This window comes from Squalius cephalus (assembly GCF_949319135.1).
Source record: "Squalius cephalus genome assembly, chromosome: 20".
Lineage (NCBI taxonomy): Eukaryota > Metazoa > Chordata > Actinopteri > Cypriniformes > Leuciscidae > Squalius > Squalius cephalus.
This window is the reverse complement of record NC_137141.1, coordinates 19,244,590-19,388,768: the sequence shown is the minus strand read 5'-3', so window position 1 is coordinate 19,388,768 and position 144,179 is coordinate 19,244,590. Positions and strand designations below refer to the sequence as shown.

Genomic DNA, 144,179 nt, shown 5'->3' with positions numbered 1-144,179 from the left:
GTATATAACCGTGAGACCGACGTTATAGTTGAACACCGTCATTACAACTCTATAACCGCCAAAACAGTGTTATTAAAATATTTTTTACAAACATTTTTTATCATAGAGAATGTTTAAATACTAATTCAAAACAATTGTTAACAGTCTGTGTTATTAATGGTCTACGTCGTTTCCAACTGTATTTGATTCTTTGCCAAGTACTCCTTGACCGACCGCCAATCATTTGAGATAGAAATAAAAGCTATGATATAGTGATGTGCCATCATTATGAGATTTATTAAACAAATGAAAAACATTTGCAATAATAAACATTAGCAATGAACATTTGCAATCGGGAGACATGGTTTTTACCACTTAATGAAGTTTTGTTTTGTAAATCGTCAGACATGATTTTTACCACTTCATTAAGTTTTGCTTTGTAGAAAGCGTTTCTTTAAAGCGAATTTCGTTTTGTACAAATTGTATCTTAATTTTAATAAATGTTTCATCAACCAATTGCATGTATTTAATAAATAAAAAGGAATAAAATAAAATAAAAATATAGGAGACAATATAATAACCGTGAGGCTCCGATGCGCCGCGTTCACTTGCATTGCATTGCGAAGTTGAACTAGAGCGCATCTCATCGTAAATGAATGAAACTAAGCGTAGGCTATGCCTCATACATTAGCATTAAATATCTTTGCTGCATCCTTTCTAGAACAGACAAGGGTTTTCTTGCGGCTTGCATCAGCAGAGCATTGTATCGTCCATAGACCGCAAAACAATCAATCAGCGGATGGCGGGCGGGTGCGGCTTTGAAATACAGTCAAAAAACGTTGGTGCGGATGATGAGTTTTGTGATGCGGTTGCGGATGAAATAATACCCCTATTGATAACAACATTGAACACTACACAAATATTAATTTTATTCAAACTAAGTTGTCCTATAACAGACGAACGTTGCCGGTCGGCAGGCGTCACTGACTACGTTTACATGCAGCCAATAACCCGTTCAAATATAGGATATTAGCAATAACCCAGTCGCGCACGGCCATGTAAACACCGGCAAAAACCCGAATATGCTCATATCCCGGTTTTTAAAAACCCGGATATGATCCCTGGGGTACCCCTTTTCTAACCCGAATATTTGGTCATGTTTAAATGCGTATCGGCATATCCCCATCAAAAGGAACATTGATTTGTGTTCTGCGCATGTTCTATTCGCAAGGAATCTTGGTCTTTTGAGTAGAGACGGCGCATACAGAAACCCGCGTGCAGTATACCGGAAGTAAACAAGAAGTAGATGTAAACATGGCGAGACGCAGCACAGCACCACACTTTTGGAGTGAGGAGGGAAACGCAAACAAAGGCAATCGCTATCTAGCCTGACTACGTCAGACTTCGTACTTCCGCTCAATTTCATTTCGCTTCTGTACTTAGTCTGAGACAGCTTCAGAGCTTTCTGTTTGCCACCGGTCTGGAAACAGCCGGGCCAATCAACGAACAGAGGGCGGGCTGAGAGCCGTGACGTACACGCTGATTGTACCGTGGATGCGTAGATTTACTTAACTTAACCTGCAAAAGTCGTTCACAGCCATGTTCACTCCGGTATTTCGCTCGATGGTTTTGTTTTCGCATCATACATGTGTTTACAGTGAAAGTTAAATGCGGCCGAGCATGCGCATAACACACGCCATAACCAAACGTTATGTGATTGGCTTACGGGTAACCAATGATTTTAAACTTCAGACAAGCGCCCCCTAGCAAGAGAGAAAACACTTCTCTGTTATGCCATTCCAGACTCTGTCTACGAAGCAAAGTGAAGTAGCAGAGTCTGGTATTACCAGGCTAATCGCTATCTGCCCCGAACTATTCATTATCCGCGTGCTGCTGTTGTTGTTGTCTTTGGATACAGGAAGAAGAATCGGAAATGACGCATATTGCGTCTTAAGGTTGTCCGTACGTCCAGACGCTAACTGTGCGTCGCCGTTTACATCGGGATAATTGATTACAAATTCCATGTATACAGGAGTAACTCTCTCTACTCACGCATGTAAACGGGTTATTCCGAATGTTTCAGAAACCCAAATAGTGACCTTAACCCGACCATAACCCGAATATTGACAGCTTGTAAACGTAGTCAATGACTCGCAATAAGACATTTTTGTCATTCAAATACACACGATGTTCGCTGTGTTTTCCCCCACGCCGACTCCACCCTCGCCACGCCCCCAACTATGACTAGATGCCGACTGTATGTATGGGCATGTGTGACGTCAGATGGGGCGGAATTTCCTTATACGGGTCCTAAGGGCACTTCTCCCGGAAGAACGCACGCGCACCCGTAGACCAGAGCGAGAGAGCGAAAGCAGTACGCCCATCAAAGCGCTGTGCTCGGCTTTAGGGAAGTTCAGTTCGACGCCGGATTTGCAGATCGTCTAATGTTTAAGGATGGAGCAGTCCCAACGATAAAGGTTCACGGTTGTGCGTTGGAACCGCAGGCAGTAAGTAAAACTGCTTCAAATGTCTGTGTGTTGTTATCGGCGCGTAAGCACCGCCCACACGGCACGCCTCCAGCCGCTCGTTTTTTTCCGGAAAGACTCGGTACAGCCTATCTTTCTTTTATAAATATAATAAAACTAAAGACTTTTTGGAGATATGAAGGATGCAATACTACTCTATAGGTACTCAAGATTAACATGAGATTGACTGAAACTAAGTGTTTCACTCCCCCTTTAAGTTTACTTTCTTTTAAAGGAAATACAATTTTCTTTAACCCTAAAAAACACCACAATCAATGGGAAATTCAAACTACACGTAAAACATCTGTGAAAATTCAATATGGGAAATACATATTACAGTATATTGGGCCTATTTTTAACGACTTTTCTTAGAGTGAATGTAACGGAGGCCAGCTAGTAGTTGCTGTGCGAGTAAACCTCACTCCTCTGATCTCAATAGGCGCTCTGGCGACAGACGCTAGAGGCTGCAGTCTTTAGCCTCCTTGTTAGAGTGCCTGACTCTCATGCCGGAGACCCGCACGGAGCGGGGTGTGAAGGACCCGGGTGAGAGGGGTTACATTGGTGCCGTGACCCGGATGGGAGTGAGGTTTAGGGGGGTGAGTGTAACGGAGGCCAGCTAGTAGTTGCTGTGCGAGTAAACCTCACTCCTCTGATCTCAATAGGCGCTCTGGCGATAGACGCTAGAGGCTGCAGTCTTTAGCCTCCTTGTTAGAGCGCCTGACTCTCATGCCGGAGAACCGGGTTCGAGACCCGCACGGAGCGGGGTGTGAAGGACCCGGGTGAGAGGGGTTACATGAACATTAGCTGCATTTCCATTACCCTTCAAATTGCGCAAACTGAAATTGTCAATTGAAAATACGCCCAATGGAAACCAACATCCATTTCACAAAAACTCCCACTTATAAATCGCAAAAAAGTTTACGCTAGCATGAGGTGGTTTTTCAGGCAATTTGAAAAAGGAAGATTTCACAAAACTGCAATGGAAAGTTTTTTTGCATTTACAGGTCACCTGGCATACGTAAAAGTCAATTCTTTAGAGAAGGTGCGGTATGTTTGGACAGAAGACGAGACAGTGTTCTTTATTAAACTCAAAGACAAAAGAATTACATGAATACTGGATTCTAAACAACAAAGAAATGCCACAATTTATCAAGACCTCAAAGCAGATAGGAGGAAGAAACACCCAGAAACACCTCATTTGCGGCCGCTCCCAAGTATAAGGGCCTATGTCTCCTTCGATTAAAAATATTGGCTAGTGCGGTGGCTGCGATATTATATATATATATATATATATATTTATATATATATACACTGCTCACAAAAATTAAAGGAGCACATTAAACAACCACATTAGATACATCAGATCTCAATATGAAGTTGGATATCTATACAAATAACGACAGGGCAATGTCTTAGGAACAAAAGGATGCCAAGTCTTTTAATGGAAATAAAAGTTTTCAGCCTACTGAGGGCTCAATTGTGTAGACACACTAAAATCAGAGTGAAATGCAATTTAATTTCTGCAACTCAAAATGCTTTTCAGTATCTTGTGTGGCCCCCACGAGCTTGTATGCATGCTTGACAACGTCGGGGCATGCTCCCAATGAGACGACGGATGGTGTCTTGTGGCATTTCCTCCCAGATCTGTGTGAGGGCATCTCTGAGCTGTTGTACAGTCTGAGGAGCAACCTGGCGGCGCCTAATGGACCGAAACATAATGTCCCACAGATGTTCTATTGGGTTTAAGTCAGGGGATCGTGAAGGCCATTCAATTGCTTCAATTCCTTCATCCTCCAGGTACTGCCTGCATACTCTTGCCACATGAGGCCGGGCATTGTTGTGCATTAGGAGGAAACCAGGACCTACTGCACCAGCGTAGGGTCTGACAATGGGTTCAAGGATTTCATCTCGATACCTTATGGCAGTCAGAGCACCATTTCCTAGGCAGTAGAGGTCTGTGCGTCCCTCCATGGATATGCCTCCCCAGACCATCACTGACCCACTGACCCACCACCAAACCTGTCATGTTGAACGACGTTGCAGGCAGCATAACGTTCTCCTTGTCTTCTCCAGACTCTTTCACGTCTATCACAGGTGCTCAGGGTGAACCTGCTCTCGTCTGTAAAAAGTACAGGGCGCCAGTGGCGGACTTGCCAATTCTGGTGTTCTTGACCAAATGCCAGTCGAGCTCCACGGTGCTGGGCAGTGAGCACAGGGCCCACAACAGGACGTCGGGCCCTCAGGCCATCTTCATGAAGTCTGTTCCTGATTGTTTGGGTAGAGACATTCACACCAGTGGCCCTCTGGAGGTCATTCTGTAGGGCACGAGCAGTGCTCAGCCTGTTCCGCCTTGCACAAAGGAGCAGGTATCGGTCCTGCTGATGGGTTGAGGACCTTCTACGGCCCTGTCCAGCTCTCCGAGAATAACCACCAGTCTCCTGAAATCTCCTCCATGTTCTGGAGATTGTGCTGGGAGACACATTAAACCTTCTTGCTGCAGCACGTGTGGATGTGCCATCCTGGAGAAGTTGGACAACCTGTGCAACTTCTGTAGGGTTAAGGAATCGCCTCATACTGCCAGTAGAGATAATTACTCAAGCCAAAACCAGCACGAGTGGAAAACCAGCCAAAAAAGATCAAGAGGGAGAAACTTGAAATGACCTCCACATGTAAAACCAGTCCTGTTTTGAGGGTTTTCTCATTGTTGCCACTGTAGTGCACCTGTTGTTAAGTCCATGAACACCAATACAGCTGAAAGTGATTAACGATGCCCTCAGCTGCTTAGCCAACGAGAAAATGATCAGACAGGTTTAATTGATTTCATGCCAGGCCCAAATAAAAAAGTGTTCCTTTAATTTTTGTGAGCAGTGTATGTATATATATATATATATATATATATATATATATATATATATATATATATATATATATATATATATATATATATATATATATATATATATATATATATATATATATATATATATATATATATATATATACACACACTGTGTATATATATATATTAGGGCTGTCAAACGATTAATCGCGATTAATCGCATCCAAAATAAAAGTTTGTGTTTACATAATATGTGTGTGTGTATGGAGTATAATTATTTTCTATATATAAATACACACACATGCATATATATTTAAGAAAAATGTGTTATTTATATATAAAATATTTATATATAATATAAATTATATATAATATATATACACAGTATATACATGCAAATATTTCTTAAATATGCATGTGTGTGTATTTATATATAGAAAATAATTATACACCGTACACACACATATTATTATGTAAAAACAAACTTTTATTTTGGATGCGATTAATCGCGATTAATCGTTTGACAGCCCTAATATATATATATAAACCTACCAACATCCGAGTACATCAAGTAGTACGTCAAGATGTGATGCGACTAAGTAACAAAGATATCTACTCACAAATGTTTAAACAAATGACTTTAGTTAGTTCACCCAAAATGAAAATTCTGTCTTTAATTACTCATCCTCGTTCTAAACCCGTAAGACTTTCGTTCATCTTTGGAACACAAATGAAGATCTTTTTGATCTTTTTTGTCCCTCCATTGACAGCTACACAACTACCACTTTGTCACTTCAAAAAGTTCCTAAAGAGATTGTACAACTACTAATCCATATGAATTGAGGCGTTTAGTCCAAATTTTCTAAAGAGACTTGGTTGCTTTATATGATGAACAGATTGAATTTAGGCTTTAATTCACATATAAACATTGATCAGCGAACATAAACAGAAGCACAACCGAACTTGCTTGACGCGCAAGAACAAACCTCTTGCGGAAGCTCAAAAGTGCTGCGTAACACACAACAATAAACCTAGTTGGTTGTTGTGGAAGATCAAACGTGCTGCGTAACACACATTCGTAGATGAACGGAAGTCTTACAGGTTTGGAATGACACGAGGGTGAGTAATTAATGACAGAATTTTCATTTTTGGGAACTATCCCTTTAAATTTCCATGTCTACTACACAAATACAACTGAAGTTCACTTCCAAAATCCTCAAGATCAAACTCAAATTCAGTTTCAGCCACTTGCATAACAGAGGAAAAAAGGAAACTCATAAACAAAAAGGAGAGCAGCAGAAGTACACCTGCAAGAAATGTGTGAACCGTGAAATTAAATAGTTCATTGTACACAAAGAACCGGCCTGAAAAAGCTCTCACTCAGAAAAACTGTTTATTTATACCAAACATGCAGTTACTTTAAAGCACTTTTTTCTGGTGAACGATGCTGCAAATATGCCAAAAAGAATCAAAAGCAAATACTTATTTTTGTTTTATCCTCAGGCAGTTATAATAAACCCATGAGGATATTATATATGGAGAGCGACTCTGAATTAAATGGATCCTTATTTGATTATAGTATAAAGTGCCTTGAATTCAGTTTAGATCTTGGATTACTTCGCTTCCCTTTGCAGATACAAAATGGTGTCACCTCTGATACGATGAAGAAAGCTGCACTATTTCTAGAAGAATGCTTCGCTTTGAGACACTTCACTCAGTCGTTGATCTCTTCTGAGGAGAAACTGGAGTGAATAAATGTGACTGAATGAGGACAGACTGATATAGCTTTACTGAAGATCAGATTGACATTTCAGACACTATCCTATGAGTTACACATTAATCACTCCTGAGGTTGATGTTTGAGAGAGAGAGAGAGAGAGAGAGAGAAAATATGCAATGTAGGATGTATACAAATTACTAACAGTTACAATATACATAATACACTGTACACAGCTATTTGTCACACCACTACAGCACATTAAACTGACAAAGAGACGGGGGCGATAGATAATGTATGAAATGAGAGGCAAGCAATAAAAGAAGTAATGAAATCATATAGACTAATTGGGGGGGGGGGGGGGGTAAGTACACTATGGCCAATGTTCACATCCAGACCACACCATCAGTGTTGCGTTTTAAAGACGACTTGTATAATCAAAGCTGTAGCCTATACTTGAAATACTAATATAACCAGCAACATCAACATTAGACCGCCATTGACATAATAGTAACAGATCTTTGTTAACTTCGAGTCAGGCATGATGAATAACTTGCGGTTCAGTAATAAGCAAGTCAGATAAATCCAGAACCGTGGTGTTACCGGTTCACTCGAGTCATTCGTTCATATTTTGATTGCCTAAAAAAACCCGTCTCATAAGAGTCATTTGTTCAGGAAATGAACGTCACTGTATTTGTTTGATTTACCAAAAGAATAGTCTCTTATGCCTATTTTCTTCAGCAATCCGACTACAGGACAGGTGCTTCTCAATCGGAAGGCTGCATATCTCAGCTGCCACATCATCAAGCTCTGTCGAAGGACGTTTCAATTTGAAGGATTGTTTGAAGGCAGCATTCATTTCGCATCCTTCATTTGCCTTATTTTGAAGTGTATCCTTCGCATCCTCCATTTACCCGCAATCCTTTGCACACATTCCAATTCCAAAATGAATCACCGGAAAATGAAGTGGCAGTGAACTTGTCCAATTTCACCATGTAATGCAAGACAAAAAAAATATTTTGGAGATGAAGGCATGATGTTTTCTTTTATTTTGTAAATTTATCACATAATGTTAAACTGTGCATAAAATGTAATCCACTGGGAGACCACAGATGGTTGTAATTACCTGTACTGCATTAATAGAAGGTCAGTTTTAATAAAGCTTTTTTATATAAAACACGGGGGCAGAAACATTTATGATGTAGCCATGTGTGCACTGTCAAGACTTCTCATTGTTTAATGCGGAGGATGACTCTAGCCCACAAGACTCCGGAGGACTGGACTAGGAAAGACCCAGCCTCACTAGGGTACAGCCTTCCGTTTAAGAAACACCCTATTTTGGCTCCGCTGTATTTTGATTCATTAAAAAGAACTGGCAAAATTTGTTCGGGAACCTAACTACACTGGGTGCATCTCAATTAGCTCCCTAGTTCAGTAGTCAGGGCACTGATCAGAGAGCCGGCCATTATAAGGGCTGTCTCAGGCCCTGTCCCAAATGGCACACTTCGGCTGGATCCCAAATGGCACACTTCATATGGACTCGTGGTCTTGTGGCCTTAAATTGCACTTTCGGTCTTGTGGACTTAATATGGCTGCCGCGTGCACGTGTCCATTAAGTCCAAGAGACCGTAGGGCGTCCCATTTGTCATTTTAGGTTTCAGAAGGGTGCTCGCGGATGCCCCCCTTTGCGACGATATGTGCCCTCGATGCACACTTTTGCCAAGCCTGCACTGAAGCGAGCTCCACAGCAGACTTCTTCCCGACAGTCAAAGCGGCGTTACGGCAAAAAAAGTGGGACAGGGCCTCAATCGCGAAATCCTTCCAGTGCACTAGACTGTTCGCTCTCTAAAAATATCCCACAAAAACTAGGAAGCATCAATGCTCACGATGCTCCCTTACTAGAAATTACGCCACATTTCTGAATGGGATAGTTCACCCAAAAATGAAAAATTTTCACATTCTTCCAAAACTGTACGAGTTTCTTTCTTCTGTTGAACACAAAAGTAGATATTTTAAAGAATGTTGGTAAACAGACAGCTGATTGCACCCTTTGACTTCCATAGTATAGAGAGGGGGAAAAAAACTATGGGTGCCATCAACTGTCTGTTTGTTTAATAATTATTGCGTAAGTTGTTTACATTACATTTACATTTAATCATTGAGCAGATATACTGATTCACGAGCGGAATGAGACACGCCCTCTTTGCTTGAATGACTAAAAGAATCGACCCTTAATTATATCTTGCTCGGGAACCGGACTACATTAGCAACGCTGTATTTTGATTCACTAAAAAGAACCGGCTAAAAGAGTCATTTGTCCGGAACAATAACTATATTTGCTTAATTGACTAAAAGAATCGACTCTTAAGACTCTTTTATTCAGGAATCAGATTAGATTCGTCATTCAGAACCAACTCGGAGTCATCTGTTCGAAATGGAACTACATTCGCTGCACGGATTAGATTCGATAAAAGTACTGCTCATTAAAGTCATGCGTTCGAGAATCGCACTACATGCTCGCTGTATGTTTCGCGCTGTAGAATCTGTAGTGGTGTTGCGGTGCCGCTGAGTCGTAGCCTAAACACTGAAGCAAGAAACACTGCCCGTGTATTTAGTACGGTGTTCCGTTCCGTCCGCATCAATGGTTTCGGGGGAACAGTTAACGGAACAATAATTTAAACAACATTCTTTCATGAAAATAATTTTAACTATACGAGTTCAATAAGTTCCGCTAATAAAAAAAATAAAAAAAACACACCTCAAATGTGTTGCGCCCCTCGTTATTAACACGTCCTCCTGAGTGGACGCCCACTTAAATTAACACGGGCACATATAGGAGTGTGTACATGCGGCTTTGTTCTAAAACTGTGAGCTAAAAAACAGCTAATTTTCTCTCATGCACATGCTCACCTCGACATCAATAGGATACACAGGCATCTATCCTCATGTGTCCGGCTGTCAGATGCGCTAAAGATGCCCTCACAAATTCTCCAATCAGTCAATACACAGATACAGAAGTTATGCTGTCAGAACGCTGTCAAATGCCGCTCGGTTCACAGTCTGTCTGGACTCAGTCCTGTGCGTCGGCGCGGCGCTGAGATTTCAACACACATGCGGCACATTTAAACCACGTGAGAATAACTGCTGCGTCCAGCAAACACTGATCAACTAGCACGCAAAACATCCACAACAAAAACCGAACAGATCCAAACCCGTATTATTATCCATAGCTGGACGAAACCATCAACATCAGCCAATATCGTCATCTCAAAAGCACATGATGTAAGATCTCTGCCGCTGTCTCTTACCTGCGGTGCTGAAGCCAATCTGTTTCCAGTCCGGACCTGGACTCAGTCCGCCCAGAACCGCCGCCTCCAGCTGCAGCATCATCATCATCCTCCTCGTCAACCCTCAGAAGAGAACTAAAACACGCGTCACGTCGCTCGAGACCTGCTCTGTGTGAATGTAAGATGCGATTGCGAAGGGTTCGTGTGCTCACTCTGATGTGTTTGATTTCTGCCCATGTGCTGTAAGTGTCATCAGTGAGCAGCCATGACAGCAACGTGGTGCATTATGGGATACTTAATAAGGAAGCGCCGCCAAGGGAGCGTCGAAATTTGACCAGGCGCTCAAATGAACGCAACGTTAAATCAGTGTTAGGTTACTTTAAATCTATCACACGATTGAAATAGTATCTGCTTTGTATGCAAATTCGAATTGTAGGCTAATTAACCATTGTTTTCTGTTCATTTTTTGACTTGTATCCGCACTCCGGTAAATAATAGCCTACGATAATGTCCAGACGACATGTCCAGAATGTCTAAACAAACACAAAAAAGGAAATATTAACTTGTATTCAAATGTATCATGTTATGACCTTTCATTCTGGCCTTGCAGAATTTATTTTGATTAATTTATTCATTGTTTTATCAAATTCATTAACCCAACTGTTTTTATATTATTAGGATAGGTAGCCTACTAATATTTAATTTTAGAATAATAATATAAGTAGGCTAGCCTACAACTTTTGTAGTCAAATTCCCAGTGTAAATTACCACTTTTTTTGTTATTACAGTTACAGCTCTCTTTTGTATAATAGAGCTTAAAATTATAAAAGTTGAAAACTTTTTTTAGTTTGTGTTTGTGCTAACCATTGCTTTTAGGCAACTCAATCAGAGAGTGAAAGATTAGCAAATGAAAAAAAGATGAAAGAATATGCTAAACAACTGCATACTGAAAGAGTGAGACAGAGCCAGAGATTATTTTCTTTTTGTTTGGAGAAACTTTTATTCAGTCAACGAGCCCTTTTCCTCTTATCATTCTTCTCATGCTAATTATATTTGTCCTTTTTACCAATAAAGCATTTGATTAATTTAAGCAGACACAGAGCTGTGATGTGAATATAAAAGCTTCATGACAGACAGAGAAACAAGCGCGCAGCCATCTTTAGAATTTTGAGTTTGAACTTTTGCGGTTGCCCTGTATTTTTCTTACATTACATAGAGTAATTACGGACCGGTCTACGAGACATAAATTAAGCCTTTACATAAATGGGTCATTGAGCTGTTTACACTGTTATAGAGCCTACACAGCGGACACATTCTTTCTATTCTACATAGGCCACACGGCAACGGTCGCGATATGACGTCACAATCATGTTTTACGCTCACACTCGTGTTTTAAATAACACTTTTTAATTAACCACTTATAGTGTTTATTAAAAATAAATTACTAAATGCCAAAAATGAATATATGTAAATGAACAAAAATGCGTTGCATTTACAATCCTGTGAAAACAGGGGGATATAGACAGTAAAAGAAAGGGCTGCATACGAAATCGCAGACTTCCTTACTTATAGGCGAAAACCGTATGAAAGAAGTATGTCCGAATAAAAGAATACGCAAAAAATAACCGGATGACCTACTTCCAGCGAGATTTTGAAGTGTACATTGGATGGACACTTTACTATCCCACGAGGCCACGGGAGAGGATTTGTGAATGTCAGTGAAGCGATAATTGAGGCTGGTAGCTAGGTTACATGATAATGACAGCTATCATAAACTTGCACTAACATGCTTTTTTAGCAGTCTTATAGTTATTACATTTTCAAAATAAGTAGCCACCCTAGGCCCTACTCAGAGTATGATTTTGGATGCAGCCCAGGTCTCTATTAGGACCCCAAACAATCCCATTGGCTCAAATTAATTTGAATTGGCACTCTCTTTAGCACATAATTACAATTCCTACAAAATGATAAATGCCGTTTGAACTATAATGACCATTAATGTCTGCTTATGTACTAGATACCGATTAACATGATAGCTTAGTTAATAGCTACACGTGTTTGCACTTGCCCTACATGTATTTACAATCATCTTTAATGTAGCTACATGTTAAATGTCCAAATATTTAAGTTATAAAAATAATGTAATTATTTTCATTTATTTATGCAATAGGTTATTATTATATTATTTTTTATTAATTAACAGTTTTATCAAGTGAAAGAAATGTTCAGTTTGTGCACTACTATATAACCTATACATATTTTAAATTAATATCATTCATATTTAATTAGTATAATAATTTACTTACATAGTTGACAGAGACCAAGTTTCGAGGGAGAATGCGATTTGTCATGACACGTAAGATTTTACCTTCATAATGTGGAAACACAAACCGGAAGACAGAACAAAAAAGGGCCGGGTCTACATCTATATCTGCACCAAATGACTGACTGCTAGCATAAGGGAACCTGAGGGGACCGTTGACTTCTGGACTGGAGCCCTCCTGTTCTGTCTGTCTCATGCCTCTGATGCTTCTGGCGTTAGTAGAAGGTCATTCTCTTTATAAAAATCAAGCAGATGATTCGTCTTGATTATATGAGTGGCTGAGGACCGCTGGAGTCCGGAAGGTTTGGCAGTGTGTAACGTATGTTTGTGAGTGTGTGTCAGATATAAGGATAGACCCCCCCACAGGTTGAAAATACATTCACACACTCAAATGCACAATGATGTATTAAACGTGAAATGACCACGATGGAAACGGTGACCCATTACATCAAACGTGACATTTGTGCATTTGTGATCACATATTGTGCAGGAAATTTTTGTTACTTAAATGACTTTCTGCTTGTTTCTTGTTTTGGTTTAAGCTATTTTTTATGCTGATTCTAACATGGCGCACTTCAATTTGTCAGTTCCACTTAATTACATTCTATAGCTGTTTTCAATCGCTCTTCCTCTCTCTCGAGCAGTAAGGAAAGGTAATTACAGAGACGAGATATGGCTGTATTGTAATACTCATTAGTATAGAGAAATGTCTGGCAGTTGGATCAGAACAAGAATGCAATGTGAACTATGGGTTTCTTTGTATGTGGGCAGCTTCTTTTTATGCATTTTGTTTTTTGCTTTTGCATTTGCTGAATAACTCATTACTGAATACTCTCTCACTCTCTAATTGTACAAAATATAATTTACAATGTAAATTATGTAACAAAACGTACTTCAACCTTAAATTTATATTATATTCAACAAAATACTTCAAAAGAAAAATATTGTTAAAAGTTTTGTAACAAAAAAATGACGAGTGATCTTTTTGTTGTAAATTATGTATATTAACATGTTACATTATGGGCCCTATGCAGAGAAGCGTCAGTTTTTCAGCTTGCAAATTCCGTCATGTAAATAGCAAATCCGCCATGGCGCGAGCACAACTGGCTTTTAAAGGGAATGGGAGATTAGACTCTGATTGGTTTATTGCATGTTATGCCCAAAACACACCCATTATTCATTAAGAGAATAAGGACAACCCTTTTAGACCACCATTTTTCCAGTATTTAAACTAGCAAAAGTGGATCCTGACACGCCCTAAGTGCACTTGCGCTGTGCGCTTTAGACCATGCGCTTAGATCGTTAAAATAGTGCACTTTATGTAATTTAATTAAAATAAAAATAACTAAATACAAATTTAGTTAAAATAAAGTAAAATAAGTGCCTGTGAGTCAAGGTATAACACTTAGTTTTTTTGGGCCTTTTTTTTATTTTTTTATTTAATTTAGCATATGGATTTCTGTTCTCACTACCTGTTTTTTATTATGAATGGTTATCAATATATTTTAAAAGTATAAAGCCGATTTTATAGTATTGTCATATATTGCCATATATTTACATTGTAAAAAATGATATGATCAATAATTTATGACAACATATGTTTTTGTAAGTTATACAAGATTCAACACATTTTTAAGTCAGTTTAATGTAATTTAAGTTGCAATGACAAACATCGAAGCTAAAAATTTAAGGCAGCAATTTTTTTTTTTTTTTCACAGTAGGTTACTAATGGGATCAGGAAATTAAATCTGGACTTAAACTTATTTCAACCGCACAAGCATCAAGCTCGGTGTGTGGTGTGCTGACTGCTCGGCCACTATTCTGTCTCAGCACTGTACTTGCTGCACTCAAAAATGTCTTGGTTCTCCAAAAAGGACCAATAAAAGTAAACATACTTTTTCTGCAGGTAAAGTCAACACGAAATGAATTGAACTACACCATGTTTACACCAAGGGACAACTTGGGTAGAAACATCAGCATCGTCTAATATCACTCATAATAAAGGTCAGTCAGCATAGGACCACATATACTTCAGCTCCTTCATATTAACTTGGGGAGAGTTTTGTGTTGTTTACAGCTCCTGGATACTGTCAGTGACTAAGCCTCATATTAAACACAAGAGAAAACCACACTGAAATGATTCAACAGCCTCATGAAAGCACAGCACACATGGGTAACTCTCTCTTTCTTGTTGCCTACATCTCTCCTTTCCCTCCCAATCTGCATTATTTAAATCTTAAGCACTGTGTGAATTTCTACACCAGCGATTGATGGGCTCAGACCTCCGAGTAGCTGCTGGAATAGTGAAAAAGTATGCAAAATGACGTCTTTAGTCCCTCATAGTGATTTATCTCAGTGGCCACTGGAGTCTAATTTACCGAACTGTCAACTGCACACCGGTCCTCAAATGATTGAGGCCATTTTTCAAGGTCTTGGATCTGTGGATCTGACTGTTGTGGCTTGTTTGGGAACAAAGGGATGCGTGTCACCAGTCCGACACAACAGAGGCAACACCTGCAGAGCACAAAGAGCCGTACTTCAACACAAACACACCACCCCGGGAAGGAGAGGAGGGAGAGCACGGAGGAAATAGCTTCCAACGGACTGAAAGATAAAGGCAGAGAGAAGATCTCTCGGTAGAAAAATATTGAAAGACAACATCCATGCAGTCTTAAGAAGAAATACAGCAATTGTTTATTGAACCATAAAAGATAATAAAAACATGTTATTTCTGCAACACTTCCTCACTTTCCTCTCAGATCTGAAGCTTTTATTTTACTTTCTCTTCTTTTTAAAGGTGTTTGCTGAGGCAAGCATCACTGTTGCACATAGGCTACTTATGGTTAGGGATTAGAGGAAACCCATTATTACATGTAAACTTTGGTATGTAACTCTTTATTAATAATACCCCAAACCCAAAGATAATTTTATAACCAATTGGACTTTTTGCCTGATGGACAATAAAATGTTGAACACACTAAAAGAGGGACCCAAGCCATATATAACGACCAGAATCATTATCCAATAAGGAACTATAGAGCTGGTAAGTCCCGCCCCTTCCACTAACCCCACTGGACCTCTAGGTTGAAAAATCGTCAATGCAAGTGAATGGGAGAAAATAATTATTTTCTGGTCCCGTTTGAATTGTGCCATGAATGTGAACATATGTTGTCTGTGAATTTTTTATATAATTTTTCGTGTAAAGAATGCTACAATTTAGCTGGTAGAAGTTTGATACGGTTAGACTTTGTGTGAGAGCACTCTTTGTGTGGACTACAACTTTGTGTGGACTACAACTCTTCGCTGCTTTCGACGCGAATCTGAAGAAAGAACAGCCCACTTGGTTTGAATGGTGACATTTGGGTACAATACACACAGGCATCTCGATCTCTCTCCATAGATTATCGCAGCATTAGCACCGTGATTTGACAAGTGGAGGGAAAATGTAGTCTTTCTCGTTATGTCTTTTCCACAACTGCTAGCCAAAGAATCATACAATATACTGTCAAACTCGTAACATGAAAAATTACATAAAAAATTCACAGACAACATATGTTCACATTCATGGCACAATTCAAAAGGGATCAGAAAATAATTATTTTCTCCCATTCACTTGCATTGACGATTTTTCAACCTAGAGGTCCACTTGGGGTTTTACGGATGGGCGGGACTTACCAGCTCTATAGCAACACTCTGGCAACCAACCAGAACACCCTAGAAACACCATAGCAACACGCTACCAACAAACCAGACCATCCTAGATATTCCATAGCAACACTCAGAACACCATGGAAAACCCATAACCATACCTAAGAAAGGCCATAGCAAAGCCCTATATTAATCAATCAAAATAACTTAAAAACTCCAAATGCCTTAACTAACCAGACCATTCTAGATTTCCCATAGTTATATATCCCTAAATATATATATCCCCATAGCACCACCCAGAACACCCTATAAACCTCATAGAAACACCCTAGCAACAAACCAGACCATCCTAGATTTCCCAACTCCCAAAGTCTTAGAAATGCCATTGCAAAGCCAGCGTTTTTCCTTCCACTCAAAAATCCAGGAATTGCCAGTTACAGTTCACAGTTGAGGAGCTACTCCAGCATGAGCTCACCAACTATGCATTTTTCTTGGTTGACAAAGATGGTTACTTGAGGAAGAGTGCCAAATCACAACTTGGGCCTGAGCTGCTGAAGTTGTGTCTACAAATAGATAAAAAAAAAAGGTCCAGATACCCCCCCGCAAACACACGCCATCATTATCGACGACTTCTTTTAAAAAAGTCCCTTGTTTGTATACAATTGTATTTATAATTTTCCATTCAATACAGTACAAAACAGGACATCCCCCCACACAAACAACATCCACACTGAACATCTACAGAAACACAATTAAAAATATCAAACCAGAATTCTTACACTTACAATCTGTAGCTTCAAGAGTTTATACAGTGGGGAGAACAAGTATTTGATACACTGCCGATTTTGCAGGTTTTCCCACTTACAAAGCATGTAGAAGTCTGTAATGTTTATCATAGGTACTCTTCAACTGTGAGTGGCGGAATCTAAAACAAAAATCCAGAAAATCACATTGTATGATTTTTAAGTAATTTGCATTTTATTGCATGACATAAGTTATTTGATACATCAGAAAAGCAGAACTTAATATCTGGTACAGAAACCTTTGTTTGCAATTACAGAGATCATACGTTTCCTGTAGTTCTTGACCAGGTTTGCACACACTACAGGAGGGATTCTGGCCCACTCCTCCATACAGACCTTCTCCAGATCCTTCAGGTTTCGGGGCTGTCGCTGGGCAATATGGACTTTCCCTCCAAATATTTTCTATTGGGTTCAGGTCTGGAGACTGGCTAGGCCACTCCAGGACCTTGAGATGCTTCTTACGGAGCCACTCCTTAGTTGCCCTGGCTGTGTGTTTCGGGTTGTTGTCATGATGGAAGACCCAGCCATGACCCATCTTCAATGCTCTTACTGAGGGAAGGAGGTTGTTGGCCAAGATCTCATGATACATGACCCCATCCATCCTCCCGTCAATACGGAGCAGTCGTCCTGTCCCCTTTGCAGAAAAGCATCCCCAAAGAATGATGTTTCCACTAGAGATGCGCGGATGGGCTATTATTTCATCCGCAACCGCATCACAAAACTCATCATCCGTCCGCCATCCATCCGCACCAACGTTTTTGACCAATTTTCAAAACCGCAACCGCCCACCATCCGCTGATTGGGAGATGCAAGGCGCTGCTGATGACAGCCGCGAGACTAGAAAGCTCTTACTTCAGAATATCAGCAGTGAACTCCGTCTCCGATCGGCGCACAGGGACAAAAATAAATAAAATTTAAATAAATAATGCCGTGTTTCGGCAAAACTGACCTTATCTGATAGGCTACTGTACATTATTTTCATTGTAGCCTAATAGAAAACGCATTTTGGCACATCATTTAGGCTTTTTCATTGGTGCGCCAGCTAGGCTTATGCCTACAAAAGACAGATGAAATCTAATATGAATAATTGATCCATGTCGGTATACACAGCCTAATATTTTACACTTATAATGAAAAAATAGCCTATACAATCAAGATAGCCTATATTTACTTTTTAATTATTAAATCCAGGACATGGTTAGTTAATGAAACATGGATTAAAATTAAGATACAATTAATACCAAACGAAATTCGCTTTAAAGAAGGGCTTTGTGCTTTCTGTTTGAGGTCTCTGTGAAAGTTTGAATGTTGCTCAGAGCGGTCGCAAATGGAGAACTGTCACGTAACATTGTTTTTTCCTCATAAATGCAAACACGAAAAATAAATGACAAAAGACTTTTTAAAAAAGACAAACCATCAATTTTTGGAAAAAATGTATGGATTTATAGCGTTTTGGTAAAAAAAAAAAATGTATGGATAACCTTCTATTTCCTTTGTTTTTAATTCTCCTTTTTTGAGTTTGTCACGTAGCCTACCTCCTTCGCTGGTGTTACCATCTGATAATAACAAGCAGTATGCATAGACTCTGCATAGACGAGAAAATGTGACTATTTCAAAGTGTGCTTTGCAAAAAATTCCAAAAGCGATTTTTTTGGATGTAGGTATAGTCAGATAACAACATCTAACAATGTATACATATATTTTTGATTTGATTGGTTCAACCGCCCGCCACCCGCCCGAATTTAATTAAAATATTATTTTTCATCACGTCATCCGCCCGATCCGCGGTTTATCCGCGGAGTCCGCGGCTATAACCGCCAACCGCGCATCTCTAGCTCCATGCTTCACGGTTGGGATGGTGTTCTTGGGGTTGTACTCATCCTTCTTCTTCCTCCAAACACGGCGAGTGGAGTTTAGACCAAAAAGCTCTATTTTTGTCTCATCAGACCACATGACCTTCTCCCATTCCTCCTCTGGATCATCCAGATGGTCATTGGCAAACTTCAGACGGGCCTGGACATGCGCTGGCTTGAGCAGGGGGACCCTGTGTGTGCTGCAGGATTTTAATCCATGACGGCGTAGTGTGTTACTAATGGTTTTCTTTGAGACTGTGGTCCCAGCTCTCTTCAGGTCATTGACCAGGTCCTGCCGTGTAGTTCTGGGCTGATCCCTCACCTTCCTCATGATCATTGATGCCCCACAAGGTGAGATCTTGCATGGTGCCCCAGACCGAGGGAGATTGACCGTCATTTTGAACTTCTTCCATTTTCTAATAATTGCGCCAACAGTTGTTGCCTTCTGACCAAACTGCATGCCTATTGTCCTGTAGCCCATCCCAGCCTTGTGCAGGTCTACAATTTTATTCCTGATGTCCTTACACAGCTCGCTGGTCTTGGCCATTGTGGAGAGGTTGGAGTCTGTTTGATTGAGTGTATGGACAGGTGTCTTTTATACAGGTAACAAGTTCAAACAGGTGCAGTTAATACAGGTAATGAGTGGAGACAGGAGGGCTTCTTAAAGAAAAACTAACAGGTCTGTGAGAGCCGGAATTCTTACTGGTTGGTAGGTGATCAAATACTTATGTCATGCAATAAAATCCAAATTAATTATTTAAAAATCATACAATGTGATCTGGATTTTTGTTTTAGATTCCATCACTCACAGTTGAAGAGTACCTATGATCAAAATTACAGACTTCTACATGCTTTGTAAGTGGGAAAACCTGCAAAATCGGCAGTGTATCAAATACTTGTTCTCCCTACTGTATGTACACATTTAATAAGATATTGCCTAATTTGCATATTTTATTTTTAAGACAAAGTGTAATACAAAAAGTATTTGTTTTAATATGAAGACTAAACTGGTAGAAATGTATGAGGATATCTATAAAGGGAAGAAAAAGTCCCATTCACCTGTAGTGTGATAATAGTGTCACAGGTTGTGTTCATTTTCAGGACTTTCATCCCGGGTAGAGATTTTGGCACACATCCCACGTTGTTCAATGGGGTCATATTAGTCTATAACAGTTGAGATATTCTCCGCTAAATGAAGCGCATACAAATCTTACCCAGGACCTAGACTAAAATTGGAGAACAGGGCTGCATTTTCAGGAGCGCCGTTCTAGGACCGTAGTTTTTTTTTGTGACAGTGCCACCTACTGAATCGGAGAACCGCAGTCCCAGGACCGCATTTTGCCACCAAGGCAGTATTTCCACGTTTTAAAGGATTTTAAAGGTCTATTTCACCCAAATACTACTTTCTTGCAATTAAACCTGGTTGCTAAGAGCTGAATGTTGAATAATTATTGTGACTAATTAGCATAATATAATAACTTATCAAGTAAAATAAACAAGGAATTATGTTATAGCCTTTTCAGTCACTAGAACAACTATTTTAAAGTACAGCCACATATTTTAAAGTATAGAGGGAAGACACAAGGATGACTCTGGGGGTAGATTTAAGATTGTGTATATATTATAAAATAAAATATAATAACATTTGAACACACACAAATACAAATTTGTTCATGACATGAACCACATAGAAAGACCTTCAATGACAATGTCTTCACTGACTCTTAAGAGAGAGAAAGGCGGAGAGAGAAAGAGAGAAGTGAATGAAGTAAGGAACATTTAGTTGAACATGTTCAACTGTCTAATTTTAAATTTTATATTTAAAAGATCTTAGTGACCACAGAGCACACACACAATATATACCATACAAAAATAATTATATCAATCTTCATACAAATTAATGTTCATATTATTATTATTGTGTACTGTTCAAATAGTTGGAAACATTTTATTTTCATGCTGTGGGAACAAAAGGTTCTTGAAACTTTCATGTGAATAAAGCCCCTCTAAACTGAGTAAAAAAAAAAAAGTATAATAAAAATGAATAGAGAGAGAAATGCAAGATCTGAATAGAAATAACATCTTATTGACATGACTTTTCCTGATCTTTAAATATTTAAAGCCCAGATTGTGAAGTATGCAGCAGCACTGCCTATCAATTGGAAGTTCTCCCCTCTTTTCTCAATTGTTTGTCTGCAGCTGTCTTTGAAATCACTTCATAGACTATACAGTACATGACACAATCTAACGTGGTATTTTAACAGTTAATTATTATGATGGCCTCTCTGTAATGTATGACTATTAAAAATGTGAAATGTCTCATTCAACATTATAAAAACAATGTCAAAATAAAGAGACGTGCTCATTTCATGTATTGTGAGGTAAACAGGCTGACTGTGAGCATGTGACAGTTAAAACATTAAGATTATTGTTATTTACTTAAAATGGAAAAACAACGAGTAATTAACAAGCTTTCAAAATGAACGTGCTACAGTTTATTGTGCTGACTAGAATTAATTATCATACCATATAGTCACTAAGTCAACACAAGCTTGCTAGTCGTGCTAAAGTTTCGTTAAACGAATATGCTAACAATTTGTTTTACAGCATTAGAAGCTAATGATGGCTATGTAGTGCATTCAAGACTATTTAGTATCTTTAGATCACTACGGCTACGGTAACTTTCCAATTAAATGCATCACAATTGTTTTTTAATGTTAAACAAATAAAAATGGATTCACATTTGATACTCACACTCTTGATTGTTGTACATCTTCGAGAAAAACATGCGGCCATTGGTCTTCTAATTCGGTAGGTGGCGTTGTCACTAAAAACCTAGGGTTCTAAAAATGCGGTCCTAGAATTGCGGTACTGAAAATGCAGCCTCTGGGATTGCAGGCAGATACTACTCCAAAAATGAGCATTTACAACATGCTGTAATAAATGATCTGTGGGATATTCTGAGATGAAACGTCACAGACACATTCTGGGGACACCTGAGACTTACATTACATCTTGTAAAAAGGGGCATAATAGGTCCCCTTTAAACAAAAACATAGCAACACCATAGCAAAGCCCAAGCAACCACTCTGAACAACATAGAAACCCCATGGCAACCAACAACATCCCAGCACTAAATTAAAATCTTCTTGCTCCACGCATCTGAGGACATATTGAGCACAATACCTTTTCCTAGTGTTTGAGTTTGATATCAAAATGTAAACAGACATTTGTCCAACCCGTGCATTAAAGTAGTTTTATTCTGAGCGAAATCTCGGTAATAGGCAAATATCTAGTAATGCCGATCTGGTTTTGCTAGGAGGCCCATCACCCACCAAAATAACATAGTTTTACAGTTTTAATACTTACTTGGTTGTAAGATATCATACATGTAAATGCATTCATTATTGACTTTGCTACAGTCTAATCATGTCATGTCATTCATTAAAGAAAAGATACAGAGATGGTAGGATGACGCTGAGCTAAAATGAGAAATAATTCAAATAAAATGGAAAGATGAATCACGTTTCTTTGACCTGTGGTTTTGAGCAGCTACATGCATCCATCTTCAAATGCAGCTGACCCTCGCTGTAAACCCTTTCTTACATGACATGGCAATGACACAAATAAACACTAACACTATCAGCCTGTAACACATGGGAGCACACACACACACGCACACACACACACACACACACACACACACACACACACACACACACACACACACACACACACACACACACACACACACACACACACACACACACACACACACACACACACACACACACACACACACACACACACACACACACACACACACACACACACACACACACACACACACACACACACACACACACACACACACACACACACACACACACACACACACACACACACACACACACACACACACATTCTTAAAGGACAAACCTAATTAGAGTAAATGTCACAGAGCCGTTATATTACCTGTGAACATGCACACTAAACATTGTGCTAGTTTAAAAGATGGATACGGTACTAGCCTTGAGAACAACAGCTCTGTTTTATCTACAATTGACAATCAAATCTTCAATGCAGGATGCAGGAAAATGCTGAAATGTGGCTGTGGGTTCCACGTCCTCATGATAAATCAGAAGAGAGAGGACAGATACAGCTCACGTACGGCTCCCAGAAAAACATCATGACCTTGCAATTACAGCCAACTGGGGAGGATCCATCAAACCGCTCGGAGCATGTAAACGTGTGAATACAAGCTCATGTCAAGCCATGACTGCTCAGCTCTCAGGATCACAATCACACTCTGGGTTTAAATACACTCGATCAATAATGGATGGGCCACTACGCTCACACACCTTCATTCCTTCTTGTTTCTCAGTGGGATTCCTACATATCTGCCAATCTGAAGACGAGAAACACTCAGAGACTGATCAATATCTCTTCTAAAATGCTGAGATTTAGACCAACAGAATGCATCTAATCATGCATCTCTGTTTTCTTGTTTTTATTTCTTTTTCTTGCTAAGGCTTGAGAGAGATCCACACTACATAGATTTTATGAAAAATTGAAGATGATTGCATTTCAGATTATCTCAAGATATAAATGTGATGCCAGACTGAGCAATACATCTTTTTTCATTCTTTTAGAGCGTAGGAAAAGAAATTATGGATGAATTTCAGAACTAATAGTCCTGACATATCCTCTTTATTCACACGTTTCCTTCCTTAAATAAGGTACAAAACAGGGCCTAAAACCCAACAATTCATTTAAATTGGTTCTAAATATAGTAGTCAATATTTGAACTGGATCAAAAAAGTTAATCAAAGTTGTCCTAAGACATAATAATAATAATAATAATAATAACTTGGACTTATATAGCGCCTTTCATGGTACCCAAGGTTGCTTGACAAATAGGGGGAGGGATTAGGGGTCAAAGGAAATGTTTTGAGGTGCATTTTGAACATGGGCAGGGATGGGGCAGAGTGGACGTGGAGTGGTAGACTGTCTCAGAGTGTGGGAGCACTGGCAGAGAAAGCCCTGTCCCCAAAAGTCTGCAACCTGGTGTGGGGGTTGTCCAGCAGGTCCTTGCCAGAGGACCGCAGGGAACGTGACTGAGTGTAGGGGTGGAGAAGATCTGTGAGGTATTTTGGTGAGAGTCCATGGAGAGATTTGTAAGTGAGCAGGAGGATCTTGTAGGTGATGCGTGACTTGACTGGCAACCAGTGGAGCTGTTGGAGGATGGGAGTGATATGCTGCCAGGGCTTTGTGTGGGTTAGAAATCTGGCAGCAGAGTTCATGAACATACTGGAGTCTGCTAAGGGCCTTGGTGGGCAGTCCAGACAGGACACCATTGCAGTAATCCAGATGGGAGGTGATGAAGGCATGGATGAGTGTCTCAGTTACTGAATGTGTGAGTGAAGGCCGGAGTCGTGAGATGTTTCTGAGGTGGTAGAAGGCAGACTTGGTACTGTTGTTGATGTGGGACCGGAAGGAGAGAGTGGAGTCCAGGATGATGCCCAGGTTGCGCACCTCAGGAGATGGGGAAATGTAGCAGCCATCCACAACCAGGGCCAGGTCTCCAACTTTCCTGAGCAGTGGCCATCACCATGAGTTCTGTCTTATTACTGTTGAGTTTAATTAGGTTTGTGGTCATCCATGATTTGAGTTCCTGCAGGCAGTTGACAAGTTGTGTGGGTGGGAGCTGGGAGGAGGAGTTTGTGCTGATATAAAGTTGAATGTCATCGGCGTAGCAGTTGAAGTTGAGTCGATGTTTACGGACAGGGCCTGAAATTAACACCCTACCACACGCCAAATGCGGGTGAATTCTGCAATTGGCGGGTAACACTGTCAATCTACCTGCCACATTGGCAGGTAGCCACTGAGCCCCTTCGCGGGGAGTTTGATTGACAGGCGATCTGGCCAATCATAATCCGCCTTTTTTTCTCCGACAAAGCAGTCAGGAGAGTTCAACGTTGGAGGATTTGAACTTGAAAAAACGGAGTATACTGAGTAGGCCTACTGACATCTTTCCGCAGTTAAAACTAACCACATTCCTACTTATGTTAATTCATGTTTATTTGATGCTATAAATTAACTAGAAGGAAGAGATGATCGGTTCACGAGCAGCTTTAACTGAGGCACCACAGTGATCTGTCAAGACACATTAGGCTACCGAGTCACAAAACGGTATTGTCTAAATTTCTTTAAAAAGTACCAAATTTTAACGTTGAGACTTTGTTTAATATCAAAAGTAACCAGGACTGTCTTGTCTGTCAGCGTGTTGTCAGTGTCCTCTCTGCTGCGCGATGTGTTTTTCATTGCGTGAGATCATGGTTTGGCGTGAGCGCGGTGTAGCTTGTCGGACATAGCAACAGTAACTAAAGGGGCCGGGTCTTTGCGAAGGTTTTTTTTTTTTTTTTTGCAACTGTTGTTCTTTGACATTTAAACGAAGTCAGCCATTTCGTTGGATTTTAGCTAAAAAATGTGGTGGCACATTACTGGAGTAAAGAAAGCATCTGTGAAAGCAGCGCAGTTTGAGTGTTTCGGAACGTATATGTGATCGGAGAGAAAGATGAGGCCCTTCTCTGACTACGTTTGAATGTGTGAGTTAAGTATTAAACTGTTGGTGAGATGAGATGATAATGCAACGCTGAGTTGCACAGATGTTGGGAGTTGGGAACCGGTGAGAAAATGTCCGGTAGCCTACCCGGTAACTTTACCAGTAATAACAATATTAATTTAGTTCTGCTTAACGGTTCCTGAATGCTGTAACTAACAGCTGTAACTAACAGCACGTATGTGATTTGTTTACATACGAGCTGCACTAGGTCTATATCTGTATTCTAAGAGTTATTATTACTTGTATGGATCTCGTTAATAACTTGACAGCACTAAAATGTGTATTCTTACAAGTTAAAGAACAAATGTTTGTGCAATTCCTTTTTTTCACCTTTTATGAGGCCAAAAAAAAAAAAAACTGGCTGGTAAAAAGTCACTGTGGCGGGTGGATTTTTAAATCCACCTGCCACAGTGGCTGGTCGTCAAAAAAGTTAACTTCAGGCCCTGTTTACGGATAATATGACCTAGGGGTAGTAAGTAAATGGTGAACAGCAGAGGACCAAGCACAGAGCCCTGGGGCACGCCATGGTGGCGGGTGCTGGATCAGAGTTAGAGCCATTTAGGGTGATGAATTGTTTCCGGTCTGTGAGGTAGGACCGGAACCAGGACAGTGCTGAGCCACTGAGGCTGATGAGCTCAGAGAGGCGGTGGAGAAGGATGGTATTGGAAACTGTATCAAAAGCTCCAGAAAGGTCAAGGAGCATGAGGATGGTGATGAGGCCATTGTCAGCAGCAAGCAGGAGGTCATTAGTGATTTTGACAAGGGCGGTCTCAGTGCTATGGTGGGTTCTGAAACCAGATTGGAGGGGTTCAAAGAGCTCATGGTGGGACATGTGATATTGAAGCTGGGCAGCCACTGCTATTTCCAGGATTTTGCTGAGAAAAGGGAGGTTGGAGATTGAACGATAGTTGTTGGGGTCGTCTGGGTCTGAGCCTGGCTTTTTGAGAGTGGGGATGACTGCTGCCATTTTAAAGCTGGATGGTACCACACCAGAGACAAGAGATGCATTTATTATGTTTTCCATTGGGTGGCAGAGGATGGGAAGACCTTGGTGGTGGACATTGGGTTAAGACTGCTGGTTGAAGACTCTTGGCTGAGATGACCAGTTTTGTTACTTGGTCGGCATCCAGTGGAGAGAAGGCAGATAGGCAGCACTGAGGTGAGCGGGCAGCTGAGTGGTGAGAATCCTGTTGGGGCAGTGTGGGGAAGGGGGAGAGCCCAGGAGACTGGAGCTGCTGGTGGATGGTGTCCACATTCTGCTGGAAAAAATCTAGGAACCTGGAGCAGAGGTCAGCTGCATCTGAGGGTTTAGCGGCATCAGGAGGGTGAAGAAGACGGTTGATGGTGGAGAAGAGCAATTTGGGGGTGATTTTGTTGGTTACTGATGAGTGTGGAGTAATACTTTGTTTTTGCCTGAGAAAGGGCTTCTTTGTAGTTTGTGACGTGTTCTGTAAATGCTTCACAATGGACAGTGAGATGGGCATGGTTTGCATCCATGACGTCGCCACTGAGAGGCATGGCACCAAACAGCTGGGACAGACAACGTTTCGTGAGAGTAAACAAACTTATGATGGGCAGCCCTATGGACATAGGGGGAACGACGCAGGAGACGGAGAGATTTTATCACCTCAAGGCAACTCGGAGATGTATTAGAGTTGTATAACTTGTTTAACTTTGATGAAAGTTTTTGATCCACTTCAAATGTTGACTACTGTTTAAAGCCTGATTTGTGTGATTTGTATTTTTTTAGCATTAAACGTCAAAAAAAGTCTGTGTAAAGGCACATTCACACCAACAACGATAAATATATTAGCGTCCACACCAGTGGACGATATCATTCTGCTCATTCTAAGCACGTGCTTGTCTGTTGCTTTAAGAGCAAATTCAGAGCAAATTTCCAGTGGCATTGTTGCAAATGCCGCGCCACGAGTGTGGCTCATGCAGGGCTCCCTTGCACTTCTCTGATGAGCACAGTAAGTGTGTCGACGTGTGTTCAAGTTCATCCCATGCTAGAGCTGGGATGGATGCTGAGTTAATCCATGTCCTCTCAAAAGCAATCAAGGAGCTCGGATTAGAGTGGTCTACCCCTGAGGAGCCCACACGCAGCTGCTTGGACGAATGGTTCCTGCCGGGGCACCAGCAGGGCCCTCGTCAGAGAACAGCACCGTTCTTCCCGGAGGTCCATTATGAGCTCTCTAAGTACAAAGGCGCGCCAAGTACTTCGTCCTTCTTCCTACACTTCGGCTGGACAAGCAGGCTCCGCCCATCACACAACTCTTTCAGGAGAAGCTCCTCCGTTCCATAGACGAGTCCGGCTCTGACACTGTGGAGTTTAAGGAGTTTCACATTGCGACTGACCTGGCCCTGCGTGCCATGAAAACAACAGCCCAGGCTATCAGCAGAGCAATGGCCAGTTTGGTGGTGTTGGAGCACCACTTGTGGCTGAATCTGATGGAGATCAAATACGCAGACAAGGCTGCTTTCCTCCTCTCCCCAATGTCTCCCACTGGCCTCTTTGGCCCGGCGGTGGACGGTTTTGCTGAGCACTTGACCGCTGCACAGAAGACGTCGCAGGCTATGCGACACTTCCTTCCCAGTTGCCAGAACAATAGGCTGACTCAGCAGACCGTGAAGCCTATGCCTAAGACCGCTCAGCCCAAACCAGAGCCTTGGCCTCAACAGCGTACCCGCTAGGCCAAACGCTACCACTTTCCGAAGCGTCAAGGTCCCCGCCCTAAGATAATGCTGGAATGCTTCCGGGTGTTGGAAGCAATGTGTTTGCTGCAAGCTTTGGGCCCGTTCATGTTCACGCTCTCATGCAACTGACCGCTGTTATGGCAAACAAAATAAAAAACAAACATTTTCAAAAAGAGAGCTACCTCTTACAGTTACCACAAGTGCCAACCCCTAGCACAGCACAACAACATTACATCTTATTCTCAAAGAAATTACAAATTTATTTCCATAATATTACAACTTTGTTCAGAAAACATTAAAAATTTGTTCTCAAAACATTTTGATTTTATTCTAAGAACATTAGGAATATATTATCAAAACATTAACTTTATTCTTGTAACATAACTTTATTCTCAAAACATGATTTGATACTAGAATCATTAAAAAAAAATCCAAATCGTTGCAAATTTATTTTACTAATGTTATGACTTTATTCTGAGTTAAGTTTTTCTCAACACATTACAAATTTACGGCGAGCTGCCACTCGAACGACTTCAAACCCTGGCCACCCCGGCCAAGGTTTGAGAAGCCATCCCCGGAGTGTCAAGTTGGGTGTTGAAAACAGTAAAACAAGGTTACTCGCTGCAATTCGCTTGCAGGCCTCCCTGATTCAAGGGTGTGGTCACCAGAGGACCCAGGATCAATACAGCTAAGAGCTCACTGTTTTCCAGCCAGGGAATCTCGTTTCTGGGAGCAGTTCTCGATTCAGCCCAAATGGGGGCCAAGCTCATGCAAGAACGAGCCTTGACGATTCAACAGCTCACAGCATCTTTCAAGGTTGGGTTCTCAACCCCCCTTAGGAAGTTTTAGAGGATGCAGGGCCTCATGGCCTCCACGTCACCAGTGCTTCAGCAGAGCCTGCTTCACATGCAGCCCCTACAGTACTGTACAGTACTGAATCCTCGAGTTCCAGCCCAAGCTTGGCAGACGCCTCCGCATCAGGGTTGATCACGGCTACATCGTGGCCCTGACCCCTTGGAAGGACCCTCGTTGGTTCCAATCGGGTGTGGATCTGGGAAGGGTCTCCAGAAGGAAGATGGTCTCGACAGATGCTTTCAACACGGGTTGGGGAGCTCTATGCGAGGGCAGGCCGACTTCTGGCTCCTGGTCGAGCGTGGAAAAAAGGCTTCATATCAACTGCCTGGAAATGCTGGCAGTCTTTCTGGCCCTCAGAACATTCCAGCCAGATCTGAAAGGACATCATGTCTTAAGACAACATGGCAGTGGTGTCCAACATAAACCACCAAGGTGGACTCAGATCAAGGCCTCTGTACAAACTGGTGAAACGCCTCCTCTTGTGGGCAAAACCCAACCTGCGCTCGCTGAGAGCAGCGCACATTATTTTATTATTTTCTGAAGGAGTCTAGGAGGCTAAACCTGCCCCGCCTCCTCACGGTTCCTACATGGGACCTGTCTATGGTCCTCAGGGGCCTCCCATCGAGCCACTCCAGCTGGCCGAATTATGGCCCCTTTCCCTAAAGACCGCTCTCCTGCTAGCCTTAGCATCGGTCAAGCAAGTGGGTGTCTGACAAGCGCTCTCTGTGAGTGCTTCTTGCCTTGAGTTTTGGCCTAACGACTGTAAGGTCATCCTCAAACCAAGACACGGCCATGTGCCGAAGACTGAGGACAGTTCTCGTGCAGTTTCACTGCGTTATTCTATAATCTAATCAAAATCAGTACTCGTTCCCGTTATCTCAGAGAACGTTCTCAAAGTGATTCCAACAATATAGTTTCTCTGTGCTGTTATCATTATAGCTGTGGTGTGGACTCTGCTATTCTTTAATATTGAGAATTTGTTTTTTAGAACTATATCTTTAGAGTTATCGTCATTGGTGAGAATGGGCCTTAAAAGTAGATAAAAAGTACAAAAGGTAAATACAATAAAAACAATAAAAGCAATTCTAAAATTAAACAGTAAATACAAATTTAGACTAAATTAAATTGAAAGGGCCCAAATGATGCTACTTCATGTGTGTTCCAATCTAGTCACATGATCCTTCAGAAATAATTCTAATATGCTGATTTGGTGCTCAAGAAACATTTCATATTATTATCAATGTTGAAAATAGTTGTGCTGCTTAGTATTTTTGTGGACACCGAGATACACTTTTTTCAGGATTCTCTGATGTAGAGAAAGTTCAAAAGAACAGGATTTATTTGAAATAGAAATCTTTTGTAACATTATAAATGTCTTGTGGTAATCTTGTGGTAACTGGTATGAGTGCAGAATTTTTTTTGCATTTAAAATGACGTAAAGGGAATTTCACTACAATACTTTGAATATCAATTTAATACAATTATGGAATACTCTGATTCTAACTGTTGGATATAGTCAAGAAGGTCAAAACCTCCATATTCGTAGAATGTGCACATGCACTGTTTGCATACTTCAGATGTTTAATTAGTCTTATTGTCTAGTACATTTTTAAAAACTTCTACTCTTGTAAGCTGACAGTGATTTTAAAACTGATCATTGCTCAGCCTCCATTATAACTAAGAGAAAGTGAGAAAATAAAAGTGAATTCTGCTTACACATGCACAAACACTCACCACAATCTACAGAACCACATTAATTAGTATATCCAAGCAAAGTAAAACAGGTTGCATTTATTAAACTTGCACTTAAAAGCAGAGAGAGGGCAAAAATAAAACGTGCTATTGATCAGCCTGAACGAGCATCCAGGAACGTCCGATTCAGGCTTTATTATTGAAGTGTACACAAGTCTGTAGAAACCAAAAGCACTGTCAGAGGGTCACCAGAGGATTGTGGGAACTGAAGAGTGGGTATGGGAGCGTGTTACATTTTTCTTTTAAATAGTTTGCTTAAAGAATGACCAGTATATTCTCACGTACAAACTGTCCTTGCACTAACAGTCCAAAATAAAGAAAAAAAAATTTAACAAAACATTTGGTAAACATTCTCCACTAAAGGCAGTTCCCTTATATATACTGTGATTTCATCTTTCATTTTGTTTACATAAACAAGTTTAATAACATATCAATCAGTGGTTATTTAACAATTTGGGAAAAAAAGAAAAAAAAAGCACAAAAAAATTGTATACTCTTTTACAAGTAAATAAAAAGATCTTTTCTCATCTCTTTTGTTTTCTTCAGGGCGCAGCATAGATTTCAGCGGTTCGTCTTGTGTCGGTGGGTGTTAGCGGATTCATTTCCTCGTATTTTCTTGGTTTTGTCTGTCCTCTCTTTTTATGCTATTACATAATTAGATTCTTACATACAAATATTGACAAAAAGATGGCTTAAATCACCAAAGCCATCCAGTCTTTTTTCAATATCAATGGATAGTCAAAGGCGGTGGGCGGGGCTTCAGGAGGAGAGGGGGATCATAGCTGGCCGTCGCTACAGTGGGCATCTGGGCTGTCCGTCTGCTTCTCTGCGTCCTGACCGGGCAGCTCTTTCACCATGAGCGAGGCGCTTTTCTCGGAAAACTCCTCCCCATCCGGCTCCAGGCCTTCAGGACAGGGAAGTTTCAACAACTCCTCTCTGAGCTGAGCTGTGTGCCTCTGCAAAAAACACATGGAATCAGTTTCCAAAAGACAACAAATGACACATTTTACATTGGTATGACAGTGTCGTACCTTTAGCGCAGCTGCGTGATGAGACATGGTTCGGCCGACTCTCTTATCGCTGCTGTACTGCTGAATATCACAGATCCAGCCCTCGCACTGCGCCATGATCTCCGCTCGCTTCATATAGAAGTGCCGATGGATCACCTGCACGCATACACGCACACGGTTAGTGTTAAAAAACACATTATCAGTGTTCTTGGAAAAGAGAATTGTATATCAGTTCCCATAGAGCCCATAAATCAAACGCAAACCTCATATTCAATTTTAGTAGCACTAGAAAACCATCTGCTGATCTTCAGATTGAGACTCCAGTGACCTATCGGATTCATAAAGACCAGATGACCGATCGCACCACACAGATAACCAGCAGTCACTGCCTGTCCGCGCATGTTAATACGAACAAACTAAGTGACCTTTTCGGTAACAAAGACCATAGGCAGGAAAGAGAAGAACTCCGTGCTCACACAGACACACACTTCCTCCGAATCTGTCCAAAGGCGAGAGCTGACTCACTCGTTCATTCTGCGTCTCCTAGATATTCCTCCTCTCCATCTCACTTTGTTTTCTAAACACGTCATACAGAGTGACGGTGTATTAAACTTGTTAATATCAGTCACAACACCCTGATTTAACAGAATCAGAGTCGTTTTCCCAGACACTGGGAATGGTTCTTAGGTTGATTAAAACAGCAACAACAAACTGTACCACCTGAAAAGGATTTCCATTGTACCACCTTTTGGTGCGTTCAAGTCCTCCTGGGAAATTTGTACTTACGAGGTGGGAAGTCGTGTTTACGACGGCAGGTGCGTTCAAGTCACTTTCGCCGGAGTAAGATGGTGGTGTACTTTCTCTTGATTAATCTCACAAAAATACAGTAAGGTTCTTAAACTCTAGTTCTAAAAAATGAAGAACAAATATATGTGCATCAGGTGTGCTTTGATTTTTTAAAAAGCATAGCCTTTTTTATGTTAATTTATGAAGCCACTGCAAACTTTATCATTACATAAGCTATTACATTGTTATATTATAATGCCATCATATTCTGTGCAGGCAATTAGCTTACTTTGCTGTAAATAGAAAAGCCTGACAATATCACTGCTAAATACCTTTAAGTATTGATTTTCCGCCATGTTTCTCACTGACACGCGCCCAACTCGTAAAGATCGGGGATTAAAGAAAATCCCGACCTCCCCACTCGTATTTACGATATTGTGGTGGCGTTCATGTGCGCTCAACTTGTAAATACGATCTTTACAAGATGACTTGAATGCACCATGTGTTATGATAGTGGCTATTAGTTCATTTTAAAGGATCTAAACAATTCATGAACTTATCATTTTGTGTCATTTCAAGAACAAAAGTCATAACATTACAATATTAATGCATCTTTTTGAGAATAAAGTCAAAATTGCAAGAATACAGTTGTGAGGCTATACGATTAAAATTGTAATGGTACAAGAAAAAAAAATTATGTTATGAGGAAAAAAAGATGTTTGAGAAAGTCAATGCTATGAGAATAAATTTGTAATGTTTTGAGAATAAATATATAAATGTTTCAAGAATAAAGTCGTAATGTTACAAGAATAGATTTGTTTTGCAAAAAATTCTTAAATGTTTTGAGAAAGCCAGAATTCTATGTGAACAAATTTGAACAAATTATGTTTTGAGAATAAATGTATAATGTTTAAAGATTAAAGTTGTAATGGTTATGGGAATAAAGTCATAATGCTACGAGAACAACTTTGTACTGTTTTGAGAATTTTTTTTTACTTTTATGAGAATAAAGTCATGGTTTGCAAAAAAAAAAAAAAAAAAAAAAGTCAATGCTTAGAGAAAAACTTAACTTTTTTTTTTATGATTCTATTATCAAATCAATGTTTTGAGAATAAAGTTATAATGTTACAAGAATAAAGTTAATGTTTTGATAATACATTTCTAATCTTAGAATAAAATCAAAATGTTTTGAGAACAAATTTTTAATGTTTTCTGAACAAAGTTGTAATATTATGGAAATAAATTTGTAATTTTTTTGAGAATAAATATGTAATGTTTTAACAAAAATGTATGCTTTGTGTGATTCTCAAAACATAATATAAATCTTCATATTAGTAATGAGTACTAAAAACTATACAATAAGCAAAATACCATACATGTCTGAAAAACCTTGATGCCATTTGATTTTTAACTGTAAATAACAAAATTCATTAAAAAAAACAGGTTACACACAAACTGAACAAACGCAGAATACTCTTGAATCCACACCAAAAGCTCTAGTGGGAAAACAGCCTTATAAACAGCTTCTGCAAAATCCACCTGTTGTGTCTTCACTAACACACACAGTCTCTCCCAGGATTAAGACGTGCACTTTAACCTGCTTGTAAAAGCGAGACGCTGTTCGGATCAAACTTCTGGGGGGAAAAAGACCGAGCGCAGGCGAGAGGGATTCAGGAATGAGTGCATGTGATCGATGGTCTTGCCAGTGTTGCCATGGAAACCCCGGCTGCCACTGCACATTACTCGCTGGCTCTGAGCTCAACCTCACCGGCCTTATATCTCTCTCTCTTTTGCTGTCTCGCTTCATCCATCCATCCTTCATAAATCTATCTTTCTCTCAAACACACAAAAGGTCAACCACCCAGACATGTGACTGTTACAGCCTCTCCCTTAATATTGCATTTGTTTCATATTCATTCAGTTCCTAGAACATGTGTAATGATATTAGCGAGCGAGTGAGCGAGAGAGAGAGAGAGAAAGAGAGAGAGAGAGAGAGAGAGAGAGAGAGAGAGAGAGAGGATGAAAAAGGGTTAGAAACAGAAATGCCATTTAAAAGAAAATGAACATGAGCGTAGATACGGTGTAAGGTTGTAGTGCAGGAGCAAGTGTGTGTGTTTCCTCTCCCTCTTCTGAAGTCAGCAGCCCACTATTTATTACCATGCATGACTGGCTCTTTTGTGTGTGTGAATCTGTATGGATGTATTACACTCCAAAACACTGTTTCATATAGTCCAATGGCAGAAGCAGCAATAGAAATGTTGATTTTAAATAATTCAAATTCATTCCACACAAGTGTTTAAAAAATTAATTACTTTAGCCAAAATTTGCATACTAAATATTTGTGCCTGCAAATGCTGATTTTAAATACTTCAAATTCATTTAACACAAAAAATTGGTATTTTAATATAATTGGTATTTATAAAATTGGTAATAAAAAAATTTTTTTTTACTATTTTACAATTGCTTGCGCTGCATTGTGCCTACAACAGGCTAATGGAAAATTCTAAACTATCGGAATCAACTATGAGTGGAGTTTCATTAATGAGGTTCTATCTTCTGTAAGGATGCTGCCTATGTACATGTAGGTAGGGATGTGACGGTGAGGAAATTTACCCAACGGTTAAAGGAGAACTCCGGTCAATTTTAACATTGAGCTCATTTTTTTGTACATTTGGAGTGCTGTCAATACAGAGAACAACGACAAAAATCGGTGTTGCCTACACCGAGTTATTCTATTTTTAAAATTTGCACCCTGTTGACTTCAATGGGGCAAGTACTAAACCTGCTTTTAGCCTCTTAACATCCTTGATGTGTCATTACAAGTGCACAGAAAATGTGAGTGATTCCTTCTGATTGAACACGAGTGGATCTGACTGCAGTAGATGTGAAAGAAATGTATAAAAATGATGTTATTTAAGCCAGCGCAAATACCTTTGTTTACATCCTGTTTTTCGGTTGAAGTCCAAAGTAGTCGATTGCCGAGTTCACGCGCATAGGTTTAGTTACCTATGATCACGCGCGTGAATTCGGCAATCGACTACTTTTTTTTTCGACTACTTTTTAATCGACTACCGATTTTTGTCGTTGTTCTCTGTACTGACAGCACTCCAAATGTACAAAAAAATGAGCTCAATGTTAAAATTGACCGGAGTTCTCCTTTAACCGACGCGTGACAACACTGTTGGAGTTTCTCTCTTTTCCACCTCGCTCATGAATGCCTGTGCGCATTTTACGAATTAGCAGCAATTTGGGGGCGAACGATGATGGGGCGATGCCACGGTGGGCAAGTGATGTAATCGGTGTGCGGCTGAACACTGTGTAACACCAGTAACACTGACAATCGCAACAAGCCTAGTAGTAGGCAATTACCTAGGTTTGGGAAATTACCCTACAAGCCCCGATATACTTCAAGCAAAATCGAAGGACGAACTCAGCAGTGTGGGCGGCGTTAGATGTTCAATAACAGTATATCACTGCTCACATATTTCGAACTTCGTTTTACCCCTAAACGAAGAACGAAAAAGAACTTCGGCGTGAGTATATCGGGGCCTTAAATGTCCATGTGCTTAGGCTATTTAAGATTCTGCTGAACTTATGTCTGATAAAACCAACTTCAATCTCCATGTAGATGACGTCACAGGTCTCTCTTAAAAGAGCTGAAAGCAAATGTCTGAGGGGATGAGAGAGATCCTTTCTCAACACAAAATAAGCTCTACACTAAAGCTCCCATGATTCAAACTGCCCTCAATACCTTACATTCAGGCCCATGGAGTCTACAAACAGTCCACACATTTTATACATCCTCAGCTCCATGCATGTTTGTTTATTAAACATTTTGCCTAGTTTCAATATATTCAGTAACTAATTTGAGATTTAAATCCATTTCACATAATTATGCATATTCTGTCTGGGCCAATACATAATTCATCAGTAAGTATGATGAGTCCTATACGAGCTTTTGTGTTATAGCAGTCGATGCCCAGCCTGACTCGGTTCTGCCCAAACGACAGCCCCACGGCCCTTTATCCCTCCGAACAATGCTCTGGTTGCCATGGCAACAGCCTGTTTAGTGTCCACTGTGGGATACAGAGGTAATGTACCAGCCACATAACTGCCTGAGGTGGCGAAGCAGCCGTTAGGCATGACATCAAACTCACAAATACCAGCTGAAATACCCATACTAAAATACCCATACTAAGATGACATGGATGGATAATGCCAGTGTGTGGTGTGATTTCACGTAGTCTGATCTGGCTACTGATTTTTCAACTATATGACAGTCTGAGAGAGTAAAGACACACAAAATACACACTCATGACCCATATTTCTAGAGTTCAATGTATGCTTTTGGTCTGATCGTGGAGTTTATGTTTGATAATTTGATGAGTGCACACTTTTTGGTTAGCACATTCATGATTCGTATCCCTCCTTCAAAAACTCAGTATTTTCACTCATTTATATTCTGATTCAGGCAGCTCCTTTCTCCTCTCTCTCTTTTCACTGAGCATATGGATGATTGCTATCTAGTGGTGGGGGCCATATCAAGGACAAAAGGAAATCAAAACAAAGAGGGGAGAAGATGAGAGGGTGGAGAACATCATCTATCTAAAAGTGAGAAAAAAAAAAGATAGGACAACTCAAAATGTGCTGCTGACACAGTAGACAAAAATAACCTCAGGCATATATATATATATATATGATGGTTGTTCTTCTGGAAGGTTCTCCTCTCTCCACAGAGAAACGCTGGAGCTCTGTCAGAGTCATCATCAGGTTCTTGGTCACCTCCCTGACTAAAGCCCTTCTCCCCCGATCGCTCAGTTTGGCCGGGTGGCCAGCTCTAGGAAGAGTCCTGGTGGTTCCAAACTTCTTCCAGTTACCGATGATGGAGGCCACTGTGCTCACTGGGACCTTCAATGCTGCAGAAATTTGTCTGTACCCTTCCCCAGATCTGTGCCTCGATACAAATCCGGTCTCAGAGGTCTACAGACAATTCCTTGGACTTCATGGCTTGGTTTGTGCTCTGACATGCACCGTTGACTGTGGAACCTTATATAGACAGGTGTGTGCCTTTCCAAATCATGTCCAGTCAACTGAATTTACCACAGGTGGACTCCAATCAATTTGTAGAAACACTCAAGAATTCAAACAAACCTCTTTCATGTTGTCATTATGGGGTATTGTGTGTAGAATTTTGAGGAAACTAATGAATTTAATCCATTTTGGGATAAGGCTGTAACATAAAATGTGGAAGGAAGGAAGGAAGGAAGGAAGGAAGGAAGGAAGGATGGAAGGATGGATGGATATACACACAGCACACACTGTAAATAGATATGTGTTTCATGTCTGTGAGGCAAGTAGCCTATTACAGAGTTCAGGGAGACCGAGATGGCAGAAAGCACATCCTTTTTCTTTTTTTTATTTAACAAAAGCATGTTTTGTTGTTATTGTGAGTGTAAACAAATAAAAGTAAACCCTTTACAGTTTTGAATGATGCATTACTGCTGTGTTGAGCTTTCCTTCTACCCTGACGAATCCCCTACTCCCTGCTGCTGAAAAACACTACCCACACAGCATGCTGCTGCTGCCACCACCACACCTTACTGATGATGAGCAGTGTCTGGTTTCCTCCATACGTGATGCTTGGAACTAGAGATTCATCAGACCAGAGAATCTTGTTTCTCATAATCTGAGAGTCCTTTAGGTGCTTATTTTGCAAATTCCAAGTGGGTTTTCATGTGTCTTCACAAAGGGGAGGCTTGAGTCTGGCCACTCTGCCATAAAGCCCAGAAAAGTGGAGTGTTGCAGCAATGTTTGTCCTTCTGTAAATTTCTCCCATCTCCATATATGAGCTCAACCAGAGTGACCATCAGCTTCTTGGTCACCACTCTAACCAAAGCCCATCTCCATCAATTGCTCCATTTGGCCAGGAGGCCAGCTCTAGGAAGAGTCCTGGTTGTTCCAAACTTCTTCCATTAAGGATTATGGAGGCTACATGCTTCTGTGAACCTTCAATAAAGGTGTATCCTGACACAACCCTGTCTCTGAGCTCTACATGCAGTTCTTTTGACCTCATGGCTTGGTTTTTGCTCTGATGTGCATTTTCAGATGTTGGACCTTTTATTGAGAGGTGTGTGCCTTTCCAAATCAGGTGAAATTGAATTTGCCACAGGTTAACTCCACTCAAAGTGTAGTAACATCTACAAGCGAAATTGGAATGCTCCTGAGCTAAATTCCAAGTGTCCTAGAAAAGGGTACGACTTCTTATGCAATGTAATAATTTAAGTTTTTTATTTTTAATAAATTTGCAAAGTTGTCCCAAGTCAGTTTTTTGCTTTGTCATTAGAGTATGGAGGGTAGATTGATGAAGAAAAAAAGTAAAGTAGTATTTGCAAAATATTATTACAATTTAAAAATAACAGTTTTCTATTTAAATATATTTAAAAATGTTATTTATTCCTGTAGCAAAGAAGAGCATTTATTTTAAACATATATATTTTTTTTACAAACAGACCCTAAACTTTTGAATAGTACTGTACATAACATATACATGTAACGTATGTATGTGTGTGCGCGTGTATATACACACACATACACAAATTATTCATATGTATATAATAAATATTGTATTATATAGAATTTCCCCCCCAAAATATTTTCTCCAAATATCGCATGTTTATATGTGCATGCATGAACCTCGGGCACCCTTTCATGAGCCGATCAGTGTTTGTGATGAATGATATCTAACCTCTTTAAAGCAGGGTGAAGGGTTGCGGATCTGTTCTAGCATGGCCCACTTGACGGTGGCCTGCCGGATGTTTCCGTCGTACTCTCTGGAACTCTGCGTTCCACTCGGCGTGCCCCGGGAACGCTCGTAACCTGGTTCGTTGAAGTATGGCTCAGCCACCAGGATCAGAGACTGGATTGATACCAGCACCTAAAATAGACAGACACACACATGTGTTATAAATCCAAGGTGGAAAGACACACAGATCAGGAGAAAAGGTGAAGAACACACAGCTCTCTGTGGCCAAAGCACTACTGTCCCAGTGCCCGATTTCCATTTATTGATCGGCTGGACACTAACTGTAGCACTAATCAATGGAGACATTTCTATGAACTGCTGGCAGCAGTACATGAGCACAAGTGAGAGGAGAGAGAGGAGCAGAGCTTGATCAGATCAATATTACAGGGTGAAACAGCTCCCCTGCCTATTATTTAGAGAGGTATGATGGAGGGAGGAAGGCAGGGAGGGAGGAGGGGTTGATATGTGGGCAGATAATTACTGTAGGGAAGCCAGGATGGGAATGTTGTAAATGCTTAATGGTCGATGTGTAGGTGATATGACTAAATGCTCTCAAAGAAAAGTAAAAATGAGAGCTGTTCTCTCCGGCATTCCACTGCTTCAGAACTACCGAAAATAATCATCCTCACTTGTGCAGTATCAGTATCAGTATCAGTATCGGAAGTGAAATCCTTCCTTACTAATGAGCATGAACAGGAGAGTCAAGGACAGCTTAAAAAAACCTGATTATTTAAGAAAGAGAAACTACAAACGAACGGGATTTGGCTCACCTGTAGAAAGCTAGAGGTCTGAGGGTTCCATTTCTCCTCGGGACGCCCGTGCCAGGTGTTCAGGATACTTAAACACACCTGGTTGTTACCGAAGGGATGACAACAGGTGGAGATGAAGAGAAGACAAAAAAAAAATATGGTTAAACTAAACAATGATTACAAGTCAGAGGAGGAAGCTTATTAGTGATTGACATTTATAAATCAAACAGGTAAATAAATCGGTCTATATTTTTTAGATTATTGCCATTGGCAGTAAAATAATTTTTTGGTAAAAATATAATACAAATAAATAAAAAATAAAATACAAAATAACATTATTTTTGTATTTCCATTCAGTCAATATTCAGACATTTTTGACATTATCGCAATGAGCTGTAAAACAAAATAAAAAAAACACTTGTAAAAATAACAATATAATAACATTATTTTTATATTTACAACCTCCAGTCTATTTATCGGTATCGGTATTGGCCACTGAAAAATCTGAGAAAACGGGAAGAAAACACTAACCTTTCCATCGTTGTAGAGGTTTGGATTGAAGCGGACGCTGTGGCCACCAGTGGTCTCCAGATTAACAAGAGGAGGGGAGTTTGGGTAATCTTGAGGGAAGTAGACATCAAATTCAAAACAGCCGTTGGCATATGGTGTGTCTGCGGGCCCTGTTATCAACACCTGAAAGAAAAAGCAGGAAAACAGCCATTAAAACGGCAAGCCTCCAATCATTCAAAGGTGACAAAATGAACATGAAAGCATTGTGTTGAACAGCACAGGAATGATTGTGCGTGTCTAAACCATGTTTGTAGAGAGAGAGCTAGGGAGTATGAACAGATACAGGCAGAGACGTGAGTCAGAGAGAGGCAGATCGGAGGACTTGTATGCCATCCAGTAAATCTCTCTCCACTGCAGGCGGTGGAGCTGCACTCAGGCGTAAAGACTGTTTTGACATGACCATTCAAACGCAACACTAAACACACACACAAAGCTGTGCTCACACAGCTCACAAAGCTCAGTTTACTGTTAATGTCCATTACAATTGTATGAAGTGTGGAGGAGGCCTGGCCCGCTGTTAGGGGTCAGTGTAAACAGACAGAGCAGTGAGTGACCAGTCTGACTGGGGCTCCGCTTGTGGTCTGGCCTGTCCGAGCTCAAGCCAGACACATTGACATTTACACACTTAGAAAGCAGCCAGGGTCAAAAACACATCTCAAATGTCATTAGGAAGAGTATGTGCACTCTTTAGTGTGTGTGTAAGAGACCAGAGGACAGCGAGACAAGCAAGTGACTGCTGGGATTCATTGCGGTTGTTTTGCCATGCAGTAGAGATCGAAAGGTTCATGTTGACCCACAGTAAACAGCAGGGCTTGAGTCTGTCCTCGTCTGCTCTCATAATAAGCACTGACATATCCGATTCTTTAATTTTATTCACTTACTTGTGCAATTAATCAATTCACATTATTTGAATATTAAATTGTTTTAAATTATAAAAATGTATATTATAAATCAAGTTTATATACACACACTCTATTTTTCATTTATGTATATATAATAAAAATATTATTTTGCACAATAAATATTTAAAATTTACTTATTAAATATGATGCAATTAATCATGCTCATCCATCTGCATTTTGCATATATTGAGTAAAATTTGTTATAATTCCTCCACAGAGTTTTAGTGATCAACAAATGCTCTGTGAATCAGTTTGACAGAATCATCAAAAATAACCAGTAGAAAAGTCTGACAAATCTGACATCGCTGCTAATAATGTAGTTGATTGCATGAATGCTTCTGGAATAAATCTTAGCCGTCTATATGAGATATATTCTGGTCCACAATTGGTGCTTTTAACCTAATTTAAGATGCTGATGTGGCTTAAATCGATCTGTTTTTCGAATCAACACCAATCTCTTTTTTTAAATATAAGAGTGTCAGTGGATGGGCCGAGGGTGTCTATCCATACCTTCATGATGTCGAGGCGTTCTTCGTCGCAGCGGACAAACACGCTGGAGGAGGAGGAGAGAGGGAGGGAGGTGGAGAGCGTGACCGCCTCCTGTGCTAATCGTCGAGCACGGGCGGCACTGTTGGCATCGCTGGCGTTCTTCACCTGAGACAGGTAATGGTAGTTCACCTTAAACACCAGCTTAGAGTCCTCATCCTCACACACCATTTCAAATGTGTCTGTGGAAGAGACCACACACGGACAGTTAGTTATCAGCATTCACAATGACAATGCAATACGCCTGAAAGATATGATCAGATTCACGTTTCATCACATTTCCTCCAGAAACAGGCATACTGTGTATTCTGAAGGGTCTGTTCTGTGTGAGCCAGTGCAGACATGTTAACAGTCACGTCAGTTGAGATTACCTCATTCGTCTGAGGTTGGGCTAAATCATTTTTGGCAGAACAAAACTCTTGTCATCAATCAGAGCAAAGACAGATGTGAAATGACAACAAGGAAAGTCATTCTACCAGCAAGATAACACAATCCTCCCCATTTCAATTCAGATGCACTGTGCTCCTTCAAATATTTGGTGCATTTAAAGGGGAAAAAGCAGCTGAAGGGAAAACCGCAATATCCATCCATCCACTGACTATTTATTTGGTACAAATGTAAAAATAAAAAATAAAAGGGAAAATAGGTTTAAATCAGGGTTTGTGATCCATTTGGTGTTAATGAAAAGCTAGTAATTAATTAAAACATAAGAATTTTAAATTAAAATTATTATTATTATTATTATTTTGGAATATTTTGTTTACCTGCATGTAATGTGACCATTAAACAACAAACAACCATACATATATGAATGTGTTAAATATTAATTTTAACAAATGCACCAATAGTAAACTTTTGGCTGATACCGCTAAGTTGATATTTATTTTCATGTTATGACCAAAAAACAAATAAATAGCTAATACAAATTTCTAAACAATTTCTAAATGCTACAAGTGAATTTACGCATTAAAACCATATAATGTATAATATAAACAGTGTAACTACATTATTAGTGTTTAAAAGAATAATTTAATTAAGTAATAGATGAAGGCAAAGATAATCTAAATTTAAAAATAAAGGAAACTGATGACTTAAAAAAAAAGGTTGTTAACCAATATGGTATCGATATCCTTGCATCCCTAAAATATTCTAAATTATTTGGAAAAATATTGTGTAAAATGTTTAATAAAATGCTTGTTCAAAGAGTCAATTCTATTATACAAGCTCTCTAGTCTTATCAGCCAGTAAAAACTCGAGCACTAGCAGAGATGTGTAGTTCAAGACTCACCAAATTGTAGCTTCTTCATTGCTGCTGTATATTTCTCCTCCATTGAACGCAAGATGGACAGCGGTTTGGGCCTTGTTGCTGCCTTCTTAGAGCTCTCTGCCATCTTCCTCTCTGAGAAACAGAAGACAGGCACATCAAAAAATAGTGTGTGAATGTGTGTTTCAGAGTAGCCTGAGGGAGTGTTCGAGTGGGTCACATCTTCCATCCTCTCATCTCTAAACAACCAACACATCCCTACATCCCTACATCCCTCAGGCAAAGTAACCTGAATGAGTGTATGTAACTCTGCTTTCAGTAAACAAAATATACTACTAAGAAAAAAGGCCCACTCTGATCAAATTTTTGACTCGATAATTAAAAGACTCCCAATGGGACGCGTTTGACTGCAAATTTATTATCTTGATAAATGACAATAAGCACGAAATGTCATGTTGTTACACAAATGAGTCGCTGCATTTCTGTTCCCCCAATTCAGATTGTTATCGAGAGGGCGCCAGACTAATGACAACGGCACCAGCAGACCATCACCACTCCAGTGAGACATATTAGACCTGCGGATAGAGGCCGTTAGAGTAACAACACAATTAAACTTCATATATTTATGGAGCTTTATGGCATTTCCGCCCATTCCGCAGTGGGTGTAGAGACATGTCCCTCCTCACACGCACATGCACTGTGACAGCCAATCAAATTACCATTGCATTTAACATGGCCGATAACAGCTGCGCTTTGGATACGAGCCACATAAAATCCAACCGACATCGATAGCTCCCACTAACATCAGTGCACGATACTGATGGCGATATCGATACCAAACCATGAGAAACCACTCTCGACCAATCAGACACCCTGACTGCGCAGTCTCTGGCGCTTAAAAAAAAAAAGATGGATTACTAATTAAGCAGTTAAATGGGGTGGTAAGTAATGTCTCACTGCTCTTATCATATAGATTCTCCTTATGGATGGTGACAGCAGCATTGATCCGCCTCACCACGTTTAACGCCCCTTTCATTCACTCATCACAGAGAGAATGAGAGCAAGAGATACCCAAGGGAGGGTGATAGTTATATGTGGAGATACAGTGACGCAGGAAATTCCAGCACACCTGATGACAAGGGTTTCTGCATTAGGAACAAATACTTTCTGTTAATTAATACAAATAATTTCTCTTAGTTTTGCCCTAGAGGACCTGAGAAAGACAGTTTTGAAATGTCAATAAACAGATGTGACTTCTCAAGAGCTTTAAACCTCAGGATTAGGAATTGTCATGGTCACATCCATTTTTATGAGGTCAGCGTAAAAGGGACTAAACTTGATCATGCAACCTCCCTGTCTGGAAATGCACCCTGGTCATGACTAAGGGCTGTTGGATCAAATCTTAAAGAATTAGCACGACATCGATTAAGTCTAGTCTGACAAACGAAACTGCCCAGTAAAGCTGACTCTCCATTTAAAAGTCCTTCGAGAACGCAATCAGGCTTTCGAGAGCCTCTGGTGGGGCTCTGTGCTGAAGAGCCATTTCTCTTTGGCTTATTTTGTCAGAGCAAACAGTCACTCCATGTCCCCCGGGGCCCTCAGATAAGAAAGGAGTGTGTCTTCAGCCTGTGAAATACACACCATCACTCTGCACACTGACCACTATACATCCAGCACTATCCTGCTTTCACTTGTGCTCTGATTCAAGTCTTGAGCACCTAAGAAATCAGGCCCTACAGAGACACAGAGCATGAACAGCTTTTCTTAAAAGGGTTTTAGAGGGAAACTGACTTTAAATAGTGCAGTAAAATTCATGGGTAAGACTTGGGTAAGATCAATCTTTTTGTAAACAAACTACCATTCAAAAGTTTGGGGTCGGTAAGATTATTTGAATGATTTTAAGTCTCGTATGTTCATTTATTTAGGCTCCATTTATTTAATAGAAAATACAGTAAAAACCTGTAATCAATTACAAATTAATGTGATGGCAAAGCTAAAATTTCAGCAGTCATTATTCCAGGCTTCACTGTCACATGATCCTTCAGAAATCATTTAAATATGCTTATTTGGTGAAACCGTAATGCTGAGAACAGTTGTTCTGCTTTATATTTTTGCCAAAAAAAAGAGATGATATTTTTTCAGGATTCTTTGATAAAAGGAAAGTTTAAAAGAACAGCATTTATTTGAATAGGATTCTTTTTTGGTAACAATGTAAGTCTTTATTGTCACTATTGATGCATCCTTGCTGAATTAAAGTATTAATCTCTTAAAAAAAAAAAAAAAAAAAAAAAAATCTTACTGACCCCATTTAAACTTTTTAATATTGTACATATGCATTTTATTTTAAATGGATGAGTAGGACTAAATGAGTGCAAAACCACCCCAGGATGCTCTTCATGAAGTTGGAATCTAGACAAAGAGCAACTTTGTTGAAGAAGCTAAAATATACAATGGTTTTGATTCGTTTAAAGGGTTAGTTCACCCAAAAATGAAAATTCTGTCATTAATTACTCACCCTCATGTCGTTCCAAACCCGTAAGAGCTTTTCTAGCAAAAGAAAGAGCTTTTCTAGCAAAAGAAAGAGCTTTTCTAGCTGGCAAATGCAATTACCTAGTAGCCTATGAAGGAGTGAGACAGCTCTCAGATTTCATCAAAAATATCTTAATTTGTGTTACGAAGATGAACGAAAGTCTTACGGGGTTGGAACAACATGAGGGTGAGTAATTACTGACAGAATTTTCATTTTTTGGTGAACTAACCCTTTAACATTTTATTGGTCACTAAATTTCAATTGTGTATCGATGACTTTATTGTAGTGTCTAAAATGTAGAAAATAATATGTGAAAGTGAAAAATTAGTCAATGTTTCTAAACTGGAAATTCATTAAATACCCATCTGTTAAGCATTTTAATCAAAGTTATTAAAAATGTAACCATTCCATGATTATTTAATAAACAGCACCTAACGGAAGCATTTGGGAAATAGTAGATTGTTCTCACCGTGGTTGGCCTGTCGTAGGTTGGTTGTGGCAGCATAGACGATCTCTGCAGTCTTCTGGATGTCGGGAACTAGCAGCGTCAGGCCTTCTGGCTCTGGGTCAGATGTCTCAGCCTTCATTACCCCTTTACTTTTGTCTTTCTTTGACCTAAGGTGGACAAAGAATCATCATGAGTCACATTTATGTTTCTGTAGACGCTATAACTTGTTAATTAGGGGTCTATATTTGTGCTTGTGTGCATGTGAACATGTGAAATGTTTCATTGCACATTCAGTGTTGGGTTGAGTGGACCACAAAAATGGCAGAAAAAAAACCAACAACGGCATGTCCTCAAGAGCTTCTCAACCTCTCACGTCCCCAGCCCTGAAACAAACACGCACTGCTCGTGAGAGGTGCTATAGACACTGAATGCATCAAATGGGCAGCAGATCGTGACTTGTCCCAAAGTAAACCATTAAAAACAACATCCAGCTGTCTTGCAGCTAAGCACACACCCTCACAAGATGCATCTTTCATTAAGCAGGAGGACGGAACATGAAAGAGAGGGAGAGACAAAGGAGAAAGAGGACATGAAATCATAAATGTCCTTTGTCAGTAAGTGACGCAGAGGAGAGTAATTAAGATGGCGCTGTCATTCAAGGGTGCACGTATTACTTTATTTTTATATGCATTTAAAAAAACATCTAAAAATTCTAAAAATAAAATCCTTTTAAAAATTAGTTTTAAGTTTTAAATTAAAAACCTAAAACAAACAAACAAAATGTAATGTTAAAATATAAATATTATTCCTTGACAATACATTGCTAAAAATCAAATTCATAATGTGTATGTGTTGTTGGGTCGAGTGAAAACAGTGGGAAAAACAATTCTAATCTACACTATTTTGCATACACACTATATGAAATGTACAAGTTTGGAACAGCAGAAGCTCAGGTCAGTGTGAAGGTCACTGGAGATTGGAGGCTTTTCAGGGGCAACAGAGGAGCACTGACTGATCTAGCCGTCACTGTGTGTTATTCTTTTGATGAAACAAAGGTTTTGACTTGTGGCTATAGCATCAGGTTACATCTTGTGGATATAAGTCAGGTTTTTGCATGCAGGTCAGAGACAGTGAGTGTCACAGGGTGAACATCCATCCATCAGCAGTCACTCAGCCCGTCCTCTGTCCCTTAGTTTGACTGACCAGTGTGTGTGTGTGTGTGTGTGTCTAAGAGAGAGGAAGAGCGCACCTGAGGCGGTTGGTGTAGGTGTCTACGCAGGTCTTCATCTTGGCCAGTAACATGCCGACAGAGGTCTGACACTCGGTGCGTTCTTCATCCTCCTCTTCTTCGGCAGCGTCTCCTGATAGCGGCAGGAGCAGAGGAACCAGGCTGGTGCAGGTGGAGATGGCTCTTAGCAGCTCCAACAGAGCACGATACAGGGGTACGTGACGCGCCATGTCCAAAACTGCAGGAGACAGAGAGAGAGAGAGAGACATTACGTATTAAGGCAGGACACTTATAAAAGACAAAGTCGATTACATCTCTTAAAAGACAGAAGGACAGAGGGAAACAAGGGCCGATCCACACACACACACACACACACACACACACACACATTCATCCTCTCAAGGTTGATGTTTTTAATGTAGAAGTTTTTAGGAGCATCATAGCCTCCAAATATATAAACAGTTGAAATCGTTCAGGACAAGGAAATGCTATATGAACGGAAGAGTCGTCTTGCATGCATTTTATAAATATACAAAGAAGAACACTTGTGTTGCACCTCCTTAAAAGGATAGTTTCCTCAAAAATAAAAAGATTCTGTCAGTAAATATATTCACAAAATATATTTTATGTTCCATTTTTACGAGCATAAAACACAAGCAATCTTCTACTGAGCATGCTGAGATGCTATAAGGACCCGTTTGAGGCACAAGGGCTGTTTGTGCATGTATTTCCTGCTTGGAGAAGGCACGATAATCCTTTTGTGGCACGGCGGAGTCTTAAAGCCAGAACGAGGACAGTGAGAGAATAAAGGATGAGAGGGAACGAGACAGAGAAAGATAACTGAGGGTCTTCAAGCTAAACACTATAATCAGGCTCATATTATCAGTGTGCAGTTCAATGTAAGGAAGTGCATGTTTGTGTGACTTGTGTGTGTTTTTAAAGTGCCCCTATTATGCTATTTTAAAGGTTACTAATTTTGTTTTGGAGGTCTCCTAAAACAAGTTTACATGCCTCAAAGGCATTTTCTTATAATATACATTACCACATTTTTCAATGATTCTCAAACAAAGAGCAAGCGCTTTATGAATCCCGCGTCAAACTCCGAGATTTGCGAATCTGTCGTCAGTAAAATGACGTTTTGTGGGCTGGTCAAGTTGTTCGTGGGCGGACAACGTACAACAGGGGCGGACATTATGCAAATGTATCTTCTAGTGACGTAGAACCGTAAAGAAATAGGATTCGAATAAAAGAATAAAAAAATAAAAAAAACGACTCGTATTGGTGGTTCAGTCGATTCTTTCTTTTGGGAGGCAATAACTATTTATCATGCACTTTCGACTTTACAACTTTGCAGAACGTTTACATTCACAAACAGCTATATTACACGCTGCATGAAAGAGAATATTCAAAAAAATCATAACAGGGGCACTTTAAGAAGAAAGGAATTTTAAACACCCGAAGGAGCTATTTCAAAGGGTTTTATTTGAGTGTGCGCTCACTGCGAGGACAACATAGATTAGAGCGTTTAGTGTGCGTGTTGTATTATCTCAATGTCAGTCTATGTTCCAGATTCTCCTCATGCTCTCCTCAGCTCAGACTGTTTCTCCTTCACTCTCATCTCATTTACAGACTAACTGATTTACTGCACACCAATCCTCCTCTCTGCCCCTCTCTCTACCTCATCAGACATTCAGCTCCATGCTGGATTGGGTGGATGATAAACAATGTTAGTGAGAGCTGAGAGGACACATACGTCAGCTCCACTTCCCTCCATTGCCGTGCACAGAGAAGAGTGAAGATGATGGAGGAAGAGAGGAGGGAGGAAACGACAGGACAGTAGGATGTAGAAGGGGAAGACAGCAGACACATCAGAAGGAGAAGAGAATAGAGAACAGGCAAGGAGACATGAAGGGACCAGAAAGTAGGAGGGGCGAACAGAATGGAGGCAAAGATAAAGTAGATGACATCAGAGCGGCGTAGAAGAGATGAGAAGGAAGAAGAAAGCAGTAGAGGAGATAAGTAATGACAAGTGGAAAGGTGACCAGAAAGGAGAAATAAAAAGGGGGGACAAGAAAGGAAATAGTAGAGGAGAAGACCAGAAAAAGGCAAAAAGATGAGAATGCTAGAGAGTAGAGGAGAAAAAAAGCAGAGGAGGAGACCGAAAAGAGTTAAGAGGAGGCAAGAAGAAAAGAGGAAAGAAGATGAGAGAACACAAGAAAGAAAGAAAGAAAGAGAGAAGAAAAGTAGAAGATCAGACAATAGGCAAAAAGGAAAGGGGAAATCAAGAAAGAAAATGACAAAGCTGAAAAGACAAGTACAAAAGAGAGATGACGAGAAAAAGGAGAAGAGACCAGGAGAAGAGGAAGCAGGAAAAGGAGACGATGGAGCTCTGAAAGGTGGAGAGGAGATTAGAGGAAAAGAGAAAGCAGGAAAGATGATGAGAGGAAGGATAAAAACGGGAGGAGAGGAGAAAACCGAAGATGAGAGGCAAGTGGAGGAAAGGAGAAAACAAAGGGAGTAGAAAGTAGAAAGAAGACGAGACAGGAGGACAAGAAAGAAAACAGAAAAAGGAAAAGGCGGAGAAAAGAGATTATTTTATTATAGATAATACTATAGTCTCAAGTCAAACTCCTCACAGCAGCTCTAAGAACACACATCTCAATATCATCCATCCATTCCCTCTTCACCAGGAAGAGACTCCAGGAAGGTCACAGGTCATCTGGACTCAAACTGATCCACCGAGCATTAATCGATTCTTCATTTTGTACCTTATGACCTTTGTGACTGACCTCTCCCCCCAATGTCTCATTGTCTATAAAAGATGTTAGTCTCAAACAGAAGCTCTGTGTGTGTGTGTGTGTGTGTGTGTGTGTGTGTGTGTGTGTGTGTGTGTGTGTGTGTGTGTGTGTGTGTGTGTGTGTGTGTGTGTGTGTGTGTGTGTGTGAGAGAGAGAGAGAGAGAGAGAGAGAGAGAGAGAGAGAGAGAGAGAGAGAGAGAGAGAGAGAGAGAGAGAGAGAGAGAGAGAGAGAGAGAGATCTAAAAAAAATAAATAAAGAAGTGTCATACTCAGCAAGGCTGTATTTATCTGATCAGATATATATTGGAATACAGTAATATTGTGAAATATTACCACAATTTAAATAATATTTAAATTAATATGTAATATATGCCTCTGATGGAAAAGCTGAATTTTAAGCATTACTCCAGTCTTCAGTGTCACATGATCCTTCAGAAATTATTCTTCTATACTGATTTGCTGCTCAAGAAACATTTCTTATTATTATCAATGTTGAAAACAGTTGTGCTGCTAAATATTTTTGTGGAAACCATATTCCCCCCCCCCCCCCCAGGATTCTTTGATGAACAGAATGTTCAAATGAACAGCATTATTTCTTTTGTAACAAATGTCTTTTCTGTAGGGCAGTATAATACAGCCCTTTTACGAGGCCCCATACACACACACCGGAACCATGAAGAAACGTTTTAGGGGTATGCAGTGTGTGTGACAGTTCTCAGAGCATGTGGTGGAAACTGTTTGTCACCATGACAACAAAGATCTCGAGGACAGGCGGGACAAGACACACCAGCAGCAGTGCAAAAGTGGGTAAGTTAAAATTGAATCTGGTTATTTACAACGTGCAGAAACGCATAACTGTTCATGACATGCAGATAAAGAGTGAGACAAAAATACCCTCTCATAATAGGACTAAACTGTGAAATATGCAAATATGTATATGTGTGTGTGAATTTTTTTTTTTTTTTGGTGTGTTTGAAGTAACACTAGCACACTTTTGTTGAAGTAAATCAGGATGACAGGAGTCTGATTATAAATGCCGCTTTACAGAGCGGAACTGGGCCTGGAGTCTAATGATTGACACAAAAATCATGCTTCCCAAATCATTCAGGGCACAAGAGTCCTCCCTCTGTCTGGAGTGTGTGTGTAAGTGAGAGAGCAAGCAAGAGAGAATCCTTCACATGAGGGCCGGCTGGAAAGAAAGACACATGCAGCAAGAGCTCAGAGAAGCGCTCCATCAATAATGTAACAGAACGAGGAATAAAACAAGATGAGCGCTACTGCATCTCCCTTTCACACTTCTGCATCTCTCTGACACAGACAACACTGAGACGCAAGACATGGACTGATGGCACCACCCGACCACTGACTCGACACACTGAAGAGAACAGCTCCTGATCCATGTGCCAAAGACATGAGCAGAGACCGAAAGACGGTTTATTTATCACCATAACTTATACTAAAATGCACAAGCATCTAGAATAGAGATGCTGCAATATTAAACTTCTGCCTGAAACTGATCAACTGATTGTTGCTGATAACCAACAAAAAGCGGATATTAAAATTCTGCACTATTTGCCATCTTACTATCTAAGTAAAAATAAAACACTACAAGTAAATGCTACAACCGAATTTGTCATGATTTAGCATGAACAATTAAATATCCAAAATTGTTCAATATTAATGAATTTAAAAATGGCTGATAACCAATATAAGGTTTAAAGAAATACTTTTATGCAGCAAGTCGGACACATTAAATTGATCAAAAGTGACTATTCATCAAATTCATTCATCTTTCATTAAAATCACGGTTTTCAACATCGATAAGAATTTTTATTGAGCACCAAATCAGAGTATTAGAATGATTTCTGAAGGATTAGATAAACAGCCTTGGTGAAGAGACTTTCAATAATGTAAAAAAATTAAATAAATAATAATTCTTACTGACCCCAAATTTTAAACCGTAGTGAACATTACTAAATGAATACTTTTAAGGTTGAGTACAATAGTTTATTAAAGAAACCTTCACTCCTTGTCCCAGTACCACACCAAATCCAACAGCATCATCAGAATGAGTCCAGATTCAGACTCTGGATTTAATCCAGCTGACCCGAGAGATAACAGGTGACAGTGGCGGCTCTCAGAGTTACTTTAAACACGTGGAGTCAGCCAGCAGACACTTTGGTGCCCGGACAATCTGATTGTAGGCATTAACATCGACACCCTCATGAGAAAGTGGCACCCTTCCAGACGTTTATGTACGAGTTGCTTACAGGAGGTATCTGCGCTGCACAAAAGCAGTAATTTTCAGGAAAACAGTCTTGTATCTGAGGAAACTCTGTGCCAGCAAAGGCTGTTTATAGACAAGGATGTTTGATGGAGCTAATGGCGACGACCACAGGGCTGTAATTTTCCTCCTCTGCAAAGCTGCTATAAAACCCTCAGCTAACGGAAGGATAACAAAGTGCATTATTCCCTTTCTGCATCATTTAAAGCCACTAAATCATTCAGAGCATTTCTCTCATCTGAAGAGGAATCAGTTTATCAAGTGCTCTAAAGACACTGTGTCTGTCTACCCATGAGGGCAGGATTTTGGACAGCGAACTGAGCAACTGATGTAAGTGCCAAAATAAAAAAATGTGACTGGCAAAAAAAATTCTTCATGGTCACATGATCTTTCAGGAATCAATCTAATATGCTGATTTGCTGCTCAAGAAACATTTTTTATTATCATCAATGTTGAAAATAGTTAATTTTGTACTGGAAACCATAGTCCATTCTTTCAGGACTCAGTGATGAATAGAAAGTTCACAAGAATAATTTAATTTGAAACAGAATTTTTTTTTTAACTGAATAAATGTCACTTTTGATCAATTAAATGCATTTTTGCTGAATAAAAGTATTGATTTCTTAAAAAAAAAAGAAGAAAAAAAGAAAGAAATCCTACTGACCATAACTTTTTGAATTGTAGAATATTTCTACTAGTATTTCTGATTAATAATTTCTGTAGAATTGTTGACCCAAGGTTAGAAACTGTGCTTAAATCACCAGCATAAACCAATAAAAAAACAGTTTGAAGACCAGCATCCTACAGTCCACAAAGCAAAGTCGACTGAAGGCCAACAAAGCAAAAATAATCTTGAGGTCCAGTTACTTTCTGTGACTGCTTCATTTTAATGACCATGCCATTTCTGTCCTCCCATCCTTCCTTTCACTCCTCCACTCATTTCTTTATCCAATTTAGCTCCGGTGCACCTATCTAGGTAAAAAGAGGTATCTATCTTTCTCCACGCAGGAGGGCATAATTAATTTTGACAAGCCCTCTGACTGACATTTGCCATTTTGTGTGGGAACACACATGCTGTCAAAGAGCTTTGGAGAGAGGAGAATATGACTTTACAAAGGGCACCCGTTTAAAAGAGCAGAATTTGATATATTAATTAGGGGTGTGCGATATCAGCAACAAAAAAAAAAATCTCAATATTTTCTGGGATTTTGTCTAACTAGTGTGTTACTGTGCTGGTACCTTGGACAGCTGACTATTTAAATGTAGCCTATGCTTAATTTATTATGTCAAATCATTACGTTTAATCAATAAATCCAATTAGAATAATAAGACACTGTAGGGCTGTTACCAGTCAAATGAAATCAGTATCAACTAAAACCATCTTTGCAATGCAGAGGAAACAAAGAAGCTGCAACTGAAGTGGCATTTAGATGTATTTACACAGACTGTTTAATGCAGCTCAGAGATGACAAATGAATAACCTACAGTTACAAATGTACTGTTTTGATTATTAAAAAATAAAACGTTGATATATGAAACCATTTTAATATTGAAAAGATACTTTAAATATGAAACTAAAACCACCAGTAGGTGGCGGCAAGTCACTGTTAATGAGCGAGTCATCGAGTCATTAATTCAACAGATTATCTCAAACAGCTGATCATTTCAAGAACAAAGCATTTGACTTTTATTGATTGAGTCATTGAATCATTCATTCAACCGATTCGTTCAAATGGACGATGAATGAAATGAATAACGAAACACTGCTGTGTGTTGCTCAGAGACGCAAAATAGTTCTGCTGTGGCTTTGTTTGGAACTATGCTGTTCAGCAAAATAGAGCAAAACTGGCATATTGTGTCACTTAATATGAACTTTTGGTTTATTAAACTGCTGTATAAAATGAATAGCACATTTGCAATCGTGCTGATATTTGGGGGGAAATTAGCACTCTGTGTGATTTAATAACTTTATCATATGATATAAATATGACCTAAAAGACAAATACTCATACAGAGACATTTTACTGCATTTTAATAGAGTAAATCAAGCAGTGAGAGCATGCAGTCTAAATGCGTACGCGCAATCTAAGCTAAACTGAAAAGGCTACATCAGGGGTGCCCAATCCTGCTCCTGCCGATCGACTGTCCTGCACAGTTCATCTCCAACCCTAATCAAACACACCTGCCTTTAATTTTCAAGTGATCCTGAAGACCTTAATTGGTTGCTTCAGGTGTGTTTGATTAGGGTTGGAGATGAACTGTGCAGGACAGTCGATCGGCAGGAGCAGGATTGGGCACCCCTGGGCTACATCAATTAGTGTATGCACTCTCTAAGCGTGTTTTTTAAAAGTGAGGGACATACTCAACGTTAGATTGCAAATCGTTAAAACAAAAATTATGATCTATTTTGCACACCCCTAATATTAATAGATTACAGCAGAGGAAACCGGCTGAATGCTATTACAACCCTTCACTACAAACATCTTAATGAGAAAAAGAAAGTACACTGGGGGAAAAAAACTCAGCAAGAGAAAAATAATGTATCTTGCAGGTTTTGACTGTCAGATATGAATTGTGTGCATTGTTCAGAGTTTGTCCTCTAATGATGATCGTGGTGGAGATTTAGAGAAGAAAAAAAATGGGTAACGGCATGAATGTGCATCGGATGAGTGCACACACATCCATTAAAAGGTTTCCAAGCCATCACTCACTCTCTCCGTTTTTGGTGTTTGATCGAGGGGAGTAGGAGTGCATCCTGCAGGATGTTGCGGCAGGTTTGAAAAGCTTGTCAGAGCTGACCCAATTCACCACTGTCCATTTCTGTGAGTGTCTGCAGAACCTTGCTCAAGGTCTGTATTACACCATCAACTTCTGTTTTAAAAGCTACATATAAATGCACTCAAGATTCAAGACAGGGGGTGTATCCTAATGACTGCCACTACAAATTTTTATGTATTTTAAGAATGTATGTTAGTTTTTTATAACCAATTATAGTGTATAAATATAATATATAATTTCCAGGCCACTCTTTTCCATTTAATGAAAGTAAACAAGGACTGGGGCTGTCAAGTCTCAATTTCTTTTTTTTATTATTAAAATGTTTATGCTGCATAAAAGCTCAAATCTACATGAATTAAAAGTTGCACAGAAAAATGTGACCAAGTTTATTATTCAGAATTACTCCTTTTGTGTTCCCAGTCTGATCTTAAGTGATTAGAACCAGATATTAATAGATCATCAATATTAGAACATGAGCAGATCTTCGAGGCAGCACAATCTTTTCAATATATTATGGTCACACACACATACAGTAATGAGGTCGCTCCATAATCGCCCACCACTGGCTGTCAGCTTGATGATTATATGATCCACAGCTCCAGAGAGAGAAAATTACAAACAAATAAATGAATATAAACAATGGCTCATTGACAAGGAACTCCACTTAAAGCAGACTGAAAAAAATATCCTGCCTCTTTCTACATGGCTTCTAACCTGCCGGGTTCATTTTGATCCGTTTGAAATGTTCTGGCACCGCACTGAGAGCCCCGGACCGAGGGAATTCACCCACATGATAATTTCATTTAATTGGACTGTGCGATAATTTCTGCACATTATGGTGACTGAAATGTGCCTATACTAATTATCAAAGAGAGAGCGAGAGCTACAAAGAGAGAACAAAAGAGAGAGCTAGAGAGGGGTTGGGGGGTGTTGTCCTGGCATGAGACACGCTCTCAAACAATTATGTTGAAGATGATTGAAGCAAATAAAGTTCATATTCTACCATTTTTGGCTACAGGATTTTATAACCACGAATGTGTCAATGCACACACACACACACACTCACACCATCTGTACCTCAGGAAGCATCAGGATGAAACACTGACATTGAACTACAGTAAAACAAAGATATACTGCTTTAACACTGCAGAAACAGCTAATCCACAGAGAGAGAGAAAAAAAATAAATAAAAAAAATTCAAAGCATTTGTTCAAGCAGTATAATGAAAACCTTATTATAAGAAAATAGTGAATGACTCAAAAAAGATTGTGTCATCATTGTTATATGTAACTCCAAAAAAGGAAAAACTAAAAAAATGTTCAACCCCTCCCTTCCAACCACCTGGCTCCTTTTTGCTATGTAACACCTACTTTTCAAGACCCAAACAATATCCAATGACTAAATTCAATATACATATTTTTCCTCTTTGAATAGCTTTTTCACTAACAAAAAAAAAAAACATTACAGAAGTAAATTGGGTTGCAAATGCTGTTTCAAGATTCTACAGTCAACTACTTCCACTCAGACTGGTACAGTTGTGCCTGTAGGTATAGTCTTTTATTGACCTCCTGTAATTGTACGCCTGCGCAGAGGTCAGGATCATTTCAGATTAAAACAGTTAATAATTGATCTGGCTTTGCTGAGGTCCAAGGGCTGCTAGAAGTAAACCAACTTATTTATGTAGTACATAACACTGATATATGATTTTATCAGACTGGATGTGGCAGTGTATACAGATTTTCTACTCTCTCCCCTTCTATTAAAATGTTAATGTGGACAATGAGGTTGATAGTTTATTAACACAGACCAATGGACAGGAGACCAGATAAGGGCAAAGAGCAGGATGGAGAATCGTAAAACGCATAGGGGAAGGAATGTTCAGACGTACGCAAGGAGGATGAGGGGGGTGGAGGTTGTGTTGTACTTTATTTCCACTGATGTTGAGTAAGGAAACAAGAATCATACTCCTCAAGGGTAGGGTTGAGTCAGTGTTCGGACACGCTGTGCTCACGGTAGCTTGCGTTTGAGTTTTGAGTTGGTGTGCTGTAGACGAGGATTACAAGCAAACCATTTCTTCACATTTCATCTTCAAAGCTGTCAGCATTAAAGGCCACTTAAATAACATTTATTTACTGTGAGGGGCCTGTGATCTAAAGTTCAGGGATAAATTTCATTTCAAATGTCAATGTGATCATTTTCTAAACTGTCCAATGAAATATATACGTAAATCTTCCTCACAAAAATGACTTCTTAATGAGTTTTTTTATTTAGTCTTTTGATAAAGGCCAATTGAGCAAGACAAAATACACAGATAAAAAAAATGCATGCTTTAAAACAATTGATAATTTCATGTGAAGTGTTGCTTCTCAAGTGAATTTATTTTGTTTCAGGGATTTTTTTATTTTTAAACTGGAAAATACCACAAAAATTGTGTAAAAGTGTGCTTACAATCAAAAAAGTTTGAGGAAATGGCTGTACTTACTCTTTAAAAAAAAAAAAAAGTGCGCATTAGCCTGGAGTAAGCAGGCAAGTTCTGAAACATCATGCCTTGCATGCAGCCATTGCAAGTTTGAGTCAAGCTAATTTCCAATCCTTTCATCCCTAATCTCCTCAACATTTCCTACCTAGTCTCTGATATTATTGCCAATAAAACAAACAAAAAAAATGTTAATGCACTCAGGCTTTTATGGTCTTAGTATTCTTTCTTAAGAGGACAGGATAAATAATCAAAAAGCCTGAAAAATAGTCAGGGATTATCGATAATCAGAAGACAAGGACACTTCATGTCAGTTTTATGTACATATGTAATTTATCAAATCCCAAATATGCCAAATGGCCACCTTTCCACACCTTCTCTCCATTTGGATGCTTCTCTTCTCCTCATCTCTCTGTAGCTTTACATTGTTCTTGGCAATAAAGACATTTGACGTGTGAGCCTTCTCGCCGCCCACCCTCTCGATCTCCCTCGTTCGCTCTGTTTCCGCGGTTACCAGTCACTCTGCTTGGTTATGCAATGCACGGCGCTCTCAGACTCCGAGACGGGACCTATAACCACACGACTGCTATCGGCTACGGACAGAGATCGGCAGGGTGGGGAGCTTGCAGCTGCAGGTCACCAATCTCATGAGCGTCCAGAGGCATTTGCGCGCATCTGTAGCGCTTCTACAGCCAAAGAAAAAGAGGAGCGCAAAAGAAGAAGGGAAAGAAATCACGGAGGAGGGAAAGGAGAGAAGGTGGGGGCCGGTGTTTATTATAAATGCTGAGACACCTCACTTTCAGATGCTAAAAGGGTCAGATAGACAAGAGTGACAGCAGAGAACGGGAGCGTGTGACACTGACAGGGAGGGGAGAGAAAGGAGGAGAGAGAAAGAGTGATTTTTTTAAGGGATATTTTGGTAAAAAGGAGAGAGAGCATGGGAGAGGGAGAGGGAGAGGGAGAGGGAGGGGAAAGGAGAGCAGGGAGTGGATTTCTCCGAGCCCCCTTGAATGAAAGGTGTAAGGCGTTCAAGCTAAGAATGAAAAAAATAAACAACGCTGGGAAGAAAAATAAAAGAACTGAATGAACGTGGAACAAAAGGAAGGTCTGGTGATACATAATGAGGCTGGAATACTGACACAGAAAGAGCGAGAGAAAGCTAGAGGGAGAGAGATAGGAAGAGAGAGACAGAGAGAGCGAGAAAGCGAAGGGGAGGGACGTTGGGGACTGAGATTGTTGTCTGCGTAACGCACACGGCTCATGGAGATGCTGTTGTAGACCTACTCTTTTACCCTCTCTCTTTCTTTCTTTCTTTCTCTCTCTCTCTCTCCCCCCCCCCCCCCTCTCTCTCTCTCTCTCTCCACCTCTCAATTTCTCTTTTCTCCTTTACTATCTCGGGGACATCGGATGTTTGGCCAGCTGGCCCTCATGTTGCCGTCAGCCCAGATATACCTCTCCTGTGGTGAGCCCACAGCATGCTGGATCTTCCCCCAGATCTCCCACGCTATAGGGTAAGACTCTGTTTTCTTCCTACACTTTTTATGTTTATCGTCTTGCTCTCTCTCCACCGTTTGTATCAGTCTGTCCAACTGCTTTATTGTCCACTTCGCCGAGCTGTATGTTTGGCCCCAAGCTGCTTATCGGGGTTGATGTTCTGGTACCTAGTTGTAAGAACCTGGACGTATACACTTCTATGTGTGCTCCAATGAATGTGGCACCATGCTATACCATTAAGAAAAGACGGAATGAGAAAGAGCTATCGTTTAGTGTGCGTGGCAGAGGCAAACAGCAAGTGAGACGGTTTAAATGTACAGTAAATCATCTCAGCTGCCGAGAGTCGCCCTGTTGTAGCAGCTCCGCAGGGAAATATCATTTTCTGAGGGGGAAATCCATCACAGAGGTGGGGGGAGACATCCTCTTTTGTGTTCATTACGCCACACTCGCAGCTGGGCAATCAGTGGAGAGAGAAATCTCACCCTCTGTGCCGCTCCACTGGGCGTTCGGTCTGGCTTCTGGATGGGTGCTTCTGGTGGCCGTCTGAAAACGTAAGGTCCGGATGGGCCACATGGAGGAACGGAAAGAGGCTTCCACATCTTGTTGATTGTTTTTCTCACATTGCTCTCCTGTTTCTCCACAGATAAACACCCTGGAGACAGAGGTGGGGGGGTCAGAATGGGAACGACCACCGTCAGTATAGAGGAGGTCCGGGCGCTAGAGGGAAAAGAGGAGCGAGAGGAGTCTATCTTGGCCCTGCTGGGGATCATTGGCACCTTCTTGAACCTCTTCGTCATAGTGTTTGTTTACATTTACACCACTCTGTGAGAAGGATCCACGCAGGTTGGAAGCAGTTGGAGGTGAGAGGCGGGGTCCAACAGAGATATGACAGCAGGGTTGACGTCTCAAAGAGAAGAACGTGGAAGATGACACTGGGCTGCTCGGGACGGGGAGAGTGACGCTTATTCTTGACCTCTGACCCCTGGCGGATATATATCAATGCAATGGACATCAGCTTAACACAGGTCTCTGGACACACAGAGAACAATTCTTCGATACGACAGATTCGTACCCTTGCGAGACCAGTTATGGCCCAAGAGACCTTTCGTTTACCTGGCTATGGGAATTACATTGAGCACTGCCTACTTTCGATTACAAGGACACAGGTATGCAGAAAGACCCTAATGGTCAAACACAAGAACGTAATAGGGCAACAGAACAACTCCCTCCGAACTCATCCACCAATAGAAAGAATTCTGCAATAAAATGGAAACACTGGAATTATAAAATATTTTTCTATTAAGAACAAAAAGAATGAGACACTTCGAGACCCATCTGCAGGTTCGAAATGCTGAACCTTATGGGGACAGGCTGTTTGGTGACATATGGACACTTTTTCACTACAGATCCTCTGACTGGTTGAGGGAAGATAAACAAACAAATATGAGTGTGCGTTTTCTCTCTGATTTGAGTGCGGTGTCAGACACGTTTCAGTGCAAAGGAAAACACTTTTGTATCAATACATGATTACATACTAGATGTACTGTGCCATAGGGAATCTGATCAATAAAATGATATTCTATGAATCTGGATGTTGTCAATGACATGCATGAGTGGGAAAAATGCTTTATGTTTTAGCTATACTAAATGGTTCTGTTTCGAGAAGATCAGAGTTGACCAATCACGTATATGCTGCCCTTGCACGTCTATGAGCGTGAGTCATGCATTTGGATTTTTGAGTGTTAGTAGAGCTCAGCGCACCATAAGAAGAGGCAGGTGAAACAACAAACAGTTGCGAAAAAGCTACAGAGAGAAAACAGAGAGAGGAGGAGGTTGAGGCAGAGATGGTTACTAGGTATTAATCCTCTATTTTCATCTGTTTGTCCCAGTGGTGATGGAGGTGTTTTTAAGCCTTCTGAGATCGCAGAGGTCAATTTTCATGTCACATGCGATAGAGAGAGGTAGAAATGGCAGATGGGAGGCTTCATGCATGAGAATGAGGCTTCAGAATGCGCTCTAAACAGCATCCGACTTGCACACACTCCCCCAACCAATTCAAATACGGCTGAAAATGTGAGCACGTGATTGAAATTTTTCTTTTTTGCGAGAAAATGATTAAGTTGCTGTGTGTGCGTGTGTTTGCCCTCTATCTCAGTGTGCTACAATGTGTCACACTGAAATGTGCTCAGAAAAATCTGCCTGTGGAAATGTTAGCAGGGCTTTACGCTTAGTCTCAGGTCCCTCAATAAATTCCAAAGCCACAGGGCACTGCTGTAATAAAGGCCTGTGCTGTAAATCAGCATGTACCTGCAGGGCTTATCATCAAATACAAATCCCCATTACAATGGCTCTGTGTAAACCAGCTCTCAGACCAGCGTAAAACCTCTCTACCTGCACTCAGATCAGCGTGAAAACTTTACACCAGCTCTCAGATCAGTGTAAACTCTCTAAACCAGCTCTTATGTCAGTAAGTCATGAAACTTTACATGAACTTTAAAAGTTAAATTTCAATCGGAACTAAAACAATTGGTCTTTTCAAAAAATATTATGTAAAAGCTTTAATCTGACTGTAACGTGATTGTAGCTCGGTTTTTCTCCAGCATGTATACACATTAATCGGACAACAATTTCACCAAAAGACAGAGGTGATATGTATTTAATCCTTCAAACATTAAAATGTTCATTATTTCATGTAAACTTGGACAGAGCGATAATTTGTAGCGATAACTGTAGCTCAATTTTAACTGTGCATATATACATGCTTTGATTGTAGAGGGAAGCTGATATAGAGGGTTTACTCTGTGTAAACCCTCTCAGATTAAATTAAACCCTCTACACCTGCAAAAGGCGCCTAGTATAGCCACATTTGCCAGTCCTTAATCAAACCATAAATAAAGCACTTCCATCATTTTGATGGACATGGCCTCCTGACACACACAAATGAATAAGGAACTTATGATTCAGTTTAGATACAGCTTGCAGGCGTAATGCAGGGGGTGTGTGTGTATGCCCTGGGGTCAACATCCTGAGCAAGCCGCCCACGTGAGGTTACACGTGACACAGTGGTCAAAGACATATGAATCACAAATGCTTTTTTCACATCTCTGCTCTTCACAGGCCATCACATCAACACAGACACATGCGTGCACACACAAAATACTTTTACAATACTTACAGCACACCAATGATGCCTTAAAACGTCTCTGTAGGCAGAGCACTAGATTGTGAAACAAAGCATGGGTGAGGAGATAAATATAAATAAAGTGAAAAGGGAGCCATATTGAGGGGGTGGGAGAAGAGAGGAACGAGAAAACACGCAGGGAAAAGACTCTAGCACCTCAAAAACCCACCCTACAAAATGAGTGCACCACATCAGCCCTGTTTCACACAAACACATGCTAACAATACACAAGCCTTAGCATATGCCAGGGGTGCCGTGTGTAGGTGAGTGTGATAGTCCCCTGCAAGCTATTTTTATTACAGGGATATGAAGTAAATGGAAATAAACTACGTTGAAGAGGAAATGCATGTCATACAGAGCTACATTAACACAAAAGCTTGATCTTTTGTACACAAACTGATAATACCAGGACTGTAGTATTATTTTCTTGTTTCTTTCATCAGCTAGCTACAGTAGCATTCTAAATGAATAGATGCATACTAGGAATGCACCAAGATTAAAATTCTGGGTGATATTTTCATGTTATGGCCAATACCCAATATTTTTCTGATTTTAAAATTCTATACTAGTTTGTCAAATTAAATAATAAATGTAAAAAACAAACAAAAATGAATTGTTTAAAATACTAAATCACTTTTTATACTTTAAAACTAAATGCCCAGATCTATTTTGACAAATTAGATTTTTTTGTTGTGTCTGTTGTCAAACATCAAAGTTTCAGATTGAATCCCTCATTTTAATTTGGTTTCCACTCCCCAGACTCTTGCAGTGTGTGAAAAAACACTTTTGTTTTTTTTTCAAATTATGAACGGGTTATATCAGAAAAAGCGTTTCCTTTATAATCAAAGCTGATATCATTTCAGTTCAGCCACAGCGCAAGCTCACAGACAGAGAAATCTCCTGTTATCATCAAAAATCTGTCGATACTGCACAGTGAATCAATGTTGAAAACAATTGTGCTGCTTAAAATTTTTGAGGAAACATGATAAAAAAAAATGTCCAGGATTCTTTGATGAATAGAAAGTTCAGAAGAACAGCACTGATTTGAAATAGAAATCTTTTGTAATATTATAAATGTCTTAACTGTCACCTTTGATCAATTTAATGCATCCTTGCTGAATAAAAGTATTAATTTCTTTAAAAATGTATCTTACTGACCCGAACCTTCTGAACAGGAGTGTGTATTCAATATAGACCAATGAAAATCAATTAAAAACATCCCTAATATCAGTTCATAACTGATATGATAACAGTATATCGTGCCCCCCTAATATACCCTTCAATCACCTTCAAACAGTTGAGACAGAGCAACAAATCTGGCACCTTCTCTTCTGGTTGATAAAAAATACGTTTTCTTAAATAGTTTACGCTGTTCTTCTTTACTTTGAAGTTCCAAACCCAAGTGAAAAGGGTCCATTTCACACAATTACAAAACTGCACCTCTGAACACCCCTGCCCAATTGTAATAGTGTACCAATTCCCCTCTCAAAATCGTAATTTAATAATTCTTGAATTTTTCAGCCGAGAAGCCGAGTAAATATTTTTTTGTTATATTTATCAACAGTGTGACCATCAGATTAGCAGAAGGTTATGTAAAAATATGCAGATGAAGTGATGTGAGTCGGGAAAAGACGCGGGTTTGACAATACCTCTGGGGAAAGAAAGCTTAATAATCTTTGAGAGAAGGTATTAAATGAATGTGCCGGATGGGGAGCAAGAGAAAAGGAGTTTGCACAGACTGCTGGAACCTGTGTGCATCAGACCAGACCTTACATCCTCAATGAAAATTGTGTGCTTGTGGCCGTCCACATACAGAAAGAGCTCTATACTGTAATATTGTACTCTTTGTTATTTGCCCCTTGGCTGTTTCTTAAAGCTTTTTGGAAGCAGCAGTTCATCTCTTCTCCCTCCCGTTCATCAGGTGGATGGGATGTTATTACAGCAGGGGTGATCTGAGACACTCATTTCCTGTTTTCACTCTCACAAGGATCTCAGGGCACAAAACACACACTCTTTGTGTGCGTGTTTCTCTCTCGCAATCTTTTATTGGCTCAGTTGTTCATGAGAATAGCCAACTGCTGCTCCCCCTGCTGGTTGTGCGTGTTTAGAGAGCTAACGTTTGTGTGTGTGTGTGTGTGTGTGTTGTTCTTGTTGATTTGAGTCACACACACCATGCCAATGTAGGGTTGAAACCTCCAGCTGATATCTGGAGCTAATTACTACACTCATCGTTTTATCGGCGCTTATTTAATTAAGCCGGAAAGAAATAAACACTCACAGTGCACGCACACACACAGACACACACACCACTGTCTGGTTCTATAAAGCAACAAAGTAGTGTTTGTTCATGACTCTTAATACAAAGGAAATACTCAGTTTTACGAGCTCATATTAATTGAGAAACTACCAGCAATATTTTGCCTAGATTTGAAAATTCTTAAACCACAGGACTACAAGCGAACTGCAAAAAAAACCTGAACATCTTGAATGAATGAATGAACGAATAAATAAATAAATGTTTTGTGTGCCCAAACAAATACTGTAGTCACACAATGACTAATTCTGTAGAGCTTCAGTTGGAGCAGTAATTTTAGTCAATTCAAATTCTGTTGTCATGTCATTCCAAACCTATATGACTTTCATTACTCGGTGGAATATAAAACTTTTTAAAATATTGTACTGGTCACTCTTTTCCATTCGAATGAATGGGACTGGAACTTTGAAGCTTCAAAAAGGACACAAAACAATGCTGTGCTGGTCAATACTAGGGATGTGCGCAACGACTAACTTCATTAACTTTTAAATGGAAATTTTGCAAGGTTGCCCAACTGAAAAGAGTTGCCATTTCTGTTACATATGAAAAAAATTAAATGGCAAACGAAACAAAAGCATTCATCTGCTCGAACCAATAATAAGACGACGCAGAGCAAGCTCAGAACAGGTTTACTCGCGGGCGATCAAGCAACACCGTTACTTCACACCACTGGGAGATCCAGTGAGAAAGCATTTGAATTAGCCGGAAAATTAATAACGCAGCGAGATCTAGTTGGAAGCATTCAAATTCAGCGCAGAATTCTGTTATAAACCACACATATTAGATCAAACAGCGCTGACATGGAAACCAGGAAAAACATGATTGTGCCATGAATGAAATTATAGAAGGCTTTTCAGTCCACAAATCACCAACATTCACCATGGATTTAATGTTGTAACACTAACTGTAACCATGGTATTGAGGCAGAAATATTCTAATTTTTTTGTTTGTTTGTTTTTTACATTATTCATCTCAGGGTATTAATTTAATTGACTAGTCTCACACATCCCTAGTCAATACACCTGTGTTCTGTATTCAAGCTGGAGTACACTACACATTTTTGAAAACCTGAACAGATCATATTCTACTGACACTATACATTATACACTACAAAACTGATAAACCCACACAGAAACATGCATCAAATTGCTCGGAGATGCATGACAAGTGAAAATGTACGTTCTAAAATCAGCTTAGAATATAAAACTGTCTGTGCCCATCATACACTATGCAATTTTCTATGAAATCTGTCAACTCCAACTACTTAAATCTGAAGACCAGCTCTGACTTCTGACAACTAGCGTTGACTGCCCAGATTTTTGCCTCGATTTGTAGTCTTGAGTAATGTAGTGTATTCCAGCATTTAATGTGATAAACACATCACATTAAATGTGATGCACAGACATTCTCACCCCTCCATTCGGCTGTTAAACTGTCGCAACCGAATCATTGAGTCAGTGAGTTGAACTCGAGAACCTAATCAGTTCGATTTATGAAAGAATCATTCACACGGTTGATGAAGTTCACAAAACTGATTCATCGAAAATATTTAATTTAAATGAATGATTCCATGAATCGGATATCGCTACTTCTCTCGCTACTTCTCTCAAGAACATGCCAAGCATTGGCAAGGAGTGAATAAATATAAATTTTAGTCTGTTTCTTAGGGCATTTTCACACTTTTAGACGTTTGTTTTGTTCCAAAACAGGGATTTATCTTGTTACAATGTTGCATTTTCTTGGTTCCGTTCGCTTTCAACAAGGCAGCCTTTCAAAGCGTACCAAAATGTGTTTATGCAAGTCACATGAGAGTACAACTGTCCTCTTATTGGTCAGTTTCCTCTGCATCATCCATCAAGAAGGTTGACAAGTTCGCTCCATGAGCTTATTGTGGCTTTATTTGTAACTGTCGAGATACACGCAAACACTATACGAATGTAGCCGTCATTCCCACTGTTAAAATGATATACTACATTCCTATTAATACTGCAGCAAATTCAAACGCTCTCTCTGGATCTCCCAGCGCTGTCTAGAGGTTAACAGTGACAAGACACACGCATACACTACACAAATGTTATAATGCAGCTAGAGCAGGAATCAAGGCTTCATCAGGACAGCATTCTCCTACGGAGAAATGCAATTACACAACATTTTATGATGAAGAGGTGCGCTCACTCACAGAATCAAACACTACTGATATTTATATAGCACATTTCCCATTATGAATTATAATACCATTTGGATCGGTGGTCTGTTGGGCTGAATTGCCTTCACACCTCAAGCAGACTGTTCGTTTGCAATCAGATCCGAGAAATGGAGCAAATGTTTTGGTGCGGATCCGAGCATGATTGCCGTGTTCAATCGAACCAAACCAAGGATGAAAACTCACCAGGTTCCGAAACAAATGCTCAGGTGTCAAAGCCCCCTAAGACAAAGCTAACATATGGCTTTAAAATTCTTAGAATAAAAAAAAAAAAAAAGTGAACTACTTTAATGATACTTTAGTGCTTTTCTTTAGTTTGGGAGCTCAACAGCCCCAGTATGTAAAAATTAATACAAAACACAGGTTTGGAATAACATGAGGATGAATAAATGGTTAGACTATCCCTTTAACTTCTGAAAAAAAACAAAAACAAAAAAAAAAACAGAAAAGGGCAGGGAGAGAGATCATTCAGCAGAGGCAGGAGCTCCACCTGCTGTCTCCATACACAAGGCATAAGGTGGAACGTATAACACGTCTTTCTCTCAGGCACACAGAAATATAACTCAGTCATGTACAAAATCTTCTTCAACCACCTTAAAAGCTGTGTTCAGTTTCACTTTTGCAAACAGTAAAGCACACAGCACATCCCAAGTGTGGCAACATGTCCTACCTGAGTCATTGCGCAAGTATGAAGACATGGCGGGAATAAGACAGGACTGGCTGAGCAGTTCCTGCAGGACAGATGGCAGCAGTGAGCTGCTGTGACCTCTGACTTCTCCTGAGAGGGTCTCACCAGATCCCATGCAGCCAGATGGGTTGATATAGCTTGCCAAAACCTGACAGAGACACAGAATGTACCATCACACATCCAAACAGGTGTAAAATCTAAATCTAACTTGTATTATTTCCACACACCTGTAAGAGGCAGGTGACATGCTCCTCCTCTAGACGTTGTTTGGTTAGAGCCTGCTCAACATCCCAGCCTGATGCAGTAGAGCCTGTCCCAAAGCCTGTTCCTTTGGCCCAGTACAGCTGCTGTTCCTCTGTGGTACCACCAACATGCCCGCTGGAGACCTGTGGCTGCAGAACAAACACAAACTCAACTGCATGTTTCACACACGAGCAAATTACTCAAACTTTTCTCTGATCCTCTCAGTGCCATTCACCAAAAAAGCCACAATTGAGTTCTACATTAAAACTAATAGTGTCTGACAGTGCAAATTAAACAGGAAGTTTATGCTACTGTATCTTTAAGACTTTTACATGTAAAAGAACATCTTATGTTCACCAAGAATTTAAAATAACCAACTAAAAAAATTAACGGTTTTCAATTTTGTATATTTTAAAATATAATGTATTCCTTTTCATTTATTCTTATTTTCAACAGCCACTAACTCCAGTTTTCAGTGTCGCATGATCCTTCAGAAATCATTGTAATATGCTGATTTGATGTTCAAGAAATATTTCTTAAGATTATCAGTAGCTGCGTTTACATGAACCCCAATAATCCGGTTGTAATTGGACTAGTAGCACAGTCGGAATAAAAAAAATTAATTAATTTAAAAAAATCACATGTAACCATGTCATTCGGAATGACTTGGCCAAATACGATTAAAATTTCATTCGGATTGTAAGGGGTGGTTTAAACCTTTTCTAATCAGATAGAGCAAACGGTTGCGCTGCTTAATATTTTTGTGGAAACCTTGATATATTTTTTTAAGATTGTTGAATAAAAAGTTCAAAAGAACAGATTTTTTTTATAGATAGAAATCTTTTGTAACATTCCAGTATCATTGCTGTCACTTTTGATCAATTTAACGCCTGCTTGCTGAATAACAGTACTGATTTCCTCCAAATGAGAGAGACAGAAAGAAAGGAATGAAGTGTTTCCTAGACTTTCTCTTCCACACACACCTTTCTCACTCTGGCGTTTGATGTTGAACGTTCCAGATGTGACGTCCTGCTGATATGTACTGCTTGCTCTAAAGACTGACAGCATGTCACAATATTATGAGAGGAAACAATGAGGTCAGTAGCTGTGCATCATCTGAATAATAGGCTAGTAGCGTGGTAAAAAAGAAAAACTGAATTTCTCACAATGAAACACTTCCCTAAGCAGCTGTCATTACATAGTTTGTACTTTATTTTGGATCGCAGGAACAGAGGAAAATAGGGAAATGGTTGCAGGCCGAACTTGAACCTGGATGAGCATTTTATAGATTGTTCAAAAGATCTTTAGTCATAGAAGGAGGGACAAATAGGAAAGCGAAAGAGAGAGCAGAATAAATGCATGTTGACTGCAGCGCTCTTCTTCGTCTGAGAGCGAGCAGGTTTAATATTTGCTCTGCCAATACTTCTTCTGCCCCAAGGACACCCATTACGATTCTGACAGGCCACTGGCCACCATTCAAATCCTCAACCCTGAACCCACCCCTCACCAACCTGTAAATCCACACAAACACACCGCCCTGACCCGACTATCATTTATGAGGCTTTCTTAAACATTGGAATTTTTAAAATTGATTTTAATAAAACCTGTCTGTAAGGGCAGAATATTGATTTTCATGAGTCATTTGCTTTGGTATTGGGGGTCTGATGATGATGGTTGTTTTTTTCATTATTTTCTCATTATGATTGTGCTGCAGTTGTCCTTTGTGAAGACACTTTCATTTCAGTCCAGTGAGACTCCACATAATCATGTAATGAGTAAAAGAGCTAACCGAATCCTCTCTCTATACCTTCTGTTTTAATGGGACTACACTACACCTGAATGAGCGGATGTTCCCTCTCACACACACACACACACACACTCTCCTCATTAAGGCAAGGGCTCTGAATAAAGAGCCCTTCAGCACTCTGTAAAGAGTGGCTACCACAGTCATTAATAAAATGACACGTCTCAGTCTGAGAGACAAAAACATCTCCATTAAGGTCTTTACTGGAGTGTCTTTTCCTTCCACTGCACACACACAAATTAACTGAATAAAGTTAAAAAGGTGCTACATAATTTATAAATCTTATTTTTCTCTGAAGTCCACTTATAACTTTAGTCCAGATTATTTTAACAGATCAGTCAGACTGTGAATGAATTATTCAGCTCTGTTCTGTGAACTGAGTCAATGAAAATTTTTAACTCAAAAGAATGATTAATTCACAAATTAGATATTGCTATTTCTCTCATAAGGTTTAAGAAGATGTTAAAGCTCCTGTTACCAATCTTTGTAAACATATGGAAAAGATCACATACTATACTATCATTCAGGAGTTTGGGGTCAGCACGATGTTGTTGTTGTTGTTCAAATAAATGAATATTTTTATTCAGAAAGGAGACATTAATCAGAAGGAACAGTTAAGTTCAGACGAGAATGTCACAAAAGATTTCTATTTCAAATAAATGCAGTTCTTTTGATATTTCTATTCATTAAAGAATCCAAAAAAAAAAAAAAAAAAATCTGCAAAAGTATTAAGCAGCACGACAGTTTTCAACATTGATAAAAAGAAGAATTAAGAAATTACATAAAAAAAAATTGTTTTTCAAGGAACAGTCCTACATAATTTTTATTTTGGGTGAACTACCCCTTTAAATTCCCTGGTACAACCATGACCATTTTTGTGAATTGAATGACACATAAATGATGTGTGGGTTAACACTGACCTCACTGGAGTTGGCACTGCCACTGGGCACTCTGGGAGCATGATGGCTGAGGGCAGACAGGCAGGCCAAGATGAGGTGGATGGCACCAATCTCCAAAGCCATGCGTCTTAACAGCAGCCCATCATCTGTGGTGAGGGGAGTCGAGCTAAACAAGGACCGGAGCACGTGAAAGGGCAACGTGGGTAGAACGTTAGCAGAGGGAGACTGCAGGATGTGACCTTGAGAAAGAAAGATGAATGGAGAGAATGAGAAAAAGTGTCTTTTAAACTATAGCACTCAATAATACACCAATCAACAGTCCAGACTGACAGAAATACACAGTGGGCAGCAAATCCAGGCTCAATTAAACCAATCAATTAAGCAGCCACGCAGTAACCCAAATCAATGCTTCCCGTAGGGGAGATGCAAAGTAGCGTGTGTATCTGCCTGTAGGGTATGAATGTATAACGGCCATTAGAGAAGTTTGATTACCAGATGATGGTTTGTGTGGACATGGGAGAGCCCCTCTAAACAAATAGCATTTTTTATAAAGGCCTGAGGTGGTTATGTTAGAATTTAAAGTGTTAATTATCCCAAAATAAAAAATTCGGTAATTATTTACTCACCCTCATGTTGTTCATCATGACAATTTTGTTTATCTTCAGAACACAAATGAAGACCTTTTTAATAAAATTGAGAGATTTCTGTCCCTCCATTGATAGTCACACAACTACCACTTTGCCACTTCAAAAAGTTAATAAAAAATACAAATATTTTTTTTTTTTACATATACATACATACACACACATATACATATATATATATAAGATGAACGAATGTCTTACGGGTTTGGAACAACATGAGGGTGAGTAATTGATGACATAATTTTCATTTTTGAGTGAACTATCCCATTAAGACGGATCACAGTGTCTCAATTCTAAACCCTAATGAGTTGCAGCACTTTTCCAATTAAGGCAACATGTGAAATGGACACTCATAAGTGATACTGAAATGCTCTTCATAGTTACTTAGCAACTCAGTTAACTGTCACTCACAAGCACCAGACCAAAAACATTTCTCATTTGAGGTGCTCAATAAGGGTGTAAGAAAATATCAATACACATCAATATCGCTATATTATGTTTGGTGATACTGTATAGACCTTATGCGCCAGAGAAACGAGGGCGCCGTCATCTTTAGAATATTTTCTTTGAACTTCCGTTTTTGCAGTCGCTCTGTATATCTCTATGGCATTGCTGTCCAGGAGTAATTAGCTTTTGAAGTGGATTTACTTAATGTAAAGTTAATGAAAGTTATCATGAGGATTGTAATGTTTAAAGCAGATGTCTTAACAAATGTCAGTAGACCGGGAAAATTTTAAAACGAGCCGTTCATTCATAAATACGCAAGATCGCTGTGAAAATACAGACCGGAAGTCAAAAGACAACGAGCGCAGCGCTGAAAAGGGGCGGGGCTACATAAGGTCTATAGATTCTCAAAAATACTGTATCGATATTTATTTATTTGTTTACATCCAAGATTCGTGTCAGTGGCATTTTGTTCGGTTTAAATCCGTCCCCTAGATTGCACATTGTGTTCGGTTTAAATCCGTCCCCTAGATTGCAGTGTTATCTCAGAACATAAACTGTGACGTGGAAAAGCACAAGGGTGCATCGCTAGCGTTAGGAAACCCAGCTCACAAGACTCGTTTTGGCTTCCACTATAACCAGACATTTACTTCCATAGTAAGTTCTTAGTATTTATTTTCCTACTATGGAAGTCAATGACTACCATCAACTGTCTGGTTACCAACATTCTTCAAAATATCTTCTTTTGTGTTCAACAGAAGAAAGAATCTCATACAGGTTTTAAACAACACGAGGTTGAGTAAATTATGACAGTTTTCATTTTTGAGTGAACTATCCCTTTAAGAATCTTCTTTCAAAAACATTACAAAATCTTGCCAACCCTTAACTTCTGAATGGAAGATTAAGTAATAGCCTGTTTAATATGAGGGCTGAGTCTGACAGGTCTCTGAGACAGTGACTTAAACGGTTGATGGCGGACATAGATAAGCAGGGGTTGCTGATGAGAGAATCTAAAACAGTGTTCCATACAGTATCAGTCTGCTCGGTTTCAATCAATAATCTCTCTCTCAAACACACACTTACATACAGGGCTAATGGATATGTGAACACAGACTGAATATGAAACAGGCATCTATTCCCAAAAAACTTGGATTCACTTTATATGAACAAAATTGATTTCTAAACTTTAAACAAATTTCAGAAGTAGTGCTTCCTGTACTTGAGTGGTACTTACTTCCTTCTCCATCATCCGTGACACCCAGCACCAGTCTGAGCAGACACTGTGCGTGCTTCCTCTCCTTCAACAGAACCTCAGCATATCCCGGCAGCCGCAGAAACAGGCCGAATGCCGCCAGCGAATGGGCTGGGATGGGCGACATGGTCTGAACGGAGGATTTGATGGGCGGCGGTTCGGCTGCGATGGTCTCGGGCGCCTCGTAAACGAGCTCCCCGGATTGCTCTATGGTGACCCACTCGAACTGATCGCTGTCCTTGGGTTTCTCCTGCGTGGTGGACGGCACCACTGGGGCGCTGACCTGCACAGAACGATCCGGACGAACAGGCTCAGCGGGCATGCAAATTAACAGAAATGCTGACTAACCTGAGTGTACGGTCACCGGACAAGCTTATGAAGCAGAAATGGAGTGAAACTACAAAAAATTACCAACATGGTAGAATATGATACTGACCTGCTGGATGACGTCAGGGTACAGCATGGGAAGTCTCTCTGCTATGAGGGCCAAGCCGCCCATACCTGCGAACACCTGCAAGGGGGACTGGATAGGGCTGGTCTCCAGGAGTGTGTCATCTACCGCAGCATCCAAACCCTCATCACCCGGGGTCATCGGTTCATCGTCCGGACAGCCACTTAGCATCTCACAGTGATCTACAGGAACAGAGCAGAAAGGAAACGCATCATTCAATCTGTTGCCAATAAACTCTCAAAACGTCTAGCTGTAAATAAAGTGGCCTAAATTGTTCACATCATAAACCATGATGTCCAACCGGGCATTACTGCACAAGAGCTCATATCTGTTCTCATAAATCAGATTATTCCTGTAAATCAGGGTTTTCCTTTACTGAGATTGAGGATCAATGCAAGAGAATGAGGAGAAAGTTGCAGGAAATGTTGGCTGTTAAATGTTTGGGAATGTACAGTCAGAATAGTAATGAAACAGCATCGCACGGCTTTATGGAGTTTACAGCCGACATAAATGTCTCTACTTAAGACGTTTAAATGTCTAAAACAAACAAGGAGACAAAAAGAGAGGTCATACATTGATAGATTGTGATCTTTCTCTTACAATACTGCATCAATACTTTAGGTCATTGTATCAATATTTTTGTGCAAAGTAGTAAGATATTTTCTGTGAATGTGCAAGACTTCAGATTTATAAACTGCTATAGGTAAATAACTAGAAGAATAACAAAATGCAGTAAACGGTAAAACTATTTGTGCAACAAATCATTGCGTTCATGATTATGATAAATACATTTAAATAATATGATAACAAATACCTACATTAAGCGGCATAACTGACTGTTTTTGTACAGTTAAAATAACTGGAATTTAGTTTCAGGCATCCCACACAGATCACTTTTCCATGACCTCTCCAATCATTTATGATTACTGGATGATGATTTTTAAAAACTATTAAGTTAATTTGATTGACTAATAAATCATTAAGATTCTGAAGTGGTTCAAGTGATTCACTGAAAAGAACTGGCTGAAAAGAATAATTCACTCACAAACCAGTCACCACACCACAAGCTTTACAGTTCCCAAGATCATAATATGTAAATATATGTTCATATATGTAATATGTACATTCACTAGAGTAAAACGCATTCAATTTCAAATTTGCATTTTTTGTTTGAGCTGTATTTGCAAAGGTGCTGTTTTCCAGGGGATTTATTTAGAGATGCAACTTCCCAGAGAGGATATAAGTCTGCTCAGTCCTGTCTTTGAAAAGGCCAGCAACAGAAAAAGTGTGAGACTGAGAAAGAACAAGTATTTACAGATTACTCGTTGATTTAAGCTCTAGGGGATGGTGAAAGATAATTTCTTTTTTTAACAGTTGATATTTCAGTTAGTTGGTTTTTCATGAGAGATTTTGTGTCTTTGATGTTGAGATCAGTGCAAGTAAAAAGAGGAGGAATGTAAAACTCAAAGCCAAAAACTCTTGCTGGAGAAACAAAAACAAAAAAGCTGCACTTTAGAGCAGAATGTGAAATACGCTTACTCCACAATTGCTGTAGGGAAGTCAGTGGGGCATATTTGATCTTAGTTTCGTAGCACATCTGAAAGTCTCAGAGGTCTGGAGTTGGTGTCCAGGAGCAAACTCACTGGCAACAGGTTGATGGCACATCACAGTAACAGTCAGCAAGTGTTCAGAACACCGCCTGTGGTTGGAGTGTCTTCCACACACTTCCTCCACTGAGAGATGGACAGACTCCAGGAAGAGAGAAGAGAATTATCCCTGGGCTGGTGAGCATCCTTTCAGCGCCTCGACGGAGGGGTGCGAGATGAAAGAGTGCATGAAAAGCAGCAGGGTTGGGTACGCCAACAATGATTCGACTCGACTAAGATGGCCAATTAGCCGGAGGGTGAGGTGAGTCCCCCAGGCACCATCACTAAACCGCAAACATCTGATGCCAAACTCAACGGGTGCCATCAATCGCGGGCTGCTTCAAGACTTCTTACAGAGCCAAACAAATAAACAAACAAACACAGTGTGCTCGGAAAAGCCAGCGGAGCGAAGTAAACAAATAGTGCCAGATCTCCACCTTCAGAGCTTACGGTTCAGTCCCATATAACACCCTGACACAGTGTCCTAACAAAGCACAACGTGGCAACTTTCCAATGTCAAACTGCTTTTTTTGTACTCTCTGAAAGTAAAATACTGCTGCACTGTCTCTACATCGGATTTGCATGTTGCAACTAGAATGTTGCAGCATACAACAAACTTTCAACTAGATTTATATTTTATAAATATATGCAAGGCGTGTATCCTTGTAAGCACAAACTTAAATGAGTTAAAAAAAGACTTCAAAGAACGTAAAGAGTTGGGAGAAAATAGGATGTGCGTCAGATAACGTGTTCAGTCTATAGGCGCGTAGTGTTTCTTTACAAAGTGACCTCGCTGGCATGCACAACACAGCATTTGTCGTCTGTAAAGGAAAAACTTTTCCATTTTTAGTACATCGTTGCCGTGTAAATCTACCCTTAGATTGCACAGAAGAAGAGATTCATTGCTTGACGTTTTGTCGTGCCCGATTAAGATGCTGTCGGGACAATTTCCTGTCACAGCTGACATCCAGCACTCTGCCTGTGTTAGCAGATTCACCTGAGCTGACATCATCAGCTTGAGGAGGAACTCTGTGTATGTGTATGAATATTTGCTCTTTCCAACAGGGCAGAACCAATCAAGAGTATTGGCTACCGGGTAGGGAGGCAGCTGTCATTTTTTTTGTATCCCTCAGAGAGCATGAACACATCATTGACAGAGCAAAGAAAATCATTTGACATCTGACGATGCAGGACACTAAGGGGGAAATGTGTGGGCACACGCAAGCACAGACACACGTGGACAATCAGGCTATTTTTTCCCTGGGCTGGCAGAAAATGGGATATGTGGGAGAGGGAAGCTAAAAACTGCAGAAGAATTTTGGGTAGGAACACAGACTATAATGGAATAATGGCAAGAAATTACTTTCTATTGAGTTTCAAATGAATAACTCGCATGAACCTGTACTTTTTAGGGTAGTCTGATTCCTATGAGCAGGTTCATCTGTTATAGCATTAGTAGAGAGTGAATTTCTTTCATGGACAAGAAAAATGGAGATACAATTGTAACTGAAACATACCTAAATAAATCTGAATCAAATCAAACTGAGCTTGTGAATCAGAATCTATATGAATCAAGTAATCTGTTTTGATGCCAAACACTAGTTTATCATTTCGTGAAAAGTGTCATTATAGTATTGTTTATAGACTTTTATTTTCTTTTATTTTTATGTTTTCAGTTTACATTTGAATTTATTTAAAGTTTTAGTAATTTTGTTGTTTTTGTTATACTTATTAGTTTTAGTTTTTTTTTCTATTTAGCTTTAATTTATGTTTAGTTTTACTAATTTTATTAGTTTAATATAAATTTATTTCAGCATTTTCCATTAAAAATTTTATATTTAGAATTTATCAGCTTTATTTAAATTAATGATTTTTTTTTAATATATAGATTTAGTTAACAACAACAACAACACTGCCCGTGACAAACTCTTTCTTATGCTTATGTCTTTGCATGTGAGATTTCTGTATACCTTTCTCGGTACGGAGCCTTTTGAAGGAATCGGTCTTGGAGAGGCCAGGGTCTGAGATGACCTTTGACCCCAGTTTGACCGTTAGGTCAATGGAGCGGTATCCCTGAGGAAGTTTACGCTCATACAGCAGTGTCAGCAGTTGGGCCAAGGTCATCTCCGGTGGCAATGGTTGACCTGGAGAGAAAAGGTTTAAGCCAGAGTTTATTAAAAAGTTGACAAGTTGATCTCAATTGATAAATCAGAACCTTGTTAGAATCAGATGCGTGTCATTTTTTTCAACCAAACAGCAGGCGAGGGAGTGGAGTTCAACAACATTTTTTTTTTTTTTTTGTTTGGTGATGTTAGTGGATCAGAAATTAAACGCCTCACCAAGTGCTGAAGGCTCTTTACAGAGGATAAGATGAGACAACGAGAGATGAGAGGGATAGAATGAAACTTTGACATTGAAATTGACATTCATCAAACTCTCTGCATGTCTGAATAAATGCAGTGAGGTGAAGTGGCAGGCAGACTGGGACAGGCACTGAGGTGACCTCTACTCTCATTCTAATCAGTATGGATGAGCAAAAGGTGAGAGATGAGGAGGAACGCAAAAGAGTACAGAGTGGGTGAGAGGACCGGACAGAATGTGAGCGCTTGATAGAACTAGAGTGTGTGTTTGTACCCGGTAGAAGTTTGTGACAGAGGTGGAAGACAGGCACACTAATGGTTTTGGCAGATGGATCGACTCCTGAGGAAGCTGCCAGCTTGTCACTGAGGACACGTCCTCGTCGAGACGGGGGACGGGGAGGAGTGGACAAGGCCCTCTTTGACTGAGACTTCAGACCTGAAAAATAAAAAGAAAGAATGAAGATGAGATACAACATGGGTAAACTATAGATCAAAGATCTCAGTAACTACAATGCTAACTTGAGTTAACAGCGTATATTGTTAACCTTTAGGGAACACCCATAATAAAAAAATGTTTTTTTTTTTTACATTTCAAATTTTTTTAACTGCCTGCCTACACAAAAATCCAAGCAACAATGTGTGTGTGGTAGCCAGTGTGTTAAAGAGTTGTGTGTGATTTTTGAGCACATCCTAATGCAGTCTCTAGGGTGTTCCAGTTGTTAGCTGGTTTCTAGGATGTTTTAGGTTGTGGATAGGGTGTTCTGGGTGATTGCAAGGGTATTTCAGGTGGTTGTTAGCTGGATGCCAGGATTGGGCAACATCAGTGAGAAGACAGAGTTAAACAGTACCTGAGGCAACAACGACACTGTAGTTGTCTTGGAAACCATTATCAGCCTTCATCTTTTCTTTTTCCTCATGGTTTTTCTTCTCTTTATCCTCCTTCTGTTCATTGATCAGTTTGGCTGTGATGCTGGGCGTGTCTGAAGGGTAAAGAAATGCAAGATCTTTAAATGTTATTTCATAGTGTGTGTGTGTGTGTGTGTGTGTGTGTGTGTGTGTGTGTGTGTGTGTGTGTGCGCGCATGTTCTTCAACTGGCCTGCAGTACATTTCCCTTTAGAGACATATACATCAATGTACATGACATGTCAGCTTAACTGATAATATGAATTACTGATGGTAAAGATGTAATATGCCAGAGAAGATACACCAATCTATAACGATAACAACATGCTGCGCTTCCTGTGAGGGTCTTCCATCAGTGGAAGTGACGTAAGTATGAGAACGGCTCCAAGACTGGACACCTTACATACTGTGTGTCTCAAAAGAACCGAAGACTATATCTGCCACGCTCAAGGTCTCAGGGGACAAGCCATTCATCACATACACACGCTGATGACCATGCCACATGGCAGTTCCAGCCCTACATGCTTTGTGCATTAGACCTTGAAAGCCTGAAGATGTGGCAAAAGCTGGATCTAACAGATCTGATAGACTACTGCATAGTGCATATAAAACGAGACTGCTGGAAATGCGATTTCTAGTATTTTGGCTTAACTGGTGTATAGAGTGTGAAGATTTATTAATGTAACTGTACACAGTGTGTGTCTGATTTGTAGACCGCTTTTGTAGAGTGGCACAAATACAACATTTTGAAACTGATACCAGTGGAATTGTACAATTATTGGAACATATTTTCCAAAACGAATATGTCTTTAAATATTCAGTAATAAAGATTAAAGAAACAAATAAGGGCAATGAGTGTTCCAATTTTTTTGTCAAAAGTCTCTTATGCTCACCAAGTCTGCATTTATTTGATCAAAGATACAGTAAAAACTATATTTGGTGCTCAAGAAACATTTTTCATTATCAATGATAAAACAGTTAATATTTTTGTAAAAACAATGATACATTTTTTTTCAACTTTTGATCAACTTAATGCATCCTTGCTGAATAAAAAGTATATAAGAAATAAAATCTTACTGACCCTAAACTTTTGAACGGTATTGTATTACAATGTCTTCATACCTGAGACACGGTCCAATACTTCAGACAGTGTGGTTGAGATGGGCAGATGCAGTTTGCGGAACTTGTGCCCCGCTCCGTACATGGGGTGCTGGATCACATGACTAGTGGCATTAATGCGTCCTTTATACAGCTGAAGCAGAGAAAAAGAAAAACAGAATGAAACAGGTCAAGTTAATCGTGTGTGACTATATTACTCATATATGAGTACATGGACAAGCATATTTGTTGAAATTTGCATAAAGATGATCTTTAGGTGTTATATTCATGTAAGTGTTATATTTTAGGTGAGATATTGAATTTCTCATTAAATGGACCTATAGAATAATTTCCAAAAGGGACATGGTGACTCAGCTTATCACTAAAAAAAATTACATTTCTGTCACATCTGCATGCTGATCTTAAGTGAGTGATCTTTATTTCTCTTCACTGTGAACAAAGAATCCATCTTTTCTTTTGTCTTACAACTCTGTATCTTTCAAGAATGTAAAATGGCTTTAAATATAATTGGAGTGTTTAAGTATATTGATTATGAAGTTTTTTTTTTATAACACTACAGCTATGGAGAAAAACAAACTCGAGGAATTTGAAAGCAATGGCATTTGGAAGTTCTGCTAATGTCAAATAAAAAGAAAAACAAATCAATATATGACACGACATTAAACCAAAGAACCACAAAAGCATCTCTGAAGATTTCCCCTTTCCAAACGGGTGATCCAGACTCCAGACGTCTTCATTCCACTCGGAGATGGAGTTGAAGGTGCGTCTGAAAGGGTCGAAAAAGGTCTGAAAAATGACGTCCCTGCCTTTGAGAGGACGCCCCGGATCATCAGCACTCTGGCTTTATCTAATGTGTAAACATTAAGTTTTAAGAGCCCCTCTGTCGGGACTGTCTGTGAAAGCCTGATGATTAATCTGATCTGAAACGCACATGATCCCACAGTAATTTAGCAGAGTGAATGACTCGCCAGCTAAAAAAAGACATCTTGGGTCTTTAAGATTTGGCTTCGTTCCGGTTTGGCAGCTGCAGAAGAGGCATAACTCTATGTGCCATCAAAGGGGTGAGCTGGCTATGTCCTCCAACATTTAGATTATGTTAAAGGTGAAGTGTATAATTGCTTCGCCACTAGCGGCACTAAACAGAATTGCAAAAAGGATTTTCCCAAACACTCTTGTTTGCCCCTTCCACTACTGTTCGGACAAACTACTCTTTATTTTCCACTAAACTAGCCATTTTCTCCAGCTAAACAACTTAGTACAATTACTCCTAACATCCGGCAATGTGTGTGGAGTGTGGACTTCTGCATGATTGACAAGGTTTTGAGGATAAATCTGCCCCCTAGTGGTCACCTACAACAACAGCACAATAAGCCTTGAAAAGAACAGCGCAGAAGCAGTGGAGGTTTAAATCCCTCTGAGATGATGTAAAGGTCAGGGTAATTTTCCTTGTAAGCGGAGAGGCTTTTCTGAGCTTTACAGCAACAGTAATAAATCATTTAACAGACTAACCAAGCAAAACAACTTCTATATAAAATAAAATAATGGCTCAAAAGAGCAACGTTTCAGCTTAGATGGATTTTCAAAGCACATGTTATGGCATTTTGTGTGTGTGTGTGTGTGTGTGTGTGTGTGTGTGTGTGTGTGTGTGTGTGTGTGTGTGTGTGTGTGTGTGTATACCTACCGGGCAGGGGGACTGAAGAAAGACAGTAACTTTCTCGTCTTCGAGCATGAGTTGGAGGAAAAGCCGACGTATAAATCCAGAGATGTTCCCTGAGACTGGAACGTTCCCTCGCTGAGGAGCTGACTGGAACAGCTCACACAGAACCTTTACAAACAAAGACAAATCCAGTTCAATGTAATGTGCACTAATCTCTTTCTAAAAGTATTCAGTTGATTGTATGAAGTGTATGATGCAAGAAATATCTAGTAGCCAAGTATCACAGCTTTGGGTATTTTGTACAAACAGGGCTCAAGTATAAGGATGGCAGACAGCAAGTGTGAAAAAGTTGAGCCAGGTGAAATGTATTATTATTTAATACATATTATATAAGTATATATTTCTGAAGCTAATCTTGGAGGCATTAGTTCTGGGTTGAAAATTAATTAAATTAACAACAAATTATTTTGGGGAAGAAAACATTTTTATATATTCAACGTGTAGTAGTAGATATAATTTATAGTGTGTAGATATTTATTTAATATGTGAAAAAAATCCTTTTATTATTAATTATTCATTATTTATTTAAAAAAAAAAAACTTTTTATTCATTGTTTATAAAAAATGTAAAACGAAAAAGCATTCTAAACAGACCTGTGCCATGAGCCTTTGGTTGTTTGGATGGCAGGAGATGCATTGCAGGAAGAAAGCCACTGTGGCGTTCTCAATGGCTGTCCTCTGCTGGGTGGTGAGTCCACTGCTTCGGCTCGTTGACGCCAGTGAGTATGATGCCCCTGAGATGTGAGGTGCGGCGCTGGCGTGTGAGGTGCTGGCCGATGCACCGTGCCCAGAAATACTGCTACTGCTGCTGCTGGTGTTTGCATTGGCATTAGCGACCCCACTGGCACTAGAGTGGCAGAGGAGAAACAACAGTGCTGTCCAGAGCGGGTTCACTTCTGGCCCACCCAGCCAGTCCTTCATGGTGTGACTGTTTCCTACTTCTGTTAGAAACCGCAATACAGGTGCTGCCAGCTCAGGAGACAATGGCGGCCTGTTTGCTGAGGATGAAGAGGGTTGGTTGTGTGCGTATGGACGTCTTTCAGCCTGTGTGGAGAATCCTGCAGGCAAGGGAAGGTCCGCGCTGACCAACAGGTTGCAACAAAGATCGGCTAAGCTGCGAACCAGCAAGGAAGGCAGACCGGAATCCAACAGCTGCTGGATGGCACCAGGAGACTGGGATGCAGCTGCCAGGGTCACAAGCTGGCACTCTGAGAGGGAGATGGGCACGATTACTGGTGTACGAGCATGTTTGGAGTCATCTGTGAGGGAGGCGGCACTGTTTAAGTCATGTTGCTTCTTGCCATCGTCCGTCATGGCCATACGGCACTGTGCATTTGTCTGGGCAGCAGGGGGCGCCACAATACCCATCCAGGACATGAGCAGAGAGAAGTAACTAGGGTGGATGTGGCACATGGAACAAAGCAAGCTATCCACAGCCTTCTTTAAAACCAAGTTAGAGGGCAAAGACATGGACCAGTTGTACAACAACCTGCGAGAGATGGAGAAAAAGAAGAAGCTCTTGAATTAATAGTTCAAAAACAACCTCATGATTTACTAATGCACAACTGTGTTTGTTAAAGGCCGTCAGAGTTGTATTTGCTCCACGTACACAGCAAAGGTTGTTTCACTTTGCTCTACTTGGTACGCATAAAGTATTCATACCTGAAGGGAGGATGAAATATAGAAGAGTGCGGGAAAGTAAGAGCGGAATATCTACTCTCAGTCTCTCCAAATGCAGAGTGCCAAAACACACCTTAGTTGAACAATTTGTACTGCGAGGCCGCAAAAAGAAAGTGTGTTTATCTGTGTGGACTCACTCGAAAAGCTCTCTGTTGAGCAGTCCGGGCAAGTCGTAGTCCACTGGCAGCTCATAACTGTGCCACAAGACCGACGCCACACAGTGCAGGTGTGACGGGGACGGCATGAGCAACCCGTATTCACGTGAGGGCGGAGCATTCGGACCCACGTAGCCTGACGGAGAACTCTGTTTCAGGGCCGCAACCCGGGAGGAGTCATACACCCACTGTAGCAGAGCCTGGATCCTACAACACATTCACAACATAGCCATCAGAAGACTTCAGAAACCACAAAAAAGTGTGTATGAACTCATCATGTACAGGTGTAACAGTATAACACAGAGTAGCTTTTAGAAGATTTTAAAAGTCAATATACAGAAATGTGGAATGTATATATGGATGCCCATTGCCACTACATAAAATATAAAAAAAGTAAATCATGATGACATAAAACGTGAAAATGAAATAAAAAGTCAAAATCATGACTTAAATGGAAATCATGAGATAAAGGTCAATTATGAAACCATTCAAAATGAGATACTAAGTTGTCATTATGACAAAACATCAATTACAATAAAAATAATGACATTTTTAAGTCATGTATTTTAAAAAGATATATATTAAACAAATATCTTATAGTTCCACTATTATTTACATTTTAACATATCATGACTTCTAAAATGGTACTCCATTCTTCAAGACTAAAAAAAATTAAAACAAATATATACCAGGCTTTTCAGACCCACTGATATAGAGAATAAACATGCAGAAATGACTCTGGACTCTGTAATGAACTCCATTACAGACCTGTCTTTGGTACCGGGGTCCTGAGTAGTGCCAAGCTGGTAGAGGATGTCTATGGTTGAGTCAGACGACAGGCCATTTAACCTCCCGAAGAGCAGCGGACTGTTCAGATCTACAATAAAAAACATAACCACCAATCAGATAAAAAGGAAAGCCCAACTAAATCATGATGTCAAATCATATAAAAGACAACAGTTTTTTCTGTACTCAAAACTAGCCTAAACATAATCAGCATGATAGTGTTTACAATTGGGATAAAGCAGTCAAGCACTGAGGAGAAACAATCTTAATGGAAACGAGTGGGCGGGTCTTACTGGCCAAATCAGTGCCAGAAGCAGCACAGTTACGCAGCAAGATGTCAATGAGTTTGAGGCCTATGCGTGTGGACTGGAGGCCGATCTTCACCAGCACTGCCTCGATGTTGGGCGAGTGCATGCCACAGTACGGGGACATGAGGAGGGCGGCGCAGGTCTGCAGGAGGTTTGCCGTAGGAGCAGCAGCACTGGCCATCATGGCCTCCAAATCAGAAACGTGAGTCAAACAATGATGCAGCAACCGTAACCAGCCAATACTGAGAAAGAGAGAGAGAAAATGGGATATTACAATAGATGGAGACTTAAAATAGGAAATCGAACAACTTACTAAACTGTAGGGCTGGTCCGAATACCATTTTTTGAGCTTCGAAGCTTCGATAGGAATTAACATCGAATATTCGAAGCTTCGGAGGGAGGGGGCTGAACATATTCTTCTCTCTAATAAAGGCAGGAATCTCTATGCGTCTGTCTGTTTGCATTTAGATTATTTATCTTGCATTTAGAAACGTTCATCCAATCGACTTCACTAGTGCAGTGTCACATTTGGTGTGATATATTGTCACGCGAGACGTGACACGTTCAGAATTAATAAACTTTTAATACAGAACAGCGCGAGCGGGAAGCGCGCGCCTCACGCGCAGGGCTCCGAGAACGGACACTGCACTAGTGATACAAAACACAGCCTAATATTTTTCTGAGTAACAAATAACTCTCAAATCAGAAATCAGCAGCACAGTAATTACTGACACAGTAAAGGGTAGGCTAATATATTGTTTCTATTCTATTTCCACAATGTCAAAGCAACGCAGCTTATAGCCTACAAGCTCAGGCATGCACTTCTGCCCATACAAACTCCGCTGTTCTGCGCTCTAAAATAAGAGTATTGTATTTCGCCCAAAAATGCTAAAAAAATAACCGTGTGAGCGTGTTTTAGGCTATATCATGTTATAGCCAGATATGACGATTACAGCACGCGTCACCGCAGATCGCAGATCAGCGTTGCAAGCCAACGTGCAAACTATCGCAAATCAAAGTGAAAGTGGGTCGCAGATGCTTTAACACACAATCAACTTCATTAAAAGTAAAGAACCGAAATGATCTTACCAGGGCTGTTGCCGCTCTCTTATTGCGGTCTTTGATTTAGAAATTTTAGCTGACGATCAGTAAAATGCAGCTTATCTGTTGCTAGTGACGTGCACTCCATTACATCTGCCTATAGCGCGGGATTTGAAGTTCGGATTCATATCCGTTTTGCAAAAACACATTTATGTGTTCATTGTTCATATTGATAAATCAGAGAGAACTATCCGATCTGAGAAAACGCATGACAGCCCCATTCAAGCGCGAATGGGAACCGTTTCTAGGGGGATGCCAGGTGTGAAAAAAAAAAAAAAAATTTTAAACGAATATTCGAATGTCAAATTTGAAAATCGAATACCAACCCACCGAACGAATATTCGAATACTCGAATATTCTGGTACAGCCCTACTAAACTGATTATTATAGATGTTACTTGGTGAAAAAAATTGTGATTTCCAATACCTGGTTTTGGAGACCTGGTCCTCAGAGGGAAGAAAAGGATTGTTTACAGTGGCAGAGGAAGTGTTTCCAAAAGCAGTCAGGCCCAGTAGCTTAATCTGAGAGAGTCCCAGAGTGCTGGCGTCCCGCGGCCGGTGCAACCTCAGACACACAGCAGACGCCACCTCTGCCTTTACCAGCTGGAACTTAATGTAGGTGAGACCGCTAGTGATGACTGGGGTTGACAGGGGAAGCATGTTCACACCGTCTGCGCTGATTTCCACAGACACTGAGGATGGGCATGCTGGGAAGGACAGAGAGAGAGAAAGAGAAGCATTTAGTATCCTAAAAGACTTTAGAATAGTCCTCAATAGTATGGAAAGCTTCATATATGGGCCAAATATAATATACAGCTGTGTCAAGTGGGGTTTTGGACCAAAGATATTGCATCGTGGGCAGGGCTACACGGCTACACTCACTGGCAAGGGATGCCAGGTGCGGCTGTATGTGAATCTCCTTCAGCAAAACGGCAGCGGGCAGGTGGATGGTGAGGTCGCACCAGGCCTCTTCAGGAAGGAAGATGTAGGACCAAGCAGCAGAACGGGCTCGTCGATGTGGGGGCGTGGCCTGCAGAAGCACTTCCGCTGGCTGTGCCGTGGGACTGCTGGAGTTGATGGTGCCTGCAAGGGAACAGCAGAAACTATTAATTGAAATCATTTTAATGCTTAAGAAACTGACGTTTATATGAAAAGGCGGAGCTTATGGCTTAAAATAAAGAGTGCTTGCAGTACCAAGAGGGGCGAAGTTGTGCAGTCCTTCTGCGTTGTCTGGTTCTGAGGTGAGCACTCGTGCTTTCAGGCTGCCATCTGCTGCTTTTCCAGGTCCGGAGTCCAGGAACTTCATGATAGTGGACACCATACTGCGTGCAGTGTTCACGATGGCTCGCGTGCTGGTGACCATGTTGTTACAGATGAGCTGAACACCACCTAAATGTGCGCACACAGAGTCAGAACATACACACCAGTTCAAAAATGATCTCTTCTGAAAGTGTTAGTGCTGGCATACCCATGTCATGGAAGGCTTTCAAAGCCTCGCTGGTGTCAAGCACTCTCAAAATAAACCACAGTAAAGGCTCAGAGAGCTGACATGTTGATAGAGATCCCTGTAAAAAAATAATAAAAGCACTCAGCATTCACAAAATGCAATGGCAGTATATTGAGGGCTTTTTTAGTGTTTTTGTTTTTTAGTGTTACTTTTTTTAAATACTGAAATCCAAAATTTGAAAAGTTGTTTGAATATGTGTTAATGTTTTTTAGGCCACAACATACAAGCACAGATCATGTTTTGTGGTGTTTAGTTAATTTTGCATAATAAAATGTGTGAAAAAGTCCTGGCTCTTAAGATCATCACAGAGTAAACTCTGTGGTCTCTCACTTCCCCTGTGCCGAGTCGTACCTGTCGGCCCATATAACCACAGGCCATGTAGGTGAGAATGGGCTGCAGCATGACCTGGACGGATGTGGCTCTTTTACTTAGAGTAGTCAGGATGGTGAAGAGGCCATCACCCACCGAGATGGCATCCAACCCACCATGAAAGTTCTCATGTTTAGTTAGGTGAAGCCCACTAGCACCTAGACACAGAGAGAAAACACATTAGCAAAAGAATGAATGCATTATATTCAATATAAACTACTATTCAAATATTTGAAATATGCTAATTTATAATATCCTTCTAATATGCTGATTTAGAGCTGAAGAAACATTTCTCCTTGTTAATGTTGGAAGCAGTTGTGATAATATTTTCTCCTAAGGATTCATTGATGAATAGATGAGGATGAAAAGAACATTTGTTTGAAATAGAAATCCTGTAACATAACTGTCCTTACAGTCACTTTTTGTCAATTTAATATATCCTTGCTGAATAAAAGTAATTAATTTCTCAAAGAATTTTCCTGACCCAAACATTTGAGCAGAATCATTAACATAAAATATTTATTTTGTTGATTTTAAATAAACTTCTGTACCAATTATCATGGCCATGGCACTGCTGTTGCACTGTCCCAGAGCCGACAAGATCTGACTCATGATCTGCTGATTGGCCAAAACCAGGTCTGCGACACCCGCTGCTGGTCCCTGGTTCTGAGCTGTGCCTGCCGCCCCACACTCTTTGCTTCCACACACTTTTTCTTCATCTGATACGCTGTCAGTGGCTCCGCCCGCTGGGGGCAGCCTCCCACTGAACTCCCGATCACCCGAAAGCGGCAGCATCACCAAAGCATTGACCAGCTTCAAGAGGTCAAACATCAGCTGGTCTCGTGTGGTCTCACCACACACAGCCTTGGCATCGCCGGGGCGGATGATATTGGCGAACAGGCCCCCGAAACAAGCACGGGCGCCCACAGAGCTGTCCGAACCGCTGCGTGAGACCACCTTTTCTGAACAAGTTATGTAGTGATGAACCAGGAAGGTGACTGATTCGATGACGGCCAAGATGGTGGTCACAGAAACGACCTCAAAGTTTTGTTCCAGGGTGAACTCTAAAAGCTTAACCTGTGCATCTAATGGACCCTGACCGGACTGGAATGGACCCCTATAAAAAAAAGAAGATTTTTAAAAAAAAATTATTTAAAACAAAATCACAAATTTTTAACAAGCACCAGTTCAATTACATAAATGTTGGATCAATCATTTACCTCTCTGTAGACAGAATGTGCAACAATTTAAGCAGAAATTCGCTGAACATCTGTGGACATGTGGAGGACAGATGCACCTGCAACCTGGTTAAAAACTCCTGCAAGGCTTGTGTTGCAGTGGGGCCGACCTGAGAAGAGAGAGGAAGAGGAGTCTGAGAGGCACTTGCCAAATATACTTCTATGAAATCAGTCATGTGTGTGCATGTTCATTAAAAGCTCAATACCTGTGAGCTGTGCTGGCTAGTGCCGTGAGGGTTTCCTCCAGACAGGAAGCGCACAAGCACGTGCACAAGTGTGGGGTCAGACACCATCTGCTGGGCTGTGCTCTCCTGCACACCCATCCCACTGCTGGAGGCTGCAGATGTTACACACAAGTTATAAGCGCAGTTAATCTGAAAGTGGGTTACAAGACTGTTTGCTTTTATAATCAGGCTGCAGCAGGGACACACAACACAGATCTGCTGAGCTGGCAGGATTCCCCCAGAGAAAACCCAGATATAGAATCGCAGGTCTCCCCTGGGAACACCCACACATTTGAGTGTGTCCAGAAACACATCAGGAGGTACAAAGACAGGCTCAGCCAATCAGATACTCACCACTAGTAGGCATATTGGTCATGAGGGTGAGACTGTGCAGGACAAGACACCATGTTCTCAGAGAAGTGTTGGGGTACCAGGCCAGCACTGACAGGAAACTGCTGATGGAGGCTGAGAGAGACAAGAGTTACAGTCAATTATAGTCATTACAAAATCTACTTATTGAACTACATAAGGAACGGTGAGTGATCTAACTCACTTCTGTGTTTCTTTAGCTCATTAGCATTGCTCTCCATTATTTTCTTTCTCTTTCTTGTTCATAATTTCTAAAAATTTTTAGTTCAGAACCGGAGAAAGAACTGACGTTTTTTCCCCTTGATGACGTATATAAAAGAAAGCTGCCATATGTTTTAGAGATATTTTCGCAAATATTCAGTCTTCTTTTTGAGAGTATAAAAATGTAGCTAGTGATATTGAAGCTTTTTTAAAGTTTTAGAAACTTACAACAGATAGGGTTTTAATTTGTATCCTTAGTAGTAATACCCCATAAAACCAATAGTTTATTTCAAATCAACAGTTATCCAAGCTGCTCAAAAAATATGAGAATATCTTCAGATCAAAGCGTTCAATCAGTCTGTGAATATCACACCTTGGTTAAGAGGGATTGTGGGCACTCTGCTGGAGTTGAAGAGGAAGATGTCTGAGCCGCTCTCCTCTGACCCTCCGGAGCAGGAACTCAAACTCAAAGTCAACCACAGCTGCAGTAAAGACTCCAACTAGAGAGAGAGAGAGAGAGAGAGAGATATAAATATGGTCTTTGAGTAAGATGGTGTGATTCTGAAAGTTAGATTTTAGGGAAATAGAGAAAGAGCAGTGGTAAATTCAAGCAACAAAAACAGACTGTGCCCGTACCTGAACATGATGCACTTGGAGTAAAGAGAAGAGCTTGTTGAAGCAGGTGCTCAACATGGGGATGGAAGAAGGTTGTGCCATCAGACTGCTGGCAGATGGAGAGCTGTGGAACCCCCCACGCAGAAGAGAGTCATCTGTCCCGTTTGCAGACTGGGCCACTGAAACGAGAGGAGAAAAAGATTATGAAGAGAGGGGGTAATGCTAGTTAAATGAAGTCAAATAATTTTATAAAAAACAAACAAAAACAAAAGAGAGTTCCCCACACTTATGGAAATTTACTTTAAAATTTATTTGGAATTATCAAAAATCATTATGTAAAGGTTAAAATTATCAATTTCTGCCTGAAGAAATGTTTTAGAACTGACTTTTGAAAAATTATACTCACTGTAGACTAATATTTTATTAATGTAATAAATTGACAACTATTCCAGTACTAGACATAACTACAAAATATATAAAAAAAACAAAAAAAACAATAGTCCATGATATCGCCAGATTTTCCATGACTGAAGGAACCCTGTTAGCCTGGTAATACCAAACTCTGCTACTTCGCTTTGCTTCGTAGACAGAGTCTGGCATGGCATAATTGAAAAGTGTTTTCTTTCTCGCGGGGGGCGCTTGTCTGAAGTTTAAAATCATTGGTTACCCGTAAGCCAATCACATAACGTTTGGTTATGGCGTGTGTTATGCGCATGCTCAGCCGCATCTAACTTCCACTGTAAACACATGTATGATGCAAAAACAAAACCATCGAGCGAAATACCAGAGTGAACATGGCTGTGAACGACTTTTGCAGATTATGTGAAGTAAATCTACGCATCCACGGTACAATCAGTGTCTACGTCACGGCTCTCAGCCCACCCTCTGTTCGTTGATTGGCCGGCTGTTTTCAGGCCGGAGGAAAACGGAAAGCTATTACGCTGTCTCAGACTGAGTACAGAAGCGAAATGAAATTGAGCGGAAGTAAGAAGTCTGACGTAGTCAGGCTAGAACCCTGTACACAATAGACACAAATGTCTGTTGGGGTTTCCTTTTGTGTTTGTACCAGAAGGAGATGTGGATGTCAGCGCCTGCAATATTGCATCTGCCTCCAAAGTTGACATCATTTTCAGCATAAGTTCTGCCTGCTGTTCTAATCCCACCTCCAGTCGAGCATCCAGTGCTGGAACAAAAAAATAAAGGTTTTATAGCACTCAGACTTATTATATGTTTTATGTCATTAATGTATTTTTGACACCTCTCACCTTGAGACACAGACACTGAGAGGTTCTGAGATCCAGGCTTCTCTGCCGTGGCGGCCACAGGAGGTTTGGACACGGGAATGCCCACGCCCCCCGTGTAGGGGTTATAACTGTACGAGCCGTAGTCAGCACCCCAGTAATCGTACCAGGTACTGCTGATCGGCTGCAAGAGAGAACATGAAAGAAAAAGAAAAAACAACAACAAAAAAAATCTCAGACACTCATCTCTGAGAAAAAAAATGAAAGATACTCTACTGGAAAGGGGTTAATACATTGAGTTTGTGCAAATCAGCTCTAAATATTACAACCAAACTTCAACTACTGATCTCCGATTACATAATACATGCAGTATAGGGGTGAAACGTACAGTTCACTTCCCACGGTTCGGTATGAACATTTATAGCATCTAATGACAAGAATAAGTGTGTGAATTGTAATGTGGCTATTTTCAAGAGTAATTATAGAATTTTCCATGTCACTGAATCGCTGTACTTTCAGACATTTTTCAATATAAATGTCAGTCATTTTACAGTGTGCTGTATTTTACAGAAATTTTGGGCAACTCTGAAAAGAAAATATCAGCAATTTGATGGACATCAAACATATATGGGTATTGGGCTAGCAATGTGCAAAGTAATTGCAAAGCCAAACTAAAACAGTGAGGACAGAACCGTGAGAAATTTGAACAATTACACCCCTAATGCCTACAGAACAGAGAGAGAAAGAGAAAGGTCCATACCTTAAAAACCTTGGCGGCGAGTGGATCTTTTTCCAAATCAATATCTAAAGGATCAATATCAACATCCATCAAGTCTTGTAGCAAGTCAAAGTCAATGTCTTTATCTTTTTCCAAAGATGATAGTGGAGGAGCACCTTTGGGCAACGAAAAGACGTTTAATATTGCAAGAGCAGCGCACCAAGAGAAGCAACTATACAGACAGCCCACTGTCAGGCTGTCACACTCCTCTTAGACCGACAGGGCGTCCGAACAGTGGATCGTTGACCCATTTTAAATGAATGTTGACGTTGACATAAAATCTTACCTATAATAAATGATAAAATGGCTAACAACTGTAGGTTTTAAATGACTATAGACCAAGTCAAAATCATCTGCACTGTTCCAACCCCCTGTCCACTGCATTGTACCACTATTACATATTATATACAAAAGCAAACACAAAAAACACACATGCAGCTCATTCAAGAGAGAAAAAAGAACGAATAAACATCAGAAATAAAAGAAAGGTGAGGGTCCGTGTGAGGTGACGTGCTATTCGGGCGGGGTTACCAACGCACTTTGGAACACAGAGGATGTCCCGGGTGTACCTGCGATGATATCTGGTCCCAGAGGCTCATCAATGGTCTCAACGAGTGGGATGGGGGTCGGCTGGGGGAGAGAGTCATCGGAATCCACCACCACAGAGGAAGAGGCGGCACCGGCCTCATCAGCCCCCGCCCCCTCCATCCCATCCCCACACACCGGAGACAACAGCTCTCCTGAAAACAGATTACAACATCTAAATATATAACGGTGACATATAAAACACGTATGACTGTCCGTGGGTCACTTCGAACTCTGCAGCTGAGACCATCTTTTAAAACCTAAAACACAAACCTGCAAGGATGTCCTGCAGCATGCAGGTGAGGGAGTACTGGGCCCAGGCTCCGCCCCATGAGATGTCCCCACGATTAAAGTCCGTCCCCACCAGTAACAGCAGTAACCTCTCCAGCTGCTGCTCTGTAACCACCTCACACAGGTGGATTGTGGGTCGTGTTGCATTTGCTATTCTGGCCAATACCTAAGCAGTGGATGAGATTTAGAACATAGGCATGGTCTACAAAATATACACTACCGTTCAAAAGTTTAATTATTTTATTCAACAAGGACATGTCTTTACATTTATAATGTTACAAAAGAGTTCTATTTCAAATTAATGCTGTTTAGCATCACCTGATTTCAGCAGGATCATTGTAGTAATTGATCATTACTTTTTAAAATGTATTAATGTTTCACAATATTACTGCATTTACTGGATTTTTTTATCAAACAAATACAGCATTGGTGAGCATATGAGACTTCATTCAAAATACACTACCATTCAAAAGTTTGAGATCTATATCTAAATTCAACAGCACAAACAAAACTTACATTTTATGCATGTCCAAGTTATGAAACCCCAGGGATATTAGCTAATTGAGAACTGAATTAAGAAAGGTAAGGATTAAAACAAGTTGCACCTTGCAGACAAACAGGAGCAGGTCTGCGTGACAGGTGAAGTCCATGGAGAGGAGGAAAAGAGCGAGCTTCTGGACGACGCAGATGCAGCGCTCATGAGATAATGTAAAGGGCAGGAGCTCCACCTCAGGGGTCTCTTTTGCCACTGACGCCTCCGAGTCCAAGGTGGAGCGTGGCCATTCAGCTGTCCGCCTCAAACGGATCAGATCTTTAAAGTGCTGCCAAAGAAACAGAACCACATGGTTCACTTTACAATCTGTTCGAAGGTTATGTTTATCACTGCTAATGTGTACTTTGAATTCTGTTGCTACTCCTAATTTGTCCAACAACCACCCCTTAGAGACATTTGACAAAATTAGTTTTCAAAAGTATCTATTCTCACCTTGGACGTGGCTTGTTTGAGTTTGGCCTGTTCCACCAGCAGCTTGTAGGAGGAGCCTTTGTTGCTCTGAATTTTCTCTTTCTCGATTTGCTCCACTAAAGCTTTCTGTTTGGCTTTCAATAAATTCAACTGCTGCAATGAAAGGAGAATTGATTAACATCCTCACTATACCTATAAAAGGAAAAGACTTCAAGTGCAGATTTTATAATCATCTGCTATGTATATCTGCTAGGTATAAAAGTAGCCTATAAATGGCACAGGAAGTTTGTGCGAGACACATGTACCTGTTTGTGGTGGACAAGCTGTTTGCGGATCTTGCGCGAGTATAGACGATCTAAACTGCTGTTGCTGCCTTTGGCGGATCTGCTTGGGTTCTGAGACTGCAGACTGTTATTTATGAAACTCCACTGGTTCCCTGGTGAGATTGGAAAGAGGAAAACAAAGACATATTACCAATGAAGAAACATCTGTATGCAATATGTACTCTACCTTTCAAAAAATTTGGGATCAGTAAGATAATTTTTATTGTAAAGAAATCAACTTTTTTCTAGCGAGGACATCTTAATTTGATCAAAAGTGTAAGCAGAGACATTCATAATGTAATATTCCTATTTAAAATGCTCTATTAATCAAAAACCACAACAGCAACTGTTTTCAACATTGATAAGAAATGTTTCTCAAGCAGCAAATCAGAATATTATAATGATTTCTTAATGATGCTTAAAATTCAGCTTTATAACATTTTAAAATATGTTAAAATAGAAAATTGTTTCAAATTGTAACAATATTGCACAACATTACGTTTTAACTTTATTCTTAATCAAATAAATGCGGCTTGGTGTGCATAAAAGACTTCTTAAAAAACATTTAAAAAATCTTTATAACCCCAAACAACTGTATTTAAACTTATGTATTTATAATTACACTTAACTGCTAATAATTAAAAGCTTTAGGCAAATCATTTTGAAAGGAAATTCTGATTTCTGAGACTTCTTTCAAAAACATCTGGCTGACCTCAAACTAGTGAACAGTAGTTTACAAAAACACATTGAATTTTCAGTTCTTATGCTTGCCCAGGCCTAAGAGTCTCACCTGAAAAGGATCTTTCTCTGTCTTTTGCCCCCAGAGGTTTCTTAGCTGCAGTGGCTTCATCTTCCACACTGGCCACATAGTCAAGCAGTCGAGAGACCAGCATGACCACCCAGCTGATCATGGGGATATCCAACACACCTATAAACACACACAAAACTGTAACATTACCATAAACACACAGGCACATATTACATAAAAATCTCACTCTCAAACACACACCTTCTGTCCTGCGGGACTGTGCTGCTGTAGTCTGCTGCAGAGGAGATAGCAGTGTGTCCAGAAGGTTCAACAAACCCTCCAAAACCCCACTGTTACTCAAAGATCTTTGGCCAATACAGGACAGCAGCATGAATACCCTGAGGGAAGGAAAAGATGGATTAACATAAGAGGTCTGAGTTTATTTAGGAATAGTTCCGATTAAGGGTTGCCGATATGACCAGAATCTTATTTGACCACATTAGATCACAATATAGATGTTTTTATTGTTTTATATTATCTTATTAAAAATAAAGAAAAAAGTAGCAGTCCTCTACTGACATTGAAGCTTGAGTTGCCATTGGCTAGTACATTTTTTATTTTACTTGCCAGACTTTTTACATGGAATGCAAGAACAATGCAAATGATTTTTTTTTTTTACATAAATATAACATAAAATATCAATTTAAAACACTATTAAAAGTCAAATGAACAGTCTGTAATAAAATAGGAACAAAGCAATAGCACAAATAAACAATAGAACAAAGATGCTAATTAAATAAACAGTGCTTTTCAGGTTTTACAGGTAGATCTAACAGTAGTTAGATACCGAATAGGTAGATTAGGTACAGAAATTGAATAAATTAATCAAATGTAAAATAACTGCAAGTCTTCACTGTATAAATTAAATATAGACTAATTCTTATTAAAGTTACAAAAGTTATTCATGCAAGAGCATTGAGTGACTTTTTTCCCAGTGAGTCTGTTTGATTAACATTAAAAACAGACAGCAGCAGGAATCTTAGACTGTTGTCACTTTAAGACACAATGCACAGATCCAATAAACTAATACTCTACACATGCGTTTTCTTTCTCGACTGTTTACATTCACTTAAGACATAACCGACTATGTTTACTAGGATGCTCGCCGAGATTAACATTTTGACAATTTTTTGTGAAATTATATCTGCGCTAAACTTTTTGCCTCTAACTCAATTACAGGACTGTAATTGTACAATATAGTAGCAATTGGCTAATTAAATATTTTTTAGTAATCTCAAGTAAAATGTATTGGCATTTGTGAGTTTTTTACTCGTATCGTAGAGGGTTGAAACAGCAAACTGCAAACAATAGAACAAATACAATAGAACAATGATAGAACAGATATCTTCTTTAATGGCTTGTTGCTCTTAACTATTTTTACCATCAAGCACATCCTGCTCTTTATTTTCTCATACCTGCATGTTTCTTTATCACTCTAAAGTGTTAATAACTTTAAGAAGCACTATGCAACATGGATATATTTACGTACCACAATTTAAACGATCTATGAAATCTCTAAAAATAGACACTTTATATGTCGTCACTAAATATATTTGTCATACCGCCCTGCCCTAGAGCCAACAGTGCAGAACACACCAAAAAAAAAAAACTAAGCCCAACTACACTCAAAACTGGCCTGACAGTTGGTTTGGTGTGTACCAGCCTTTATACAACATCTGAAAGAGCGTGTTTTTTGTGTTACCTGTCCTGGGGGAAGATGAGCAGCTGTTCTGAGTTGTAAAGCTCCTGCAGGACATTGGACAGGAACTGGCCCCACCACCTCTCACCTCCACACAGCTGCACCAACAGCAGACCCGCGTGCAGACGGATCTTAGGGGTCCCACTGATACACAGCTGCTTAAAGAGCTCCTCACATGCCTGGGCGTGAAACGTGTTTTGCAACACTGTGGGCACAGAGTGACCTGAGCAAGAAAGAGGGAAAAGCGTTCAATTTGACAAAGTAAGGTCAATTCAGATTTCATGTCATTTTAAAACAGTGAGGTGGTATTGGCACAGGCTGCCTCCCTCACCATTACAGCAGTGCAGCAGGCTGAGCAGTGTGTCCAGTAGGTATCTGATGATGGTTCGGAGCTGCTCGGTAGAAGAGTTCTGGACCAGCTCTCTGGGGTCGTAGTTCTCGGGTAGGTGTTTCCTGGTGGCTCCCAGAGACACACGCAACCTCTGGACAGCATGGTGGGCCAGATTGAGCTGGAGTTGGAGCTGAATGCAGTCTTGGTAGGCGGAGAAAACACGGGAATCCTCCTCAACAGCTTTATCGGGCTTGCGCAGGAAGTACTGTGCGTTATTAGCGCTGTTAAGAGGCGGCAGGTCGATGTTCTGAAGAAGCGTCTCAAGTCGATGACAGGCCAGATTATACCTACAGAAGAGATTAGCATATTTAATACAGCATAAATTCCACCTATACCATTTGTGATATATAAAGTGCACTCAGGCCCTTAAAACTGAAAATGTCCATTATTTGACAAAAGCTTTTAATTATTAGCACTTAAGTGTAATTATAAATACACTACCATTCAAAAGTTTGGGGTTGGAAAGATGTTTTAATGTTTTTTTGAAAAAGCCGCTTCTGCTCACCAAGGCTGCATTTGATCAATACAGTAAAAACTGTAATATTGTGAAATATTATTACAAATTAAAATAATTAAAACTTTTTTCTATACTAAAATATTTTAAAAATGTAACTTATAACTTAACAACTGTGTTGGCAAAGCTGAATTTTCAGCACTAATACTCTAGTCTTAAGAGTCACATGATCCTTCAGAAACAATTCTAATATGCTGTGGCGCTCAAGAAACATTTCTAAATATTTTCAGTGTTAAAACTGTATTTGGTGAACCGTGATATATTTTTTTCAGGATTATTTAATGAATAGAAAGTTCAAAAGAACAGCATTTATTTGAAATAAAAATCTTGTAATATTACAAATGTCTTTGTCAATTAAATGTGTCCATGCAGAATAAAAGTATTGTTTCTTTCAAAACAAAACAAAAAACTTCTTACTGAGCCCAAACTTTTAAATGGTAGCATACTTCAGTCAATGCCAATGGCAGCTTAGTTAATTGTGCTTTGCAGCCTCACCAACCTGCACTGAATGTCTTCCTGTAGGGCCACCATCATTGACAAATGCTGATCCAGATCTGGCTGACAGGCAGCTTCACTATCCCCTCTCAGAGGATCATGCATCAGCTTAAGTTCACTTTCCCATGGCAGGATGTAGGTGTGTCCATAATAGAAGCCCAGTGGGATTTTAGCCCGGGCATTAGTGCTGCCGTATCGACCAATCACAGTGATCTGGCGGAAGGGCATAGAGTGAATATCAGTGATTTGTCTTTTATAAATTATTTTCTCTGTGCTACAGCTTATACAAAGCAGACTGCTAATTGACCTGTACACATTTGATTATCATAAACTTGTATAAACCTTCATGAATCTGCAGACGGGAGGGGGCAACAAGTCATGTAGAATTAGAGAGTGTGTGCTGATATCTGTGGCGACCACGAGTCGCCTCCCATCCACCTCCTCCCCAAGAGTCCAAATATCGATGGAAAGGGAGGCCAAGTCAGCGCATGTGGGGATCAGCGCATCAGTCAGCAACACAGGCCGGCCAAAATCTAGAGTCACAAACCGCCTTGCACCTACAGAGAAGGGACATTTTTTAATTCAGATCACATGATCAAAAGATGTTGGTGCACCAAAGCATATAGCAAAAGCAAAAGAATGAGGACTAAAGAGAGTGTTCTAGAGCAGTGATTATCAACCAGAAGGCTGAGGCTCACTAGGAGGCCTCAGTAAAATTCTAAAGGGGGCCTCAGTATGACTTCAAAAGTTTTAAGATAAGACATCTTGCATTAAAACAACAAGCATTTATGCCAGGTTCTAAAATATTTTATGGGGTAGAAATTGTTCTAAATTGAGTAAAAAGTGTTCTGATTTTATGCATCATAATTAAGGTGTATACTGAATTTGATCATTTAATATCCCTGTTTTAGTACATTACAGCACTTTATTAATTGTTTTTCACATTAAGCATTTTAGAATGCCCTGCTATTTTTAGTGATTGAAATACTGCAGCAGGTACTGTACAGTATATGGATCACAAGTACCCAAAACTTGCATTTCGTTCACATATTTTTGTTTTTCTTCTTTTGAGATGGAACATTGACAGGTCTGTGCTGCGGTTTGAATTGTTGCAGACATTTGGAGGCCTTGGAGGTCTCAAACTTTTATGCCCCCCACTGTCCAACACATTATCTAAAGCCCCCCTTCCTCCCATACTGGCTAAGATATTTCCTCTGGTATTTCTGCTGTAACAACTTTTTTGTTAAAAGCAACTGGGAGTGTTGAGATGTTCAAAGCTTCTGATGTTCTTCAATAAAACCAATAGTTATGAAAAAGGGGGGGGGGGGGGATATATGATCTCAGTGTACATTTAGATTTTTTGTGTTTTTAGCATTTTAATTAAGCTAATTTGATTTATTTTTTATAATTAAATCATTTTAAGTCTTCCTCTGGGACTGAAGTACCTGAATGCATTCGCTCGATAATTATGGACTGGTGTGGTGGAGGCTGTAGAAAATGAGAGGCCTGTGAGATTGCCAATGCCAGGCCACTTCCTATGTGGTTCTGCAATGACAACACACACACATATACATTAGCTGAACACATTCCGCATGTTCAACTACAGACATTAAAGTTAACAAACACATGGCCCCTTACAGGGAAATAGCACATGCATAATTTACACTATTGCTATCTGCTAATGTGCACAAGTAGAACTGAACATTACTAAATATTATAATAACATTTAAACAATATTAATAAATAAGGAAGAGGAGTTTTTCAGAACTTACTGCTTTGGCTTTCTGTGCGTTTTTATTCTGTGCTGAAAGGTTCACAGGTGGAGGATCAATGACAGATCCTGGGAAGAGTTGAGCTAGTTCCACGCTTATGGCCGCAGACACTGCCTCATTCGGTGGGGTGAGAGGAGGTGTCATGAACAGCGGGGTCGTTTTAGGGGTGGGTGGGATGACGTCAGAAGGGTGGATGAAGAAGCCTGGGGCGGACGGGTTGGATGGCACTGAGTTGACAACGCCTGATGCTGCGGTGGCTGCTGCTGAGGTGGTCTGGTGAAGTTTGGCCTCCAGCTTAGCCTTCTATTTCATAAGACGATCAATTACATAAAGTCACAAAGTACTGAATCAATCAAGACATCAAGATTGAAATGAATGAAGAGTGTCTCCATATATGACCTGTTGTTGGAGTTTCAGAAGCTGTTGCTGCTTCTCCTGAAGAACTTGAAGCTGCTGTTCAGCAGACACCATGGCATGAGAGAGTGACTGCAGGGCCACCTGTGCAGCTGAGCTCAGGGCCGTAGACGCCTCGCCAACGGTCCCAGAAGATAGCCCTGTCACCGTGGGCGTCACACCAAAGGTGCTCACTACAAAAGAACGTATAGGGAAACAGATTTCGCAACAGGTTCAAGTTGATTATGCAAATTCAGTTTCTTGAAAGTGACTTTTGTCTGAGCTGTGCATCAAGCTACACTATTGACAATAGACCGCACCTTAAAGATGGGGTCCACGATGACACGGTTGGTTGTAAAAGAAACAAGATGTGATAGAGAGGAAAAGAAAAGTGGGATATGTACCAGTGAACATACTTGCATCATCCCTCTCCACCCTGGTGCCGTCACTGGTGGAGACGCAAGTAAAGTGCAGAGGTTCGACCTCCAGCAGGCCGGTCAGAGCAGTGAAACTGCCCTCTGCCACCCCGCTGCTGTTTACCTTCCCATTACCTGACATTAGATGAGAAAAAAGAATAAGAAAAAACATTTGTCTTTTTTGTTTTAATATTTATTGATGAATGTAAGTGTGTCAAAGAAGAAGAATGCATTGCCACACCTGAGAGAATATCGGAAAGATCGATCTCGTCCGACTGGACCCCGATGCTGCTGCTGAAGGCATTCTTACAAGAAGACCCGCTCACCTCCAGGTCAAACAGTACTGGGTCAAATGGAGACCCGTATAGACCATATCTGAATAGAGAAAACCATGACAAAACCATTTAATTTCCTTAAAATGATCACATCTAACATGCTCATAAAAAGCTTTTTTGTTCAAGTACATTAAACAAAAGTCAGTTTGTGTATGGTTCAGAATGCAGCAGATCAGCTGACCTGGTCTGCAACAACGCCTCAAGTGGAGTCAAGCGGTCCTGCAGCTGCCGAGAGACAGCAGTGAGCAGAGAGGCGCAAGCGGTACTGCAGCCGGCCAGGTCCTCATCTTTCACATAATTTAACAGGACAAAGTACCAGAAGACAGATCCTGAGAGACAAAGGCAGACAGGAATATAAGCGTTTTAACAAGATAAATTCCTTAAGTATACTGTTTAGGGTCAGTATTTTTTTTTTTTTTTTTTAAAGAAATTAATAGTTTTTATTAAGCAATGATGCATTAAATTGATCAAATAAATGCTGTTCTTTTGAACTTTCCATTCATCAAACAACACTGGGGAAAAAATGCGTCAGTTTCCACAAAAATTAAGCAGGACAACTGTTTTTAACAAAAATAATAATAGGAAATGTTACTGATCCCAATCTTTTAAACAATCAGTGTTTCCCAACCCTGCTCCTGGAGGCACACCAACAGTGCGCATTTTGGATGTCTCCCTTATCGGCCCCATATATTTCTGGTCTTGGAGTCTCTACTAATGAGCTGATGAGTTGATTCAGTTGTGATTGATTAGGAACTGTTGGAAAATGTGTAGTGTCGGTGTGCCTCCAGGAACAGGGTTGGGAAACACTGCTGTAGACTAATAAATTAAAGTTTACATTTTTTAAACAAAATGGTCTTATCACTACAAAAGGCTCTATACATTTACTACTTTTAAAAAATTACCTCCTGTAGCAGCAGCAGGCAGATAAGGCATATTATCCAGAAGAGCTTTAAATAGAGCCTGGCCAAAACCCTGCTGACCGGGGTCTCCTTTACCGGTACTGAAAAATCAGACACTCAACCATTAAGTTTAATGAACATAAAATCATTGCATCTGCAAATGTATATTGGACAGTAGATCATTAGCTCTGCAACAAGACTATATGATAAGACTGAAGATCAGAAAAATACAGAAAGGTTGCAAACTTACCTAATACAAAGTGCAAGAAAGCGAGAGCATTTATGAGCTATACTGCGGCCGGCCTCGAAGAAGCACGCCCTGATTATATCTGTCAGCCGTCTCCTGGTTTTGGTCAGAAGCCCCTCTTTCCCCTCTCTCAAACTAAAGGAATATTATAAAATTCATTAAAAAGACACACAAGATAAAACAGAGTTTAATAATACAGGCTCAAGGTGGTGTCTCACCTGCAGGGTCCGTTGGAGTAGACCCCTGCCAGCCAGCAGAGGATGTCCAAGATGAGACTCTGACAGTGTTCTGAGCTCTGACCGTCTTCTGCATGCTTACACAAACCTCTTAGCAGCTTTTCATGGAGCTCAGGAAACTGAAGCATTGCACAGCGTTGCACTCTAGGAAATATAAGCAGACACAGACAACACAGTTAGACTATGGCCTGGTTCATAATTTATAAATATTAATATTTATAATGATAAATGCTGTTCTTTTGAATTTTCTATTCATCAAAGAATACTGGAAAAAAAATATCAGTCTCCACAAAAATATTAAGCAGCACAACTGTTTTCAACATTGATAATAAAATAAACGTTTATTGAGCACCAAATCAGCATATTAGGATAATGTGACACTGAAGACATTTTAAAAAATATTCAAATAAAAATAATAGTTTTAAATTTTAATATTTCACAACATTACTGTTTTTACTGTAGTTGGATCAAATGAATGCAGTGTAAAAGGCCTCTTTCCAAAAAAGCATTAAAAATCTTACCAACCCCAACTTTTGAACGGTGGCGTATATAATGTACACTTGTACAGTATCTCTTACCTTTCTTTGGGTACAGACGTTTTCTTAAATCTCCTGATTGTGACAGACACTTCCTGGAGCAAGTCACAGCCACGCAAGTTATCAGGCTTTTTAGGGGCAGACTGAGGATCTGCTTTGGACGTGGAGGCTTTTTCCTGAAAAGGAGAGAGATTTTATTAAAATTAGTACTGTAGTGGTGGTCACCATATGGCTTTTAACTCTTACTCCATTACAAAGAGCAGATCAAGTAAAGTGCCATTTCTTTAATGAAGTAATGTAGCTACACAGCCACTAGGGGTCTATAAAGCAGTCAGACAACCCATCAACTAGCACACAAATATATGACGTCATTGTTTTCAGGAAATAGTGTTTTAAAACAGCATGAATGATTAAAGGCTTACACAATTCAGCTTAAGATTGCGCAAAAGTCAATTACAATTCAAGTGTTTTTCTGCTGTACCTTGGTGGCTTGAGCCCTCTGCAGCAGGGACGAGAGTGAATGAGCTTTACTACTTTGGGGTTTGGCTGAGGGCATCCGCACAACAGGCCTCAAACTCTCATCCAGACCCTTATCACTCACTGCCTTAATGTGCACTAGGAATGAACGATATTTTCCCCCTGCCATGCCTAGAAAGTGGAATGAAAAAGAGAAGGACACATTTACAGGAATATTTAATTTGTTTGAAGTACAACAAGAGATATTTACATTGGTGACCAAGACTGTGACATCTGTTTTAATGTGTATATAAACACTTTTTTTTATGTTGCATATTCATGCCAGTAAAATACTGCATGCAGCTCTGCACTGTTGTTTTACTGTAAGTCTACTGACACACTGCTGGATGGTTGGAAGTGGTTGCTATAAATGGCTTATGATGCTCAGGCGAACCTTTGAGGAGTTTGGGACTTGTAAGGCTTAGCATCCCTGCGTGTCCAGACAGATCTAGTCCACTGGACAACCATACCGGCCCACACAAGATATCATCTTTGTGTTCCTGCAGGAATGGACACAGCCTGGAGCCTGAGACAGAGAGAGATATATTTCTTAAAGAATGCTGACAGACATTAACATAACATTTTCAGGTGGTCAAGATGGCTTTTTTCCTCTGCACATTTACCTGGTGACTCCTCGATGTCCATGAACTGGATGTCCTCTGAGAAGTCGTGCAGGAGTGGCTGTCCATTCTTTTCTCCATTTGAATGCAGGACATGAGACAAGGGAAAGACAATCTGCCTGTCCACTGCCGTCTCTGCAGTACAAAGTTTTACACAACAAGAGATTCACTTGGGGAATAAAAACAAATCAAACTAGTCTATGGTAAACATCATCACTTTCATTTTCTGCTGAAAGAGTGATATTCTGTCCTGGGACTCACCGTTAACTTTGCCCAGGCCTGGTGCTTTGTTCTTCAGCAGTGTGACCTGGAGTTGTGGGATGTTAGTAATACTGCTGTTTAGCAAAAACTTGAAGTCCACATGTCCCACCATGCAAGCTTTGGGCAGGACCAGCTCAAACACATGCTCATCCCAGCTGGAGCTGAGAGAGAGAGAGAGAGAGAGATATTACACATTACATTTGAAAAGGGGGGAAAACACTATGGAAACATTACTGATGAGTAAATATTTAGCTATTTTTACATCAAATATTTATTAACATTAACATAGATTTTTAATAATATATTTAAGAACCATAATATCAGAAATCTATGTCATTTTAAATGTTTCATTTGTTCATCTGATTCAAATGTTCATTTTAAATGATAATGTGTGTTAAAGTGTTAAACCTCTTCTTTTGTTGGGGGGGGGGGATGTTGTATGTGAATGTATACCTGTCACTCTGTAGTTTCCAGGTGCGTGTGTGTTGCGCTGCGTCGCCGTGGTGCTGCTGGTGAAGATGTTGCGGATGCCGCCTTTGCTGCTGTTCCTGCTGCACCTCCACCCAGCAAGGGGGCACTGTTGCGGAGAAGCGCGGCGTCAGCGTTTCAAAATGCGTTAGTTCCACCAGAGAAGAAAGTGTCTCTGCGGTCAATGGCTGGTCCACCAGGAGGTCAACTCCTGCAAACAGACACATGGCTTACTGTACTGTTCATTTCCATGGGTATAAGGCCAACCACCATTTTACTGCTGCTATGATTTACACAGAAAGAGATACTCTACATCAGATGACAAAATGAACAAAGAACAGAGTGAAAAAATTCCCAGAAAGCACACTGGGCATCATCAGTTTTAAATGGACAAAATTCAATTAAGCAGGACCAATGGATTTCTCAAGGCTTTAATGTGAGGTAGCTGAAGGGGCAAATTGAACCATCTGTTTGATCCCTACAAAAACACTTTAGTTAATAGCACAGCCAGCGATAATATGTTTGTATACATTTGGTCCAACATAGGGCTGGGCGATATGGCCAAAAAAAAATATCACGATAATTTTTTTTATATCAGTCGATATCGATAATTATCACGATAAAAGTCAAATCTTTATTTCTTTCAGGTTTAAAGGCAGATTCTTGCTCCTAAGTGAAAGTTGTAGAAACCAGAGCGTTAATTGTGGTTTTAAACTACTCTTTATTGTCAGAACATATCAGGACAAACACTTGCCAAACTGGTGAACATTTCACAAATCTGAGGTAGAACATTCAAACATTTGTCATTTTTCCTTAACAAAATAAATATCTTTATTGGACAATTAATTTCTTAGTTTCTGCATGTGCTAATTTTTATTTGGTAAAATGTAATATTCTGACTGTGTGAGTTTTATTAAACTTAACCATTGGTCATCCAGTATCATGCATTTAGATCATGATAACCTCACTATCATGGCAAAATGTAACTTTATGGTTTTGTTGTGGCAAAAATACTCATTAAACAACCATCACTGCGTAAGAGACATTTCTGAAGTCAAATTGTCTTTTAAAAGTATTTATTCTTGCAAGAAGGCCCAGTTGCCACACAGAAGTCACCAGTACAGTCTGTGAAACAAGTGCGACGACGAGAGGGAGGGCAGAGGAGCCTTTATACTGCTTTCAAGGTCTCCTGCTTACAGGCCCTTATCTAAACAAGGGAAGGTTTCTCTGCTAGTCATCTAATCCTGCTGAGTTTATTCTTACAAAGTCACAAGTTCTAAATTGGACGACCTCTGACCATAGGGGTCAGAGGTCCCTTTTCAATCTGCCTCCTCCTGACGTTTCACCTGTTTCCCAGTGTTTAAAAACAAACACATATTAGTCATATGTTGGCAGACTACGTACAGTCCAGCAAAGATCATTTCAATGTCTTAATAATGAAAATAATCAACACTGTAAATCAATGAAAATCAAAATTTTCCATTACAGTTTTTAATATTACCAGGCTAACGTTACAGTAAATTCATGGTAAATGATGGGAATTTGTAGACGGAAAAGCCTTCTGCGTACAGTGTTTCTCCTGTTTGTCAGCGCTGTTTCATCTGCCTTTAAACTGGTTTAAATCACTGAGACATTGTGTTCTTCGCTGAACTCAAGCGCTTCTCACTGGATCTCGTGACGAGATCGATCAGAGTAAACGCATCGGCTCTAGTGAGCTCGCGCTGCGCTGCTGTCTGGACTTTGAGCCGAGCGGATAAATGGTCTGTGTGGCGCGTGGTTCAAATGAGTTTCGTTCCGCTTTTGGCGCATAAACATTATCGAACATTTATCGAACTCTTGATATCGTTTTATCGAGAAAAATTATATCGCGATAATTATCGTTATCGTTTTATCGCCCAGCCCTAGTCCAACATGTGCTGTAGAAAATGCTACATCGTTTAATAGAAATTCAATAAAAATTGTTAAATGAGAGAAAAACACTTTAGTTCAATGCCTTCCATGTGTCTCTCACCTGTGACACCTGGACTCGAAGGATTCGATGTGGGTTTTGCTCCGTCCAGTAATTGCTCCGCCCTATTAGACAGGGGGCCGTCGACAAAAATGTCGGCGTCATCAATATCATCACACACACCTCCAATTTGAAGGAAATGAAGCTCTCCACCTTCAGAAAGGAAAATAAAAAATTATTGTGCTGACACTTCAATAAAAGGGTTTACATTTTCTAAACATATAGCATGTATACTGCAATGAAAATATCCCTCTGAATTTCTGGAGCAAATGGTGCTTGCCATGACAAAGCTAGGATGTTCTGGTCACTTAGAAGCCAAGTCAAGAGTTTCTCTGATATTCTGGATAATATGACTTTGTGAATCCTTCAATGTGGGTTTGAGATTTTTTTTTACGTACTATCACCCATTAGGTGAACATTAAAAAAGTCAGATACCTTCAAAAAGTACAGCCACAACTCTTCAACAAACCACATAATATGATCCTTCATATGCATAGGACAAATTGTACACAATTCATACTTAGGGTTAAGGGCTTGTACAAATTTCTAACTGCAAGTGCAAGTATGTTGAATAGTAATGCTTGTCTTGATAAAAACTAACGATTAAAAAATGCAGAGACAGACAGTAGAAAAAGAAAGTAAAAAAGGCAGAGGTGGAATTCCCCTATTCTCCCACTAACTCATTCACAGGTGTTATACACAGACACACTCAAACAATTAGTTTTCCTTCATTAGCTACATATTTTTATTAATAGACCAAAGCAACAGATACAGACTCTGTACTATTGTACTCAATGTTGCCCCCCTGTTGTCAATAATTTTATCCCTTAAAACACATCTTTGATCACCAAAATTACGTTTTAAATTTACTTCCTGTGTAAATAATTTCTTCATGCCTTAAAATAGATTGAATGTAATTCTACACCCTTGCTTCATTTAGGATACATGAATATGCAAATGAGTCCCCTCCTCCACTCACTCACAAGGCTCAGACCACCTGATCCACTCAGTAAACTTTACTGTAGTAAACGCTACACCTGGCTTCTCGAGACTCCACTGCTTTGCAGCAGTTAATGATATGCTAAAGCCCGCCCAAGTTGACGGGATTGGTTACATTCTTGTGACTTCGAAAACAGGGGTGTTTCCAAAATGCGTTTTTGAGACTGTCTTTAGTATATGGCAGTTTTAAAGACAAAATACTCAGCATTGATGTTGACTGATGAATTTGTACATGGTTTGTCTTAAAGCACATTAAAAAAAAAACATAAACATTAAAAACTTGATTTTCACCACAGGAGGTCTTTAATTCAGTCAATCAAAAGAACAAGATAAAACCAGTACAAACACACTGCACTCAATCCTTGACTTCCCAAGGTCATATCTCAGGGATGCCAGTGACATAGTGGCCATATTTGAGAGCAAATCTGTGTGACCACTATGGTTAATGAGAACCTTATTGTTAACGATGGTGATGAGGTATGTGTGGGCAGCAAGCTAAACTGAAAGAAACAGTGAATCTCCACACCTCATGTTCCCTTGTTAGTGAACAACACATTAAGAACCCTGATGTAACGGTGGTAAACAGTCTGGGTTGAATCACAAATGAATAGGTCAACCAGTACTCGGGTGTCGGTCCGATACTTTGCTGATGTACTCATAAAACTACCCCGATACAACCGCACCCGATACCATTAAGGAGCTGTTCACATATCGCGTCTAAAAACACGTGGAAAGCATGGCCGCACCACTTTCTCCTTTCTAGAAACGCTTGCGCTTCCGTGGCGCCTGTCGTTGCTATGCAACCATGAACATAGACCACTGCATTGCTTCTATTATGAGCGTGCTTGCCGCGCGCCTACATTTGAAATAACGAATTTGCACGCGATATGTGAACATAAGTTGCTTAAGGTAACGTGACATTAGCATCCCTAGGGTCAATAACTGCAGACTTGCTCACCTTTTGTGCAGGCACACAGCCGGTCGGTGCCTGAGCAGTAGGTAACAGAGACGAAGGGGTCCACCTCCTCTGTCCCCTCTTTCTTGGGTGGCTCCACTTTTGCTAACACCTCTAGGGTGGACAAGTCCAGAATCATGATGTAACCCGCCTGTGTAGTCACCACCAGATGTCCGAGTCCGGCCACCTCTCCTCTCTTCTCCTTCCCAACGGCTGATCCCGCACTTGGGCCAGCTGTCACTGCGGACGCCACTGTCCCCGTGCCATTTTTGAGCCCAGAGGGTGTCGACTCCTCAGACGTTTCCTCTGAATCGTCCTCTCTGCCATCTAGAACATCTGGCGGCAAGAGGAGGAGAGACGTGACGGCATCCCGTGGGTCACGAATCTGCTGCACCTTCACTGGTTCCTCCTCCAGGGTCACGATGCGGGTGGAGTAATTTAACTTGTAGAGTGCTAAGTATCCACCGCCACCACTGCCCCCCAGAGGCCTGGAAGTATGGGCCTGCTGCTGGTCGTGAGGGGGCAGGATGAGAGGGGTCTGTGGAGGAGAGATGCCCGAGTGGGTGTCATGCCCATTGGCCAATGTCTGTCCTTTGCGATGGGCACAGAGGGCCGAGTGCAGACGGTTTAGGGTGTTTAACACCTCCACCTGATTGATAGCACTAAGGGACTCTACGGAGCATGGTTGAAGACCGACTAACAAGTGTAAGCCATCGCTGCAGGGCGTGATGGAGTCCACATACAGGTTCTCTTCTTCTAATGCTTTTGGCAACCGCAAGCACTGCACCAGAGAGCCCGGTCGTGGAGCCAGCGAGCTCCACTTTTCCCCATCCAGAGGTCCGAGCCCAGCCGCCGCATCCGCAAACTGCTGGATGTATGTGATGGGAGGGTCCTGCAGCAGTAGCTGCTCATGTGAGTCAAACTCCATCTCGATAATCTGCGGGACGGTGAAGCCCTCCTCATGAAGTCCTTTGCTCATCAGGTTGTTCATTTGGGTGAACACCTTCCCTGAAGACTTCTCGTCTGCTTCCTTGATGCTGTACAGGAGAAGTACAGGCATAGTCCTATGCACAGGGGCAGCTGGTGGAAGCTTCGGGGAGCCCAGGTCTGTAGGGGGATTACAGGACTCGATTTCCATGGGACCCTGGTCTGTTGCAAGCCCCTCTGGGGCAGCAGTCCTTACTGGGCTATCCATGGAGCGACGAGACGGAGGGGGACCTAGTGGAGAACTAGCTGCTGACCGGTAGCTTAGCAGTCCGCCGGCCAGTAGGCAGGGGAAGGGAATGTTGTGGTGCTCAGTCAGCCTATCCTTTGCCTTGTCAGGTTTAGGGGGGCCCAGTGAGTGCTGTGGGTTGGCTCCCAACTCCTCCAGGTCTTTAACTGTGTCCTCCAGCACACTGGCCACCACCTCCCACTGCAACTTCTCAGGCTGCTGTAGGACACTGAGAGCTGTGACTCCCAAACTCACCTCCATCGTCTCCTTCTGACCCAGTGGGCCTACAAAAACATAAGGAGGAAGAACAATAAGTAGGATGCTTATTGACAAAACTGGGCATAGATGTAAAAAAAAACAAGTGATGAATAAATGTTGTTAATTCATGAAATTCAATGTTTTACCTGTGACTGACTCTGATCTGGAATGCTCTTCGCTGTCCGAGTCCTCTATCTGGTCATCGCTAGATACAAAAACACAGGAAATATTCAATAAACACAATAATAGGACATGATGTTTTAAAATAATTTGCAAAAAGTGTGTAAATGTGGGTTTAACACCTGTCCCCCTCTAGTTTGGGTAAGTCAGAGCAGCAAGTGGCCTCCTCTAGCCAGGAGAGCGTGGGTCTGCGTGATTCTGTGCCCGTGAGAGACTGCTGCTCGCTGCCAGACAGGATCAGCTGCCTCAGGATGGCTGGGTCATATGGGTTCACCTCAAACTTTAAATGCACCTGCACAGGAGAGAAAAAACATTGTAGTGCACTGAGATACAGGCGTATTGCATCTTTCGCACACACTTTAGAGATGATCAACATACCTTCATAAGCTTTGAAACATCCCAGATGCAAATCTTCCCCCTTTTGGTTGCCGTAGCAAGGAAATGAGGGCAGCTACCGAACCCATAACACACGATTTTATCCGAACCATCTGCACTGGGACACTGAGCAGGGCTGGTGGCCAAGGTGACGGATAGTGGAACATTTTGGGTGTGCTCTCCTTTCACAAATGGACAATTCGGAGAATGGCGCTCATGCTCAGACCTAAAGAAGCATTAAATGTAGTGATGGAATGGTTAATAGCAGTTGGAGGGATTGCAGCTCTTGGCCTTCGTTTAGGTACATTTATTTAAAGCTTTTCATAGCAGTGTTTTTTCTGCTGTGTGAGTGAGTGTGACATTGTGAGCTGATTTTAGTGGGATGCTTCTCACCAGGGCTCATCTGTAGGTTCCCAGCACACCAAACACACACTGCAGGTGAAGCACATGGCCCGGTCATCACCTGTAGATGCAGGCTAGAAGGAAGAAGAGCGAGCTGTTAGCAGCATCTACAGTGCAAAGAGACATTCAGGGACCTCACTAAACAGATAAAAATAGACCAGTCAAAAGACAACAGGTAAATAAACCGATGTTGTGCAGTGAATAAAGACGACAAATCATTGCACACTATAAATGCAATAGTCGAGTGTCACATTACGCAAATGAGTGCTTTGATTTTTTTTTTTTACTTTCTCTTTTTTTGTCCAACTCCTTTATTTTCAGGACAGTTCTTTAAGGTCATTTCAGTTCATAATTCATCAGATTTTCCAGTTTCGTTCTTTATGTCTTGAACTAACAGAATGTCCCTTTGCTGTGGCATCACCCTTTCATCCACAACACAGAGCCACTGTTCTCCCCTCACTCTGTTCGGTTGGCATGACAACAGGGAACATGGGTGAGAGGAGTAGTGTGGTCTCCTTGGTTACACCGCGGCTCAACCCTTCTTGGCATGCATGGTGACACGAGTAGAGACAATACATCAGGTACCATAGCAGCATCGGGAATTCCCAGATATCAAAATAAAACTGAAATCAAAACATTCATGAAATGATCTTTGATCTCATAATAGCCATTTCAAACATTAATTGACGGTGGTGTCCCAGATTTATTTCTTCTTTTTTTAACTGTCTTAATAATTCATATTTGTTTTCTTTTCATTCTTGTTGACCTAGTCTGGGCTCAAAATGATTTCACTTCCAAATAGTGATACAATCCGGCTTTCACAATCAGTCAGCAGCCATTAAAGCCGGGATCAGACTACAGGAGATTTTAAATCTAACCGATAGTAAAATCTGGGTGCATTACACACATAAGGGGAATCTTCACAGATTTTCTTCTTTCAAATATCAAACCTGCACAGACTACAAGATTTGAAAATTGTGGCACATCACACACTACAAGATATTTTTAAGATCATCATGCCAGATTTAGCACCTCATGGGGAAGTGGATGTAAACATAATGGATACTGTGTTGTGGCGACTTGCTGTAGACATTATACGAGGACAAATTATAAATGCAGTCGTGTTGTTACCACATTTCCACCACATTTTTCAGGTGTAAATACCAAGAGTTTCCACCTGAAACTCCTGTAGTCTTATGAGCCCGGCTTATGAGGAATCATTCAAACAGCGAAAAAAGAAACCAAAACCAAAAACATAACATACCACGCAAAAAGCAAAGCAAAGAGGACCTGGGAAGAGAAAGTTAGGGCAAAATTTAAAGCTGAGTAAATTTTAAAAAATCATTCCCATTGTGATGACACAAACCTGGTGATAAAAGCCCGCCTGGGCCATTGGATCAGGCTGAGCCCATCTGTAGCCAGAATGAGGCCAGGATGTGAACGTCTCTCTCCTGTTAGCTTCACTGTACATCAGAGACCTATACATATCACACAAACACACACAATAATAAGTGAAACGAGATCTTTGGTGAAGAGCACACAAACCTCAAACAGACCTACAAATGAGTCTACATCCTCAAATTCAATATAATTAAAAGTAGCTTTTTACACTTTATTTAGAAAACATGAGATGTGCTTGCCCAGGCTAAACCTGCAACCATGAATATGGGGTGTTCTGGGTGGTTTTCAGTGTGTTTTAGTGTGGTTACTTAAGGTGTTCTGGGTGTTTTTAGAGGTTTTTCCTTATTGCAACCAGCTGAAAGACACCAAATCTCAATGATTTACAGGTTTAAAGATGTGGTTTTGGTCCATTCATCAACATAAGTCCCATCACCCATCAAGTGATAATGGAAAGTCTGATTGTTTTTAAAAGTAATAGCACACCTCTCAAGCACTATTTAAGATAACATTTACAATTCAGAATGCTGTTATGCCATCACAAATAATCTCAAAGAAGTGGCCATGTTTCATGCAGTTACCTGTCTACAGAGCGTCCGGGTCCAACACCTAGCTCTGGCCTTCCACTCGGTAAGAGGTAGGAGAGTCTGTCCATGACCGAAGAGGCGACCGATAGGGCCGCCACATTCTGATTCAGCTTTTTGAGCTCGTTCACGATGGCACTTGTTACCACTCTCAGCACGTGATGAGGGAGATGGAAGGTCACGGTCGCCCACTGGAGAGAGAGAGAAAAAAGACGGAGAGAGACATTCAATTTCAACAGCATTCACTGCAGATAGGCATGCAGATAGGCATGCAAGATGGAAAATGGAAATACTAGATTGTGTACGTCTTTTTAGGAGTCTATAACACCTGCAAATATTTTTCAAGCTTGACTGCCTAATTTCAAGCCAAAGCATCTAAAACATTTCTAATCTGAAAAGTCTGAACAAGTCTAAACAAGCTTGTTCACAGAAATCCTGGCTTATTTGAACTTCACTCTCATTTAAACCTCCCATGTTCAAGAGCCAGGAAAGTTCCAGAACCCAGTGTAGAGGTCTGACAGGGGTCATTTGACAGTGAGTGAGAAATCCATCACCGTAGCTGATGCTCATTGTTACAGCAGTGCGATCTGGATGTCAGCCAAATTACAGGGGGAAAAAGGGTGCTTGGATGACTACACGAGGGAATGCTGCACTTACTTTCATTTTAGCACATGAGGCTGATGCCATGGTCCACTGCAAAACTGACAGGACTGCAGTAATATACTGATGGTTTGGAGGACTCAGGGAGAAACATGCTGCCATTATTAACTTGTCACTGGTCAATTTATTTTAAGAATGCTGATCTAGGATCAGTTTCGTCCCTCTTAGATAAATATGACTCATGTAAAAATACCTAGATCAGCATTTATAAAGTGTTCTAATAAACACAGATTGTAAATAAAGGAGCCGATAGTGCGATAACCGATTCTCTTGTTTTCTCATTACACAGATGTGATCTGTAGACACTGTCCACAAAAGACTAAAGAAATCGCTGCTCTCTATACACATTTTGCATCTGATATAGAGACTCTAGAAATGAGAGCTCAAGATCAGCCCTAGAGTCAAAGAAAGAAAGAAAGAAAGAAAGAAAGAAAGAAAGAAAGAAAGAAAGAAAGAAAGAAAGAAAGAAAGAAAGAAAGAAAGAAAGAAAGAAAGAAAGAAAGAAAGAAAGAAAGAAAGAAAGAAAGAAAGAAAGAAATGGATTGCATTTAAAGTTTTATTTAATCTTATTTTTATAAAAACTATTTATTTAATTTATTTTAGTTAACTTATGCTTTATTTTGATGTTAATTTTTTATTTATTTATTTATTATTATTATTTCTTGTTACTGTTATTTTATTATTACTGGTAAATTATTATTATTTTTTTTTTAAATATTTAATTTTATTTTTATAAACAATATAAGTTTATTTATGTTATTTTAGGGGTGTAACGATACATTCATTCATTATTCGAAACAAATCGTGATACTGAAACCACGATACGATACTATTGCAATATTTTAAGCCAAAATAAAGAGAGGTTGCTGCGACTATCCCGTGCTCACTATGTCCCGCCTCTTTCGCTGTTAATGCACTCTACATATAAGAATAAACTATCTAAAATGCTTTGAATAATCATACTACTAAAACTAAATATGATATGGTGATTGAAATGTTTGCACTTTCACTTTGAGGGGTGAACTATTACTATTCTCAAACTGTAAATGGTTAGTTCATCCAAAAAAATGTATTCTGCATTTACTCACCGTCATGTTTTCACGTGCCACGCAAGCATTTTAATGTCCGTGTTTACTACAGTATGCTCATTGTTGTAAACCTGTTCATCATATTAAGCCATCGTGTCTCTTCAGAATACTTGGATTTGGATTAGACCACTCAACTGTTTTCATAGTTCATTTTATGATGCCTTTATGACATTTTTTTGGATCTTTTAAGTTTTAGAGGAATGTCTAAATCAGGGTTCACCAATCTCGGTCCTGGAGGGCCGCTGTCCTGCAGAGTTTCGCTCCAACCCCAATTAAACACACCTGAACCAGCTAATCAAGGTCTCACTAGGCATACTAGAAACTTTCAAACAGGTGTGTTGGAGCTGGTTGGAGCTAAACTCTGCAGGACAGCGGCCCTCCAGGACCGAGATTGGTGAACCCTGGTCTAAATGGATATTTTAAATGGAGGGACAGAAATCTCTCAGGTTTCATAAAAAAATATCTTCATTTGTGTTTGGAAGTTGCACGAAAATCATGAACATGATGACAGAATTTACATTTTTGGGTGAATTATAGCCTACCTTATAAATATAGTAAGCCAAGCATTGGATAAAACTAACTCTATATCACAAATCATATAGTTTACATCAATGATATATATCGTCGCATGTTCATCTCGATATAACAATGTATCGTTACATACCCAGTTATTTAACAGTATATTAGTTTTCTTGTTATGCTTTATTTTGTTGTTACTTTATTTTATTTTTATTTGTTGTTTATTTGTATCATTTTATTATTACTGGCACATTTTTATTTATTTTTATAACTATTTTTATTGAATTGATTAATTGTAATTTAGTTTATTTTATTTTGTTGTTTATTTGTTATTTCGTCATTATTTTTCAATTCGTTGGATATCACTTAATGGTATTGTTATTACTGCTGGCACATTAATTTTTTTTATTTTTTATTATTATTTCATTTGTTTATTTGTTTTATTGTATGTAAATCCCAAAAGAGTACATTAAAACTGAAAATGAAGAGAACAAAAGGAAGAAAGCGGCCTTTAGTGAAGTTTTGCTGCAGAGAGTCCGAACACAACTAAAGTCACACCCAATCATGCGTTACTCTGTGAACTGAGTGTTCCTTTGTGCTCTTCTCTTTGCATTCTTACAACAGCACATGAAACAGTATGCACGAACACAGAGAGAGTCTTAAGATGGACCTCAGCTCCGTCAAACTTCAGTGGCACAGGTGTATCAGCGGGAGTCTTTGATCATCCTCCTGTTACTGCAGGGCTACTGATACAGGGCTCTGCAGCACCGCTGTTCAATACAGTGTGTTTGTGTCTGCACAGATCAGTCACCGTGAGGATGCGTCTCATGAATAATCTATACGCTGTAATGCTACATGACTCAACTATTCTTGCTTATTAACAAACACACACACACAAACACACAACACAGTCAGACTGCATTACATCAGCAAACATGTCACAGCACAGACTGTATCAGGAGATTTTAATCCAACTTTTTGGGGTACACAACTTTAAGAAAAAGTAGCTTGCAAGAAGCTCTGCAGGCCTGAAACATGAAGCCAAATCCCAGCACTGCGCAATAATGAATAGATGAGCAATACTACAACGTGTGTGAGGAAGAGAAGTAGAGACCAGCACTGTGATTGAAGAACACTTGAAGAATGTACCCTACAATCACATCACTGACAAATCAGATATGGCTATGAATTAAATAAAAACAATTCTTGATAGGACAAAATATGTTTTAAATGGAAACATGTTTTCTGCTTTACAAAAATTATAAAGTGTGCAATAAAGTTTTAAATAGGGATTAAAGTCACAATTGCGAGAAATTAAGCAAAAATTGTAAGACAGAAATTTGTAATAATGAGATAATAAATTACGAGAAAAAAAAAAAACTTATGAAATATGAAGTCCTGCGGGGACTTTGAATCATTTCGGAGAAATAAATATGCAATTGGATTGGAGCTATAAAGTCATATTTAGGAGAAATAAAGTCACAATTGTCAGATTATATAAAGTAAATTATGAGGAATAAAGTTGCGATAGGATCGTAATTGTTAGCTACATAGTCATAATTATGAGAAGTAAAGTTAATATTGTGAACCACAAAGTCAATTCAAATATATAAATTAGGCAATTATGAGATATAAATTAGGCAGAAATGGGCTTGACTGATTTTCACAGAAAGATCAAAATAGTGATTGTGCAACCTATAGTAGGCTGGGTTGATAAATCATTAGGCTAATTATACTTCTACACTGAACTTTTTTACAACTCCACTTAGAAGAGTGAGATAACTTATGAATGATGCATCCTTCCTGTTGGACTCACCTTTGCCACTTTGTGATTGGCCGCCGTCTCATGTGAGGTATTCTCCAGGCCTTCTTTAAGCTGGGTGAGAAAGAGATCGTAGCCCTCTGTGTTGGAAACATCCACCTTCTCCATACAAGCATACAACATCTGCTGGGCCTGCAGGGGAACAAGAGGAACATTTAATTTCATGCTTACCACCCATTCAAACCTCAGAGGCACAGAATATAACCATCAAGTCATTTGATTCATCTAAATAGAGAGCAGAGAACTCATAGGAAAGGAGTTAAACATGACAATCCGTCACACTCAAGGCAACTGCACTGTGAATGGCCTCCTCGTGTCTGTATTTCCTCATGATGATATCAAATGACCATTAGACTCCTTCAGATTATTAAGGGATATTGATCTCAATGGACCGATAGCACAGGAATGATGCTGCTTTTTACTGCAGGAAACATTAGATGTTACAGAACCAAAATTACTTCTATTCAGCAGGAATTCATTAAATTGATCAAAAGTGACAGTTAAGACATTTATAACGATAAAAAGATTTCCATTTCGAATAAATGCTGTTTATTGAATGTTTAATTCAAAGAATTAACTTGAAAAGAACTTCATGTTTCACATATTAAGCTGCACAATTTTTTTAAACTGTGCTAAGAAATGTGTCTTGAGCAGGAAATCAGCATATTAGAACGATTTCAGAAGGATCATGTGACGCTGAAGACTGGAGTAATGATCTTACCGACCGAGAATGAGTTCTTACCGACCCCAAGCTTTTGAATGGTAGTGTACTTTTTAGAGTCTATGCAAAATCTAAATGGGTAACTTGTCAAGTAAATGTCAAATGGGTAATGTTAAATGGGTAAATGTTAAGCACATCTTGGCACCATGGGTATCACTGTATCCTTCACTCCACTGAGTTCAAAGCACTTGGGGAACGTTGTCACAAATCGCCTTAATACGCTGTGCATCTTTTATTGAGAGCTCAGATGGAAGTTCACAGCTAACATTACTCAAAATAAAGCACATCACAGAGATGTACGGCTGACATATCAAACAATACTGTATCTGTTGGTTCCACCTAGCAGTTTCCAACTATTTAGGCTATGTGTGTGTGTCGATGTCGAAACACTTGAAAAATTTACGAGTTGAAAAAAAAAAACTCGTAACAATGGCATGACGGCAATGTAATTTTAGACAACTGCAGAAGTAAAACACCGCCCCAGAGCTTAGAAAGACGGAACATAAAGGCAGGCCTCATGTATCAGTCTCGTATGATAAGATGTTCTCTCTTATCCATTTTACCATGTCAATACCAAAACCAATACCATAAACAATAAGCTAATCACAGTCAACATTATGGTATTTCTAAAAAGAAAAAAAAAACTATACAAACAGATTTGCTTTCAGTGCTTTGGTGACGACTCAAGTTTACACTTCAGTTCTCACATTTCACTGTACACGTTTATGAATGGCCTTTCTGAACAGCAATAAGTTGAGTCACATGACTGAGACTAGGGAACTCCTAAGTTAACTCATGTGACCTAGCAGAACAGATCTGGCTGCTTAGAGGAACAGCTTGCGGCCTGCAGAAGTCTGTTTTGACATCAATAGCCTCTGTGTATGCAAAAATATCATCAGACAAATACACACATAGATCAAAACTGGATTTCAAGCATTAGAAGAATGATACTTATGTCACTGCCACATGTTTATTTCTAGTCTCTTTAAAAAGCAGTCACTCAAAGAAACAGAGACAATGGATTTATTATAATGAATTAATAGCCGACCTAAGCAGGTTTTTCAACTGCAGACGACAATGTAGATAACTATACTGTTTAAAGGTCTGCAAGATTTTTTTTTTATGTTTTTGAAAGAAGTCTCACTAAGGCTGCATTTATATGATTGAAATATAGTAAAAACTGAAATATTGTAAAATATTATTACCATTTCTTTATTTTAAAATGTATTTTATTCCTGTGATGGCAAAGTCGAATTTTCAGCAGACATTACTCCAGTCTTCAGTGTCACATGATCCTTCAGAAATCAGTCTAATATGTTGATTTAGTGCTCAAATAACATTACTTATTATTAAAAATGTTAAAAACAGTTGTGCTGATTAACATTTTTTTCAGGATTCAAAGTTCAAAAGAACATTTATTTGAAATAGAAATATTTTATAAAATTATAACTGTCTTTAATGTCACTGATCAAAAAGCAGCATTGATCAATTTAATGCATGGATTCTTAGTAAATAAAAGTATTCATTTCTTTAAAACTTTTGGACAGTAGTGTATATCTTTTTATCTATTTACTTTGCACAACAACATTCAATAAAAATACTTTTATCTAATTATCTAATTTTATCGTTTGATCAGGCAGGTAATCTCAACAAACAATGCTGATGTGGTCTAATATTAATGGTACAGAACTAACGTGTGAACGTGATATCTAGTATAAGGCTAAACAAATATGTTGGACAGAAGTGGTAAACACAAACATTTATGATGCAATTTGTAGGGAAGAATACTTCAGCATATCAACAGTCAAAGACTAACTAATGAGCAATCCCTCTGCCTTATATTTCGAACACAAACCAGATCTTAAAACGCATAGTAAATCACCCATAAAGTCAAGACCAAGCCTCAACATCCACAAATGTATCCAATTTAACAAATCAAAGGACAAACCAAGCATGCTTGACATGACCCTTGTTTCCACTACGTCATATGGTGCATACTCTTGAAATGACAACCCCTGGATGAAACTTATAAGCAGTTCATTTCATTTTAACTGTAAAAACAACATTATACTTGAGTCTCAGACCATCTCAGGTAAGTGTGCCCATTAGTGTACAAGATCCATTGGTTCTCACACATTAGCGTATGTGGCCAAGGAGTGGTGAGTGCTGGGAGTTTTGTTTTCAAAGTGTCCTAGGACACAATAGACCAGTCTGTCTGCATAGCATTCTTTGTCAGACTGGTTATGCGATCGCTAAATCAACAAGTGCACTCAAACAACTACAGTTTTGTACACCACATACTAAGGAAGTGCATGATCATTTATGTTGTGCAGTGATGGATGAGGGACAAAAACTTGTGTTATACGCTATACTGACACTGACCTTAGCACAAGACTGACAGATGACCTGTACTTATATGTTCTTCAAAGACAGCCATGACAAATATTAAGATTTTATGACTTAAACATTGTGTGCTGTCAAGCAGTGATGTGTCAGTCAAAAGTGTTAATCAGCTATAGTGCATCTGCAATAGTCACATCGTATGACAGGGCTGGAAGGTATGACGGTATATATCGTTACCGCGTAAATAAGTGGGCGTGGTTAACTCACGTGCAGACTGAGACACTGAGATTTGACAAAGAAACATGGAGAAAGCAGATCAAGAGGATCCACAAAGGAATTACGTTTCCTAAAGGGTTGTTGTTAACGTGATATTTTAGGGGAAAAAGACGCAGCAGTCAACTAGAGCAGTGCAGCACCCGTAGGCTACAGTTTAGAGGAGTGCACGTTCGTATCGCAACGGGGAATGCATGAAGCTTACTTGACAACAACAGTTCATATATCAATATCGTAACGAATAGAAATAACCTTAAATAATGTATAGTTATCTGCATCTTTGCGTCTCTTATGTATAATTACTTATGCATTTTACTGATGCAAAAGACACGAGAGGGATATACTGCGTTTTTAAGGGGCTTGTTTTGCTCTTTTTGTGATATCTGGCAACCTGTCACCTGGAGCTTTAATCAAGAGAAGTTCAGAAGTGTCAGGTTCATCAAGTTCAGAAGTGACTAGAAGGAGAGCAGCAGTATGAAAACCAAACAGCAGCTACTGTTAGTGTTGACTAAGTAGTTTAAATTATACACACCTTGTAACTGCGTCATTATTTTACCATAGCCCGGTGAACACCGGAACCATTGATTTTGTATCAAACACAATTGGGACCCTGAATAAACTGATTCCATGCAGTTAAAAACGCAGATTGCCTCATTGTTTAGGCTTGAATTGATGGTCACTATTTACTGATAGGGGTCAGGCAATGCATAACAGCTCATTCATTTATGAAGACAAATCCCATTATTTGACGTAAAGAATATGTTATATACAATCAATCAATTTGCTGGGTTTCTTACCTCAGTAACGGGCAGCTCCAGCTGCACCAGATCTTCTGGCTTGGACACAGGGGCCTGGAGAGCTGTGTCCAAAAGAAGAATCCCATTCAAGTCTTTCCTGCAGCCGACAGCGTAATCGTCCACAAACAGCACCTTATCCACAGCTGGGAAGTACTGACACCTCACTCGGCCCCCAGGTTTCGCTGTCAAAAAACACACAGAGAAGGAGAGAGGATGATCATGATGCTTTGCTACATTATACCTATTATAACATGCATGTAAAAAAATAAAACAAATAATACAATAGCTGCTTTTACATGGACCCTAATAATCCGTGTGCAATCGGAACAGTAGCACAGTCAGGCAAAAAAGTCACATGTAACCACATCAATCGTAATGAATTGGACAAATCCGACTGAAACTTCATTCGGATTGTAACGGGTGGTTTACACCTTTTCTAATACATTCGATAGGACATGTAAACACACTTGACCAGATTGAGAACCGAAACTGGAAAGTTTCGACATAGAAATGGTGTAATGATGTATGGTATGACTCACAGAACGAGCTGTTGTTGTTGTTGTTGTTGTTGAATATAGAGTCATAAATGGCTGTTGTGTCAATATAAAAATCTACTCCACTCATCATCTGTGAAGTGGTATGTCAGTCTATAATTCCACCACTTTGAAGCGGTACTAAACTGCAGTGGAAAAGCAAACCGAGCCATGCCGTGCCAAGCCATGCAGTGGAAAAGCGCTTTTGGTGTGAGCACGAAACCTGCAGGAATTAGTCAATTTATGTGCAATACAAGCACTATTGAACCAGATCGAATGAGACGAGTGAGTGAGATGAGGCGGGTGTGTGTGTAACTCAGCCGTCGGAAAAAAGAGAGCAAGAACGCGAAGCTGACGTTATTGCATGTGCCACTGGCAAAAAAACAGACCGGGTTGGAATCAGTACGTGAGACTAACCGGCCGGTCACCGGTTTTTTTATCAACACTTAGCCTAAATATGGGAAAGTTTCATTAAAAATGCAACATCTTGAAAAAAAGCTGAGAAAATCATGTTTTTTTCCCTCAAAGACTACAATGTGCATAAGCAATGCTTTTATCGCTTGTTTCTGCTCCTTTTTTGTCAGTGTTTTGATCCGGAGATTTTCTACTCTTTCAGAAAATGCATAATAGACCCCCCTACCGTATAACATTGAAAACACAGAAAGCCGGAAAATTCTGTCAATGGCGGGGAAGCATTGTCTCATAAATGATGGAAAATTTTGTCAATGGTGGGAAAAGAGTTAAACAAAGATTTGATCATGCTGTATGTGTAACAACAACAATCACCAGGCCGTTGGCACCCTCTGCAAGCATTTGTTATAATATGTTATGTACAGTTGATTATATTTATACTACATTATGTATTTTAACAGTGTTGTTCAATAAAACCTGGTTACTAATTGCTTTTGATGCTTTATTTGAACAAATTATAAGTCATTTTAATGGTTATTGTTCACTTAGGTCTATATTTATTAATTGATTACTCGATTAGGCTAATTGTCAAAATAATTTACTGATTACTAGATGACTACCAAAATAATGGTTAGTGAAAGCCCTAGTTAGTAGTAGCCTATGTGCCAACGGCAGGAAACACTGCATATTCAACATTCAACATATTCACTGTATATATGATTCATTCAAGAGGTGTCCATGTTAACGTAGCTGACAAAAGATGCCACGGCTTAATAAAATAATGATTAAATGAAAAATGCATACTACATTTTATTTCAATTATTTAATTAAAAAAACTATTTAATTTAATAAAGGGAATAAGACACTAAAGGCAGCGACTAAAGGAGTTGCAGGGCCAATGACAATCTAAAATTCACAATGTCTAAAAGGCAACCACATTTACAATGTGCATTACATTCAACAGTTTGGGGTTGGAAAGATTTTTCTAATGTTTTTGAAAGTAGTAGTAACCAAGGCTGCATTTATTTAAACAAAAATACAACAAAAACAGCAATATTATGAAATAACATTACAATGTAATTTATATTTTTTAATTTTAATATAATTTAAAATGTAATTTATTTGTGTTATGCAAAGTTGAATTTTCAGCATCTTCACTTCAGTCTTCAGTATCACATTATCCATCAGAAATCATTCTAACATGCTGATTTGATGCTCAAGAAACATTTCTTAAAATTAAGAAAAAAGTCCTTTGAATGGTAGGGTATATTTGAAATACTTTTTTCTTACAAAAAAATATATGAATGAATGGAAGCACATGCAGAATGCAAAGGAAATACTAAACTTGTTTTGGGCTACAACCTCGTTTTTGACTAATCTGAACTGAGACACATACATCCAGAACATTCACCAACACAGACACTAAACAAGAAAAAGTGAGAAATGTCACTGGCATCAGCGTGTCATGCTGGCATCACATTCTAAAATGTTTACCATGCATTTACCATGCATGAATGACAGGACGCTGTATGCAAAATATGACTGAATTCTGATGAGTAGAAAGAGTTGATGGCGGTTTATCACATAGCCTAAATGCTGTATTCACAAGCAATCTCTACAAACATTTAGTCTACTTTAATGCATTTTAAATCACTTCTTAACAAGAGGAAAGAGGAAACAAGAGCCATACCCTAAATCTGCTCCCAAGTGGCTGTTACACACTCAGGGGAGAAAAAGGGAAAACCTCTCCAATCAATATTATCCATATACAAGCATGAGTCAACTGTTCTGAGCTAGCAACTTTCTGTGCCGAGACTCCCAAATAAATAACTTGCAATTCCAAACAAACATGTTAGTTTAGCATGATATCTGCAAATCAGCAATATTCAACCATACAAGTCTATAAATGTAGTCAAATCACTAGTGTCAGCCCCTACTGCCTACAGATACAGCCTTGTTGTTCTTGCGCACAGGGGATTTTCAGCAAAGAATCACAATGTCCTACGATGTTACCGATCATTCTTTGCATTTCATAAACATCCATGAATAAATGGGTGTTTTAACTCAAGAAAGATGAGTACACTAAAGAAAGATGAGAGTCACATCTCCACTTCTTTCATTCCTGTCACCGCTTTCTGGGAACATAAATTCAATTAAACTCTGATGGTGAGTTGTCTTTTTCAGATTAGTCCTACACTAAATGACAATGTCACATTCATAACTTCTAGTTTAACACTTTAAATATGTCCCTAAAGTTTTATCTGAAAAGCACCTTAAAGGTACATTCACAAATGTTAAACACATAAACATTTGACAGAAGACCTTCAAAGACTTGTCACTGCAAAGACACTGTTTACATCATTTAGTTTCCAGTTGTCCTTTCTTTAAAATATTTCGCCTTGCAATCTTATACATTTAATGAGCCGGATATTTCATAAGAGTAATGAAACAAACAAAATTATATTGATTAAATAAACATTATAGGGAGACTAAATTAGTCTGAAAGAGAGGCTGTTTTAAACCATTTGAATAATAATGCTTCGGGCAACAATACATAACTCCAGTGTAATTATGTATGTATATCATTACGCAATTTTAGCATTTAACACACACTATATATATAAATATATATAAAACCAATTAGTCTGACAAGTGTATATTACACGAATATCAACTAACGTTACACAAGCAGTCAATCTCACACTCAAAATGATGTTTAACTACAAACCGGCACAGAAAGCACTCGAACCTTCTCAAACCACACATACGATTATAAAACTAATCAATAAGTATAAATATCCGTGTAGTAAGCAATTTTACAGTCAGCTGTCACCTGTCAGGATTGACATAAACATGACCAGTGTTACTGATCCGTAGCAGGCTAGGCTACCGCTAGGCTACGGTTAGCATGATTAGCTAAACCTCTGTCAGCTAATTTAGAGCCAAAATCAATAAATTGTTTTCTTTAACAGTCGAAACCTATGATAATATGCACAATAAATCACTGACATGTATTAAGACATTGGTTGGATTTCACTAACACCAAGTTCAACAAAGACACACACCTTTACGAGCTGATATTTGCTAATGTTTAGATTAGCTTTAGTACCGCTTTACCCCCAATATCATATCAGATTTTAGATCATGTCTTGATTTAGTTTTATTCGACTATTAATGACAATAAGTGTAATGTAAATAAACACTACTGATATGTACATAAACTGTGTGTTGGTGAATAACGTGGCAATGTTTACAGTGATCCGCCAGCACAAGAGATCCAGGAGGCCCTAAACAGTTAGGATCATCAGGAGGCCCAAAGACTGAGGGATCACTGACAGAACAACAACTGCATCAAGAGCGAACGATTATTCTCACAAAAGTCTCTATATTATCACATAGACCCATCAAGAGTGAGGGACCATCCATTGGGGGCCTGAATAGTAAGGAGTTGATATTAAAACACTGCTCCATCAGGAGGCCCTTGAGTGAAGGATCATTATCAAACAGTCCTTCATCGCACAAGCCTTTCCATCAACAAGCCCCAAAAGGTACAGAACATTTGGACACAGTTCTCCATCGGGAATCCAAACAGAGGAGTCATTCCCGCAACACTGCACCATCAAAAGACCAAACGCACATTTTGACACTCTCCACCTCCATCACGAGCTATGCGAGGAAAGGATCTCCCATAAGCCTCCTCTATGAGGAGATCCAGCCCAGGATTCAGTTGTGATAAGATCCAGGTCGGCCGGGATAAATCTCTCCGAACCCGTACGAACCGAAACTCACCGTGCAGTGCGGAGGCCTGTAAAATAGCCCCGGAGGTGCCGTCGATGACTTTGATGCTGCCCCGGCTGGTGACGGCCAGAATGGCGTTAAGGGCCGGGTGGTAGGACAGACTCCGCAGGCCCTCCTCATCGCAGCGCAGGCAGCCGTCCCTCAGCACGACCCAGTCCGGCGAGCCTGGCGAGGCCGCCGCCGCCGCCGCCATCTTCCTACTAGCTTCCCTTCCTGCCTTCCCTCCTCTTTCGGTAGCACCTCCGTGGACACGACTCGACGAGAAAACGTTAAAGCTGAAACCCGAAGTACCGCTGCGCTTCCACTGCGGGCTGTAAACCTCCTCCCGATACCGCAGGAGCAGCGATTCACCATCAGCGGAGCGGAAACCAGCGGCTGCTTCTGCTCACACTCTCAGCAGGGAAACGGAACTGGCGTAGTCACTGTGTGATCGCCCGCCGAACCTCAAGGGGCGCTGTGACTAGATAGATAGATAGATAGATAGATAGATAGATAGATAGATAGATAGATAGATAGATAGATAGATAGATAGATAGATAGATAGATTAGATTAGATTAGATTAGATAGATAGATAGATAGATAGATAGATAGATAGATAGATAGATAGATAGATAGATAGATAGATAGATAGATAGATAGATAGATAGATCGATCTCCAACTGCTGCACTATTGTTGTTTTTTTAACAGTAGATTATAAAGACAACACTCTTGTGTCCTTAAAATAATCACTATACATAATCACTTTTGGTTAAAGCACTTACTGTTACATCTAATAACCAAGCATTTTAATGAATATTAAATTAACCAATAAATCATGCGATTAAGTAATATTATTCCCAGACATTAAGGAGATTCATGACAAAGAGTGTAATTACAGTGTCAATAATTTTTAATTTGATTCATGGTGTATGAATTTTATAACGATTTCCAGACTCAATTGTTTCAGCTAAACTAATATGGTAACATATGTCTGCAGTGTACACATTACCAGGTAGAAAGTTGCTTTTAATTGAGTGTTCTACAAGTCTTTCCTTTTTGGCTACATTTACATAAATAATATACACCACAGCCATATAAAACAACCAATTCAAGGCACCCATACTTAGCAGACACATTTAATCCAATCTATATTGCCTGCATACTCTCTTTTTCCATGTGGAGTTCATAAATTAAAAATAAAAACTGATAAGATGAATGTGAATGTACTGGGACAGCCTACAACAACAACAACAAAATCCAAGTTTTCACCATTACGTGTGGTGACACATAAATTCTGTTAAGTGACTATCATGCTTAACATAGTCTTTTACAATATAAAGTTCTCATTTTTATTTTCCTTTTGAGGTTTGCAAATATGTAAAACCAGGACTCCAGATTTCAGTGGCAGAGGGATCTCTGCAAACAGGGCTTCCACAGTAAAAGATGCAGCTTTTTATTGTGTGCAAAATTAATGGAAGCAGTTAAATATACTAATGTCTGTACACCTCAATCCCCAAAAGCATATAGGATTATAAACAGAGTAAAAGAAAATAAAAAAAGAAACGGCCAACTCCTTCTCAGTCTTCATGGAATATCTCTGCACACCTCTCCACAGTGCTCTTTGTAAATGTCCAAGCAACGAGCCAATCAAATCCTGTGGTCAATTCAGACTCCAGTATACAGAGACAAGAAGTAAATGTACAAAAGGAAGATGGGATATATGAGAAGGGGTTTCTTCGTTTTGAATTCATCACCGACGAGTAAAGAGGCAGCACTGTATGCAGCCCAGAATACTCCAAAAAGCTAGAAAAGAAAAGGTAAAAAAATCATCCATCCATATTTTTGCATTTAAGAGGAACTATTTTCATACTGTTACACATTTAATTCTCACCTTTATGAGTGTAGAGACGACTTCAAAGCCCCCAATGACCAAAAGAAGTGGAGCTATTACAATGAGTGGGAGCAAAGAATAGCCAATAACTCCAAGAACTTGCCCATAAGACACCTATTAAAAAACATTTAAAACCATGAGTGGGCCTCCTTTTCCATTCATAAAAATAATATGCTATCTGACACATTACAAGATATAAATACCTCTCCACCCAGCACTCTTGCAAGAAGGAAAATCGTCAGTGATCCAAATATCCAGATCGTAACAATCCAGGAAACAACCTGATTGGTCAAAACAGGGTATATGACATAAAATAATAATCCAAATTTGGGGCATTTCTGCTTCTGTTATTGACTAATTAAATCATGTAAATGACAAAGTAATATTGAAGTGAAAAACAATTACACTCTGATCTTCATACCTTCTTGAAAACTACTTTAGCAAAGTTATTAGCATAGTAAACTATTACATTTATTTTCTTAAGACTTAATTAATACTTAATTATCAATAATTTCTAGGGCTGTCAATCAATAAACGCATTCAATAAATTAATCACATATTTAGAGTAATATGGAAATAATTAAAAGATACCGCTTTATGATGGCAGAATGTACACAAGCATCATGAATACACATACGTATCACACCCATGGTCAAGATACAAAGACTGTCCCACCTAAGGGGCAAAGTTTACAGGGTGGGACCAGGGTTAACCCCCCAATATTATATATATATTATAAAATATAAGCACAAAGTAGTATCAAGAGCTTAAAGTCAAGACCTTCATGAATTATAGACCATGCTTGTTTTCTCTGAGTAAAATAAGTTTTGTTCTAATGATGATTGATATTAGGAAAAACCTGGCTTTCTGAAATCCAAAAAGACTGTATATTTCATTAAAAGCCTGATGAGATGAAAACAATTTATGTTAAGAGTATAGGAAATAAGCACTTTCAATAGAACAAAATGTAAAGTGAAGTTAGACGTCCCATGGCACTTTGAAGTAGAAAATTCTGTTAAACGGAATGCAAATCCATGCAAAAAAAGGAATGATGATAATTAATTAATCAATCGATTGCAGTAATCATCTTAGCATGTATGCGTTATAAGCTACTACAAAAACAGACATTTAGCAAAAAATAAAATACATTTTGAAACTAAATCTACACCCTTGACTCACCCTGAACTGTCCATAGATGGAGATCATGGAGAACAGCAGGACGACGGCCAGCGGGCCCCAGAAGTCAGGATTGTCCCTCACCACCTGTCTGTTAAAACCCAGTGATGGCATGGGCATCAACACACACCTGATCTTATAGTAGATGTCCTTTAAGTCAATGTCCAACTCTTCCCTGCACAAACAGAGAAAACCAACAAATTCAACCAACAACTCTAAAAGCAATTGTGAGATCAAGCAAGCATCAGAAATCGAGTCCTAAAAACTCACAGGAGCGGTTTAGTGTCCTCTGAATCTTCTTCCTCCACTTCCAGCAACCATCCATAACCCCTCTGCCTCAGGAAAGTGGTGGCATAGGTGTCCCTGCTGGCCTCAGGGCCCATATTTAGTGTGATATCTGGTGCATCGATGGTGCCGCTGAGCTCTGGTGGATAAGAGTTTGTTTTAGGTTAAAAAAGCTGACTATTGCATCCATATTGAGATCAACAAAACAACACCCATGTCATGATGCATTAAGAAGCTTGATCATACACATACTGGGGGATATTTGCATTAATGTATGTGTACATCATACACATAACACACAAATACAACCAACAGCATTTCAACATGAATCCGATTTACATATCAGAGCAGAGATGTATGGATGCTTTGGGGCCTTTAACTACTGTACCTTCAGCGTCCGTCGAGGAGACGAAGGTAAAATCTCCGTTGGTGGGAGAGAACTGCATGGCTGACAGCGATTACAGCACGAGCTTTACTCACAATCACACACCGCCGCCGATCGCGCACCTTCACACCATTGCCACGTTTAACGATTCCTACCGATCAGCTCTCGGACTACTGCTGGCTCAAAACAGTCATGGAGGAAGCAGGAAGTTCCGAAAAAACACAAGCGACACGTCAAATCCTGGAGCAGAGCGGAACGGGGAGTCACGCGCTCCACCCAGCGCCAGAAATGAGCACCGACACCAACAACAAACAAGCACAGAGACGGACAGCACCACCACGTGACCCTTTTGCAAAATTAGAATTACATATGACACACAGTTCACCTTGAGACATATGCCTGCCTGACCGTGTCACATCTTTCTGTATTATTTAAATGGACTTAACTTATAAAGTTGTAAGATTGTAATGGCAAATTGGCGATTCAAAAATATAAAAATAGGGTTCCTGTGCAGTGATTTTTTGCCGCTAAAGTCGAACCCCAGTAACGTCAGTCAGATACTTTAATATATAATAATATGTACACATAATATATAAGTATATTATAAAATATAGTATAAAAGAAACAATAACACATACATTTTCTTAAATTTGTTCATCAAATTCCAAGCTGACTTATTTTTGCAATCATTGTAATGGAATATCTATTAATAATATTGCCAAATAAAATATATAAATACATTTACGCGACAATTTCGAGAGTTCCGATGTTGTGAAATTCCTTGTCCCGCCTCTTCCACATTTCTGGTCTGTGATTGGCTGTCTGTGCCAGGCTGACCAATAGGGCTCCTGTGCAGTGATGTCACGTTTTGCCGCTAAAGTCGAAGCTCTGCAGGAACGACAGTCAGACACTAAAGCGCGAGTAAAAGCTCTCGGTAAGTGTTTATTATACATTAAAAACTAAAACTTTCAATGGTTTAATTTATAAACGATTAAAGTGTTAGCTACAGCGCCCTGATTCTTCCTCGTGGAGTTTAATCGGTTTAGTTTCGCGAGAATTTTTAGTGTGTTTTGTTTTGGAGGGATTTGGCGGTTAGTTTCTTTCGGACAGATGAATTAAACATATTAAATGTATTAAACGTTTTTGTATGTAAATGGTTCTCTTTTTTCAATCGTCGTCCCAGTTGGACGGTTGGGGAATGTTTTCTGTTGACTTTTAAGGATGTTATGTGGATCATGTATTTCAGACCATATCTGTATAACGTTAACGTTACATCAATGATAAGGAACTTTTTTTTTTTCTTCATCTGATAGAGTGGCTCAGACTGGGCTCTGATAAACCAACATCTTCAGACACCTGTCCTTCCAGACAGACAACATGGGAATTCAAGGCCTGTTGCAGTTCATAAAAGACGCTTCGGAGCCCGTAAGTGTGAAGAAGTATCGGGGACAGACAGTGGCGGTGGACACATACTGCTGGCTGCATAAAGGAGCTTTTTCATGTGCAGAGAAACTTGCTAAAGGGGAACCTACAGATCAGTGAGTTGTTTCAATTATTTGCATGCAATAAAAGTTAAGTTGTTCGGTGATGCCTAACATTTTTTGCAGGTTAAAATGTGAATTTTAAATTTTTTCATTTTAACATTCTGTGTGTGTCCATCAGGTATGTATCCTACTGTATGAAGTTTGTGGACATGCTGCTTTCTTTTGGTGTGAAGCCCATCTTGGTGTTTGACGGACGCAACTTGCCCTCCAAACAGGATGTGGAGAAGTCCCGGCGCGAGTAAGAATTCCGCAAAATACAGGGAGAAAAGTGAATTAAGTTAGTTGACAATTAAGATTACTTCATATATATATTTTACTAACAGGCGTCGACAGGCAAATCTGCAGAAAGGCAAACAGCTGCTGCGGGAGGGTAAGCTATCAGAAGCCAGAGAATGTTTTACCCGCAGTGTTAATATCACCCCATCCATGGCACATGATGTCATTAAGGTGAGACCAATGCACCTGATATTTTTTTTAACAATATTTGTTTAGGAATCAGTCAAATAACATATTTATTGAAGTAATTTTTTAATAGTGAATGTTGTAATTAATAACACAATGTTAGAAACTGATCAATGAAGATTTTCCTCTCTTGTTCTGTTTGTTGGCATCTTTTCATTTGCATCTTTTTGCTGTTTTTCAGGCCGCCAGGACTCGTGGGGTGGACTGTGTTGTTGCTCCATATGAAGCAGACGCCCAGTTAGCTTTCCTGAACAAATCTGATATCGCTCAGGCAGTGATCACAGAGGACTCAGATCTGCTGGCCTTTGGCTGCAAAAAGGTATCAGTGCAGAGGCTCTTGATTGAGGATAAAAAATACACTTGCAATGACTAGTGACCACTGGCTGGTGTCATGCAAGTCTGCATAGCAAAAACTAATTTGTCTTAATTAGAGTATTTTAAAAGCATCTAAAACGTCCTTACAACACGATAAATTTGTATAAAGGCTGGAATACACTACACAACTTTTGCTTAGATCTTTGACCCGATTTGCTCTCTGAACAAGTCGACATTAGTTGCCTAAAGTCTGCAAATTTTGGACAGTTGGAGTTTACAGAATTAATAGAAAATAGTGTAGTGTATGATCGGCACAGATTCTTGATTTTTTTAGCTTCAGACTGATTCCATGCAGTCGGCGGATATCAAAACATGTTTGATATTTTGAGCCGATTTTAGAATGCATAATGTGTATGACGCATTACTACTGAATACAGTACATTACAGTGCAGTCACATACACTGACTAGCCAATAGAAATCAAAGGCACGAAGTCACAAAGCTTGAGAAGAAATGGAGACAGGCGGCAATCGCATCAGAGCTAAACCAACCATGTATACTGTTAGCTTGGTCTTGAGATAGTTAGCAGACCACATTCTGAGGTAAATCTTGATTCATTCATTTTTCTTTCATTATCCAGGGCTTGAAATTGACACTTGTCCTGGATAAGTGGAAAATTAGCCTGAATGTCAATAGTTGCGAATGATTGATTATTAATAATTACATTAAATGTAAACAGTGATTCATATATTGATGGTAACAACATAGACAAAACAACTGAGTACAAAAAAAAGGGTACTGTTGGCGGTGGAAACGCAAGCCGGATCAGGGTTTACCGTCCCATATCGTACTGTACTGTCCCGCTCGGTGGAAACGAGCCATAAAAGTTGTGTAGTGTATTTCAACCTTAAGATAATCACATGTGACACTGAAGACTGGAGTAAGTGGCTGCTGTAAATTCAGCTTTGCCATCACAGGAATAAATTCCATTTTAAAACATATTAAAATAGAAGACAGTTATTTAAATTGTAATAATATTTCACAATATTGCTGTTGTACTGTATTTTACAATTTTGCTGTATTATTGTATTCCTGAGACTTCTTTCAAAAACATATAAAAAAAAAATGAACGACTCCAAACATTTAAACGGTACTGTGTGTATATGTGTAAATATAATATATACTTTTGGTAACACTTTACAATAAGGTCCTATTATTAAATTTTGGTTAGTGCATTAAATAAAATTAATTTATAATAATATTAAATCATTGGTTACTGTATGTATTTATCTTTGTTTGATTTATTGTATTTGTTGAGCTTTAGTTATTAAAAAATAAATGTTTATTGTTAGTTTGTGTGAGCTCAGATCCATTAATTTGAACAAATACAGCTTTTGATTTATGAAATGAACACAAGCTAAGATTATAAAATGCTAGTTCATGTGTACTAATGAAACCTTATTTTAAAGGGTTACCATACTTTAAGCATCTAAAAATATTTAAGGAGACTTGTTTAGTTATGCTTAAAACAAACAAAAAACAACAACAAAAAGATTTGGTATGGTTTAGAAAAATTAACTTGAATTATAAACCTTTGAATCACTGGGGGATGCTGACTGACATGCTGGAGGACATTTGGGACAGTGACTTAATTTAGTTTTCAGTGTCTTATTTGTTTATTTGCATTGTCTGCAGGTGATTTTAAAGATGGATAAACAGGGTAATGGATTGGAGATTGACCAGTGTCACCTGGGCCGTTGCAAGTCGCTTGGCAACATCTTTACAGAGGAGAAGTTCCGTTACATGTGCATCCTCTCTGGCTGCGACTATCTGCCGTCTTTGTACGGCATCGGTCTCGGAAAGGCATGCAAGCTTCTCAGGATGGCAAATAACCCAGATATTCTGAAGGTGAGAGAAAAAAAAATAGGTTAGAAACATTTATATGCTGCCACAACAAATAGTTAGATATGTGCACATATATTTCTGCTCTACTGATCATATTACTGAAACGGTATGTTTTATCACGTCCCTCTTGCTCTGGCAAGATTACAAAGTGACACTGCGTTCATGCTTGGGATGTCCGATCAGGTTTTTTGTGCCCCTGATCCAAGTCATTGAATATTGAGAGTCTGCCGATACCGAGGCCCAATCTGATACTTGTATTTTCTTAGTGCTTGGTGCACACTTCAAGTACATTTAAAGTTATTAAAATTAATCCAGTGTATACAGTACTGTGCAGAAAGTTTCTCAGGGGAGTATGTACACTGTAGAAAGACATTGGGATAGTAAACATGTTACAATGGTAGATATTTTGTATACAGACTGTTGCATATGGCACTACTGATATAAATTGTATTTCTTACAAAAGTGTGCATCGAGTATGCTAAACACGGAAGCTTGAATGTTTGTTTGTGACACGCTAGAACAGACCTCATTGGTTCTTGTGCATCACAGGCATATTTGAGCTTCTTTTCCTTGTAATGGCGGTCGCTGGTTGGCAAACCCACTTGAAAGTGCATACCGCCACCTACTGCATTACACCGCCATGACAGCTGATGTAAAATAAAGGATCAGGCTTAGGAGAGCTGATATCATTCAGTAAAAAAAAAAAAAGCTTAATCGGCTCCAATACCAATCTTTAAGATCGGCTCAGGACATCCTTAGTTTATGCTCAATTAACCACCTTATAGTTTGAAGCTTATTTCATATTCAGACTATGACTGGTCAGGCATAATAAATCGGAACTGGGCGGTGTTTCATTTTATTTTGGCCGATCTCTATTCTGGACTTGAGCACAAACTGCATTGCAATCATTTCCCAAAACGTAATTTGTGTGGAAATATTATTAAGTCTGTAAACAGGATGTTAACACTGGTCAGAGACAGAACACGTTGAATACGGACACAAAGAACACAGACGCGCCAGTAGAGCAAATACTGTACCACACCAAGCTCACTGTTTGTTTTTGTTTTATGCAGGTGTGTCTTATGTAGCATAATTTCACAAATCGAAAGTCAGACCATTCTGTTTTTGCTTTAAATCTTGAAATTATACAATCTAATGTAAATCAAAAACAATTGCTCATGCTACATGTGTGCAGCATCTTTGTTGGGATTAGATATTTTTTCTTTTTTACAGAGATTTTTTTGTTTAAGTTCAGTTTGGCATGTTAAAGTGCAAAACAACAAATATATTTGCTTAATGAAAAAAATGGCAACCGACATTGGAATCTGACAATTTGCTTGTAAAAAAATCGGAATCGGCAATAAAAAAATCATGATAGGTGCATCCCTATCACACACAAATGCACTTAATTATTTTCCCAGGTTTTAAAACAAATTTTAGTGGAGAACCTGAACATCCTTTTAATTATGGGAACAAATGCAGAATTGTGAGCATTTGAGCGTGATTCAGTGTAACTAAACAAACTAAATCTGTCATGCAGGTGATAAAAAAGATGGGCCAGTACCTGAAGATGGACATCTCTGTGCCAAACGAGTACATTGAGGGTTTCACAAAAGCCGACAACACATTTCTGTATCAACTGGTCTTTGACCCCTTGAAGAGGAAGGTGGTTCCTTTGAACCCTTACCCGGATCACATTGACCCTGCTTCTCTCAGCTATGCAGGAACGTATCTTTTATGCCGTCATAAATTTAAAAAACATTACATTTTCACTTAATTGCTTTTGCATTACAGATGCTGGAGCTGTTTCTAAACTTTTGTAAATGTTTTTGTTTGTGTTACAAAGCTCTGTTTCTAACTTAACCAAGTAAATACAGTAATGTAGGAGATGAGAGTGGGCTGGAAATGGCTCTTGGGAATCTAGACATTAACACAATGCAAAGGATAGATGACTTCAACCCTGACGCACCTCACACTTGGGTAACGTGGTCTTATTTCTAGTACACTAAGTACATGTAACAAAGACACTGTAAAATAGTGTTACCTAGCTTTTATTGTTGTAGTTTTAGCAATTTTAGTACTTTAACTTATTTCAGTTATGTAACATTTTTAATTTTCGTAGTTTTTTTATTTTATTTCTGATTTCACTTTTCAAATAATTTGTAATAGTTTTTGTCAACAATAACAACACTATAGCACAATACCTGAGGTTTACCTTTCCTCCTTTCCAGCCCTCTAAAGCTGCTCGCAGTAGTACTTGGAATGACAGATGTGACAAAAGTGGCTCATTGCAGATGAGTATTTGGAGCAAGAACTATGAACCAGGTGGCTCCCAGCCACAGAGTCCTTCCTCCCCCAAAAGACCCCCTCCCACCAGGGGCAAAGAGAGGATCATCAGCGTGCAGAGTCTAAAATTGCCCCAGAGAGCATCACAGGTGAAAAGACCCCATGAAGGTAAGCAGACCTCAGTGCCATGAATATGAGTCTCTTAAGGATGGGACTGATCAATTTAATAACATTAAACACCAGACGGGACATGTTTATATGTAAAATTGTCCTTTTTTTTTCCTCCGGAAAGACACAAGTCTGTCTGTGGACGACCTGTTAGGGCAGTACTCAGCAGGTGTAAAGAGACGCTGTCCTGAAATTCCGCTCACTGCTGAGCCTCTGTCCACCCACACAAGTGTCTCTAAGGAGAAGGGGTGTGACAGCACTGCTGGAGAGTCTCGCCCTCGAAATCGCTTTGCAACATTGTTGCAGTGGAGGAACCGATCAGAAGAGGGCACTGGAGAGCAGGGCACGCGCAGCAGGTACAAGAGCATGATGGGAAACTTACCAAAGGAATGTATATTGTTGCTATCACAAATAACTACTGCTAGACCTTAATTTTCTCATTACACACACAATCAAGGGTTAAATTGGGCCTGACTGTCACGTGGCACAATGGCATTAATTATGTAGTACTACATGTATTGGGAGACCTGTTGGTTGTTCCTTCACCTCCAAAATCCCAGTTTAACCTCTGATGACAATAATGATATGATTGACATCTCCATCAGGTTCTTCTGTCATGGTGAATCCAGTAAGACAGAGGCACAGGAAGACTCGCCAAAACAAGATTCACCTCAGCCTGTGGAGTCTCTAGAGATGTGTGCCTCACAATCTGGAGAAGACACACCAGCATTGTGTCAGGACCCTGACTCAGAGAGAGATCAGGCCAAAGATGAGTTGTCCAGCCCACCTGCATCTCCCTCTCACTCTGCCAGGCCTGCTAGTTTGGGTCTTGGAGCCTTTAGCTGGTCAGGAAGCACCAGAGAACTCAGTAAATCTGCTTCACATCCACCCTCCGTCACCACAGACAGACACCGGTCATCCTCCACACCTTCAGGGTTGTCCACCCTGCAGCAGTTCCACAGAAAGAAGGGCAGCTTCTCCTGTGCAGGATCTGGGCTTTCTCTCTCGTCCTCTCCTGTAGAGGGCACAGAGGATGCAGAGAAATCTCCTGGGTCTCCTCCGTCTCAGGACAGTGCGTATTTCTCTCAGTCTAGCAGCATCTCTGCTGGTGTGGAGGACTCCCTAGTCACAGAGGACAAGTCTGATAAGGTGAGTAAATATCCTTGTTTTTTATTTATTTATTATTCATTCATATTTGGAATTATATATTTAAAAGATATATTTTACCCACAAATGTAAATTCTGTTATCATTTATTCAAACGTGTATGACTTTCTTCTGTGGCACCTGAAGGATTTTTTTGTTTGTTTTTCCCATACAATGGAAGTCAATGGTAACTAAAGCTGTTTGGTTTCCAGCATTCTTTGAAATGTCTTTTATATTCCACATAAGAAATATTGTAAATGTAAATGATTGCAGATTTTTCATTTTAGGTGAACTATCCCTTTAATGTGCTTGCTAAAATGTGTATTAATTAGTATTGTACAGGTCTGGAAACTTCATAGAAATGAGTGAAATCATAAAAAGTCATGGGCAGTTCAATAGTGAATAATTATTATTATTATTAATTTTTTTTATTTTTTTTTACTTTTGCTCTTCTCTAATATTAGGGATGTGTGATATATTTATTTTATCTCTTTAAGTTGATATTGGATATTTAATTGTGCATGCTCATTTGCTCGTTTACATTTTAGATTACCTTTGCTGTCATCAGATGCTAACAGATGCTAAAAGTTCATCTTCAAAAAACTAATTTAATAACACTGTTAAATGTTTCTTTAGCACATCTCATAATGAATATTCATTTTTATTCTGTACATTATAATGTTGTGATGCCTAAATCCACTTAGAATTCACATATCATTAAAATGATAGATTTTTAGTTTGTGTATTATTTGTAATATATTTAGACATAATAGTACAGAATTTTATTATCTGCCATTTATCAATTATCAGCCATAGCGTGTAAATAATATAGTTTATATAGCGTGATAATAAAGTTTATCAGCAACGCCTTTGCAACCACCCACAACACCCCCAGCATCATAGAGGTTTTCCACGGGCAAACACCACTCAGATAAAAATCTGATTATCTCTTTTCTAATTATTCTCTTTGAAGGAAAAGGATAGCGATTCAGATGTCTCCAACAGCACTAGCAGTTCTCCCACAGACAAGCTGAAGCCTGCTCTGAACAGAACAAAGGCACGTCCGTCTAATCATGACCCAAAACCACAGTCTGCATTTCCATTTCCTGACACCTTGCATACAGTAGAGTGGAGGGGAAAAAAATTAAACATTGATGCAATTTTCCCCACCTCCACCCTCAGTCTGACTTCCTACACCTTTGTTCTAGGTCTCAGGGTTGTCCCGGAAACGTCCAAGTGGGCAGGGTAAAAATGGTAAAATTGAGACCTCCGCTCCCGCCAGGCCCAGCGGTCTGAGGAAGAAACAGAGTGGGAAAAAAAATACTGTCAACAATGAGAACAGTCCAGGCCTGCAGGCCACCATCAGCGGCCTCTGGGGGGCCTTCAGCTTCAAGAGGTAAGTTAGCCTGTTTGTAAGTATGTGTTTATGTAACTAAATGATTCAATATGGCGGAAGACAAGCCCTCACACTTTCCAATTCATCTTTTACTGTTTATTCATGGCTGTTAGTACCAGCTGCGACCAGCAGAGGCAGCAGGATAAACATGTTAACACAAAGAGACATCAACTGGGTTACAGCACCACTCCCATTAGTTCTATGTGAACAACAGAGGTGTTACTGATTGTTTGGGTAAAGTGAGAGTCATTGTAGTAGTTTAGAGAAGGGTGGTGTTTTTTCACTCTGAAAGGAAATATATTCCCATTATGCAATGCTGAGACCTGAGATGAATATTAAGGGCCTGAGGTAGGCTTGAAGGGGGAGGGGCTAATCAACATATGAAATAAACATGGTCAATTTAAGGGCTGAAGAGAAACTGGAGGAATGCCTGATTGCTGCGTCTCTCTCCTACTTTTTGGCATTTGAAAAGTAGTTAAGACTTATGTGATTTATTTTAAAGTTTCATGATAGCTTTAGCTTTACATAGGAACAGACTGAATATAGCACATTAAGTTGTCTGTGGCTGCATGCTTTGATGTGAATGTAATTAAATGTCTGTGCATGTGTTTATTTAAGGGACAATCCAAAGTTAAGCGCATCCAAGAAAGGAGAGCCGATGTCACCAGTCAGGGAGAATGTGATGGAAACGACTGAAGGAAACTACTGAAGCAGATAAAGAGATTCTCATCATCGCAGAATGATGTCATCTTATCAATCAAATAATTATTTCTCTTAAGAGTAACAGCCAGTCTTTCAAGCATACTGTGTATGTTCATGCTTTTTTTATCATAAATAAAATACAAATTTTATTATAATTATGAATTTTGTTTTATTTCAAGTAATAAAAAAAACATGATTCTCTACCGTGGTCATGTTTGCTTTTTGATTATGTGCTAATTCAGTGGATTTTGATCTTGAGAATGAAGGTGATTTAAGTGACTTTGAACATGGCATGGTTGTTGGTGCCAGACAGGTTGGTCTGAGTGTGTCAGAAACTGCTGATCTACTGGAATTTTTTTTCAGCTCCAGTTTCTGACCATTTTGATATTTCTTTTGCCTTTCTTCCATGCACCTTGTTGATCTTGTGATGTCGCACCAGAACATCTACACAACGTATACTCCACAGTCACCAGATCTCAATCCAATAGAGCACCTTTGGAGAGACTTGCTTCATCATTGTGCAGCCGACAAATCTGCAGCAAATGCGTGATGCTTTCATGCCAATATGGAGCAAAATCTCTGAGGAATGTTTCCAGCACCTTGTTGAATCGTATGCCACAAAGGCAATTCTGAGGGCAAAAGGGGGTCCAACTCGGTTTATACCTATGTTTTGAGATTTGGATTCCAATGTATGTAAATTAATTACCATTTATATGTAAATATGATGTCCCCTTGTTATGTATGGCAAGCCAAATTTAGGCTGCTTTTTCCCCCCTAAGATCTCACTGGATAACCATCTTGTTATAATTTATAGCCTTTAATTATGTTTTATTTACAAAGTTCGGAAGGAGCATGTTCAGATAATCAACTTAATTAGCATGAGAGAAAGTATATATATATATATATACAATATATAGCTGACCTATCACATGAGAGTTTTCCAGCATTCCTCCACCACCCTCAACTCCTCACTCTTAAATATTTCCTATCCCAACCAGGAGTGGTGGGGTACTATGGGTTCGGGCCAAATTCCGAGCTTGGAGCCCTCCCCTCAAACAGCACACCTGCATACCTTTTCTATATCCGATTATATGTAAGGGTGAACTTGTGAATTAAAGGAAATATTTATAATCATACGCAGCAATGCGTATATGTGAAATATGTTACGGTTTTGGAATTGGAGTTTCACTTGAATTCCAACTAAATGAATAATTTAGTGTATTTGTAATGTGTGTGGGTTGAACATTATTAGGCTGATTCAGGAATGTTGTGTAGAAGTGAACACGTGCCTCCGGTGCAATGCTAGGCCTCACGCCTCAATCCTCCTTTAGGACATCAGAAGACACTTCACATTATCAAGTCTGTTTCTCAAAAAATGCATGTGCTCATTAAGAAACGCTTGTCTTAGAGACTTATCAGAAGAATCTTGGTGCTGTTGAGTACAAATAGTTATCTGGCACTCACATTCCTCAAACAAAGAGCAAACCAGTTTAAGTGGCAAAATACTAACAGATCCTTGCTGGCCTCATACACTAAGCTTCCACATCAGAAATAAGTGTAGAATTGTTTTTCATGCTTATACTTCATGCGCATTTAAATGAACCTGTATTTTATAGAAAGAGTAAAACATTAATTTAGTTTCAGAGGAAACCCATTAATGTACAGATAGCAAACTCACTGCATAAAACATTCAGTCACTTAACAAGCATATAAGAAACTTTTTAAATTAACCTTTTAATTGATAGTCATATTAAAATGGTCTTGAGTCAAGATTTAAATCAATTAAAGTTCAATGTGTGTGTGTGTGTGTGTGTGTGTGTGTGCCTGTATATGTCTTTCCAACAGTTGTGGTGTGGTATCAATTGTGCGAAAAATTGTGAAAATATTATTTCATTGTGTACATTTAGGAAATTAATAAAAATGCTAGCTATTAGAGAGACAAAATCATCCATTTTATTCCAAAATGTTAAAAATGTAATTTACAATGCTGCTATTGCTAAACACAATAATTTGAACCGTAGTAGAAATGACAATAGTGCTCATTTTTATTACTTAAATAAATAATAAATAAACATACTAAAACAACAGAATTCTCCTCTGAAATACATTTCAAATAAGTTCAACTTTTTGAAGTCCACTGAGCTCTTAGTTGAAGAAACACAGTTATAGTCCAGCTGGAGAAACTTTGCCTTGCTCTCTAGTTCTACAAGTGCCCTTAAGAGACACTGCTACCACTCCACCATTCGCACGTCCTGACCGCTGGATATCTGTTAAAACGATGATCTTTTCATGGCTCTCTTTGGCCTTAGTTGTGCAGTTGCATTGGGTTTCAAATACCTGCATGAGAATGTGGAGTGGTGGCATTCCGCTGAAGTGTGTTCACAACGCTCAATCTCTGCCGCACCTAGTGTACAAGGAGACTACACAGTGCCAACAACACTGACTCAATGGCCATGCATGTTACAGGAACTACTCGGAACCAACAGGAATGTCAGACATGTATGAATTACCCTAAATTGTATAGACCCTCAATTTGTATATGGATGTCCTACAGACTTTGTATTATTTTCACAGTGAGTCATAAATTGGTTTAGACAGTAACTATAATTATAGGGCCTTTAAAATAAACTGCTTAAATATTTATCTCACTTCCATGACAATTCTTCCGGCATTCCTCCACCAGACCACATCTATTTTTATTCACTTCTGCTACTACTATTAAATAATCTATATTCTTTGCTATAGCCCAGAAGGATATTTAAAGGGTGGTAAGCTAAAAGTGTTTACCTTTATCCCTCTTGAGGGTTATGTGAAATTTGTGTTTCTGGGAGACACTTTAGCCTACTTTTCTATTTTATGACAAAATAAGCATATTTTGCAGATCATGCAAGTGGCCTATTAAATGCAGCAGCCATTTTGTTTTTCTGGCATTGGTAGCTACTAAACAACCTACTTAAAATCGGGAAAATTATGTAAAAATCCCAAGCATTTTCTTTTCAATTATTTGACATTTCATTAATGTGACATAAAATATAACCATATTTAATTAATAATAAAAAAATATAATAAATAAAACTCACCAGAGCCTGTTGTTGAGCTCATAACAGGTAAAATGTAGAAAGAGGACCTTCAGCATGAAGGCTGTCTTTGCCATTGCCTGATTTTATTTTATAGGTGACTACCTATAAGGTTAAGGTTAGGTTTAGGTCTAGGTTCAGGGTTTGTTCCTAGTTATTACCCAGTTGTAATAAGTACATGGGGAACAGGATTGTAAAATAAAGAGAAGCACATTATTTTACAGTCCTGTTTCACATGTACTATACACTTCTTGTAGTAATTACAATAACTGGGTAATAACTAGTCCTGAACCTACTCCTAAATCTAATCGTAACCCATGTTACAATGTATTACCCAGTACTTTCTTAGTAAGTACACTGTAATTACATTGAAAGTACACATAGGCCTACTATAAAAATAAAGTGCAACCAAATAAAGTGCTATCAGTGTTTCAAGAAACAGTTAAACCACATAAAATTATAAACCACATAAAATTAACCATATTTCAAGAAATAGTAATGTTTATTTAAAAACGTGTTTATTTTTAGGTTCGTTTAAAACGTCTATATTATGTATTAAATTATGGTCTGAGGGTCAGAACTTTTTGTAAATAGAATAAACAAAAATTTGTGTGGCATCTTAATTGTCAGTGTTTCTTTAAACAATGCGAGTATGTCACAACCGGATCAGTGGTATCTGAAGCATTCAGTACTGTGCTAATGGTGGTATGTGCAATGACAAAAATGTGTTTTTTTCACCAATAAAACTAACAGTTGCCCTACCACATTTTGTAGCACAACATAGTACCACAGCGAAAGCAGCCAACAAATAAACTTCAAAATTCACCTCTCAACTAGGACCATACTGAGTAAAATGCTCTTTTTGTGCTCCTCTAGATTGCCATGGCTGGCATTGCCGTATTGATTCAGACACCTGTTTGAAGCGTGAAGAAACATTCATTATTGTGTTTTTGCTTCCATCACCATGAGGTTCTTCCTTAATTAATGGTGAGGCCTTAACACGTTTACAGCTCGAGGAGGGCTTTTGTTTCCCGCTTTCTGGTGAATGTATTTCATTACAGAGATACAATGAGAGAGGCAAGTTCATACCTGATGCCCAGACGCTAAGACTTGGATGTAACTCGAATAAATAAAAGTCAAAGACTCAACTCCAAAGTCATCCCTTAAGGCGAAAGTACTGCTCTTGCCGCAACATGTGCACAAGCTCAATGCCACAGTCAAGCTTCATGCATTAGCCTACGCTAAGCACACAAGGTGCTTTCCTCTCTCAAACACTTCTTTTGAGGTTTGGTAATACATCTGTGGCTGTTCATGCAGTGCAGTCAATAGGAGCTTTGCTGAGTACACAGA

General features: G+C 39.7%; 5 protein-coding genes across 13 annotated transcripts in view; 2 read left to right on the top strand and 3 right to left on the bottom strand.

Moving 5' to 3' along the window:
* ttc27 (tetratricopeptide repeat domain 27) overlaps positions 1–10,631 on the bottom strand; it is an 83,304-nt gene extending 72,673 nt beyond the window's left edge. Inside the window, exon 1 of the mRNA XM_079852669.1 lies at positions 10,369–10,631. Within this exon, the coding sequence (XP_079708795.1) occupies positions 10,369–10,456 (88 nt within the window). The 5' untranslated portion in view covers positions 10,457–10,631. The remainder of the gene's footprint in view (positions 1–10,368) is intronic.
* Positions 10,632–30,922: 20,291 nt separating this feature from the next.
* On the bottom strand, positions 30,923–126,518 carry birc6 (baculoviral IAP repeat containing 6). 9 transcript variants are annotated; one of them, XM_079853466.1, is made up of 74 exons: positions 126,104–126,518; positions 121,371–121,552; positions 117,231–117,368; positions 113,145–113,338; positions 112,532–112,643; positions 111,157–111,239; positions 110,767–110,989; positions 110,511–110,680; positions 110,355–110,413; positions 108,741–110,234; positions 106,787–106,936; positions 104,761–104,986; positions 104,308–104,468; positions 104,050–104,181; positions 103,821–103,952; positions 103,392–103,558; positions 102,953–103,086; positions 102,357–102,518; positions 102,142–102,273; positions 101,895–101,992; positions 101,174–101,321; positions 100,899–101,032; positions 100,646–100,792; positions 100,248–100,435; positions 99,849–100,151; positions 99,522–99,621; positions 98,419–98,633; positions 98,081–98,289; positions 97,008–97,354; positions 96,680–96,899; positions 95,179–95,315; positions 94,960–95,097; positions 94,152–94,282; positions 93,868–93,999; positions 93,488–93,703; positions 92,865–93,048; positions 92,546–92,746; positions 91,989–92,122; positions 91,253–91,412; positions 91,054–91,170; positions 90,009–90,166; positions 89,746–89,872; positions 89,157–89,267; positions 88,785–88,915; positions 88,561–88,712; positions 87,892–88,457; positions 87,323–87,498; positions 86,933–87,029; positions 86,659–86,853; positions 86,347–86,547; positions 85,892–86,171; positions 84,350–84,606; positions 84,039–84,147; positions 83,253–83,477; positions 82,030–82,924; positions 81,401–81,544; positions 79,723–79,852; positions 78,545–78,676; positions 77,971–78,132; positions 77,307–77,480; positions 73,676–73,872; positions 73,222–73,522; positions 70,921–71,138; positions 68,181–68,345; positions 67,936–68,101; positions 47,760–47,976; positions 46,532–46,677; positions 43,557–43,667; positions 42,233–42,450; positions 40,782–40,943; positions 40,272–40,349; positions 39,445–39,633; positions 31,935–32,069; positions 30,923–31,859 (listed from the first exon to the last, which is right to left on the bottom strand). In XM_079853466.1, the coding sequence occupies exons 1-74, from the start codon at positions 126,303–126,305 to the stop codon at positions 31,680–31,682; spliced, it is 14,817 nt and encodes a 4,938-aa protein (XP_079709592.1). In that variant the 5' UTR covers positions 126,306–126,518; the 3' UTR covers positions 30,923–31,679. The 9 variants fall into 9 exon arrangements, with proteins under 9 accessions (XP_079709592.1, XP_079709596.1, XP_079709597.1 ...); XM_079853470.1 differs by having other exon boundaries at positions 88,561–88,688; XM_079853471.1 differs by having other exon boundaries at positions 92,576–92,746.
* LOC307148142 (uncharacterized protein) lies at positions 58,587–61,151 on the top strand. Its single transcript, XM_079853474.1, has 3 exons — positions 58,587–58,830; positions 59,493–59,584; positions 60,211–61,151. The coding sequence occupies exons 1-3, from the start codon at positions 58,606–58,608 to the stop codon at positions 60,212–60,214; spliced, it is 321 nt and encodes a 106-aa protein (XP_079709600.1). The 5' UTR covers positions 58,587–58,605; the 3' UTR covers positions 60,215–61,151.
* Positions 126,519–127,543: 1,025 nt separating the features above from the next.
* yipf4 (Yip1 domain family, member 4) lies at positions 127,544–130,213 on the bottom strand. Its single transcript, XM_079852668.1, has 6 exons — positions 129,834–130,213; positions 129,431–129,584; positions 129,164–129,335; positions 128,188–128,265; positions 127,985–128,098; positions 127,544–127,896 (listed from the first exon to the last, which is right to left on the bottom strand). The coding sequence occupies exons 1-6, from the start codon at positions 129,889–129,891 to the stop codon at positions 127,759–127,761; spliced, it is 714 nt and encodes a 237-aa protein (XP_079708794.1). The 5' UTR covers positions 129,892–130,213; the 3' UTR covers positions 127,544–127,758.
* Positions 130,214–130,700: 487 nt separating this feature from the next.
* Positions 130,701–139,953, top strand: exo1 (exonuclease 1). The gene is made up of 14 exons (XM_079852667.1): positions 130,701–130,764; positions 131,144–131,368; positions 131,493–131,612; positions 131,698–131,821; positions 132,018–132,155; positions 133,846–134,058; positions 135,596–135,783; positions 135,933–136,035; positions 136,287–136,509; positions 136,634–136,865; positions 137,115–137,658; positions 138,628–138,711; positions 138,863–139,050; positions 139,669–139,953. Exons 2-14 carry the CDS (start codon positions 131,208–131,210, stop codon positions 139,757–139,759), a joined length of 2,409 nt encoding a protein of 802 aa, XP_079708793.1. The 5' UTR covers positions 130,701–130,764; positions 131,144–131,207; the 3' UTR covers positions 139,760–139,953.
* Positions 139,954–144,179: the final 4,226 nt, after the last annotated feature.

Excerpts from the sequence above, each read along its gene's own strand:
- yipf4 (XM_079852668.1), bottom strand. The coding sequence starts at position 129,891 with ATGCAGTTCTCTCCCACCAACGGAGATTTTACCTTCGTCTCCTCGACG. Across the intron at positions 128,266-129,163 it reads CCATCTATGGACAGTTCAGG|GTTGTTTCCTGGATTGTTAC; the intron begins GTGAGTCAAGGG and ends TTGACCAATCAG. Across the intron at positions 128,099-128,187 it reads CAAGAGTGCTGGGTGGAGAG|GTGTCTTATGGGCAAGTTCT; the intron begins GTATTTATATCT and ends GTTTTTTAATAG.
- exo1 (XM_079852667.1), top strand. The coding sequence starts at position 131,208 with ATGGGAATTCAAGGCCTGTTGCAGTTCATAAAAGACGCTTCGGAGCCC. Across the intron at positions 131,822-132,017 it reads TGGCACATGATGTCATTAAG|GCCGCCAGGACTCGTGGGGT; the intron begins GTGAGACCAATG and ends GCTGTTTTTCAG. Across the intron at positions 134,059-135,595 it reads ATAACCCAGATATTCTGAAG|GTGATAAAAAAGATGGGCCA; the intron begins GTGAGAGAAAAA and ends TCTGTCATGCAG.
- LOC307148142 (XM_079853474.1), top strand. The coding sequence starts at position 58,606 with ATGCAATGCACGGCGCTCTCAGACTCCGAGACGGGACCTATAACCACA. Across the intron at positions 58,831-59,492 it reads GAGGAGGGAAAGGAGAGAAG|CTGGCCCTCATGTTGCCGTC; the intron begins GTGGGGGCCGGT and ends ATGTTTGGCCAG.
- birc6 (XM_079853465.1), bottom strand. The coding sequence starts at position 126,305 with ATGGCGGCGGCGGCGGCGGCCTCGCCAGGCTCGCCGGACTGGGTCGTG. Across the intron at positions 103,953-104,049 it reads GGACATCGAGGAGTCACCAG|GCTCCAGGCTGTGTCCATTC; the intron begins GTAAATGTGCAG and ends TCTCTGTCTCAG. Across the intron at positions 88,689-88,784 it reads CTAGCCAGCACAGCTCACAG|GTCGGCCCCACTGCAACACA; the intron begins GTATTGAGCTTT and ends CTCTCTTCTCAG.